Source organism: Telmatherina bonti, assembly GCF_933228915.1.
Source record: "Telmatherina bonti genome assembly, chromosome: 19".
Lineage (NCBI taxonomy): Eukaryota > Metazoa > Chordata > Actinopteri > Atheriniformes > Telmatherinidae > Telmatherina > Telmatherina bonti.
This window is the reverse complement of record NC_136617.1, coordinates 6979045-7108984: the sequence shown is the minus strand read 5'-3', so window position 1 is coordinate 7108984 and position 129940 is coordinate 6979045. Positions and strand designations below refer to the sequence as shown.

Sequence of the window (129940 nt, the reverse complement as noted above, 5' to 3'; positions counted from 1 at the left end):
GGATGGATGGATGGATGAATTGATGGATGGACGGTCAGATGGATGGATGGATGGATGGATGGATGGACGGACGGACGGACAGACGGATGGAAGGATGGATGGACGGATGGATGGATGAACGGACAGACAGATGGAAGGATGGATAGACGGATGGATGGATGGATGGATGGACGGACGGTCAGATGGACGGACGGACGGACGGACGGATGGATGGATAAATGCATTTCCTAGAATTTATTAAGAGTATTGCTCTGTCTAAAAAAGTTTAAAGTTTATTAAGAAAATGTAAAAGTGATAAAAATCACCATGTGAAGTGGACAAAGTGAAATGGCTACTAGTGCCGTAAATTTCACATTCACAGTTGATATTTCACTGTAATAATCTCATAATTATTTTCTAAATCAGGGGTATCAAACATGCAGCTTGTAGCCAAACCCACCCACACAGTCTCATCTGGTCCACAGGATGACTTGGATGGAAAAAAAAAGACAATAAAAATTGCAAACATTAACTGTAATTTTTTTGTTAATTTGTTTTCTTTAGTAGAATTAAATCCAAATTACTCTATTATCTAAACTGTTGAGTCCAATTCAAGGTCACTGGAAGCTGGAGTCTATCCCAACAATCGCTGGATGAGAGGCAGGTAGACCTGGACAGGTCCCAAGTAAAAATATACATTTAAAATAATTCTATTCTCTTTAAAAGTTACTAAAATCATTACAGAATATCTTTTTGCAGTGGTAGATGTGGTTTGTAAGTTATAATGGATGTTACATGAGAAAATGAGCCAAAATGTCAAAACTACACTCATTTTCCAAAGGAAAATTCTGGTTGTTGTTAAAGTTTTCTAAAAGCATGGTTTATTAAATGTAAACTTCACTAATTACACTAAAACTGGTAACTGTTTACCAGATATTTAGCTTTACTAGTATTGTACTGGTCTGGGCCTCTTGAGAGAAACCTGGGCTGCATGTGGTCCATAATCTGGACTGATGCATGCTTTTATATCCAGTAGATTAGATTACTGTAATGCCCTGCTCTCTGGTCTTTCTAAAAAGTCTCTTTCCAGCCTACAATTACTACAGAATTCAGCGGCACGAGTTCTGACGAGGACCAGAGGGCGGGAACACGTTACACCAGTTTTAAAATTACTGCATTGGCTTTCTGTGCACTTCAGGATTGATTTTTAAGATTCTTTTACTAATTTATAAATGCCTTAATGGTCTTGGGCCTTCAAAAGGCCCAAGATAAATAAGGCCCAAGACCAAATGGTCTTAGGCCTTATTTATCCGACCTTCTTTTTAATTATGAGCCTTCGCGGACCCTGAGGTCCTCTGGTACCGGCCTTTTAGTGGTTCCTAAAGTCAGAACTAAGACATACGGTGAGACCTCTTTCCATTGTTATGGTCCTGGACTGTGGACCAGCCTGCCAGAGAGCCTCAGGGCCGCGGAGACTGTTGATGTTTTTAAGAAGAGGCTCAAGACACACCTTTTTAGCTTAGCATTTAACTGAATTTTATTTTATTTACTTATCTTAATTTACTTCATTTATTAATTTATTTATTTTTAAATTGTTTTATTAGATTTCTTATTTTTAATACATTATTGTAAAGTACTTATATATATATATATATATATATATATATATATATATATATATATATATATATATATATATATATATATATATATATTTTCTTTTATTGTTGCTCTTATTTCTTACTGCTTTTTAAGGTTATTTAACTTCTGGTCTTAACTCCAGTGTTTCCTTATGGGGATCCAGCACGCTGGGGGCCCTGCCTGTTTGGTCTGGGGGCTGTTGTCATGGCGACCGCTGCTGTTTGGGTGGCGCGGGGTCCAGCACTGCAGCTTCACGGCTGCGGGGTGGCCCCGTTACTGCCTGGGAGTTGTGCGGTTGCTGTGGCGGCGGCCCCTATGAGCATGCAGGGGACTGGCTCCTGGTGTGGATGGATCCCGAGGTATTGTCTCCTCGAATCAGCACCAAGTCAGAATTTTTATCACTTACTGAATGTTTTTAGTTGTTTTATTAACCAGAATTCAGTTAAAGAGACAGTATTCAGGGAATGATGTTTTTCGGGGAATGTGGGTGGGTGTGTGTGGGTGGGTGTGGGGGGGGGTTCTTTGCTCTTTGTCCTTGTGTGTGAGTGTGTGGAAAGAGCTTGTGTCGATTATTTTTAAATGCCTTTTTATCCACTGTTTGTTTTAATCCTTTTGACTTCATTTTATCCTGTAAAGCACTTTGTGTTGCCTGAGGCATGAAAAGTGCTCAAGAAATAAAGTTTGATTTGATTTGATTTGATATTTTCTTCTTCTTTGTGTCATTTACACGAGAGTCCATAAACACTTTAACACCCAGAATGACCTGTTGTCCCGTTTCCAGGTGTTTTCCCCAGTTTCCCCAGTCTATAACCACTCTATCTTAACTTTTCTACAGCAAATATGAGACACATGATGAAGAAAAAACAGTTTAAACATTATTTTTACATGTAAACTCACGTTGCATTTTAAACTGTCCTCCACACTAATTTTTCCACATATAAATGAGGACATTAAAAAGTTCTTACTTTTCAAGTTAAAGCGACGAAATAAAACGTTTTCAGCCGAGTCGCTCTAAATATATTTATAAATCCAACAAAGATTTTAAACTGTAAAATCCTCCCAGGTTCCTGTAACGACGTGCAGACTCTGCTTTCATGCAATGGGTCTAATTCTCACCTTAACACCGACAAACAAGATGAAAATATTCATTTTAGTTTTCTTCTTTTTATTCTAACTTCATTTAGCATTTTAAATGATTATATTAAAGGAGAAAACGGCGGAGGAGCAACTTACTCGTGCGTCGTCCACTTCACATAAAACGTCTCGCGACGACGCAGCTGATTGCGCGCGCGCCGTGCATCCCTGTGCTGTGATTGGTTGGACTACCCTGAAAGGCTGGACAGACAGACGGAGCTTGTGTCGCGGTGTCTTTGGTTTCACTTTCAATTTCAGAGAAAATACTCATGTGAGAATAACTCCAACGACTTCATCTCCTCTTGGTAAAAAAGGAGGACACACCTTGTTATTCCCGACAGGCGCGTGCCCAGGAGGACGCGCACCTTTGCACATGGAAGCAGAACACAGGTCCTGACTCAGCAGCCTGGAGCAGTTTTTCACATGACTGCAGACTGATTAAAGTCAACTCAGTATAAAAGTTGAAATAATGTCTGTAAATAATCCTTTGTTTACGTTGTTTCTTATTGTGTGGATGAAAATCTCAGACCTGGTGTGAATTTCTAAACTTATTCTCTGCAGGTCCTTTATGGCAAGGACCAGACTGTGCACAAGCCTGTTGCCTCTACAGATAAAAACAATTATTAATATTACATAATATTGCTACTTTCGACATAACCTTTCCAAGCACATTTTGCAGTCCTGACCTGATTTCTAAGGAGCATTAAAAGCTGACATTCAGGAGGTCGATGAGCAGGAACAAAAAATAAATTAAACTTGCAAAAGGTGCCGCAAGGTTTGAGTCCAAGTAAATAAAAGGAGAAAAACAACACAACTTTTGTAATTAAGCTTTTTTGCATCAGATATGCTGCAGGTAGTGTAATGGTGTGTGTATGCAAGGTCGGATTATCCAATGGGGCCCACACCCACTGGGGGGGGGCATCTGGGGCCCACGTAGGGCAAACACCAGCAATTTGGACATAAAACAAAATGTACATAAAAGCCAGATAGTTACACCACAGTGTCTAGTGTGTTGCTATTGGTACCATTGGCTGGGAGATGTTAGAAATGTCGTTTCACAGTGTATCATTCACAATTTTTACAATGTTATGGTGTGTAACGGGGCCCCAGGAACACTCTGGGTCCAGGGGGCTGTCCACTTTTATTCCAGCCCTGTGTGTATGTATGTATGTATGTGTGTGTGTGTGTGTGTGTGTGTGGAGGCGTTGTGTCTACCAGCGGGACCTGGTTTAACCATCGTAGCCGACCTGAGTGCTGCTGCTGACCACGTCCATCCCTTCATAAGCACAATGTAGCGTCTTCTGGTGGACACCTGCAGGATGATGCACCATGCTGGAACCAGTTTGGGACAGAATACCCCTCCAGTTTAAGCTCAGTGTTTTTCAGTCACAAAGAAATAAGTTCCCAACTATCTAATTTATACAGATGATTTAGGAAGCTGGAGGGTTGTGTATTTCATTCTTGGCTCATCTGGATCAGACAAAAATAAATCACTTCTGCTTCATTCCGAGTGAATTAATAAAACCTTTTACAGTGTTTATAATTGAATAAACGGCCGGCTGACCCTGACTATGTCCCAGTTAGATGTCATATTAGACCCCTGATGGTTTTGAATGGTGACAGATTACTGTTTACTAACTCTGATTAGAGTTGTACAAATACTTGCAGTAAAGATCTTATCGACTTTATAGAACGTGTATTTCTGTTTCACTCTGACAAATATAATAAGAAATGCATCTGAATTGCCAAAGTAGTATCACATCAGCACACCGTTTCTGTTCAAAGCAGAGGGAAGTGAGTGAAGCTACACCATGCAGTCTGCATAATTACTGACACATGCTTATTCTCTTATGTAGTTTTATTGTTTTTTTTACTTTCTAATTCCTTAAACTATTACTGTTGTTGATTTCTCTACATGTTTTTATGTTCAGCGCTTTGTTGCAGCTGGCGTTGTGTAAAAGTTCTGAATAAATAAAGTAGAGTTGAGAGTTCTCTTGTGCACGTCATGCACTTATTCAGTTTAAAATAGTCCACTGTGTTCATTTGTTAAAGGTTAAGCTGGCCTGCATGGACGTGGAAAATGTAGAGGCGCACCTGGCACTTCGCTTCACATGAACTGGTCCTTTTTAGCTCGTTGGAAATTTGTCTTTCATACATCAAATTAAACCGGATCCACTGTGTGCTGTTTTTGGAGTGGTGCCAGAGCTTAAATTGCCAAACTTTAGGTTTGGGATCGTAAAATTTTCACTGTTATTGGCTAGATGTGCTTTATTGTTTAAAGTGGAACTATTATGTGCATTTCAGGCTAATTTATTTTTATATCTGAGACCAGAAGGACTGGGATTGATGGAGTTATTGTTGAAGAAACACACTCCTCGATGTCAGACCACTTTAATGACAACGATGAGGAAGCCCTGTAACATTACAACAGTATGAGCGTAAACAAATGCAATTTCACCATAGAAATGCCTAATACATGACGTAGAAACTTGAATCAGCTTAGCAGCAGTAGTAAAACATAAGCGGACTTACAGGAAAAAAGCCGGACAGGTTAACATCTCTGTCTTGACATGAACACGGTGTAAACGTGGCTACTTCATCTGCTAGCTTAACCATGTCTTGTTTCCCTAGCCTCTAGTGACACCCAGTGGCCGGTGGAGAACTCTGCATCCCCCTCCAGTCCGAAAAGCCAGAGCCACACTAGGTTTACGGACTCAGGCCAGCACCCAGCGGCCCGACTCAGGTTCATAGCGTCTGGGGGGCCGTCTCACACGAGCAGGAAGCACACGTTGAGGCAGCAAAGGTGGCGACCGCGGCACCCGGTCCGGTGGGACATCCATGGGGGTGGGATCAAAAGAGAGGCCATCCCCGGATGGAACCGCCTCATGGGGTACTGACAAGGGTGCACCGGGAACAGCATGGCAGAGCCCATCCGGGTCCACCTGGGGGGTCCCCGGGACCCGAGTGGCAGGTCGAGGCTCCCTGGCCACCGAAGCAGGCAGCGGTGATGGCGCATCCCGCAGCCGCCTAGCATGGTGGGTGGCCGGGGTATAAGCGCGGAGGAAGTGCCGGTTGCGCAAAGTCAGGCGACCCGACCCGTCTACCCTGATCCGATACTGATCATAGCCCAGGGACTCCACTACCACCCCAGACCTATCCCATTTGCGCGGGCTGGGGCCCTGCAGGTTCTGGAGGAACACCGTCTCCCCCAGTGCCAGAGGGCGGAGAGGCCGTGAGCGCTGCTCTAGAGACTCAGTGGCATGGGACATACGAGTCCGGAGGGCCTCCTCCTTCGCGGCCCATGCCTGACGCCAGAGTGGGCGGACATGTGGGTTGGAGAACTTCTCAAGCCTACCGACGAAGGACAGGGAGTCACGCAAGGGGCGGCCAAAGATAATCTGCGCAGGCGAAAGATTACAATCAGGATCAGGCGTGTTGCGCAGCTGCAGCATGGCGCGTAGGAAACGGTCGTGATCAAGACTGCCAGTCGGGCCGGTATTGGAGACCAGCAGGCGCTTGGCTGTCTTCACCGCAACCTCAGCCCTGCCGTTGGACTGCGGAAAGCCAACAGAGGACACACGATGTCTGACATGCCATAAACGGAGGAAATCCTCTGTATGGCTGGCGGTAAACTCTGGGCCCCCGTCACTGGAAAGCTCCTCCGGTACACCGAAGGTAGCAAAAAACGCACGGAGGTGGCGGACCAAGCCAGTCGAGCCCCCTAAGCCAGTGCCCGCAGTGGAGCTCAGGACCTCCACCCACCCAGAGAGGCGGTCCCCGACGACCAAGTAGTGGCGGCCCCTGTAGTCAAAGAAGTCGGCGAACACAGCTTCGAATGGTGTGGATGGTGGCGAGGATGGGATGGGGGGCGTGGCTGCATGTGAAGGGGCATTGCGGTTGCAGTCCGCGCATCCATCCCTGATGGCCCGGATGTTCCTCGACATCCCAGGCCAGTAAACAATGGCACGGGCACGCTGCAGCATCAGCGAAGTCCCCTGGTGAGCAGAATGAAGGTGCCGGAGGACCCTACCTCTGAGGGACGGCGGAACCACGACACGGTCATCATACAGTAGGACACCATCCAGTGCATAGACGGACTCACAGACCAGCGATAGGCTGGCCAGAGCAGGGTCTCGAGCGTCAATCGTCCCCTCATGCTAAATAAGGTACAGAAGATGAGCAAAAGAAGCATCTGCTGCCGTCTCCTGAGCAAGGAGGGGCCAGGAAATGACAACAAGTTCCTGCGCATCCTCGCGGATAGAAGCCATGAGTGCGGACTCAACACCGTCGGGATCGCTATGTGGCCCCAGTGAGTGGCTGGCAATAGAGCCAGCAGGGGAAGGGTGTCTCGAGGTGGCATCAGCGGCATGATTGCTCTTGCCAGGTAGGTGTACGACGTCGAAGCGCCAAGGAAGAGTCCGCTGCTTGAGCCTAAACAGACGAGAATTTGTGATCTCATCCAGCGTACGGTCGCCGAAGATCTTCACCAGAGGTTTGTAGTCCGTGACGACAACAAGGTTGTCGCACCCCTGCGTAAAATATTTAGTCTGCTCAAGGCCCCAGGCCACGGCCAGAGCCTCCCCCTCGATAGCAGCGTAACGCTGTTCCGCCGAGGATAGGAAGCGTGACCCAGCAACAGGCAACAGTCCGGTACCCCAGAACTGCAGTCGCAGTGTTGTTGCAGGAGAAAGTAACCAATGCCACGCCGGGACCAGTCAGGGCGCAGGCAAGTCCTCCTCTGCATGTCATAGATCTCCACATCCACCCGGATGGCCTCAACCACAGCCTGCTTAGACGCTTGGAAGGCGTCCTCCAGCTCGCACGACCACGAAAACTTGCACCTCGGGCTGAGGAAAGGCTTAAATGGAGCCATGGAGTCACGCAGCTGGGCATAGTTGGCCACCTGGTTGACAAGGCCAAACCAGCTCCTGATATCTGTGGTGGAGACTGGGGTGGGAAAGTCTCGGATAGCGTCCAAGTACTTCGGAAGTGGTTCGATCGTAGAGTCCGAGATCCTAAAGCCAGCGAAGTCAACAGTCCTTTCTGCGAACTGAAACTTGTCAGGGTTCAGCACGATGCCCGCCTGGCCGACCCGTGTGAGGAAGTCGATGGTCCTCCACCAGTGCTGCTCTAAGTCAGCGTCATAGTGGATGGTGTCATCGACACAACGCTCCTTTCGCTCGTAATCCGAGAGGATAGCGTCAAAACGGCGGTTGTAGCCATCCCCAGAAGACAGGAAACCCTGAGGCGCCCTGGTATAGCGCCAGCGTCCGAACGGTGTTATAAAAGTGGTCAGGTGGCGATCCGACTCGCGCAGGGGCACACTATGATAACCGTTCCAGGCATCCGTGACAGTTTTCCAGGCGTCCTTTGGGATGCGACGGGCAAGGTGGAAGGGGGGTTCAGTGGCAAAGGTCTCACGTCGCCAGTACCTGTTGAGAGGTGAAAGGTCCACGGTTCTGCGGGGGGAGCCGTCATGCTTCCGAGTGACGACCATACGATGGCACCATGTCACTGGGACACCATAAGGCACACGTTCAATCACACCCACGGCCTCGTCCCGAAGGAGGTCATCGTGTACCTTCTGCTGCCAGTGCAGGGGCACGGTTGCCGCGGTGTGGCACGCCTTAGGTGTGGCCGCAGGGTCCACATGAATCTCAATCGGTGGCCCGTCCATGCATGGCAGCTCCCGATGGGGGCAGGTGTTGAATGTAGATGAAGCATATCTCTCCAACAGCCAGGCCCGCATGATGCCATTATTGCTCGGAGTGCATGGGAAGGGCAGCTCTGCAGGCCGAGGCGGGGGGGCAGAACGCTGAAGGCATGAGCACTCAGGATCATTAGGCCCACAGGGATCTCGGCCGCCGACAGTGGACTGAGTGGCAGAGACCGGCAAGGGCTGATCCGCCTTGTTAAGGGCGACCCGGTCACGCCCCCCCCCCCCAGAAATCACGTTACTGGTATTCGACGGGAAGGTGCCAGGCAGGAGGCCGAGGCAGAGCAGCGACTCATAGGAGAGATACATGGACTGGACTGACCTGCTAACGTACACCATGGAACGGCAGGACGTGCCCACCCCGCTGCTAGGGGTCGTAGAGAGCACAGCAAAGAAAGCACCGTCAACAGCAATAGGAGAGTGGTTGGCAGCCGACAGGCTCAGACCTACGGGGTGCAGGTCATTACGCAAGAACCCGCAGGCGAGAAACTCTGAGAGGGACCATAGGTCTGACTGCGCGCCGTAGCCTTCAAGCATGAGCCCCTATTGCGGGTGCCGCTTCCGGCCAGGTTATCAACCGAGATGGAGATCGAGACGCGAGGGTGGTCCCTCAGTTTGGCCACCACTCGCCCCTCGAGAAGATGTGGTGGTCAAGCCTGATGGTCGTGGGCCCGACGGCGCCAGGAACATGGCAACGGGGCTGGCCCCTGCGATGTCTGGTAGGCAGGGCCCTGGACCAGGACGACATGATCTGAGAGATCGGCTCTGAGTCCATGGTAGCTTGTTGGCCGACGTGTGGCAGCTGCAGCCGCTTCTGGCGCCGACGGGCCCTGAAGCAGTCAACGCAGACTCGGTGGGGCTTGGTATTCCAACCGCGAGGTCCCTCCAAGAAAACTTCAAAAGCGTTCTTGCAGACTGGGCATGAGGCCTTTTTAGCCCTGTCAACCGGGGCTGGGGTCGGGGTAGGCCCCGTCTGCTGAACCTTGTTCAAGCGTCTGAATGAAGACATGGCTGAAAGGTTGGGTGATGGGAGTGCATTGCGAGCCATTTCCTTGGTCTCAACGAGCGCGATCACCTCATTCACTGGTCTCCGCAGGACATCGGGTATCCCCAGCGTTTCACGGCGCATGTCTGGGTCATAGATGCCATTGACCAAAACATCATGGATAATATGGTCCGTATAGTCCACAGTCCTGCCGCATACGCACGCTGCATTGTAGGCACAGGTCTCCGCCTTCCCCCGCACCCTGGCAGAGAAGGCGCGGAACGATTCGTCGCGCTCCTGGTGTAATTGAAGGAGCTCGGTGCGCAGGACGCACGTGGCCACAGGAATGACTGCGAGTGAGCGCATGGCAGCTAACAAATCTGGCAGGGGTCCAGATGCGGCATCGTGGTTCGCCTTCAACAAACTATCTCCGAGTTCGGGGCCAGCACACTGGAACAGCTGGAAAGGGGCTTGGGCGTCTCCAATGCCAGAGCCAACGCGGAAGACATCCCAGCGACGAGTGAACACGTTCCATTCTTCTATCGATATGCCGATGTCAACCCTGGGACGTTCGAGCTTGGGGCCCAGAGGAGCACGGAGCTGGGCAGGCGCGGCAATTCCAGGCGGGCCCTGATGGGCGAGCCCGTGATTCGTCAGCAGGGCAACGGCGAGGGCCTCAGACACATAATCCGTACTGAAGGTGCAGCCAGGAACCGAGCACTTAACAACAACCATGGCTTCCTCATGAAGAAACACACTCCTCGATGTCAGACCACTTTAATGACAACGATGAGGAAGCCCTGTAACATTACAACAGTATGAGCGTAAACAAATGCAATTTCACCATAGAAATGCTTAATACATGACGTAGAAACTTGAATCAGCTTAGCAGCAGTAGTAAAACATAAGCGGACTTACAGGAAAAAAGCCGGACAGGTTAACATCTCTGTCTTGACATGAACACGGTGTAAACGTGGCTACTTCATCTGCTAGCTTAACCATGTCTTGTTTCCCTAGCCTCTAGTGACACCCAGTGGCCGGTGGAGAACTCTGCAATTGTCACAAATCTCTTTATTTACTTCAGACCGACCCTCTCCGTAGGCTGTCAGATCAGCCTGCGGGCAAAACGAGTGGATTGAGACTCTTCCGCATTAAGCCCCGCCTCCCGCCACTGCACTACATCGGGAGCGCGCACCGCACCTGCTTTCACCGTCATTGTAACATCTCATAAACAGAAGGATTAGGCTCATATGAACTCAATAAAATAACAAAATACAATGTCAACACATAGCATCCAGCCCTACATGTTGGAACCTGAATCAGAGCCTGAAAACGAAGTGGAAAACAGCAACCCACAGCAACGAATGCAGCAGGATGTCTCTCTTTGGTAAACTCACCAGCCATCGTTGGAAATAACTTTATCCCACGTTTTCCACCCGCCTGATGTATTTGTACATGCCCTTGTTAACCAGTAGAAGGTAACCAATCACCGAACCTTATCCCCCGGGACGCCACAAGGATTTCCAAGTAGAAAAAACTCTCTGAAACGACGCGTTTTTCGTCGCCATGGAGAGCGTGCTGGAACTCAAACTCAAACTCAAACATGTGTTTAGGTGATAAAAAACAGTGTCGTTCACATGTCTGATGAGGATTCAACACTGTAACACTGTAGAAAGCTCAGAAAACTGGAAATACCATCATAGCACCTCTTTAAGTGGAAAGACTCTTCACATGCACTATGTGTCAAAGATATGATGCTTTGTATGGATTTAGGAAAAATCAGATATAACGTCCTTGGATCTGAAAATAAATTCTACAAATTATGGCACCCTTTTTTTTTCTCGAATTTTTTGAGAGATCCACTATAATTGTCTCTGAGTAGCCTTTGTCAGTCACCTTTTTATTATTATTATTATTATTTTTATCATTATTTTTATTTATTGTAGATGTTTATTGTTTGTGTTCTGTATTTTTTGGGTATGGGATAGTAAAACAAAAATCTACATTTCATTGATACTTTACGTAATAAAAAAGACCTTTGGAAGAAAGAAAGAGTTGAGAGTTCTGGAGATCCTTCATCCTGCAGCGTTTTGACACAACGCTTGTTCAACACGCCTGAATCAAAAGGCAGATTTCCCTCCTCTGCGTGTCGTCCAGCTCTGCAACGAGACGTTCAGGCGTGTTGGAGAAGGGAAGCATCTAAAAGCTGCAGGATGGTGGATCTAGACGCCTACAGCGTTGATGTTTTGGTGGTTCAGGACTTCCTGCGTGTCAGAAACCTGCAGCTCAGCCACGATGGACCCAGATTCTCCCTGAAACCGCCGGAAGCTTCTGGAGAGCCATAAAAACACACGAGAAGCATCGTCATTCGGCAATGTAGAGAACTTTATTGTTGGGTTTGAACTTTGCCATCGCAGCTTCCTCTGGAAGGCACGGACCTTCCTTTCCTGCGGAAACTTTTGCGATGGGCTTTTATCAGCATTATCCAGTCCTTGAGTAGAGAGATGTGCCTCAGAGAAGCCGGCGCTGGGTGAGAGGGGGGGTGAGGGCTCGCCGCGGCGGCGGCCCGCTCGTTCTGTCCGACGTCCTGCATGACGATTCATTTCTTCTTCTCGGCCTTCTGTGCAGACTTGGTGACCTTTCCTCCGGAGGGGGCTTTCTTCTCCACGGACTTGATGACGCCGACGGCAACCGTCTGCCTCATGTCGCGTACGGCGAAGCGACCTGAGAGGAGGACGGGACGGCGGGGGGGCAGAGTGCACGTTAAAACAAGCCATGAATGCAGCGTTGAATAAAAGCCAGAGAACAGCCGACTCACCCAGCGGGGGGTACTGGGAGAAGCTCTCAACACACATGGGTTTTCCAGGCACCATGGTGATGATGGCAGCGTCTCCGGACTTCAGAGCCTTGGGGTTGTCCTCGAGCTTCTTGCCAGAACGACGGTCGATCTTCTCCTTCAGCTCGCTGAACTTGCAGGCGATGTGAGCGGTGTGGCAGTCCAGCACGGGGGCGTAACCCTGAGCGATCTGACCGGGGTGGTTCAGGATGATGACCTGCGCAGAGGAGCAACACCAAGTCAGCCTCTGACATGTCCCCCACTGTTGTCCTGCTTGGCGTCAACGTCCAGATAAAATGCTTCAAACTGTACCAGAACCAGTCAGACAAGCAGTTTACCGCTGGTTTAACCCTAAAGCTTTCTGTGGTCTGCCTGATTGTTTTCTGGAAAAGAAGCGGAAAGTTTTTCATCCCAGAAACATCCAGACTTTATTTCTCAGGACCGTCTCAGCTTTAGAAACCCATCATGAGGAAGAAAAACCGTCACATGACCGATCAGCTGATAGATGCTGCAGAACGAAAACAGCCAAAACCAACAGATATGAAACTAATAATCACAAGTTAAAATAATCATCCCTAAAAAAACCTGTTTTCATGTTTCTTCCTCCAAATTTCCTTTACCTCCCGCTCTTCTCTGCTGCCCCGCTCGCCACGCGACATAAACTAGTTTGTCCACCTTAAACCAGATGAAAACTAGTCTTTTTTAAATTAACCAACTCACTCTAATTATCTAACCAGCTAACAACCTACTTAGTTAAAAATATTTCTCTTTTTTATTTTAAAAAAAATTGATTTTTATGCTTCGTTTTTAAATATCTGTGTGAAATGTTAAAAGAAAAGAAATATAAAGTTTAAAAAAGTAAAATAGGGAAAAAAAGAAAACAATTGAAAATCAAGTTGTTATTTTTAATCAAATTAAATAAATAACTTTTAGAATAAAAATAAAAAAAGAAATATATTGGAAAGCATTAAAAACTTAAATTGGAAAATCTAGTTTGTTTCTATTCCAGTAAAATATTTTTATTTAATCTTTTATCCCCTCAGCTTGTTTAGACTCCTCTCTGTGTGATGACCTCTCCATCCACTGCAGGGCCGCTCCTGCACGTTTTCAATGTTTCCCGCTCCAACACAGTCATCATGCACAACAGCGCTGGCTGTTGGATGCAGTTAGTTTAAGTCAGCTGTGTTGGAGCAGGGAAACACAGAAGTAGCCCTGATTTGTCCCAGAGGTCGTGTCACCGCTGCAGCATCAGGTGTGTTCATGGTAAATAACTGCTTTACACTCCTGAACTTCCTTCACACACGTTTGGCTGAATGTTAGAGTCCGGCTCGTCCAATCATGGCACTGATGAGCTCTTTCTGTTCGAGTCGCATGTTCTGCTGAAGTTCTTGTTGTTTTTGGAGCGATTCTCCAAGTAGCCAAAAGGCCAAAACTGGAACGGCAGAATGCTTCAGAGGTTTAGTTTCAGCGCCAGAAAGAGGATCATCTCCGTTGCTGTTTATATTCTATGTGAGGACAGACACTCGGGACAAAGTTTCATCAACATGAAGGATAAAATGGAGTGTTCTTCTTCTGCTGCTCACCTGAGCGGTGAAGTTCTCGGCAGCCAGGGGTGGGTCGTTCTTGCTGTCGCCGGCCACGTTTCCACGACGGATCTCCTTGACGGACACGTTCTTGACGTTGAAGCCGACATTGTCGCCGGGCAGAGCTTCGGACAGCGACTCGTGGTGCATCTCCACAGACTTGACCTCAGTGGTCAGGTTGGGGGGAGCGAAGGTGACGACCATGCCGGGCTTCAGGATACCGGTCTCAACACGTCCGACGGGGACGGTTCCGATTCCTGGAAGAGAGGGAGGCTGCGTGTTTTAGGAAACGGCTCCATTTGAATGGTTGTAAAGGAAAACACGGGTCGTTTTCTGCCTTCTGGGATGATTTATGAGAATCTCTGCAGGAAACATCAGATGTTTAAGACTTACAGTTGAGCTCATATGTCTTCATCCCCTTTCATTAAAGAAAAGGCTGAATTTACAACAGTCACTCAAATAACTGGAGACTTAAAAAAGGAACAAGAACTAAAAATTTGCAAAAATATAATTTAGTAATATAAGACACTGTTTTTTCATTTCATTGAGTTGAAAAAAAACCAAAACAAACAAACAAACAAATGTGTCCTGGACAAATTAGAGCACTTTTCTGTTGAACAGTGGGACAAAATACCTGTCAACAGGTGCAGAAGTCTGACTGAGAGGAACAGAAAACACCTGACTGGAGCGGAAACATTACAGGATTCTTCAACTAAATATTACTTTATGACTGATGGAATATGTAATAAATTATCTTGTTTGTTTGCTTTTTTTAAAAATATTTGTATTGAAGCAGAATCAGAAAATAATGTAATTATTTTAATAAAATTCTTATTTATTATTACTTTTGTCAATTTCAGCTTATTTTACAGGCAGCTGTTTTTTCCTTCTTTAATGAAAGGTATGAATAAAAATGAGCACAACTGTAATTTGCTTCTGCTGCATTTATTATGTTTTATTTTAATACTTCATCTCTAAATTGAGCTTCATCCCACCAATCAGATGAAGCGTCTGCCTCTCAGGATATTTATTTGTTTGAAATGAAGTCGGTCAAACTGCGTCTTTCTCGAGTGTTAAATTCATTTTTACATTTTTATTCTCCTCCCATAATGCTGAGAGAATGTGTGGTGTGCGGTACACGGCTGCTTGCGTGGAAATACTGAGAATATTTTAAATGTTGGGGTTTCTCCCTGCGACCTGTTCCTGTCTCTGGGATTCGCTCCAGCTTCCCTAAACGCTACGAAGCGGTTCGGAAAATGAGCTTTTTGGTGTTAAACCAGCTGATTGCAGAGTGTTCTGCAAGAAAAATGTGACATTTAAACAACTTTAGGGCCTTTTCTCTTCCAGCAGTTTGTACCAGGGTCCGGTCCCTCAGGGACCACGATCCTGCAGGTTTTCCATGCATCCCTCCTCATTGGCTGTTTGACCCTGTTAATGGGAGCCAGATGTGTTGGAGCAGGGATACATGGAAAACCTGCAGGCCCAGAGGACCGACTTTGGACAGCACTGGTTTACAGTGAAGACATGCAACCTTTGACCTTTTTTTTCTGCTGGATGAACTTCTAAACGTCGTCTTTAGTCCGTTTTTACTGTAACGATGCTTTCACTGCGTCTGTCTCCCGATCGCAGGATGTCCAGATGCTCGCTGGGCCACGACTTCCTTGGAAACTTGATCTGGGATCCTAATCTCGTTTTTCTGGTTTAAGATTAGCTAAATAAAAAACATAAACAACTAAAGTTTAGATGTAATGAACTTTGAGCTTCTTTCCAACAAGAATGTGAACCACTGCTGCTGTGTGAGTAGAGAAGACGATAAATGATGAAAATATTTTAGATTTGGGTGAAAAACGCTGAAAGTTCATCCTTACATTTCTGTTAAATAAAACGCTGAAGAGGTTAGGGTGAGTGTGGGTCAGGTTAAAGGACGGACTCCACCTGGAGAAGCCGACCAATCAGAGCAGATTTAAACTCCTCTGCTGAACTTTAACCTTTTCTAAAAGCTGCTTATTTACGTTTTTCACTCACCGCCGATTTTGTAGACGTCCTGCAGGGGCAGGCGGAGGGGCTTGTCGGTGGGACGGCTGGGGGGCATGATGGAGTCCAGCGCCTCCAGCAGCGTAATGCCTGAAGCTCCGCCCTCCTTGCGCTCGATCTTCCACCCCTTGAACCAGCTCATCTGAAGGAGAATCAGAGTGAAAGACGTTTAACGTGATACGAAGGAGGCAGAAAACTGGCAGGTTAAGCTGCGCCTCACCTTGTCACTGGCCTCCAGCATGTTGTCTCCGTGCCACCCGGAGATGGGCACGAAGGCGACCGTGGCGGGGTTGTAGCCGATCTTCTTGATGTAGGCGCTCACTTCCTTGGTGATCTCCTCAAAACGCTTCTGGCTGTAAGGGGGCTCGGTGGAGTCCATCTTGTTCACACCAACGATGAGCTGCTTCACACCCAGGGTGTAGGCCAGCAGGGCGTGCTCACGGGTCTGGCCGTTCTTAGAGATACCGGCCTCGAACTCACCAACACCAGCAGCGACGATCAGCACAGCGCAGTCGGCCTGGCCGGGGAGAGCTTCGTCAGAAGGCAAGCCCAGAGCAGGAAGCATGAGAGGAGAAAACAAGGTGGAACTTTTACCTGGGAGGTACCAGTGATCATGTTCTTGATGAAGTCCCTGTGTCCAGGAGCATCAATGATGGTCACGTAGTACTTGCTGGTCTCAAACTTCCACAGAGCAATGTCGATGGTGATACCACGCTCACGCTCGGCCTTCAGCTTGTCCAGCACCCAGGCGTATTTGAAGGAGCCCTTACCCATCTGAAAGAGGAGAGAAAGTACTTTATTTCCAGGGAATATCATCATCACAACAAGTGTTTAAGTATTCAAAACTCAATCTGTTGTTTTCCTTATATAGGCTATTATGAACTGGCTTTTATTTATTTATTTTTTGTCAGTAAAACATCTTGAGATGGCACTGCCCTGATTTGACGCTATATAAATAAAGTTGAATTGAAAAATATTTTTGATTAATGTTTTGTTCACTATTAAAATTTTACTTCATACAAATCAATGCTTTCGTTTAGATAACTAATATTTTCCCGTGCTATATCCTTTAATTGGGTGTCAAAGTCAAGAGTTAAAACTTTCTTAAATACAGACACATAGTAAAGATTGTCGTGTGTTTTAATGATTTTTAAGCCATTTTGAACTAACTTTTGGTCAACAAGAGGAATCAAAATGTACTGAAGTGACCTTTTCTTGTTTCTTTATATGCATCAGGTTGGTGTGTGTTTAATATGTCTACTGTCTTCTGTCAGATAAGATTAAATCAGGTGAGAACCACCAACATGACTGACAAAATCCTGGAACTACATCAGGCTTCGTCCTGCTTCGATGACCAGATCAGGAGAAAGATGACATTGTTCCGAATGTTTTAGCCTACAAACAAGCAATGAGCTAAAATTCACTAAAAGGTTAAATAGTTGGCTCTGTGGCTAATTTGTCTTATAATTTGATGTATTTGGGGTGTGAAAGATGAAAGTTATTGATATTAACCTTTATATTTAGTTAAGGGTCAATTTGACCCATTGCAGTTTTTGTGATGAACAAACTGCTGGTTAACTTTTCTTTTTCTTCATTAAAATTTGTGACTTTTCCTCTTCTGGGTTCATGAACTTTTCAATGAAATTTGGAGACTTTTATGTGTAGTTGAACATCTGTGCAATGTTTGCATGCAAAGATGATGTTGGGGGTCATTTTGACCCAGACACTTTAGTGTGGGTAAGTCGCTGATTAGAGTCAAAAATGTCTCTTTAATGTACCTAATTTTGATGTTTTTATTGCTTTAGAGTAGACATTCATACACAGACACTGCAGTGCGTCTGAGGATAGACTTTACTGTAAGTCTGTAGAATGAAGATCTTTCCAGCAACAATGTTTCTGGAGATATTTGACAAAATCTCAAGTCATCTGATTTGACAACCGCGATACCAGAGTGACATGAATAAGACAAGCTAGCTGCGATCACATGGTTGGGATAAATGGGTTGAAATTCTACCTTTGTTGTACAATCTTGGTTTGCATGTTACTGTCTGTGAGCGCCTTATTTCATTCAGGCGGTGCTGTCCTTTCCGACAGTACATGCCCAACAATCCTGCCAAGTATGGCTTAAAAATATGGATAGCTTCTGATTCAAAATCTAGCTATACATAAAATATGTAAGTGTACACTGGAAAGCCACCTGGAGGTGCGTAACATCACATGTGACAACTTCTTTACACCCACCTTGGACATGAACTTCTAAAGAACGCTGTATGTTTTTAACAGTCAGAAAAAATAAGCCAGAACCGACAGAAAACACACAGTTGCTGTCTGTCCATCATCTGGATGACATTGAAAATGTTCAGAATGAGAAAATCAGAGAAAATGGGGCAAGTTAGAAGTGTTTGTGAAAAGGGAAAAACAAAAATAGTTCTTAAGTACAGTGTTGTAGTTCAAAGATTGTATTGAATGTCTCTTTTCTACACATTTACATAATCTGAAGTGTTATTGGTTGAACTAGTTTTTTTTAATGTAGTAAGTAGATTTACACAGTGTGGGTCAAAAGGACCCGCAACATAATCAATGTGATTTTTTAAACACAATACAAGGGTTAATCCCATAGACTGTAATATAGAGAGGTTAATCCTCAGTATAGGAAATGGTGTGAATCATTTTGCCAGTGATGCAGTACCAGCTGCAAACGGTAGGTGGCGACATTAACCAGTCATATGAGCGAGCTGTAGTTTTCATCATGTATGTGATGAACTTCCATCATGTCTCATTCAGTTTAATAATCTAAATAAAACCCTGAAACCAACCTCAGCAGCTTCCTTCTCGAACTTCTCGATGGTTCTCTTGTCGATTCCTCCGCATTTATAGATCAGGTGTCCGGTGGTTGTGGACTTGCCGGAGTCGACATGTCCAATGACCACGATGTTGATGTGTGTCTTTTCCTTACCCATTTTTATTTACCGGCTACAAACAAAAAGGACAGCAGTTATAAATGCGTTTATATGCATTTTTAAAGCTACAAATTTAAAACACCAATGGAGTAATGGTTTATATGTATTAATTTGTTAATTAGGGGAGGATTTCTCGTTTAAACTGTTTAACATGAAACTGCCTAATTTCCCCCAAACTTCGACATAAATAATCTTGGACTTTTCGCCTTTAACACGTTCTGCTTTCTGACGTCAGTGCGCGTGCACGAGGCCGGTGAGTCACGCGCCACGTGCTGGACGAGCACCGGCTTCCAGCCTCCATGTTGAGCACCGCCGCCATGTTGTCAACTGATGCAAGCGCGCACCCGTCACTCAGCATTTAGGAGCTGTGCGCGTTCACGACGGTAGAGAAACAAGCGTGACTGGCAGAAATGAGCTCAAATATCCACCAAAACCAGCCTTTCCTCCTCAAAATACCAACTTTAACAAGCCAAACAGACACAAGCCAGTACAAATATATAAAATAAGGCAGTAAAGACCAAAACTAAGTTAGCAACCTTTTAAAATAAGTACATTAGTGCAATTATTGCTTCAAGGAATAGAAATAAACCAGATCTCACACCTCAACATGAGGAATAAGCCCTCAAATGAAGCCCAGATCCAGTTTAGACTTTGTTCCATCCCATTAACACATTTCTCCAGGTTTGAGTTCAAATAAGCATTAAATCCACCAACCTGAGCCCAGCAACTACCACGACCACCCTGAATTAAAAGCAGAAGCAAAAAAGGACAGAACATGAGCCGTGCAGACTTTTTATACTGCCGCAGGCGAGGGAGGGTTGGCAGGCTCTGGTTGGTGTCCGAGTAAAATAAAGGGGTGCCATTGGCTGGGGTGGCATGTATCCCAAGGAGGCGATTGGACAACAAATGCATCACCGGACGCAGATAGTCTGGTCTACAACAGCTGCAGCAGACAGGCTCCACTGTCGCAGCTAAAAACTGCTCCAACTGCAGCACTGAAGGACACAGACAAGCCAATTGCAATTTTTTCAAAGACATTTATTTTTATTAGTTACCAGCAGCTTTTCTTTCCAATTTGTGGCATTTTAACATTGAGATACGGTTCTAAACCTTTTGCAACTTCAACTGAACTGAGAAGAGGCACTGTCCTGTGATTCAGTAAGAGACAACGCCACAGAGTTCTTTTTTCCTGCGAAAACTTTTGCGGTGGGTTTTAATCAGCATAAGCCAGTCCTTGAGGTGAGAGCTGTGCCTCAGAGAAGATGACCCAGGGTGGGAAGAAGATATGGGGAAGGAGGTGGCCCGCTGCTGCCGGCACACATCTGGTCGTTGGACGTCCTGCACAGCCATTCATTTCTTCTTCTGGGCCTTCTCTGCTGCCTTGGTTGTCTTTCCGGAAACCTCCTTGGTATCAACAGCCTTGATGACACCGACGGCCACGGTCTGCCTCATGTCACGCACAGCGAAACGACCTTGGATGGAAAAGGGTGAGCAGAATGTTAGAAACATTACAAACACTCAACATTTTGTTGCGTCCCTGTTGGTATGAAACCTACCGAGGGGAGGGTAGTTTGAGAAGGGCTCCACAACCATGGGCTTCTGTGGGATGAGTTTAACGATGGCGGCGTCTCCAGACTTGACGAACTTGGGGTTGTCCTCAAGCTTCTTTCCAGAACGACGGTCGATCTTCTCAATGAGCTCCTTGAACTTGCAGGCAATGTGAGCGGTGTGGCAGTCCAGGACTGGGGCGTAACCTTCATTGATCTGGCCTGGGTGGTTCAGGATGATGACCTGCAGATGGAGATGTGGTTAGAAGTCTGTCTGGTTCAACCAAACCATGAAATAACTGATTTTCTTTTAGCTTTTAAAAAAACTGCACAATGCCAACCTGGGCGTTGAAGCTGTCAGCAGCCTTGGGTGGGTCGTTCTTGCTGTCGCCAGCAACGTAGCCACGACGGATCTCCTTGACGGACACGTTCTTGACGTTGAAGCCGACGTTGTCACCAGGGACAGCCTCGGGCAGGGACTCGTGGTGCATCTCCACAGACTTGACCTCAGTGGTCAGGTTGGGTGGAGCGAAGGTGACGACCATGCCGGGCTTCAGGACACCGGTCTCAACACGTCCAACGGGGACAGTTCCGATACCTGATAGAAGTTTCACGTTTTAATACCCAACATTTAAAAACTTTAATGACTTGTCTAAAAGTTTTTCCCTTACCACCGATTTTGTAGACGTCCTGCAGGGGCAGACGGAGGGGCTTGTCGGTGGGACGGCTGGGTGGCAGGATGGCATCCAGAGCCTCCAGAAGAGTGGTTCCACTGGCATTGCCCTCCTTGCGCTCAATCTTCCACCCCTTGAACCAGTTCATCTAAAAAGGAACACGTTGGGTGAACAAAATGCTACAAGAAGCGTTGGCTGGGTTTGGAGAGTGTCCATCCAACAGAAGACCCTCACCTTGTCACTGGCCTCCAGCATGTTGTCTCCATGCCATCCGGAGATGGGCACAAAGGCGACAGCAGCAGGGTTGTAGCCAATCTTCTTGATGTAGGTGCTCACTTCTTTTTGGATTTCCTCAAAACGGGCCTGGCTGTAAGGGGGCTCGGTGGAGTCCATCTTGTTGACACCAACGATGAGCTGCTTCACACCCAGGGTGAAAGCCAGCAGGGCGTGCTCACGGGTCTGGCCGTTCTTAGAGATACCGGCCTCGAACTCACCAACACCAGCAGCGACGATCAGCACAGCGCAGTCGGCCTATGCGGCGATTAACAAGACATTTAGTTGAAATGCAAACCAACAAGACAGCTTTCAAGCTCATGGGTTACTGGCGATTACCTGGGAGGTACCAGTGATCATGTTCTTGATGAAGTCCCTGTGTCCAGGAGCATCAATGATGGTCACGTAGTACTTGCTGGTCTCAAACTTCCACAGAGCAATGTCGATGGTGATACCACGCTCACGCTCGGCCTTCAGCTTGTCCAGCACCCAGGCGTATTTGAAGGAGCCCTTACCCATCTGAAAGAGGAGAGAAAGTACTTTATTTCCAGGGAATATCATCATCACAACAAGTGTTTAAGTATTCAAAATGTTTGATTCATTTAACTATTAAAATATTTGCTAGAAACAAAATGCTTTCGTTTACACAATTAAGCTTTTCCACTGCTGTGTCAACTGAGAATCAAAGTATGAGTTAAAACTTAACTATTTTGACAACATTGTAATACACACAGTAAAGGCTGTAGTCTGTTTTAATGATTTTAAAGCCGTTTTGAACTAACTGTTGGTCAACAAGAGGTATCAAAATGTACTAGAGTGACCTTTTCTTGTTTCTTTAAACGCATCCGGTTGGGGTGTGTTTAATTTGTCAACTGTATTCTGTTAAGACTAAATCAGGTGAGAACCACTAACATAATTGACAAATCCTGGAACTATATCATGCTTTGATATAGTTCCAACTGTTTTAGCCTACAAACAAGCAATGAGCTAAACTTCACTTAAAAGTTAAATTGTTGGCTCTGTGGCTAATTTGTCTTGTAATTTGGTGCATTTATTTAAATATAGTTTTTAAAAATAGGCTTATGTTTGGACATATTTTAAGGCTCACAAGACACCATTTGCTAAAGCAATACACAAAAACTCATGGGAGGTTTAATTAAATTCATGACAGTTGGTTCTCTTATTCCTAATTAAAACATAACATTTCCAGGTGTTAGAACCTGTAAAAATGCAGTTTATTCGGTGTTTAACTGTACAGCAGCCTCTGGCCTACACCGAACAAAGTGCACCGTCACCATTAGCGCCGCCCGTCAAGCCCCACCCCGCGCGCGCGCACCCGCCTGCTACACCCGCGTGCCGGGCAGCTGAGCTCAGAGCAGGCACGCTGACGCCGCCATCTTGGTTCCAAAGATAAGAAAACTAAACGTTAACACCGCCATCTTGGCTCAAAACATAATAAAATTAAACATAAAAATGAAACACAAACCTCAGCAGCTTCCTTCTCGAACTTCTCGATGGTTCTCTTGTCGATTCCTCCGCACTTGTAGATCAGGTGACCGGTGGAAGTGGACTTTCCTGAGTCGACATGGCCAATGACCACGATGTTGATGTGGGTCTTTTCCTTTCCCATTGTGTTAGTTTCTGACAAGGACAAAAAAATTAAATAAAACTAAAGCCGTTTGCTTCATTAAGTCGAATATGAGCTTAAATTACATCATATAAAAAGGGGACGTTAACTGAACCCAGTTCAATCTGACCTCGACTCTCTCAGGAGTCGACTTAAATACCCAAAGGGAGTCCAATAAAGCTCATGTTTTATATAAAACCGTGTTACATTTAATTTCCAGTTTCACAGTTTCTGTACGGTGAGTGGCAGGAATCGCAAAAAGGCGGCGGCCGCTAGGCCTCACGCGGCCACAGGCCAGCCAGGAGACACGTGTTACTCCCACAGCCACGTCGGGTAAAGTTACAAAGATCTCCAAATATTTGGAGCCTATGGTGCCCAGACTCCAACACCTGTCGCTGGGAAACACGTCCAGCTGTTCCAAGGAGGAGAGAAGAGAAATGCCATTAAAGCATCCTGGGATGTCCGCTTTCCCAGCCTCCTTTGTTCCTTTTCCCCCCACATTTCTCCTCCCTCATTTCCCGTCTTCTGTCTAAAAACTTAACCGAACTCAAACACACAAGAAGACGCTTTTACCTAACAAATTCCCAAGGAAAAGCTGGAAAACGCTCCATAAAGTCAGCTAATTTAAAATCTACAGGTTAGCATCAAGTTACATAACCTAAAAGAGCCAAGTTTTATACTAGTAAAGCCACAAAAGGGAGGGAAATTAAACTCACATTGAACCTATGGAACACCATATAAAGAGTTAAAGGTTCGCGGCTGGTTTTCTGGCTACATGACCGAAAAAACGTGAACTTACCGGTGTTTTTGGGTATTCACGGCCAAAGCTGCTGCCCCTAGCCAGGTAACAGAAAGAGGAAGAGTGGGGCCGGACTGGGAGGTTTTATACTGAATGGGAGGCGGCCTGACTTCCCGTCGCCCTCCCCGGTGCAAACCCCGCAAATCACACGCATTCCTGCAAAAAACGTCAGCACGCCGCCGCAACATGCATGATGCCTCATCCGCAGGGATGGCGACTTCATCCCAGCACAGAGACCAGCCAGAAAAGGCACAAAAATCCACTTCACCATGCAGGGAGTCACCGTTTTCTGTCATTCAGCACAAACAAGTCCTTCATCTTTTTACTCATCAACAACTATAATTAAGTTTTTACACATGAAGAACTGTAAAAACTTATTTATATTTATACTACAGGTCAATATATGACACATCATGTAAGCTACTGGACTAATTACATCAATTATAGTGTGTTTTTTAACATAACTTCTCATAATGGGCCAAAATATTGCTTTAAAAGGTGAATAAATCAAATAAAATGATAAAGTTTAGGGTTTTAGGAACATCACAGTTGATAATAAGATTCACCAGATGCAATAATCTAATTTTTTATGTTATTATGAAACCAAATAGCATATTTTACAAGTTTCAAAGCTTTAAATTAGCTCCAGTAGGAACACCTAAGTCCATATGGACCCCCAGCTCCTGCTCCCCCTGCCGTCCCACCCACCAGCAACACTTGGAACGACTCATCCGCCTGATTAGATTATCTAAATCCTTAAGAGATTTGCATTCAAACAAGAGGCCAGATTGTGAAAAGATGAACTCCTGCCGTTCTTCAGACACCTTATCCATAACATTACATTCCCGGCAGACGCATACCGAAGCCTCTGATTGGATTTAAAGTGACAATTCAGGAAAAGAAGCTGATTTAAACACAGAAAATTGTGTTTTAGACGCCATATAAACACCTACTTTCCATCTACATAAAACAACCCAACTAAAGCTTCAGTTTAGGAAGGAATATTTACACCAAATCTAGTACAAATTATCTCATATCTGTAGCATAAAAACATCTTTCAGGTTATATGTATAAACTGCGTAAAGGGGAAATCAGCTGGTGTGGGATCAGGATGCTGTTTGAGGGTCAAGAGGTCAGACTTGGCTTCCTCCACTGTGGCATGGAGCCCAGTACGAAGGCAGCTGGCGGTCGCTCGCTCTAACTCCTCTTTGCTGGGGTTTTTTTGCAGTTCAGGTAACAGCCACTTCGACTTGGCAGCTGCTGCTTTCACTCAGCAAAGAGCAGAGCGACAATCAGGGAGGAGGGAAAAGAAAGCTTTAAAAAGCCCACAAAGGCAGAACTATTAGTGTTCAGTTAAAAATACAGACTACATGCGTGCCTTTTTCTCACATGGATGTGGACTAAAAACAGGTCGTGTTTTAAATCACATAAGCAAACCTGTCCATCGAGATCGGGATTAAGGTTATACTTGAAGAGCCGCACCAATGATTACCAACACAAAATGCTTCATGCATCAGATTTTACGTCTGCAGAAACTGTCTTTCATTTCCAAAGATGCTTAAAGGTAAGAAACAGGTTTCTCCAGTTTGGTTGTAAGTCTGAACCACAGTTACTTCTTTAGATGAAAACACAGTTTTCACAGCAGTTTTGTGCCACTCACTGTCACCAAAGGGTTTAGTGTAGTCTTTCTTGTGTCCACAATAACATACGTGACACACACACGCGCACACACACACACACACACACACACATATATATATATATATATATATATATATATATATATATATATATATATATATATATATATATATATATATATATATATATATATATATATATATATGTTGGTTTCCTTATATAGGCTATTATGAATTGGCTTTCATTATGTTCCTTTTTTTCTGTCTGTAAAGCGTCTTGAGATGGCATTGCCGTGATTTGATGGTAGATAAATAAAGTTGAATTGAACTGAATAAATGTTTATGTAATTCCTCTGATGTCCATTGAGGATCAAAATGTAAATATGACATAATGTCGTAATTATGGGCAACCAAACGTAAACCATTTACTATGCTTTTTGTCATAATGGACCACAGTTTATTAAGAGAAACTAAACACAACATATCACTACAAACGCCTCATGCAAACTATCAAGCACGGCGGTGGAAGGTTAATGATTTGGGTTGTTTTTGCACTCAAAGTAACCGGCACGTTGCAGTCAGTGGACCATGAACTCTAAAGTATTCTAGAGTGAAATGTGAGACCATGTCTCTGACTGCTAAAGCAGCTAAAGAATCAAGTTGTTGACATGATCCAAGTGTTAGCATTCAGACTTACAAGCCATCTTGTCTTTACTACCAGACTGAAATGCTGCGTTAGGACCTTCAGGGAGCTGCAGAAACCTCAATGAACTGAAACAACGTTATCAGTAAGACTGGGCCGAGTAGAAGGCATCGCTCAGCTCTGCAGGCAAAACATGGAGAAGAACTTTTCTAGACAGTTTGTTAATGCACACCCCAAGAAGTCTGGTGAACCTAAGGGATGTTGGGGCTTTCAGACGCAGCTTTTTCACAACATTTTGGTTATCAGTTTATCAGTAAAAATGCTTAAAGGCTGTTTATCCAGTTATTCTAGACAGTTAGCTTAACAGCTGAACGTCTAGCTAATGAGGATTTTGAGAAGCCTAGCAAGTTAGGTATTGTGCCAAGTGAATAGTTAGCTAAGCGTCTAATGAGAAGGCTAGTTAGAAGGTTAGCAGATTTGGTATTATGCTAAGTTAATAGTTAGCAAACCCTCTAGCTAACTAGAAGTCTAGTTAGAAGGCTATCAAATTGGGGATTGGGCTAAATTACTAGTTAGCAAACCCTCTAGCTAAAGAGAAGGCTTGTGAGAACAGTGAGCTAGCTAGATAGCTAATTTGCTTTGTAAATAAATGGATAAATACAAATAATAGATGTAAACATTAATCAGAACAAACATTGTAAATCACAAAAATGAATAAAACAATATAAACTAAAGAAGTTTGTTGGTTAGCATACTTTATGTGTTCATGCAGAAGCAACTAAATCCATCTTGTTCTGATTTGGATGTTTTTCCGGTTTAATAAAAGTCAGGACACGAAACTATTGTGTCCATCGTGATTATAAGACATATTACAACAATGTCTGACGTTGCCTTTGAGAATGTACAAGCTTTGTGTGTAGTAAAATGCAGAAGGGCTTATTTTGATTGAAATAAGAGAAATTCAAGGTTACTGTGCTCATTTAAAAAAAGAAAAACCCTAAAACACACTTGAAGTACAGGTAACCAGGTCTGTCATCAAAATATCAAGTTGTTGTAGGTGAAGTTTTCATAACAACACCAAGGTGAGATTTCTAGTTTATTAAATGTGGTGCACAGACACCTCACACACAGGAACGTGACCTGTTTTTCCAGGAGTGCAGCAGTGATTACTGCCATGGTCGCCATTCAGCTCAGCATATCGAGACATCACAACCTTTGGTCTCATATTTCAGATAATACACTGTTTCCTGTGTGCTGAGTTCAGGTCAAATAGGACACAGCATGTTAACAACTGGCATAATCTGACAGCTCAGAACTGTTAGATCGCATAAAGACTGATGCAGGTTCTGTTTATTTGCTTTCAGGTGTTTCATGATCAGCTGCAGCGATTTGGTCCATTGGCTTTGACATCACATGGAAGAAAACCTCAACATTTCCATCCTGTTTTAGATGCTTTCAGTCAAAACTACCAGCAGGATTCATCTTCAGGCTTATGAGCAACATTTTAAGCAGCGTGCACTGCACATGCAATGCTCCTGATATGCAGAGCTATCCTGGTAATGATAACGATGAGTGATCGGAGCAAAGTACAGCAGCTGTGTTCTGATTTCAGACAGCAAGGAGAGCAGGACGGCAGAGAGGGGGAAGCATTTCAGTGTGGGAAAAACGGAGAATGTGATTCAACAGGCTGACCGACTGGCAGCCAGGCGCTGGCAGGACGTCAACAATGAGTCATCCAGTGTGAGGGGTTGTCATAGCAACGGGGCAGATGATCATTTTACTGGCAACGAGGAAATAATGCCGGATGGACAGATATGCATTGCAGATCTTTAAAAGAATCAGGAATATTCTAAATAAAACTACTGAATGAAATGAATATTCTAATTAAGGATGAACATGATTCAATCAGTCATGCTCATATCAGCTCCTTCTCAGAGCTTTGTCTAAAGCTTTCCTCAAATGTGAAAGTTTTTAACAATTTTCTTTGTTTTCAGTTACATTTGTGACAAAATAAAACAAAAAAACAGTTATCAGCTATTGTGTATATATAAGGAATTGTAATGTCACAATTTATGATATTTATAAATGTTTCTAATATTTATTATGTATTTTTTATAAATATTACAATTATAAATGTGAAATATGGCACACATACAAGGAGCTGCAGACAAAGAAAAGGTTTCAATTTTCTTTTCAACATATATCTGAAGTGAAAAATGGCTTTTTGAAGATGTATTTTGACAACATGTTTCCAAATGTTGTCCACGAATGACAATTCATTTGTCTCAAGCTCACTGAGGTGTACCCATAGATGGAAAATAAAGAATATTTTATACAGAAAAGGAAGGAACATAATCCTTTCTATTGTAAATTGAAGAATCTTCTGGCAGTTTTACGAAATCTTTTCTGAATGTCTGTGTGGTTGCATGACAAAAATCACTGCCGGCATTCAGAGAGCTGCACTTCACCAGCATTCATGTGCACAGAGGCAGTCGTAGGCAGCTCAATCTGAATTGCAATGTCAGCAAACTGCAAATGCATCCAGACCTGGGAAACAGTTAATGCAAATAAAACCCAACAGCAGCACAATTGTCATCTTTACATTGTCATTGTGAACGCCTGAATCACATTTACAAAGTAATCTTTTGGTGTCAAGACTATCATCTCGGTTCGGTTTCACATCCTCCGTTTTCTCTCACATGCAAAGTTTAGTTTTGGGGGGGTTGCCTTTTGTATTTTTACCTGGATGTCTGACTCAGACAAGCTCTTACAACAGCTTTTCTCAACATTTTTGTCATTTGTTTCCACTTGAAATAGATCTGTAAAGCCTGTACCTGTAAAAATAAACATGACTTTACCCCTGTTTATGAAAAAGCTTTTTATATCTTCAAATAATAAAAACAACACCAACAGAACAAACTTAAACCTGCTAGGATTCAATTTCTAATGTTTTCAGTGTTAACAAAACCAACAAGTTATTCTGTTTTCTATGTTGGTTTCGTTGTATTTATTTCTTGTTAATGTTGTAATTATCTCCAAATAAAATAAGTTGTTTTTCCATTATAGTGTGAAATGTTGTCAAAATAAAAAGAAAATGTGATAAATGTTGAACAAGAATTCGAATGATCAATAATCCCACAGCTCAAATAGGGTCTGTGCATTCAGCATTAATTAGAAAAAAACACTTCAATATGGTATGTCTGATATATTCTTTACTTTAAAGCTGTAGTGGGATTTAAATGTGAACCTGGATGAAAAAAAAATTAAGCTTATTTATCTGGGAAATTTTGATACTAATTTAAATTGGAAGAAATATTTCATATCAAACTGAAACAGCAATGGATATTTCTCTTTTAAACCCTGGTTCTGGACTTTACTAATTGTCTGCATATGTGGTTTTCTGTTTAAACTTTGATTAAAACAAAAAAATGTTACTTGTTATTTGAATATTTTTCTTAATTTCTTCATTTTAATTTTTTAAAAACATTCATAAAGTTGTTCTTAAAAATGTAAAAAACCTTCCTAAGCAGTTGTTTTTACTTTAAATTTGTCATTATGCAAAAAAATGAAATAAAATGATCAGTTTTCATCAACAACATGCAAGACAGTCATATACTTACTGTTTAAAAAAAAAAAAAAAAAAAAAAAAACAGTTTTGATTAAATCTTTAGTTTTCAACATTTGGAGATTCCTAAAATCCAGTGATGGCTGCTACGTTTATTTTCTGCCTGCAATCCAGGGATGCCAACAGAAATTTTATTTAAGGGTTGCCATAGGGTGGCCAGGGAAAACGTGTGGGTGGCCAAGAATTATTAAGCATATGATTTATAACTACAAAAGTTGTTGTATGTTTTTTTTGTGGACATGATTTTGCACAAAACAAATAATCTGGTGCTACAGCCAGACTGTTGAGTAAAATTTTACATGTTTGAAAGTCATCATCTACTTTTATGTCCAAAACAGAACAAAGTGGAAGTAGAAAAAGATCGTTTCCTGCCGTTTCAGACACTTCAGTGTAAGATGAAGTTCAGTCGGTGACGGCCCACGGCTGGATCTCCCCGCTGCCAAATATGGTGTAGAAGAGGGCGCCACCGGTGTTGATCCCAGCGGCGGCCCAAAACACTTTCCTCCAGCCTGCCAGGGTGTGCTGGCAACCACAGAAGAAGAAGCATCAGCAGGATGTTCAAGGAGTCACACCAGCCTGAAGTCATTTATTCCTTACATAAAGATCAGTTTTATTCACGGCGGACTGTCAAATATCTAGTTTAATGAGTCAAGTTATCTGTAGAATGAAGACCAGATTTGAGCTGAGGATGCAGCTTTTAACTCAGCTTTTCATTGATTTTATTTGATCTCAATTTATATTATTTTATCAAAAATTTTTTTCGCACATTATTTTATGAAGTCCTTTTAATGATTTTTTTTATTTTTATTGCTGCTCTTATTGTGATTTTTAGATTCTTTATGTTTTGCTTTCCTCATGGGGATCCTCCACACTGGAGGTTGTTGACATGGTGATCACCCCAGTCTGGGTGGCGGGGGTCCTGCACCGCAGCCTTATGGCTGTGGGCTGAACCCCACCCTGCTTACATCTGGGTGGTTGCTGTGGCAACGACCCCTGTGGACGTGGAAGGAACGGCTCCTGGTGTGGACAAAGATATTTTTCCTTGTATCAGCATCAAGCCAGATGTTTACTTTTATTTTTATTTGTTTGTACCTTCATTCGTCAATAGAGAAGTTAGGGAGTCATGTTAGTATGGGTGGTGGTAGGGCTTTCTGTGTGTATATGTGTGTGTATGACCGTGTGAAAGAGAATATGATGAGTGTGTTTTTATTTGGTTTTTTTTTAATCTGCATGAATTGTTTTTATCCTGTAAGCACGTTGTGCTGCCTCTGTTATGAAAACTGCTTTATGGATAAAGTTTGGTTCGATTTAGTTTTCACATCAAACCAGCTGCTTGCTGTTAGAAACTCACATCTGCGGTGAAGTATCCAGTCACGATCGGCGCCACAAAACCCGGAACTACCCCGAATGTGTTGGTGATTCCTAGAAGGAATCCTGCAAACCTGCCGGGAGAGGAAAACACGTTAAGGACGCCTTAGAAAACATCCAGAGACAGAAGCAATGAAAGACCGGCTGGATTTCAGGACGTCGCCTGTTCTGCATCCACACGTCATCCTGCCAAAGTCTAGTGGACTTTAACAAATCACACATGGAAAACAACATTAGAGGTTGTTACGTGGATCACTTACACTTGTGAAAAACTTGTCATCCCTGTTATCTCCCCAGGTGTTTCCAAGTAGCTAAAGTAGAGATCTGCCTACCCTGGGTTTTATTGGTTTGTTCAAATTCAGATGCTCCAATCAGAACTAGAGTCACATTCTTCTGTTTTTCATTTGTTTATGGCATGGTGGAACAGGTATGTGGGGAGGCATGAGGACCAGGTAAGTTGGGACGCCCTTTACATTTCCACATGTCGAGAAAAGAACAGTATAGACACACTAGGGCTAGAGGCTGTTGCCACATCTTGTATATGTTTTGGTCAAGCTCTGGTTATTAAATTAGTTAGGTAGGAGTTTATTTGGTTTGGTTTTGGTTTACAGGTAGAGTCTGAGTTAGGCCTCGTTATGTTTTATTATTTTTCTTGATTTTGGCGCAGCCTAATGTCCCATCCTCTCCCACAGGTTCAATAATCCCACCACATCCAAGTCCTGTAAATAAATGTTACAGTACTCTATACTTTTCTTGTCTCCATCTGTGGTTGTCAGGTTGCACCCCTCCCAGGGGACGTAACAGATGGTTTTTAATCAAAGTTCTTATCTTCTGTCACCACTGTGTGGAAATCCTTACAGGGACTCTGGACAGTGTTGATTATAAATGTTAGCATATGCTGCATCGTAGCAGAGTTGGCTTTGGACTCATTTACATCTATTCCACACTATTCTGGCTGACCATGGTCTCAGATTTGGAGGTGCTGATTCTCATCCCAGCTGCTTCACGCTCAGCTGCGAGTCACTCAAGCGAGGCTGGAGATCACGACCAACAGGACCATGTATGCAAAAGTAGAGACCCAATCCTGAGATGACCAAACCGGATCCCCTCAACACATCGACTGTGTCTCGAAATTCTGTCAAAAGTTATGAACAGAATTGGTGATAAAGAGCAGCCTTGGCGGAGTCCAACTCTCATTTGAAACAACTCAATGCGAACCAAGCTCTGACACCTCTCGTGCAGGGACTGGACAGCTCATACATGGGGTCCGGTACCCCATACTCTCGGAGTACTCGCCACAGAAGCCCCAGGGGGACATGGTCAAATGCCTTCAAGTCCACAAAGCACATGTAGACTGATTGGGCAAACTCCCATGCTCCCTCAAAGACCCCCAAAGAGGGTATAGAGCTGGTCCACTGTTCCGCAACCGGGACAAAAACCACACTGCTCCTCCTCAACCCGAGATTCAACTGTCTGATAGACCCTCTTCTTCAGCACCCCTGAATAGACTTTACCAGAGAGGCTGAGGAGTGTGATCCCCCTGGAATTGGAACACACCCTCTGGTCCACCTTCTTGAAAAGGAGGACCATTACCCAGGTGAATCTCATCCACCTCCATGGCCTTGCCACCAAGGAGCTATTTACCAACTCAGCAACTTCAGCCCCACAGATAAGGGAGTCCACCCCTCAGTCACCCAGCTCTGCTTTTTTTATCGGAAGACATGTTGGTAGGATTGAGGAGGTCTTCTAAATATTCCTTCCACCGACCCACAAAGTCCCGAGTTGAGGTCAGCAGCTCCCCACCTGCAGCCCAGGGAGGCCTGATGCCAGGTGTATATATTCTGTTCTATTCTATTTCTACAGACACTTATTTCCAAAGCGACTTACATACACAATCATACCCCGATAGGCACATCGGGGGGCAAGGACACTTCAGCACATAGTCAGGGGAAGTCTGGAATCGACCTCCAAACTTACCAGTTTGAAGATGACTGCTCTTCCTGCTGAGCTACAACTCTTATGTTGGAACATGCTTGTTATGGACAATCCATGAAGAGCAGTCCAACAACCCCCCAACAACAAGACACATTTGGGTTCAATCACTCCCCTCCAGGTCTTACTGTCATTGCCCACATGAGCATTGAAGTTCACCAGCAGAACAAATTAATCCCCAGAGAGAGCACCCTCAACGCTCCGTCCAAGGACCCTGAAAAGGGTGGGTACTCGGAACTACTGTCGTACTGTCTGAACTACTACATAAGCACAGACTACAGTCAGGTTCTACCTGCTGCACAGAAAAAAATGCGATGTAAATCAGAAATTTCTGACTACTCTCTAAAGTAGACAGTTAAATAAATGAATGATTATAAAGTCGAGAAATCAGCTGGCACCAACCGAGGAGCGATGTCTATCTGGTTGATATAGACTCCAGAGGCGCTGATCCCTCCTAAGCTGGTGGAGAGCGTGAGGAAGGTGACGGTGAGGATATGGTCACAGCCGGTATAACAGACGGCGGCGAGGAAAACCGCCTGCAGCAACAGACCTGTGGAGAGACCAGCCTGGTGATCATATCTGATTTTTAGGACCAGATGAAACAGCAAATACACAACTGGAACAACCGGCTTCATGTAGGGGAGCAAATTGAAGCTGCACCACATCAGTTATTGCTGTTAGATGTATTGGTGACACAACTTGACGATTATAAACAAACTCAGGCGTCTTAATGAGGGCTGCATTCTTTTTCTGCAGCTTGACAACATGAGTGGAATGCAGCCCTTTTAAGAGATCTGTATATTTTGTGCAGCTCAGCCAAGGGAAGCATTTCTCCAGTGAAACTGTGTGGGACATGTTTCAACTGCAGGTTTGTCTTGTGAGAAGAAAATTAAATTCACATCCAGAAAGTAAAGATTAAATTAGTCTGGATGAACATCAGGGGACTACACGAAACACAACAATAGTATTCTCAAAAGGAAAATATATGTGTCTTTTGTTTATGCTTGCAAAAGTTCCAACCCACTTTATTGATACAGCACCATGTAAAAAACACATGGGACATGTCCAAATGTCCACACTCATCCCTGACCCCTCATTTACTACACAGGGCTACTGTTTGAGGGTGAGCCTTGAAATAATAGGAATGCTGGTTGAGGCGGCAGATTATGGACTGTGATACCGGTTAGAGAATCAAGGCACTTGGAACGAGAGATCAGGTTGTCTTCTTTATTGAAGGTTGGCATTGGCCTTTTCCAGCATTGTACATTTTTACATGTGTGTACAGGTATGTGTGGTCTGAAAATAAGACAAAAAAAATGTATCACTTAATGCTCAAGATTTCTCAGACAGTTAAATATGCATAATTGAACTGCTGAATTAGCATAGGATATCAAAGATCTTCAAATGTCACAGCTTATATGAAGAACTGCTTTTCAAACAGAATATGAAAACACAAGTGTAATACTAGCAGAGAAACAGTACAAGCCTAACAGAAATATGACCAGAAACAAGCATAATGAACAGCATAACCACATTACATGAATTAACAATTTTTAGTCAAGCATGGTCACATTTACAACAAACTGAGTTGCAATATTGGCATTTCAAGCTTAATTTGCATAATTAAACAAACTCTACTAGCATTCAAATTGGTTGCAGTAGTAGCAAATAAAGGCAGAGCTAACTACTACTGTAACACAGGCCATTTAGCTTACTCAAGCTCACATGAATCTTTCCATAAAACATACAAACTTAGGTAGCGATAAGATTATCAATAACTAAGAACCGGAAAGCACTTACATTTCCTCAAGAACACACACAAAACCACGAAAACACCCAGAAAGTCCACTTAGCATCACCAAGTCTGCTTGCTAGCTGGCCTGCTGCTTGTCAGTGTGGCTGAACATGCCACAAGAAGTTGCAACAGCATTAATTCTCCACCTGCAGATGGTCCTGTAAACCTTGACCTTGACTCATTCTGTTGGTGATTCAGAGGCAAAGCTGGCAATTTTTTCCACATCGCAGATCACATGACTACCAGCTGTCACCATAGCAATCACCACATCATTCCCAAGCGGCACCTCTGGTGTTAAAAAGTGAAGTCTGGTAGAAGGGAAACCTGCAGTTCCCTCTCCATCCACAAGGGGCTCCAAAACAGAGCAAATCTCTATAGACTCCCATGTCTATATCAATCTCATGTAATATAAGGTATCAATAAGCAATCCTTGTTACTGTCCGTAACTTCATCCATTTGCATCCATCTGTCACGCACTTTATGATTAAGCTGTTCCTCTATGTCCTTTGACATGTCAATTGTGTTATTGGACAGAGGAATTGCCCGTAGTTTGCTGGCTGTTGACTCATCAATCATGGTTGAAACCATGTCCAGAGCACAAGGAAGTATTAATTACTCAGCAATAATGTGTGTTTTTTTCACACTATGCCACTTGGTAGGGAACTTTGTAGGAGGAGAGTTGAGCCTTTGCTGGCATGGATGCAGCTTTTCTAAAGAGACATTGTTGACCACAACAGTTTAAGAGTTTTTGTCTAAAAAAGTCAACTGGCTTTTCTTTGTGCTCTGGATGTTGTGTCTCCAAGTGGCTCCTAGTTAGGTTTCAAACTGTCACAAGCTAGCACTTTAAGACAGACAACACACTGTGGTCTCTCCTCATTACCAACCTTTGTGCTGGTGAAGCCAAAGGCAAGACATGCATTGTCATATTTTGTAGTCTTTGGCTTGAAAGTAAGATGATTTGGAAGCATATCTGATGATGCTTCATCTTTTGCTTTGTGTTTACGCGGGAGCCCCGTCAAATACCAGTCCATTATGCTAGGAGAAAAAAGCATGAACATTTTTATTCATCCCGCGCCCCCCCTTGCAATTGCCCTGTCTCTTCAACCTCACTAGCCATATGACCCACCAGACACTCTTCTGTTCGGCATCCAGCAGTGCCATTGACTTACTGCCGGATGTAGATGGTAGAAGTAGATGCTTCTGATGCTGGTGTTGGGACTGTGTTTTCCCAGCAATCCTCTGAGACTCAGAAGTTGCATCCTTGTGCCTTTTTTTCTCCCAATGCCTAACACTTGCAGAACAGAACTACCATGTTGGTGACCAAGAGCTCCTAGCCATAAAACTAGCCTTGGAACATTGGTGCCATTGGCTGGAGGGATCAAATGTGCCAAAAAAACCTGGAGTACTTGCAGTCTGCTGAACAAACAAATGAATCCCCAACAAGCCGGTTGGTCTCTTTTCTTAAATGGCTTCAACTTTACTTAGTCATACAGACCTGGGTCCAAAAACTAGAAACCTGACTACCTCTCTCGCAAATTCCTACCTAAGACTTTTGCCTCTCCTGACACCATCTTGTCTGCAACTTGTGTGTTAGCCGCTGTTTCCTGGGAGGTGGGGGAGAGGGTTAGGAGGACCCAACAGCTACAGCCTGATCCTTGTACAAGACCCTGTGATTACTTCTTTGTTCCAGATTCAGTATGTTCCCGAGTCCTCCAGTGGGGACATTCCTCCCACCTAGCATGCCATCCTGGGTCAGTGTGCACGCTTTCTCTGTTAAAGTGCAGATTTTGGTGGCCCCCTATAGAGAGAGATGACTGGGAGTTTGTTGCAGCTTGTACTACCTGTGCACGCTGTGAAGCATCGCATCATCCACCTGCGAGGGGGATGTCCTGCTCTGGTGGGTGACTGCAGTAGGCGTGCCTGTTTCCCCGGCAACAAGATCTGCACCGGTGTCATTTTTGCCACTTTGAGCTCCTGCTGCAATGCATTGTGGTCCATATTGACCCATCTAGTGACCATCGATGCATTGTGGTTAATTTTAACTGCACTGCTTTTTTCTCTCTGGACATTCGGACACCCCAAGAAAATGGCGTGAGCACTAAATAGAGCACTATGAAGGGAATAGGGTGGACAATCGGACGTTACCAATGTGGTCTGGTTATTATGATTTCTGCTTTGCCCCTAATGAGCTGCATTCTGCTGGGGGAGCTGGGAGATTCTGGGTGTTCAAACAGCTCCTTTTAAAAAGCTAATTAGATGAAGTTAAAGATTTTAACCAGTCTAAGTATGGCTGGAATGAAGGACTTTATGAACCTCTCAGTTCTACATCAAGGAGAGATCAGTCTCTCACTGCAGCTGTTCCTCTGTCCTGCCAGGGTATTATGGACAGGATGTTTTTTATTATCGAAAATACCCTAAAGTTTCTCCTCATCCTCTGCTCCACCACAGCTCTGACGGGGTCCAGATGTCTGCCGAGGACAGAACTAGCCTTCCTGAATAGTTTCTCCAGAACTACCCCCAGGTACCTGTAGGTCTTCACATTCCTTATTTCCTCTCCATCAATACAGACTGTCTTTCAGTGTGATGTAGATCTCTTGAAATCCACCACAAGCTCTTCTTGGAAGTATTCAGGAGAAGACAGTTCTTGTTAGTCCAGTCTGTGAAGGCCTCTACTCTAATAAGTCTGAACTACATTAAAGATAAACAGAGACCAGTTTTAATGCTGTGCCACAAACCAGGGAGTGAAAATGTGTTTGAAGATGTGATTTAAAAGGTTTCCAGTGGGGGCTGGTTTGATCTAGGGGGCTTATTATGCCTATACTAAAAAAGCTCGGTCACCTCTGGTTTTAAATCTGGATGTGGGAACAACAAGGAGGAGCTGATCTACAGCCATTTGAACTAATTCTAGGGAGGCTTTCTTACCGACGAGTGTGAAGATCTTGCGTACGGTGGTGACGCCAAACACTTTCCTCTCGATGAGGTTGTCTGCGACAACACCAGACAGCATGGACACCACCAGGCTGCCGACGTACGGCAACGCCGACAGGAAACCATTCTGACACAGAAATTCAGAGAATCAGCTGATGGATTATTTTCCTGATGATGAAGGATGTGCATCCTCCATGATTACTACTGAAAAATCACAAGTGAGAGGATTAATCAATTAATCAATCAAACTTTATTTATAAAGCGCCTTTCATACAATGAAAATGTAGCATAAAGTGCTTTACATGGAAAGTAAAAAAGGATAAAAAGAAAACAAATACTTATCATTTCCTCGGAAATCAAGAATCTGTTCAACTAGCAACATTGCGAAAACATTAATTTGTGTCTCAAGAGGCGCTGTCCCAACCCCATAACTTTATCTGATCTGATGTTCCTCTTCTCTTCTTTTCAAAATGTTGGAGCAACACATGGTGCAACAAGCATTTCTGCCCTTCCAAGAAGTAAAAATACTCATTTTAGGCTCACTAAATCTACACACAATCTTTAAATACGTCCATGTTGAGTTGTTTTATCTCCTTTACTAAATGAGCTGTGTTTTTGTCTAGAAGTTTTTAGCACAAAGAACGAACAGAAACATCTTCATCAGTGCTGTTTAGGTTAGTCTCATGACTGAACTTCACCTGCGAGGAAGAGGAGGGTGGTGACTGCTTCTGTCAGAGGACAAAATATGCTATTTAAGCTTTTTTAGGTAGAAAAACATGCTGATTTGGAGCAAATTCCCCCCAAATGGCTAAATTTTTGCAAGAAGAATAAAAAAATGCATCCAATAATTTCCTGGATTTTTGGGGAAAAAAACAAAACAAAACTAAGCAGAATAGATGACGTGACCACAGGTTCTGCATGCACTTCTCTCTGCAGCGATAATACAGTTACATGTGTTACAGCACCAGTATAGCTGCTAAAATGCATAAACGCCTCATTCTTAGGACATAAAACATCATTTAGCAAAATGACTGGATAGTAGCATAAGCAGAGATTTGTTTTATATGAAAACACATTTTTTGTCAGAAATGTAGTGTTAGAGTGAATACATGAGCAAGAACCTTGAGTGAAGATGCACTTTATGGAAGGACCTGCGTCTAACTGGACAATCCACGAGCACCTTCCTACGATGTCCTCTACTGTTTGATTTTGTGCTTGTGTTGTTCTCACTCATATGTAAGTCACTTTGGATAAAAGCGTCTGCTAAATGACTGTAGAATAGAATAGAATAGAATAGAATAGAATAGAATAGAATAGAATAGAATAGAATAGAATAGAATAAAGATGTATGTTGCTGGGGGGAATGAATAAAGAGGGGGAGCACCAAGTTAACTACATGAGCATCTTGTCGTCTTTTACGAGTAGATCAGATCAGTAATCAATATGCCATATCGGCCGCTGAACAAGAAACTCTGACTTTAAATAAAAATTTGTTATTTTTAACAATAAACAGGAGCAGAAATAAATGCAAAATCACCCACTGCAGGTCAAAGTGCAGGATGTCATTCATGTAGGTGGGCAGCGATGTCAGCAGGGTATAAAATGCCCAGTTGGAGCACATCTGGGTGATGATGATGGCCCAGAGAGGGACAGAAAACAGCATGGACCGCAGAGGCAGAGTCCAGCCGTGACCTGTACCCTGAGAAGATCACATCACAATCCTCATTTAGCACCAATTGAAGGACTCATTGCAAAAAAAAGACCAGAATCGCCTCAAAGCCATCCAGAAGTCTTTCTCCATGGCCTCGCCGAACTCCTCCCACACCTGAGTTTTTGCCTTGGCGACAGCCAAAGCCACATGCCGCTTTGCCTGTCAGTACCCATCAGATGCCTTCAGAGTCCCACAGGCCAAGAAGGCCCGATAGGACTCCTTCTTCAGCTTGACGGCAATCCTCACTGCTAGTGTCCACCAACGAGTCCTGGGATTACCACCATGACAGGCACCAACGACCTTACAGCCACAGCTCTGACTGGCTGCCTCAACAGTAGAGGCACGGAACACAGCCGATTCAGACTCAATGTCCCCCGCTTCACTCGGGAAATGGTTGAAGCTCTGCTGAAGGTGGGAGTTGAAGCTCGCTCTGACGGGGGACTCAGCCAGACGTTCCCAGACGACCCTCACAACACGTTTGTGCCTGCCAGATCTGACTGGCTTCCTCCCCCACCATCTGAGCCAACTCACCACCAGGTGGTGATCAGTTGACAACTCCGCCCCCGCTCTTCACCCGAGTGTCCAAGGCATGTGGCCGCAGGTCCGACGACACGACTACAAAATCGATCATCGAACTGCGGCCCAGGGAGTCCTGATGCCAGGTGTACATATGGACACTCTTATGTTGGAACATAGTATTATGAGCACAGAAGTCCAATAACAAAACACCATTTGGGTTCAGAGGGGGGGGGGCCGTGACTCCAAATCACTCCCCTCCAGATCTCACTGTCATTGCCCACGTGAGCATTGAAGTCCCCCAGCAGAACAATGGAGTCCCCAGAAGGAGCACCCTCCAGCACTCCCTGCAAGGACTCCAGAAAGCGTGGGTACTCTGAACTGCTGTTCGGCGCATAAGCACAGACAACAGTCAGGACCCGTCCCCCCACCCAGAGGCGGAGGGAAACTACCCTTTCATCCACCGGGGTAAACCCAACGTGCAGGCACCAAGCTGGGGGCTGATGAGAATGCCCACACCTGCTTGGCGCCTCTAACCATGAGCAACACCAGAGTGGAAGAAGGTCCAGCCCCTCTCAAGGGTACTGGTTCCAGAGCCCAAGCCATGCGTCGAAGTGAGTCCACCTATATTTAGTCGGAACCGCTCAACCTTGCGCACAAGCTCAGGCTCCTTTCCCACCAGAGAGGTGACATTCCACGTCCCTAGAGCCAGCTTCTGCAGCCGGGGATCGGACCGCGAGGGTCCCCGCCCCTTGCTGCCGCCCAGCTCACATTGCACTCGACCCTTACGGCTCCTCCCGCAGATGGTGAGCCCACGGGAGGTGGGGCCCATGTAACCCTTTCAGGCTGAGCCCGACCGGGCCCCATGGGCAGAGGCCTGGCCACGCTTGCTCTAATACCCCACCCCCAGGCCTGGCTCCAGAGGGGGGTCCCGGTAATCCGCGTCCAGGCAAGGGAACATTTCTGCCCAGGTTTGCCGTCATCATAGAGGTCTATGAGCTGGGCTTGGTCCGGTCCCTCCCCTAGACACCTGTTTGCCATGTATGACCCTACCAGGGGCATAAAGCCCCAGACAACATAGCTGCTAGGATCTTCGGGACACACAAACCCCTCCACCACGATAAATTGACGGCTCAGGGAGGGGTCCCTCACTCCTGCACAAATGTTGTGAGTGTTCATAAAACAGATGTAGAAATGTTCATAAACAAAGAAAACGAAGAGCAACACATGGAAGCAGAAGGTCAGCAAGACAAGACAGCACCTGAGGTCCAATGGCGGTAACGATATAATCCCTCTCCTGTTCGCTGATTCGCCGATGAGTGCGAGGGTCATCAGAAACCAGCAGGAACCAGAAGACCGCCCAGATGCAACCAGCACCCCCTAAGAGAGGAAATAAATCATGAAAAGATGGCATAATCTAAATGCTAAATGATGTAAATCCTCAACAAAAAGGTGGATTTTTAGAGCAAAAAGAGGGAAAATGAACTGTAATAAAATAAGAAACAAAGGACACAATGGACACAACTCTCATGTCTGCTCATGTCTGTCAGCATTTCCTTCACTTACCAAAAAAGTAGAAGACAGCAGGCCAGCCGAGCATCTCGCAGAGGAAGCTGGTGAGCGGCAGGGTGAACAAGGTCCCGAAGCTGGCCCCGGCATCCGACAGGGTAATCAGGCGAGAGCGCTCCAGAGGAGGAGCCCACCGAGCCCACATTGCCATCATGGCCGGGAAGGTAACCCCCTGCAGAAACAGAACCCTTACTGGAGAAAACATCCTCGGAGCCATGTCTTCCAGAGCTGCGTCATGTCATCAAATATGCAGATTTAACAAGATTTTATCACCAAATAAAGAGCCCGGTTTGTATGTGGCATTACCTCCCCAACACCTTCCAACACTCGCAGTGCAAACAGCCAGTACGGCCCCCACTTGGCAGCCAGTGGGGTGAGGATGGTGAGGGCAGCTGTTCCCAACACACCCAGGCCGAGGAAGATCTTCCCCCCGTAGTGACCGGCCAGGTAGCCCCCTGGGATCTGCGTGAAGAGGTAGCCGAAGAAGAAGGCTCCAAGCAGCCAACCCTGAATCTCTGCATCCCAGGGGTGCTGAGGGGTCTTGGGGCAAGAAGACAAAGCGAGGCGGTGTCAAAACATGCAAAATGCACACATCCACATGCACAGCTGTTGGAATTCTGAAGACTTTACCCCCTCTGGTTGCTGGAGCACATCACTGGTGTTTTCTGGCCTTGACGGCAGCGGGCAGGCGTGGACAACAGAGCTGTTTTCTGCAACTTCAGTATCTGTGGTGTTCACCATGGCAACCATAGCGATGCTGAGGTTGACGCGGAGACCGTAGACCACAGCTAAGCCGAGGAACATGAGCACGGCGAGGTTGAGGCGAGCAGAACAGCTTTGAGGAGGAACTGAAAAAGCAATACAGCTGAAATTTCTTTCTGAAGTTGATGGCAGCAGTCATCAATTCCAAGTTCCTTTCATGATTAATAATTTATGTTAAAAAAGAATTCTTGATTCATGCGTGTTTAATTTGAAATGTGTCTAAATGATCCTCCTGATGTTCATGGAACCAGAGTTTGGTGCTGTTGAGGCTGGGACATTTGGTTATTGTTGCTCACAATGTACCGACAGACTTCAGAGAAGATGTCACGACGGGCAGTGGGGAGGTGAAGGTGTGGACCCAAATGCAGGAGATGAACCACATGGATGCAGATTTAAGTAGATTTATTTTGACTCAAGGAACTCCAGGGACTACAACAAACAAACTAGCACAATAAACAAAATGATCCCGCAACCAAGAACTGAACTGAGGGGAATAAATACACTGGGGAACCAAACAAGAAACAGGTGTACTGAATGAACTAAAACAAGACCAGGTGAACTCAATGAGCAGGAAATCAATAAAGCTAAACAACAAACAAGAGAACCAAACAGGAAAAACTACAAAATAAAACAGGAAACCTGAAACTAAGGCACAGCAAAAACCACATCATGACAGATGTTGTAATGCCGTAATGCCAGTATGTAATTCCATAATGTAATGCCGTAGTACCGTTATGTTGTAATGCCATAACGTTGTAATGCCATAATGACTTAATGCCATAATGTCATAATGCCATAACGTTCTAATGGCTTAAAGTCATAGTGTTATAATGTCATAATACCATAACGTTTTAATGCTGTAATGTTGTAACGCTCTAAATCTCTAACGCTGTAACACCGTAACACTGTAACACTGTAACACTGTAACACCGTAATGTTGTAACACCGTAACACCGTAAATCAGTAACGCCAAAACACCGTAATGCAGTAATGGCGTAAAACAGGATTAGCTGTCGTACAGGGACTGGACAGCTCGTACAAGGGGGTCCGGTACCCCATACTCCCAGAATACCCCCCACAGGAGTCCCTGGGAGACACAGTCAAATGCCTTCTCTAGGTCCACAAAGCACATGTAGACTGGTTGGGCAAACTCCCATGCCCCCTCCAGGACCTCAAAGAGGGTATAGAGCTAGTCCACTGTTCTGCGACTGGGACGAAAACTGCACGGCTCCTCCTCAATCCAAGATTTGACTATCAGATGCCCTGCTCCAGGACCCCTGAAAAGACCTTACCAGGGAAGCTGAGGAGTGTGATCCCCCTGGAATTGGAGCACACTCTCTGGTCCCCCTTCTTGAAAAGGGATACCACTACCCAGTTTGCCAATCCAGAAGCACTGTCCCCGATGTCCATGCGATGCTACAGAGTTGTGTCAGCCAGGACAGCCCCACAGCATCCAGAGCCTTGAGGAACTCCGGGCGGATCTCATAAAGCCCCGGGGCCTTGCCACCAAGGAGTTTTTTAACCACCTCAGCGACTTCAGCCCTAGAGATAAGACAGTCCACCCCAGAATCCCCCAGCTCTGCTTCCTCATCGAAAGACATGTTGGTAGGATTGAGGAGGTCTTCTAAATATTCCTTCCACTGACCCACAATGTCCCGAGTTGAAGTCAGCAGCTCCCCATCTGCAGCCCAGGGAGTCCTGATGCCAGGTGTATATCTTCTGTTTTATTCTGTTTCTACAGTCATTTAGTAGACGCTTCTTTTCAAAGCTACTTACATACACAATCTTACCCTGATAGTCACATCGGGGGGCAAGGACACTTCAGCACATAGTCAGGGGAAGACTGGAATCAATTTCCAAACATACTAATTGGAAGACGACTGCTCTTCCTGTTCCATGCATTGATATAAAAACAGTTCATGTTTTTACCTGTTTCTAACAGCATAAGCTGGGTGGCATTTCTGCCATTTACAGCTAAATAAATGTTTTATTCATCATAATTTATAATAAACTCTTGTTTGCTGACAAAATAAAGAAATGACGCAGGTTCCTGCGCTGACTCTTCTACAGTTTAAATTTAACAGAATGTTCTTTAAACTTCGGTTTATGCAGATAAAATGAGTTTATTTCAGCAACATGTGATTTTGTTCTACCTGCAGCCACCTGATGGTCACAAGGGCCGTTGAGCTTTTACATAACAGGTAATTTGAACATGCTAAAGATTTGCAGCAGAGTAAAAAGCAGCAGCTGAAGTTGTCCATGTTTGCAGGGTAACTCACCCTCATCGCTCCTGATGAGAGGCTCGCTCTCGTCTGAAGAGCCGGTGTTGATGGAGCAGCCCTTTGGTGGTGACATGGTGGCGGTCTAACCCAGAAAGTTTAGCCTATAGAATCGTCATGAAAAACCACACGTAAACAATGACATGCAAAGCAAAGAGGATGTGAGATGAACACATTACTGACAGCATCAGAAGTTCTGGATTACTTCCAAAACCCTGCAAGTTTTCCAGAAATATTTCATCTTCCTTCCTCGATTTAGACAGGTGGACATGAAGGTAATAACTGGTGGCCGAAACACTTCTTTCATCACCGTCACGGCCTTGTAATCAATTCTACAAATAACCTGTTAATGAAGAAGCCTCGCTGGTTTCAGATGAAGCATTTTGAATGTAACATCAATAAACCTTCACAAGTTTCACACATAAAGTCAATGTTTGGTCACAGATCTGAATTTAAATTTTCTGTTTTCTGTTTCTGTTTCTGGAATGTACTGACTTGGTTCCTCATTCGTCTCACTCCCAGATTAAGTAAAAGTGTTCTCGTGTTCAGGCAGGAAGCAAACAAGAAAAAAACGGTTGTTTAAACTCATCATTATCTGTGCAGAAATGTTGGACTTGTAGCTTCAGAGACATTTCCCTCTAACGTCTCAGAACCACCTGGAGTTTATCTGACAAAATGTCAGCTTCAAATCCAGAACATCTCAACACAAGCGGCGACTTCTAAAGCCCTTTTGAGTCTTGACGCGTCCATCCACGGGTCATACCTGCCTCATCCAAAACAGGTTGGTGGGCTCACTGCAGCCTATTCCAGCTGAAAACCAAAGGGGATCCGGTATATTCTGCCAGTAAAGGACAACATGTCCAAGATGTAGGGCATGTAAACTTATGAGCACAATGTATCCAACTACATCCAACTGGGAGCAAACCAAACTTAAATTCTCCTGGCACACAAAAACTCTATTTTTGAGGTCTAATTCCACCTTGAAGGGATAATGGGGTGGATGTCAGTAGGTAGTTGGCCATAAATCTATCTAACTCTCTTAACTACAGCCATATAAAGTAAAATAGTTGTTTTATAAAGCCATATAGCTGAAATGACGTTTTAGCACGGAAAACTCGATTTCTAAGGGTCAAGTTCCACCTTTAAAGGGCATGGGCTGGATGTAACAGTTGACTCAAATGAAATCAGACCATTTGAGGATTTAGCACCTCTGCAGTTGCTGCAGAACTCTGCTGCATGTCTGCTTACTGGGACCAGAGGGAGAGCCCATCTTACCCCCATCCTAAAGTCTCTGCATTGGTTTCCAGTTCGCTTCAGGCTTGATTTTACGCTCTTACTACTGGTTTTTAAGACTCTTAATGGCTTTGAGCCATCTTACTTATTGGATATCCACTGGTACTACGAGCCATCCAAAAATGTTAACAAAGACTCATGGTGAGTCTTCTTTTTGTTTTTATGCTCCACAATTGTGGAACAGTCTGCCAGAGGACCTGAGGATGATGGATACTGTTGAGGTTTTTAAAAGTCGGCTCAAGACCCATCTTTTTAATCAAGCTTTTAATTTGTTCTATATTTAGACTTTTCTTTTGTGATTGTCATTTAAATTATTTACTTTTCTTTTTTGGTGTGCCTATGTGGATCCCTAAGATTGGTTTGTTGAGAGTGTCTTATGTGTTTTATCCATGTGAGTGTGTGTAAAAAGTGACTATATGTGTTAGACTTTGGGTAAATTCTATATTTTTGGATGTGAACGCGGGTTTTAACCTTGTTTAATTCCTGTTTTTTATTTTGTAAAGCACTTTGTGCTACTTTTATATGAAAAGTGCTATATAAATAAACTTGAAGATTTCACATTTTACTGACAGAAATGCATCATCGATTCTTTAATAATAATTCATGGATATTGTTGGAGATTATACTGTAGCGTTCTCCACACAAATCTCACTGTAATAAATGAATGAGTAAATCCCATTAATTGGCCTTTCCATCCTAAACGCAAACAACCAGCAGGCAAACCAGAAGACTGAAGCAGCAACATGGTCCATCTCTTCCTTTCACTTGTTGTTTATAACTTAAAGCACTAACATGCAGTAAAAACGGACTTTCTGTGTTAAAATATCCTACATGATGTCACCTGTCACACCAGTGTTGTGTCAAGAGGAACGGCAGCAGATTGGAGACACCGAGAGAAGCTGATAGACGCGGCGTTTACAGACTCCCTCAGCCGTTTAATCAACTGCTGGAAGATTATTGCAGGACATATTGAACACCAAGCACCAAGTCGTTGGGTGGGACAACTATGGCACCATGACGCACGGAAACCGCGCACCACTCCGCTGGTCTACGCGCGCAGCGCTTCCGCGTTCAGTGGACCCCCTCCATCTAGCTGTTGTGTGATTAAAACCTTCTTCCTCAGGAGATCCTTATGAGATCCTCAGGTGTCAAAAGCACTCCTTCAGAACCATCAATGCATGAACTGCCTGCATGTTTCTGCTTTCACAGTTTCCCATTTTACATGATGTAAGAGCCTCAGTTTGACAAAGTGAAAGAAACATCATCCCTGAACAAGACAGAATGTTTTCTGTTGGTAGGAAGTGATATCAGCATTGGCATGAAAAGAAAAAGGCTGAAACTAATCATATTAAAATCTCATTTATCTTTGTTGTGACATAGCATTCATGGGGGACAATAAAGTGCCCAAAATAACCAAATTTAGTGCGTTAAATGAGATGTTTTTGAGGAGAAATATTACCAAAAAAAAAAAAAAAGAAAGAAAAACACAAATTGCCATGTAAAATGACATTTAACAGAATAGGGAGCTTATCATCTTCCAGGACATATGCTTATATATATTTTTGACTCTTTTTTTTAAATTGTCTAAAAACTGGATATAAATGTAACTTGACAAAAGTAAAAAAAAAAAAAAAAAAAAAAAAAAACACTCCCAAACTAAAAGGGTTTAATCCAGGTGTCACAAAGGCAGCTGTTGGTCACTAAACCAGCTGAATATAATCAGCTCAGCTCCACTGCAAGGTCGATGAGCCTGTTAGTAAAAACACTTGTTCTAAATGCACACAAAAAACATCTTTAATTCTACTTTCCTTTCACTTCTAATTTACCTCTGCAAACAAGTCAACGTTGCCCTTCTAAAGATTAAGCTAACACAAGTCACTGATGAACCATTCACACAAATAGCTTTAGTCACTTACCTTTGGAAAAATCGTGGAAAATACTTGCTAAAGTTTTAGAGAAGCAACGATACACGAAGCTTCACCGAAAGTGATTTTTCACCGACAGAAATCTGCGGAGCGCGCATTGTCGCGCGCATTGTCGCGCGCCGTTTCTTCCTTCTGCTGGATTTCATCAAGTTAAACTTCACATTTACAGCCTGTTGTAGCTCAACTTATTAGTTCTACCAGATAGATTCTGCTAAGTTTCCTTAGCGCGATATATCTTTTGTTTCTCCTCCTTTTGTTTTAGTTTCGCAGAACAAAATTCATTTATAAACCAGCACCCACATAAAACATTACAACATTAGTAACATCACACTTTTCCAACAACATATTGTAGCCTGTTATGTTTGGTTAAAATTCAAAAGCCATTTTATTCATCAGACCTACAGACCAACTGGTGGCCACGAGTTATTACTGCGTGGAAACGATATAATAACTCGTGGCAGGTATTAGCAATGCATGGGAAAGTGATGTATCGTGGAGACAACTTTAATATAGATCAGCAATATTAGTATATTGACCTTCTATTTGTTTTGGGTCTGCTTTTAAACCATCTGGATTAAAGTTTGAAAAGAGCTGCTCATTATAACACCTGAAGACATTTTTAATTCAGTCATTTAAGACGTGACTTTACTGGATTTAGAGTCATTTTCTGTTGTCATGTTCATCTTTTAATAAAGTTTCATAAGTATGGTAAACCCCCCATAAACCTCTGTAGTAAAAACGAAAAAGAAAAGGTCATGCTGACATTAACCGATTAACCGATGCGGATTGTAATCTTAGTATCAGTACTATTATCTCCGCCAAGGAGGTTGTGTTTTTGCAGGTGTTGATCTGTTTGTTTGTGTTCAAGATAAGTATGGACAGATTTTCATTCAGCTTTTCAGGAGTTGCTAGAAGTAAGAAGAAGAACTGATTTCATTTAGCTGTGATCCGGATCACCGTTTGGATCCAGGAAAGTTTTAAAGGATTCTTTAACATTGTGAGGTTTGAGCTCTCTTAAGGGTTTTTTTTGTAGTTTGAAATAAAATCCAACTTTTCTCCATCCAGTCCCGTCCATCTCAGTGAGGCAACACAAGACTCCAGAGGAGGCCTATAGCTTGAAGTTATTACAGCTTTTCAGGGTAGTTTTTGGTGAAGTTTCCTGGTGTTTCTAAATGGAAAAGAACAGCATAACATTTCCAGACAGGTAGCTGATTCATTCATTACATAACATTTCACCAACAAAGCGTGTGGTTCATCCCACTGACTTCAGCACGTGGACAGCGCCACAGTCTCCTCCTGGACACCTGTGGAAATCCCCTCCAGGATGAGATCCACTGGCACCCTCTGGTGGAACCTGAAGAACACGACTCCCACAGAGAAAACCCAGATCCCTGACTGAAGCTGTCACCAAAAGGAAGGCAGATTTCCTGTTTTGTAAATGTGCAAATGCAGATTTCATATGTTGGAATGTTACAAGAATGTATTGAGCAGGAAGAATTGACAGTATCCATGTAACAAGGTGTAACAACACTTTCTCCAAAACCAGATGAAGATCTGACTCTTTTAGACAACTGGGACCACAAACACTCCTCAGAGACAGATTATAAGATATTTTCACATATTTTCACCAGACGCTTAAAAGAAAGTTTGAGTAAAACATGAAACTCAAACAAGGTTCATGAAAAATCAACATATCAGCTGCAACATCAGACTTATTCCTGACCAGACAGACTCCTCAGACTGGATTCATTCTGATGCTTTAATTTTGTTTTCAGGTTTTTAGTAAGCGTTTGATAAAGTGGAACATCAGTTTTTATTTGGGTCGTTACAAACTTTTAGTTTTGGTAAAAAATTCGTCTCTTATGTTAGAACGCTTTATGAGCAGCAGTGTTTTGTTCTTCCCATAAACAACTAAAAGATTCCCTGCATAGATCCGCTCGCCAAAGTTGTCCAAGTTCTCCATTTCTCTTCCTCATTGTTTATTATTATTACTATCCTGTCAGTTTATATTCGACAGAGCCGTGCTATTAAAGGTTGAATATATTTGAGAGGGAGATTAAGATGATCCAACTGTCTGATGATACGCTCCTTTTCCTCACAGACAAACATAAAATCCTGATGACTTCTCAGCTGCTTCAGGTCTGAAACTCAATCTGCCTAAAAAGCCTAGAAAACACCGATGAAACCAGCATCAATGAGATCCCTATCAAAAATCATGTTAAATATCTGGGTATTTATTCATCAAAAAACACAAATGAACGACAAATAAAAAATTTTAAATCCAAAATACTTAAAAGAAAGAAAGAAATTCAATATGTGGCTCAAAAGAGCTTCTCAATTCTAGGGAGAGTTTTGCTGAGCAAAGCTGAAGGTTGGTCGACCCTGCACTCCGTTTCTTTGTCCAGCAACCCTTACGCAGAGATATCAGTAAAGTGTTGATTAACTTTATATGGAAAAATAAAATCCATCATTTAAGAAAGGAAATTTCAGCAGATCCCAAAGGAATTGGCAGATTTTATGGATGAAACTATACTTACAAGCTGCAATGGTTAAAACAGTGTTTATGGAGTCTTAACTGTCGTACTTCATTCTAAATCATATTTTTTAGTAGATTTGCAGTTTCTAATTTCTTCTACAATGTAATTTTAATGTAAACAAACTACGTCTAACTGTCTCTAGATTCCACCAACAGGATCTTCCAGCTGCTAAACTCTGCTTTGTCCACAACTTCTCCCCACATCAAACTTTAATCTGGAACAATGAGTGGACTGTCAGGAAAAATAAATTATTCTTAAAACAATGGGTTGATAACAAAATCTTTCTTGCAGACTTACAGAACGATGAAGTTAGACTGAAATCTTTCCCTGTAAAACATTCATGTTTGTCATTAATGCCATAACATAACGCAGGCTTTCAGCTGATGAAAAGCAACGTTGAGAGAAGACAACAGGTGGTTTATAGATGGAACAGACATTACCAGTCGTCACTGCAACAACCAACATATCAGAAACACGTTCCACAAACTGGAGAAAATAACTCCAAAAGGGAAATTTGTTTGCTTTCATTTCTCATATAAACTGAAAGGTTGCCCAGCTCCTCACATATAAATATCACATCTCAAACAAAGCAAAAGAAATGCAATATTAAATATTACACCATATTTAACCAACAAATGTCTATTTGGCAAAGTTTGTAAACGCTGATAAGAAATTTTTCAACATGAAGAAGAAAGAATTGAACACCTTTTTACTGAATGTCATCACAGCGCAGGATTCTGGAAACAAATAGAGAATTATTTTGCATTAAAACTCGACATCTGGGAGCCAAAGATATTCTTCTATATTATCAAAATAAATCCCCAATATTTAATATATAATTAAACTAATAATTCTTGTTGCTAAATTCCATATTCATAAAGCAAAATTCTCCAATTTGCCTCCTACCTTTGTTGAATTTCATATTGACTTCAAGAAATTCTACCAGCCTATAGAAATAATGGAAGATAAAATGCCTTAGATGCATGAATATAATTCAAACTTTTCCTGAAAAACTGTCGTTGAGTCAACATCTGAGATGCTTTGTGATGTTTACATTTTATATTTTTCTTTTCTTTTTTCCCTTCCTGGCTTTTTCTTCATTTAAGTTTCATGTTTCTGGTCATTTGTTTCTGTCGGTATAACGGTATGTTCCAAATCATCAAACCTTTCATTCAATGTACTGACATGTTTGTACTGACACGTCGCCATCATGACTACGGCCTCATGTGTGCTCACAGTCATGTCCTTTTGTGTGTAATATGAGACACTGCTGTTCAAAATGTTGTCTAAATTAAGTCTTGTTTTACAAAACAAACAAACAAAGTAACAGACGGAATACGCCCTGAGTAAACAACAACACTGCAAAACACAAAGAGTCCAGCCTGTATGACAGATGATAAATGGAGTTGAAAAAACATGTTTATTTGATATTTTCCTTCATTTTTTTCATTTCTTCATTTTAATTACATAAAACATTCATAAAGTTGTTCTTAAAAAATTTTCAAAAAACCTTCCAAAGTAGTTGTTTTGACTTCAAATGTATCATTACAAAAAAAAGTGATACTGTCTCAATTTTCATCATCAACATAGTGACATAATCACTGATAAAAACCAGTTTTGATTAAATAACTCTTCAGTTGTCAAACTAGATTAATGAAAAGCTGAGCTAAATTTAAATAAATCCGGTGACGGATGCTCCGTTTATTTTCTGGTGGGTGCAAACATTTACTGTCTGCACAGACAGCGCTCCAGCCTGCAATCCAGCTCGTAACACAGCCAGCCGTGTCAGGCGGAAAATCCTAGAGAAAAATTCATTTATATACACAATACACAAGACAGACAACCAACAGAGGTTTCTAACTTCTGCATTGGAGCATAAAAAGGAAAGTAAAAGTTTAAAGGTAAAATGAAGACATTTAAATAATAGGATCAGAAAACTGAGCAGACAAGCTGCAAAGTTACATCATTCCATATTCAGACAGTGTTAAAATAAGTAAAACAACATTTAGAAATGAATAAAGTGATGAGAAGAGAATGCCAAGAAAAGTCAGATTTCATCACATCCTTTCACAAGAGAAACAAACAAATTTGCACAATAAGGTAAACACATTATTGCATTCATGAATAAACATTTCATCTTTACAATCATAGTGCACTTTGATTTACTGCCAGAGTTGTTGTGAACATTTCCTTTCAGAAAAACAGTCTGGACGGCAAAGAGATGAAGAAAGGCAGCATGTTGACGGTAAAATGAAGTCTAACACTGTCTGAATACTCTGGTCAGAATTAAGGCAAATAAAAGTGCTTCGTTTGTCAAATCTGTCGAGGTGGACACAAAACAATCTGTAAACACTTAACAAGGCAGTTAGAAGCCATTAAAACACGTCAAACTCCTGCTATGTGATGTTTGTTCATAAAAAAAACTATAAAACATCTTAGAATTGAAATTCCAAATAAAATAATCTGAGAAACGAAATAAAAAGATTGCACTTGTTTGGTCTTCCATTCGGCAGCGTGGATGTTCATCAGTCCAAAACTCACATTATGTTCCTGATATTTGCTGAAAAAGACATTTTGCTCAACAGTAAATGTTTTTCTTTGTTCTCACAGGAATGTAGAACGTCCACTTTTTATACGTGGAGAAGCTGAAGAGGAGCAGTGGTCTGAAGTTTCCCTTTTTCTGAATGAAACAGGCAACATATGTTTGTTTGTTTGTGAAAACATGCAGCATATGGTCAACCGACACCAATGTGCTGCTACAGGAGCCAGAAGAGCTCAGAAAGCATCACCTCACAGAGGTAGAATTATAATCTCTTCATGTTGTGTTAAATGGGATTATAAAGTCAATAAAAAACTGATCTCTCAGGTCTTTGTGTTGTTTGTCAATAAAGAAATAAAAACTGTAGATAGACAGTAAAAAAAAAAAAAAAAACTCATGATCTGTTGGTATAAAAGCTATTCCTGGTTAAAATGAGCTGTTTCTGTGCTTAGAGGCAGAACTCTGAAAGCATCTTGATGAAAGTCGACTGTTTGTGTCGTGCTGGTGGAAGAATTCCTCTGCAGCTGTGTGTGTTGGCGAGGTAGACCTGCCGCTCTTCTTCATGCCCCACCAAGCACCTGGAGGTGACTCGCAAACATGTAAACCTCGTTTCATGTGTTCAGATCAGTCTGCAAATGCACAAACTTCCCTTCACATCCGTGTCACCGCTGCAGAGTTTCATCACTTTCATGTGAAACGATGAAGAAACAAATTTTAACATTCGCTCAGTTTTTTTTGTGGACATGATTTTGCACAAAACAAATAATCTGGTGCTGCAGCCAGACTGTTGAGTAAAATCTGACGCCCAGAGTGAGTTTTACATGTTTGAAAGTCATCATCTACTTTTATGTCCAAAACAGAACAAAGTGGAAGTAGAAAAAGATCGTTTCCTGCCGTTTCAGACACTTCAGTGTAAGATGAAGTTCAGTCGGTGACGGCCCATGGCTGGATCTCCCCGCTGCCAAATATGGTGTAGAAGAGGGCGCCACCGGTGTTGATCCCAGCGGCGACCCAGAACACTTTCCTCCAGCCTGCCAGGGTGTGCTGCCGACCACAGAAGAAGAAGCATCAGCAGGATGTTGAAGGAGTCGCACCAGCCTGAAGTTAACCGTCATTTATTCCTTACATAAAGATGAGTTTTATTCACGCTGGACTGTCAAATATCTAGTTTAAGAGACGATTTCTGACCAGAGTTGTTTTCCTTTAAAGATAATCAGCTTTGATTTTCTACAAATATCTGAACTGCAGAAATCTGTAGGAGATAAACTCTAATCTACCTACGAGCCGATGCATCTTTATTTACAAAACACCCTTCAAGTCAAACTGGAGGTCCGACAGCGCCGCGTACAAAGAGAAAGGACACAAGTTATTTGCAGAATGAAGACCAGATTAAAGCTGTTTACACTGTTGATGTTTACAGAAAGAGGCTAAAGATGCAGCTTTTAGCTCAGCTTTTCATTAATCTAGTTTGATCTCAATTTATTTTATTTTATTAAAACTTTAAGCACATTATTTTATGAAATCTTTTATATGTATTTTTTATCATTGCTGCACTTATTGTGATTCTTAGGTTCTTTAAGTTTTGCTTTCCTCATGGGGATCCTCCACACTGGAGGTTGTTGTCACGGTGATAAACGCTGTCTGGGTGGCAGGTTTCCTGCACCGTAGCCTTATGGCTGTGAGCTAAACCCCAGCCTGCTTCCATCTGGGTGGTTGCTGTTGCTACGTCCCCTGTGAAAGCTGGGTGGTGGGGGTCCTGTGGGCTGAACCCCAGCCTGCTCCCATCTGGGTGGTTGCTGTGGCAACGACCCCCATGGACGTGGGAGGACTGACTCTTCGTGTGGACGGATCCCAAAGATATTGTTTCCTCACATCAGCATCAAGCCAGATGTTTACCTTTATTTTTTTTTTTTATTTGTTTGTATCTTCATTCATCAAGAGAGAAGTTCGGGAGTCATGTTAGAGTGGGTGGCAGTAGGACTTTGAGTGTGTGTGTGTGTGTGTGTGTGTGTGTGTATTATCGTGTGAAAGAGAATATGATGAGTGTGTTTTTAGTTATTTTAACCTGCATGAATTGTTTTTATCCTGTAAACACTTTGTGTTGCCTCTGTTATGGAAACTGCTTTATGAATAAAGTTTGCTTTGATTTAGTTTTCATATCAAACCAGCTGCTTGCTGTTAGAGACTCACGTCTTCAGTGAAGTATCCGGTCACGATCGGCGCCACGACACCTGGAACCGTCCCGAATGTGTTGGTGATTCCTAGAAGGAATCCTGCAAACCTGCCGGGAGAGGAAAACACGTTAAAGAAGCCTTAAAAAACATCCAGACATAAGCAATGAAAGAACGGCTGGATTTCAGGACGTCGCCCAATCTGCATCCACACGTCATCCTGCCAAAGTCTAGTGGACTTTAACAAGATCCCACATGGAAAACAACATTAGAGGTTTTTAATCAAAGTTCTTATCCTCCATGTCACCACTGTATGGAAATCCTTGCAGGGACTCTGGACAATGTTGATCATAAATTTTAGCATTTGCTACATCGTAGCAGAGTTAGCTTTGACATCTGCAGTTTCCAGTTTGTAATTATTATTTTCAATAATTCCCAATCTGGCTGAACAACTTATGTTTTGTTGTTGACCAGTCCTGTCTGACATGACAGCAGAACGGTGGTCTGGCTCAACAACCGTCCTCTGCCAAGAGCAGCCTTTCGGATAATAGGCTCCCCTTAATTCTTACATTTTACTCTTTATTATTATCCATCCATCCATCTTCATGCCGCTTATCCGGGGTCGGGTCGCGGGGGCAGCAGCCTAAGCAGGGAAGCCCAGACTTCCCTCTCCCCAGCCACATTTGCCAACTCTGCGGGGGGGATCCCGAGGCGTTCCCAGGCCAGCTGAGAGATATAATCCCTCCAGCGTGTCCTGGGTCTTCCCCGGGGTCTCCTCCCAGAGGGACGTGCCTGGAACACCTCACCAGGGAGGTCCAGGAGGCATCCTGACCAGATGCCCGAGCCACCTCAACTGGTTCCTTTCGATGCGGAGGAGCAGCGGCTCTAGTCTGATCTCCTCCCGGATGACTGAGCTCCTCACCCTATCTCTAAGGGAGAGCCCGGCCACCCTGCGGAGGAAACTCATTTCAGCTGCCTGTATACAAGATCTTGTTCTTTCGGTCACGACCCACAGCTTATGACCATAGGTGAGGGTAGGAACGTAGATCGACTGGTAAATCGAGAGCTTCGCCTTCTGGCTCAGCTCCTTCTTCACCACGACAGACCGGCGCAGAGTCTGCATTACTGCAGACGCCGCACCGATCTGTCTGTCGATCTCACGCTCCATCCTTCCCTCACTCATGAACAAGACCCCGAGATATTTAAACTCCTCCACTTCAGGCAGGACCTGACTCCCGACCCGGAGAGGACAATCCACCCTATTCCGGCTGAGGACCATGGTCTCAGATTTGGAGGTGCTGGTTCTCATCCCGGCTGCTTCTCACTCGGCTGCGAATCGCTCAAGCGAAAGCTGGAGATCACGACCAGATGAAGCCAACAGGACTACGGCATCTGCAAAAAGCAGAGACCCAATCCTGAGGCCACCAAGTCGGTTCCCCTCAACACCTCGGCTGCGCCTAGAAATTCAGTCCATATAAGTTATGAAAAAAACTGGTGATAAAGGACAGCCTTGGCGGAGTCCAACCCTCACTGGAAACTAATTCGTTTTAGGAGGAGGTGTACTCCGGGGTCGAAGTCAAATGCCTTCTCCAGGTCCACAAAGCACATGTAGACTGGTTGGACAAACTCCCATGCCCCCTCCAGGACCCCAAAGAGGGTATAGAGCTGGTCCACTGTTCCGCGACCAGGACGAAAACCACACTGCTCCTCCTCAATCCGGGATTCGACTATCCGGCGGACCCTCCTCTCCAGGACCCCTGAATAGACCTTACCAGGGAGGCTGAGGAGTGTGATTCCCCTGTAATTGGAACACACCCTCCGGTCCCCCTTCTTAAAAAGGGGGACCAACACCCCAGTCTGCCAGTCCAGCGGTACTGTCCCCGATGTCCACGCGATGCTGCAGAGGCGTGTCAGCCAGGACAGCCCCACAGCATCCAGAGCCTTAAGGAACTCCGGGCAGATCTCATCCACCCCCGGGGCCTTGCTGCCAAGGAGCTTTTTGACCACCTCAGCGACTTCAGCCCCAGAGATAGGAGAGTCCACCCCTGAGTCCGCCAGCTCTGCTTCCTCATCGGAAGATGTGTTGGTAGGATTGAGGAGGTCTTTGAAGTATTCCCTCCACCGACCCACAACGTCCTGAGTTGAGATCTCCCCAAGCAGCTCCCCATCTCCACTGTACACAGTGTTGATGGAGCACTGCTTCCCCCCCCTGAGCCGCCGGATGGTGGACCAGAATCTCCTCGAAGCCGTCCGGAAGTCTTTCTCCATGGCCTCGCCGAACTCCTCCCATGCCCGAGTTTTTGCCTCGGCAACAGCTGAAGCCGCATGCCGCTTAGCCTGTCAGTACCCATCAGCTGCCTCCAGAGTCCCACAGGCCAAGAAGGCCTGATAGGACTCCTTCTTCAGCTTGACAGCATCCCTCACTGCTGGTGTCCACCAACGAGTCCTGGGATTACCGCCACGACAGGCACCAACGACCTTACAGCCACAGCTCCGGCTGGCCGCCTCAGCAATAGAGGCACGGAACACAGCCCATTCGGACTCAATGTCCCCCGCCTCACTCGGGACATGTTCGAAGCTCTGCTGAAGGTGGGAGTTGAAGCTCGCTCTGACGGGGGACTCAGCCAGGCGTTCCCAGCAGACCCTCACAACACGTTTGGGCCTGCCAGTTCTGACCGGCTTCCTCCCCCACCATCTGAGCCAACTCACCACCAGGTGGTGATCAGTTGACAGCTCCGCCCCCCTCTTCACCCGAGTGTCCAAGGCATGTGGCCGCAGGTCCGACGATACAACTACAAAAACGATCATCAAACTGCGGCCCAGAGAATCCTGATGCCAGGTGTACATATGGACATTCGTTATGGACAATCCATGACGAGCACAGAAGTCCAATAAGAAGACACCATTTGGGTTCAGAGGGGGAGGACCATGCCTCCCAATCACTCCCCTCCAGGTCTCACTGTCATTGTCCACGTCCTGGCTGAACTTTATTTTACATAGCTGAATTCAATATTTCTTTTTATTATTTTACTGAATTATTAATTTTATCATTTTTTAAAAAAATAATTTTATTTGATTTTATGTCATTTTATTTTCCAAATATTACAGTTTATTAATCTAAAAAAATCACCAGAAGTTCTTCAGCAGGAATAAAAGATTCAGGCTGAGAATCACAAGCAGTAAAACTGACCATAAGTCACCTCAGTTATTTAATCTTCTCTCACATGTTTGCATCTGTATTTGACAGTAAAAGAAGCTTTTTTGATAATTTGTTTATCCAAAAATCTTTAAACATTCTTTGATGTCTTCTGTTGCAAAAAAAAGGTGATCTACTGAACATCAGAAATGTCTGACTACTTTCTAAACTAGACAGTTAAATAAATGAATGATTAAAATGTGGAGAGATCAGCTGGCACCAACCGAGGAGCGATGTCTATCTGGTTGATGTAGACTCCAGAGGCGCTGATCCCTCCTAAGCTGGTGCAGAGCGTGAGGAAGGTGACGGTGAGGATATGGTCGCAGCCGGCATAACAGACGGCGGCGAGGAAAACCGCCTGCAGCAGCAGACCTGTGGAGAGACCAGCTAGGTGATCATTTCAGGCTTTTAGGACCAGATGAAAAAGCAAATACACGACTGGAACAACCGGCTTCATGTAGGCGAGTAAACCGAAGCTGCACCACATCAGTTATTGCTGTTAGATGTATTGATGACATGACTTGACGTTTATAAACAAACTCGGGCGCTTTAATGAGGGCTGCATTCTTTTTCTGCAGCTTGACAACATGAGTGGAACCACCATCCGTCGTTCCAAATCCAATCCAAACTCGTGTGAAAAAAGGTTTATTTTCTTATATTGTATTTTATTGTTTCTTTAGTTCATATTTATTCAACAAATTAAGACATAAAATTAATTATCTGTGGTTTATTATTAACCTGCTTTGACGTTCGTGTAACTTTGAGCTCCTACTGCAATGCATTGTGGTCTATACTGACCCGTCTAGTGACCATCGATGCGCACTAGTTTTCAAGATGCATTGTGGGTAATTTAAAGTGCACTACTCTTGTCTCGCTGGACATTTGGACACCCCTAGAAAATGGCGCGAGCACTAATCAGGGCACTGTGTCGGGAAAAGGGTGGACAATCTGATAAACCCTGGTTACCAGTGTGGTCTGGTTGGAGACACACAGTCAGATTCTGCACTCCTAACAGCATTAAAACACTCGAGAAACAAAAATAAAATACCACAAAATCACACGAACAGAAATAGAAGAAATTTAAACAAAAATACACAAAAAGAAATTTAAAGAAAAAATAACAAATGCCTAAAATACATTAAGAGACGTTATAAGTCTAAACTACATTAAAAGATAAACAGACCAGTTTTCATGCTGTGCCACAAACCAGGGAGTGAAAATGTGTTTGAAGATGTGATTTAAAAGGTTTCCAGTGGGGGCTGGTTTGATCGGAGGGGCTTGTTATGCCTGTGCTGAAAAAGCTTGGTCCCCTCTGGTTTTAAGTCTGGATGTAGGAACAACAAGGAGGAGCTGATCTACAGAACTCTGAACTTGTTCTGGGGAGGCTTTCTTACCGATGAGTGTGAAGATCTTGCGTACGGTGGTGACAGCCAACACCCTCCTCTCGATGAGGTTGTCTGCGACGACGCCAGACAGCGTGGACACCACCACGCTGCCGAGGTACGGGAACGCTGACAGGAAGCCATTCTGACACAGAAATTCAGAGGATCAGCTGTTATTGTCCTGATGGATGAAGGGTCCTCATTCATTATTACAACTGAAAAATCACAAGTGAGAGGATCATATGTGGACACTCAGTTTGGAAGGAGCAGCAGTAAAGCTCTGAGTGTCCGTCTGTTTATTAGATTATTATTAAATGTTTCTTAGACAGCAGGATTTTAAATTGTGATTTACATATAAACGTACATTTACATGGCAGAAAAATCTGGACCAACGATCTTCCACAAAGACCAGGCTGCTGAAGACAGTAATGATGCGTTTTACTGTTAGCAGAGAATTTATCATGTATTTATCCCAGCAGATCATATGAAGCATTATGAACATGTTTGTAGTGACATATTTAATCTAAATCAAAGTCACTATTAACCTCTTCTTGACAAGAGTCCCCTGAACAGAAAGCAGCAATGCTAACGTGTAGCATAGCAACATGACGGAGACAAACTCCGCTACAGAACTCTACCAAGCATCAGAAAAGTGTCCACTCACAGCTTCCGATCTTTTCTCCACACAAACATGACGTCACGTGAAAACAGACTCTGCTGATCACAAAGACGTCTGTCTCGCTGCGGGACGAAAACCCAGAAATCATGTTTTCTTCTGAAAAACTGCCAATGTGTCTCCTGTGACTCTCTCCTGCTGGTTTCCATGGCAACGAAGGTCCTGCTAGTTGCCATGGTGATGGAGGTTTTATAGTGAAGTATTCTCTCTTCCTATTATAAACTATGTAGGTCTTGATGTCCTTCTGGACCGTCATAGTGTTTCTAAGGTGAGTGTGGGGTCTAAACCTGGATTCTCCTGACTCTGACCGTTGATATAGATGTCCACCATCATCATCATCATCAGCTGATGGCTTCCTCAGATATTTACCTGGTAACACCTTTTATTAAACACCTGGAAAACTGCTCAGCTTCACTTTTCACCTCCTGCTATAGAACAGTTCCTCAGCAGACGGGACTTTACTGGTTCCCAGGCGAACTGAGCTGCTGTTTTCTGGTTTTCACAGATATTATTGGTTTTCTGTTAGGAGGAGGTAACCTGTACATGCTCGACTGTGTTCCATGTGAATTTACTCTGACAGAGTAACACGTGTTGATTCTGACATGTCTGCAGTAATCTCTCAGAGCTTCCTGTAGAAACCAGGATCATACACACCGCTTCGCTTTTGTTTCAGACCCGAGGCAGAACAATAGGCCTCAACTAGAACTGAATTATTGTTGTATTAAATGCTCTGAAAATAGCTTCTTCCTCTTTACTCTTCACTCATGTAAGACCGACGGTGTGAGGAAATCAGGAGGACGTTACGAGAGCCAAAAGGTTTTGTTACTATAACTGACATCTGGTGGTCACGTTGGACACAGGAACCATCCCAACAGTCATCAAAAACCTGAAATAAACCCAGAACCTCGTGACTTTACGGACCTTTATCTGATCTGATGTTCCCCTTCTCTTCTTTACAAAATAATGGAGCAACACATGGCGCAAAAAGCAGTTCTGTCTTTCCAAGAAGTAAAAATACTCGTTATAGGCTCACTATATCTACACAATTTTTTTTATACATCCATGTTGAGTTGTTTTATCTCCTTGACTACATGTTTTGGTCTGTAAGTCTTCAGTACAAAGAACAAACAGAAACGTCTTTATCAGTCTTGTTTTGGTTAGTCTCATGACTGAACTTCACCTGCGAGGAAGAGGAGGGTGGTGACTGCTTCTGTCAGAGGACAAAATATGCTGTTTACTCTTTTTAAGGCAGAAAAACATGCTGATTTGGAGCAAATTCCTCCCAAAAATTACTAAACTTCTGCAAAAAGCATAAAAAATGCATCCCATGATTTCCTGGATTTTTGGGAAAAAAGCCAAACTAAGCAGAACAGACGATGTTACCACAGGTTCTGCATGCACTTCTTTCAGCAGTGATCATACATCTACATGTGTTACAGCACCAGCATAGCTGCTAGAATACATAAACGCCTCATTCCTAGTACACAAAACATCATTATTTAGCAAGATGACTGGATACTAAAAGAAGCAGAGATTTTTTTAATCATAAAAAACACATTTTTGACAGAAACTCTTAATATTTGTGTTTTTCAAACAATAAACTGAAGCATAAATAAATGCAAAGCTCACCGATTGCAGGTCAAAGTGCAGGATGTCGTTCATGTAGGTGGGCAGCGATGTCAGCAGGGTATAAAATGCCCAGTTGGAGCACATCTGGGTGATGATGATGGCCCAGAGAGGGACAGAAAACAGCATGGACAGCAGAGGCAGAGTCCAGCCGTGACCCGTACCCTGAGAAGATCACATCACAATCCTCATTTAGCACCAATTGAAGGACTCATTGCAACATCGCACAACTGCTGTTCATGGCATTAAACTCGCTTCTCTCTCCACCACCTGCTCAGCCATCGGCTATGCTGAAAACTATCGGCCGGTCTCACTGGTGCCTTTCTTATCTAAACTACTACAGCGTGCAGTCTTCAGTCAAATCTTGCAGTTCCTCCATTATGAAAACCTTTTTGATCCATATCAGTCTGGCTTTAAGCAGGACCATTCCACTGAAACTGCTCCCCTGTCTATTACCGATTCCCTCCGGCTTGCCAGGTCCACTGGTCAATCCTCAGTCCTGAAACTTCTGGACCAGGTCCACTGGTCAATCCTCAGTCCTGAAACTTCTGGACTTGTCTGCTGCTTTTGACACAGTGAACCATCAGATTCTCCTCTCTACACTCTCTGAGCTCGGCATCTCTGGATCTGTCCTCTCCTGGTTCTCGTCCTAACTCTCAGGAAGATCCTTCAGAGTATCCTGGCGAGGAGAAGTGTCCAGCTCACGAGTTGAAAACAGGGGTGCCCCAAGGGTCGGTGCTTGGCCCTCTTCTCTTCTACACCTACACCTCCTCACTTTGTGCAGTCATAAGCTCTCACGGCTTCTCCTATCACTGTTACGCTGATGACACTCCGCTTTTCCTCTCCTTTCCTTCAGATGACACAACCGCCTCAATGAGAATATCAGCTTGCCTTGCTGATAACTTGGCATGTGTAACAAGAGTGATATGTCTCTCATTCTTTTATGTTTGGAATTTCATCAAATCCTGATCTAAACCAGGAAATCTCCACTTTATTAATGTTCAGACTGTGTTCAACAAATTGTCTATGCTCCAGTTTTAATACTGGTACTGCCCCTTTAAGAAGTCGCTGTCTGATGACGTCAGCACTGCATTGTTCTCAGCCCGCGCTGCAAAGCTCTCAGTCCGCACTTTGCAGTCTGAGAGGAGGTATGGGCCATTTTTCTGCTCATAATTAACAAAGTGTTTGATTATTTTGACTGTATAAATTGAATGTTTATGATTATTAATTTATAGGAGCTGTAGACACAAAGTTTTGTGCTGTTTATTTTGTGCATTTACTTGAGTTTGTAGTATTCACATATATCATGCAGCTACAAGGTCTTCCTTTGTGTCTGCTAACAGGAGGCTGATGACCAACCTGTGTGAAGCAAGCTGCATGTTACAGCACTTTTCTGTTTGTTTGTACAGAATGCTATTAAAGAACAACTAGCAGCTGCTGTGGTCCAGATGTTTCATTCAATGTCACGTGCAAGAACACAACGCAGAAAGAACAAGTAATTCACGGGTGTGGACAAGGTCAGGAAGACCAAGAAAGGACAGCAGACACACTCCCATTACACATGGATGAAGGCTCGCCACCTTCAGCTGTCCAAGACAGAGCTCAATGTCTGTCCAACCAATCCTTCCTTACATCCGCAACTAAGTTTGAAGCTTGACTCTATCACACTTGTTCCTACGTCTACTGCCCGGAGTCTTGGCGTCATGGTGGATGACCAGTTGACCTTTAAGGTCCATGTTGCCTCAGTTGCCCGTACCTGCCGCATTTGCTCTCTACAACATCAAGAGAATCAGACATACCTGACAGAACACACGACTCAGCTTTTGTTTCAGGCTCTGGTCATCTCGCGCATCGATTACTGCAGTTCCCTGCTGGCAGGTCTGCCTGCATGCTCTATTAAACCTCTGCAGATGATCCAGAATGCTGCAGCGCGTCCGGTTTTCAACCAACCCAAAGAGCTCATGTCATTGGCTTCCAGTTGCAGCACGCATCAAATTTAAAGCTTTGCTTCTGGCTTGCAAAACAATAACTGAAACGGCTCCCGTCTACCTTCACTCCCTGATCCAGACCTACACTCCCTCTCGACAGCTACGTTCCACCAGTGAAAGGCGCCTCGTGTTACCACCAATACATGGGACTAAATCCCAATCCAGACTATTTTCCTCTGTTGTGCCACGATGCTGGAATGATCTCCCAAACTCTGTCCGCTCTGCAGAGTCCCTGTCTACTTTTAAGAACAAGCTGAAGACTCAGCTCTTCAAGGAGCACTTCAACACTTAGTATAGCTGTATTTATTGGAAAGTGGGAGAACTTAGCCCAGTTCTTTGCAACAAATATTATGGTATTAATTCTTTGTATGGCTGCAAAGTGGCATGGTGGTTAGCACTGTGGCCTCACAGCAATAAGGTTGCTGGTTTGATCCTTGGCTGGGGCAAGGTTTGGTCAGTGGCCTTTCTGTGTGGAGTTTGCATGTTCTCTCTCACTCATATGTAAGTCGCTTTGGATAAAAGCATCTGCTAAATGACTGGAGAATCAAATAGAACAAAAACAAACTCTGTTTAACCAGGATTATTCAGATATTTAGACACAAAAAAAACACCACAATGAAAGGACATCTGAAGGACTGAGAGCTAACACACGAGAGCAGAAATGGAAATGGGAACAGGAAGTCTGATAAGGGAAGTGAGGAGAAATAATCCACAGCAGGCAGAAAATGTCTGACAAATTGGTTTCTCAGAGCCGCTTTAGGCTGCAACTCTCACTCCTGCACAAACGTTGTGAGTGTTCATAAAACAGATGTAGAAATGTTCATAAACAAAGAAAACGAAGAGCAACACATGGAAGCAGAAGGTCAGCAAGACAAGACAGCACCTGAGGTCCAATGGCGGTTACGATATAATCCCTCTCCTGTTCGCTGATTCGCCGATGAGTGCGAGGGTCATCAGAAACCAGCAGGAACCAGAAGACCGCCCAGATGCAACCAGCACCCCCTAAGAGAGGAAATAAATCATGAAAAGATGGCATAATGAACTGTAATAAAATAAGAAACAAAGGACGCAACTTTCGTGTCTGATCACATCTGTCAGCATTTCCTTCACTTACCACACAAGTAGAAGACAGCGGGCCAGCCGAGCATCTCGCAGAGGAAGCTGGTGAGCGGCAGGGCCACAAAGGCCCCAAAGCTGCCCCCGGCCCCCGACAGGGTAATCAGGCGAGAGCGCTCCAGAGGAGGAGCCCACCGAGCCCACATTGCCATCATGGCCGGGAAGGTAACCCCCTGCAGAAACAGAACCCTTACTGGAGAAAACATCCTCGGAGCCATGTCTTCCAGAGCTGCGTCATGTCATCAAATATGCAGATTTAACAAGATTTTATCACCAAATAAAGAGCCCGGTTTGTATGTGGCATTACCTCCCCAACACCTTCCAACACTCGCAGTGCAAACAGCCAGTACGGCCCCCACTTGGCAGCCAGAGGGGTGAGGATGGTGAGGGCAGCTGTTCCCAACACACCCAGGCCGAGGAAGATCTTCCCCCCGTAGTGACCGGCCAGGTAGCCCCCTGGGATCTGCGTGAAGAGGTAGCCGAAGAAGAAGGCTCCAAGCAACCAACCCTGAATCTCTGCATCCCAGGGGTACTGAGGGGTCTTGGGGCAAGAAGACAAAGCGAGGCGGTGTCAAAACATGCAAAATGCACACATCCACATGCACAGCTGTTGGAATTCTGAAGACTTTACCCCCTCTGGTTGCTGGAGCACATCACTGGTGTTTTCTGGCCTTGACGGCAGCGGGCAGGCGTGGACAACAGAGCTGTTTTCTGCAACTTCAGTATCTGTGGTGTTCACCATGGCAACCATAGCGATGCTGAGGTTGACGCGGAGACCGTAGACCACAGCTAAGCCGAGGAACATGAGCACGGCGAGGTTGAGGCGAGCAGAGCAGCACTGAGGAGGAACTGAAAGAGCGATACAGCTGAAATTCCTTTCTAAAGTCGATGGCAGCAGTCCTCCAGCTTGAGTTCATTTCATGATTAATAGTTTACGTTAAAAATTATTTCTCAAATTATTCGTGTTTAATTTGAAATGTGTCTAAATGATCCTCTTAGAGTTCATGGAACCAGAGTTTGGTGCTGTTGAGGCTGGGACGTTTGGTTGTTTGCTGCTCACAATGTACCGACAGAATTCAGAGAAGATCTTTGCAATAATATGTTGTAATGCCATAATGCCGTACATAACGCCATAATAGCTTGATTTCGTAATGCTGTAATGTCGTCATGCCGTAATGTCGTCATGCTGTAATGTCATAATGCTATAACGTTGTAAAGCCATAATGCCGTTATATTGTAATGTCATAATAGCTTGATTTTGTAATGCTGTAACGTCGTAATGCCATAATGCCATAATGCCATAATGCTTAATTTCATAATATCATAATAAAGTCAAGCCAAACTGGCATAATGTCGTAATGGCTTAATTTTGTAATTTCGTAATGCCATAATGCGATAATCTCGTAATGGCATAACATCATAATGGCTTAATTTTGTGATGTTGTAATGCCGTTGTGCTGTAACACTGTAATGTTGTAACACCATAATGTTGTCATGCCATAATGGCTTAATTTTGTAATGCTGTAACATCGTAATGCCATAATGTCATAATGCCATAATTGCTTAATTTTGTAATGTTGTAATGTTGTAATGCAGTTACGCAGTAACGCGGTAACGGCGTAACGCTGTAATGCCATAATGCAGGTAATGGCTTAATTTCGTAATGTTGTAATGCCATAAAGCCGTAATGACGTTATGCCATAGTGTCGTTATGCCATAACGCCATAATGTTATAACCCCATAATGTTGTAATAGCATAACGTTGTAGTGGCTTAATTTGTGATGTTGTAATTCCGTAATGCTGTAACGCTGTAATGTTGTAACAACATAACGTCCTAATGCCATAACATTGTAATGTGTAATGCCGTAATGCCGTAAAGCCATAATGTCATAATGTCGTAATGCTGTTATAGCTTAATTTTGTAACGTTATAATGTAATGCTGGCTTAATTTCATAGAGTCATAATGCTGTAATGCCATTATGTCATAATGCTGTAATGCCATTATGTCATAATGCTGTAATGGCTTAATTTCGTAATGTCATAACGCCATAATGACGTAATGCCGTAATGCCATAATGTCGTAACGTCGTAATGCCATAATACCATAATGTTCTAATGCCATAATGTGGTAATGTCATCATGCTTTAATGCCATAATGTCGTGATGCCGTAACATCGTAATGTCATAATGCGGTAACATCGTTATGCCACAACATCGTAATCTGATCTCATAGTGTTGTAATGCCATAACGCCATAACGCTGTAATTTTGTAACGCAGTATTATCATTATGCCATAATGTCGTAATGTCATAGTGCTGTAATGCTGTAATGTCGTAATGCCATAACATCATCATGCTGTAACACGGTAACATCGTTATGCAACAACATTGTAATGTCATAGAGCTGTAATGCCGTAACGCCGTAACATCATTATGCAACAACATTGTAATGTCATAGAGCTGTCATGCCGTAACGCCGTAACATCGTTATGCAACAACATTGTAATGTCATAGAGCTGTAATGCCGTAACGCCGTAACATCATTATGCAACAACATTGTAATGTCATAGAGCTGTAATGCCGTAACGCCGTAACATCATTATGCAACAACATTGTAATGTCATAGAGCTGTCATGTCGTAACGCCGTAACATCATTATGCAAAAACATTGTAATGTCATAGAGCTGTAATGCCGTAACGCCGTAACATCATTATGCAAAAACATTGTAATGTCATAGAGCTGTAATGCCGTAACGCCGTAACATCATTATGCAACAACATTGTAATGTCATAGAGCTGTCATGCCGTAACGCCGTAACATCATTATGCAAAAACATTGTAATGTCATAGAGCTGTCATGCCGTAACGCCGTAACATCATTATGCAAAAACATTGTAATGTCATAGAGCTGTCATGCCGTAACGCCGTAACATCGTTATGCCACAACATCGTAATGTCATAGTACTGTAATGCCATAACGCCATAATGCCGTAATGTCACACAGGACTCGGGACCGAAAGAAACTCACTCAGCGGGATGATGTCCATTTAACCCTCTTTGAGTTCATGCAGCTGATAAGGCCTTCTACCCTGGGTTTACTCTTTCACTAACATGTTAGCTGAGTTCATGTGACCTGTTTATGAAATGTGATTCAAGTTGACAGTGTTGTAACCGTTAAGATTTCTGCTGATGCAACGTCCGTGTTTGTGGAGTGAAAAGACTTATAATGAGTTTTCTATGAAGGATGCTGAACAGCAAATATGTGAACATAAATTCCAGGAAGGAAAGAACGTCAGTGATTAAATGAGCAGTGTGTTACAGCAGGGACAGGCAAAGTCCATTCTGCAGGTTTTGGATGTTTCCTGCCGCAGCATCTGAATCAGACTAATGGAATGGACTATTCCATTAGTCCTGCACATTCCTGTTTTAAAGCTGTGTTGCTCGATCCTGTCCTGCCTGTTTTAGATGTTTCCTACTTGATTCTAGTTAACTAAACTGCTTGTCAAGTTCCTCAGAAGCCTGTTAATGACATTTATTCACATCAAAGCAAAATATAAAACATGAATGAGGAACTATCAGGATCCAGAAGCAGACTGGAAGTGACATGTCTGCTTGAAATGGACGGACCTGATTCCAAGTTTACACCGTATAAAGCTGAGAAATGTCCTGCCCAAGATAAACACAAGACTACAGGGACAAGCTGTTCATCAGATACACCAAGCACAATGTTTAGACCCCAAATTCCTCCATTTGCTTCGTATTTTATTAATTTAATTGCTTTATGTTTTGTTTTTATGCGTTTTTATGCATGTATTTTAGAATGCATGTTCAACTGTGGCTTGAGTTAAAGTGCTTTATGAATAAATTGATAATGAAATTGATGATGGAACTGCTCCTATTATGGATTTTTGCCCTGTTTTTTATGATAAAACAACCTTCACTGCATGTTTCCTGTCATGAGAATGTGGAGAATCCCCTTCTGTCTCGTACACGTGTGAAAAAACAAGTCCCGACCTGATTTTCTATGCAATCATGTGAAAACAGCTCATGTTTGCACCTGATTTACCAAAATGATTTAATGAAAGCATGAGGGTTGAAAAGAGCAGCAACAGAGCAGGCTTCTAGCAGCATAAGCCGCATGACATTTCTGCCGCTTTTAGCTGAATAAAGGTTTTTATCATCTTATCATAAATAAAAACTCGTTTGCTGACAAAATAAAGAAATGACGCAGGTTCCTGTGCTGACTCTTCTACAGTTTAAATTTAACAGAATGTTCTTTAAACTTCGGTTTATGCAGATAAAATGAGTTTATTTCAGCAACATGTGATTTTGTTCTACCTGCAGCCACCTGATGGTCACAAGGGCCGTTGAGCTTTTACATAACAGGTAATTTGAACATGCTAAAGATTTGCAGCAGAGTAAAAAGCAGCAGCTGAAGTTGTCCATGTTTGCAGGGTAACTCACCCTCGTCGGTCTTGACGAGAGGTTCGCTGTCCTCGCTCTCGTCTGAAGAGCCGGTGTTGATGGAGCAGCCCTTTGGTGGTGACATGGTGGCGGTCTAACCCAGAAAGTTTAGCCTATAGAATCGTCATGAAAAACCACACGTAAACAATGACATGCAAAGCAAAGAGGATGTGAGATGAACACATTACTGACAGCATCAGAAGTTCTGGATTACTTCCAAAACCCTGCAAGTTTTCCAGAAATATTTCATCTTCCTTCCTCGATTTAGACAGGTGGACATGAAGGTAATAACTGGTGGCCGAAACACTTCTTTCATCACCGTCACGGCCTTGTAATCAATTCTACAAATAACCTGTTAATGAAGAAGCCTCGCTGGTTTCAGATGAAGCATTTTGAATGTAACATCAATAAACCTTCACAAGTTTCACACATGAAGTCAATGTTTGGTCACAGATCTGAATTTAAACAGACTAAATCACAAAAAAAGTCCTTCAGCTGCACATTTTTCAGGATCTAAAATACATCTGTTTGTGCATCGCCTCATAAACGAAGAAAAAAACAACAAATGCTCGAGCTGAAACCAGCTGACGGCATTTCTGTTAAAGAAGTGATCTGATCATCACTAAGTAACCAAAAAAGGGAAAATGTCCACAAAAATACCAGCAATGCTACTAAATATTTAAAAAGAAAACACTAGTTTCTGTAATGTACCGACTTGGTTCCTCATTCGTCCCAGATTAACTGGAAGTGTTCTCGTTTTCAGGCAGGAAGCAAACAAGAAAAAACAGGTTGTTTAAACTGATCATTATCTGTGCAGAAATGTTGGACTTGTAGCTTCAGAGACATTTCCCTCAAACGTCTCAGAACCGCCTGGAGTTTATCTGACAAATGTCAGCTTCAAATCCAGAACATCTCAACATAAGCGGCGACTTTTAAAGCCCTTTTGAGTCTTGATGCATCAATCCATGGGTCTAATCCAATACAGGTTGGTGGGCTCACTGCAGCCTATTCCAGCTGTTAACATGCAGGGAACACCCTGGATGGGTCACTAGTCCATCACAAAGCGATAAACAACCATCCCATTGATTTGTGTTGTACATGAAATGTGCTAAACAAATAAAACCTGCCTTGTCCTGCCTGATCACGTGCGTCTGCAGCTCGAGCCGGGCATGCCCGATGGTCCACAGGACAGCTTTAAACTAAATACTAATACTCTTATACTGTTTAGTAGCCTTGAGATCTGCCTAAGGAAACAATATCAGCCAAATCACTTCATAAAAGAGACGTAAAACACTTTAAAAGATGTCTTAATTTCCTTTAAAAGCACCTTTTGCTTCTGTTTGAAAAGATTTGGCATCATTTTCAGATATTTAATTCACCCAAAAAAAGAAAAAAAAAAACAAATAAATAAATAAATTCCAGAAAATTTAACAAATGTTCCGACCAAAACAAAAACTAAAAATAATAACTTGTAATTTAGAAAAAAAAAATTTTTTTTAAATATTTTTGGTCATGCTTGAAAGTTTCCTTGTTAAAAGTGCTGATCAGCGGCCACAAAGTCTACATACAATCAATAACCAATATCGCTGAGATGTCCTTCAGTCTTTATCTTATCCATCAATCTGGCAGCTGTGTGATGAAAAACTAAATGTGTTTGCTTCTTCCATGTGACACACAAGTCTGCACATGTACGTGAATTATCCATCATGAGATCCTCAGGCGCCAACAACACCCCTACAGAACAATCAATACATTATCAGCATGCATGATTCTACTTTCACTTTTTCACACTTTGGATCAGGAAAAATCTAAAGTTTGACAAAGTGAAGTGAACATCTGCACACCTGAAAAGGAAGAAACTATCTCTTTCTGCTAGGAGGAAGTGATAGCAGCATTGACATGTAAAGATAAAGGCTGAAACTAACCATATCACTGTCTAAACTGGTCTTTGTTGTCTCCATAGAATACAATAAAGTGCACAAAATAACAAAACGTAATGAATTAAAGATATTTTAAGGAAATAATAACAAAAACACCCAATTTGCCACTTAAAATGACAGAATAGGGAGTTTATCAGCCTCCAGGATTTGTGCCTTTCTTTTTAAAAGCATATAAACGTCTAATAACATGACTAAACAGTGAAGCCATTCTACAAATTAAGCCAACATGACAAGTCACAAGAAAGTGTTAAACCATTTATACAAATATTTCCTGAATGCCACTTACCTTTGGGAAAAATCAAGAGGAAATACTTAAGTTTTAGAGAACACAGAAAGCTTCATTTTCTGCCGGTTAGACAACAGAGACCACCGAGCTTGAGTTGTTTTTAACACCACAAACAGTCACGGACTGACGAGTCGTAAAAAAACCGATCTGATAATATCTGCGCTGGCTACGACTCCTTTTCACACATCCAGTCAATGCGGTGCGGATGGTTTACAGATCGTCACCGTTGTGACGCTGAGCACGTGACAAGCTATTAGCCCCGCCTTCTGTCGCGTTGCTAGTTTGGGGCAGATCAACATGTTGCTCATTCAACACTTGAATATGATGCGTACTGAAAAAACAAATAAATGACACATGACTTCTCAGAAAGTGTCACTTTCTTGAATCTACTTCAGTAATCAACACAGTCCATCTAGTAAATAACTGTTTTTTCCCAGGAAATAAACTTAGGAAGGTTTTCTTTCACATAAAAACAATTCACGTCTTCTAGTATTTCTTCTCATTCTTCTAAAAGAATGTGCCAAAAGAAAGATTATCCTTTCAATGTCCTAGTGTTTTTAAAAATATAAACTATTATAGAAAACTAGCAACACTTCAGTTTGTTTGAGTCGTAGCATTTACTTTTTACGTTCATATGACATAAATAGTTATTTGTATTTTTGCATTATTTTTTGTATGTTTGACTGTGTATTTTTCAAACTATTTGGTCTTTACTCACTTTAAATATACAAAACAATGTGAATTTTGATGTGAATTTTAATTGTTTATCTTTTTCTTTATGTATTTATTCCTGGTTAACTTTAAAAATATAAAACAAAGAGACTTTTTTTTCCTGCTTTGAACATTTTGTATACAAACACAGGGCATTTTATGCACTCTATTGAAAATACTTTGACATAAAGGCACATATTCATAGTCATCAGAACAGGTGTCATATAACATTAACAGAAAGTCCAAAATTAAGCTTAAATTTAAATAAAAGGAATAAAATTGATAAAAATTTTATTTTTTAAAAAAAAAAAAAAAAGGAAAACAACTAAATAACTTCATAAATAGTTAATTACAAAATTACTTTTCGTATAGTTCATATTAACACCAAACACAATATTATTCCTGGTGAGGGGAGCCGATAGTTGGAATTTTGTATTTATCCATTTCTGTAAATCTTTCCAGAATCTGGAGGAATGCATGCAGTTGAAGAAAAGGTGATCCGTGGTAATCGTTGTTCAGTAAAGAAATTGGGCGGTAGTTGTCTGTATTCCTGTCATTTTTCCCCGGCTTTGGGATGAGTGTAATAACGCCTTGTTTCATGCTAGTTAGACAGATTTGATGAAAGTTCCTTAAATACTTACAAAAGAAAATCTCTAAGTAAGTCTCAGAAATGACTAAAAGTTCTGACCATCAGTTCCTGGAGATTTATCTAATTTTATCTGCATGACTGCTCTGTCTAATTCTTCTAGGTCTGCATCACTTTCTTCCTTGAAGTCGTTATTGATTTGGGGGATCAGATCTTTAATTTTCTGGAGAAAGAGATTGCAGTCAGTGAAGGAAAATGATGAGCTGTATGGGTTTTGGTAAAATGCTGATATTTCTTTAGCAGTTAACTGTGGATCAGTGGAGTCTGCATCATTAACTGTAAGAGTGTGGATAGAGTTCCTTTCTTGTCTTTTGCAAGGCTGCAAAAATATGCTGAATTTTTCTCCCCTTCCTCTATCCATTTAGCTCCTGACCTGATGTTTGCTCCTTTGGCTTTGGCGTATATTTTTCTAACCATGTTTTCTTCATCTAATTAATTAATTTTCTTAATGTATTTGCTGTAATGAATAGAGTACTGAAGAAATCTGGAGAATTCCCATTTCTGAGCGTATGAGGTTATGCTGTTATCTTGTAAAATATCTTGGATTAGGTCTTTGGATTAAGTTTCTAATTTCCCTTTTTTTCTGATGTTCTGTATTGCGGGTGTTACAGATAAGATAATACAGCAATGGTCTGGAAGTGGTGTAGGTATTATTTCACAATCTGAGGTGTGATTCAACACTGCATTAGTCACTAGCCAACAATCCAGTCTGGATCTGGATGAGGCGTCTGGTTTACTGCAGGTAAACTGTTTGTGGTTTGGGCGTTTCTCTCTCCATGGATCATGTAGATTTAAAGTGTTACAGAAGTTTATCATTATGGTATTAGGTTGGGGACTTGTAAATCTGCTCGGGGATCTGTCCGTCCACTTATCTAAGACCAGGTTCCAGTCTCCTCCTATTATAACAGTCTGTACAGGATCTGTTTCTAAGTTCTAATATGGTTGCTTCAATGTTTATGAGAAGATTTCTATTTTGTGCGGTAAAGTAAACAAACAATCACTGGATTGTTTGTTTACTTAACTTTGAAAGCTCACTACTAATTCTTGGAAATATATATGTGTACTGTAACACCCAGTTTTAATTGTTGCTAATTTCCCACGGCAATTATTAAAAAGACTTGCTAGCCCTGCAGATCTGTGTGCCATTGCAAATATGATCCTATCTCCCCACTGTGTGGACCAGAATTTCTCATCTGTGGTATTTGAATGGATTTCTTGAAGGAGTACATATTGTGGATTTTTATTCTTGCAATAAAGGAATATGGCTTTTCTTTTTAGCTTAGCAGGGAGGCCCTTAGCATTTACTGACAAGAGCTTCAGGTTATTATGGAGGAGTAAAAGTGCCACAAATTATTAATTAAATACATCATTAATTTATTAAATAATGTGTCATTAATTTACAAAATCATTGAATGTAAAATAAACTAATTAATTAAATAAGTCATTAATTAATTCAAATTAAAATGTCTCAATTGATTAAAATGGGAACTAATTTATCATTAAATACTTTCTTAATTGTGTCATTAATTAATTACAATGGAATTAAATGCATAAATATATAATTAAATATGTCCCTAATTCATTAAAATACAATTCATTGCTTGTAAATATAAATATATGATCATTTCACTTTTTAAATAATGATTTTATGGTTCTGTGTTGCAGTGCATCTAGAATTTATTTGATCTGTCAACCTGTCAAAGTCAGTGGGTGGATTCTCTCACCTGATTGGTTTCCCATCACACTTAGAAAAGACAAATAGATTCCAGGTCATCGGTCAAAGCAGAGCCGTAAGAACATTTCTGCACACTGGGTGGCGCTTTTAGCTTCTACCCTGGCTTAGGTACTCAAACAAAACATCCGAAAATTGAATATATGCAATCATATTTGCAGCTGCCAAAAGTCAGGCAGCGTGGAGGTCGAGAAAATGTTGAAAACCTGTTCAGAGCTGCTCCGAGAAGCAGAGAATTTGATGCGGAAGATCCGAACAGAACTCCGTCTCCTCAAGCTCATTCTCTCTCTCTCTCTCTTTCTCGCCAATTCTCTGCAAATTTCATCAATATCCTCCATTGTTTCTCTACGAGATCTTTCCTGCAGACCAAGCACTGGATCAGGCTAGATTTGCCTTAGTCCCGCCCACTGACTTTGATGTGTCAGGTTGATGCACTCCAACACAGGACCATGAAATAATTGTGTATATATATATATATATATATATATATATATATATATATATATATAGTCACTTACCCTTTATGGTGCAAGTGACTATTTTTGATCACTTTGCTTTCTTTCATATTCAGCATGAAACTTTAGAATCTTAGAATCCAACCCCCCCCCCCCCCCCCCCCCCCCCCCCCCCCCACACACACACACACACACACACACACACACATATGGCGCCTCTGGTCCCTCGTAATATGCCACCTTACCCATCGATCTGGCTTGTTTAACTTTAGCTCACAGCTGTCTCTTGCTTGGTGATATTGCATCCATATTGGATGGGTCTCTGTTTTCGAGTCTTGCTGCAGAGTCAACGTAGTTTCCCACCATAACTGTTTTCTGTCGAAAAACAGGTATATATTACACACAAACAAAACACTTTTCTACATAACTGGCTGATAAATAATGTTAACACAGTGAATAATCTAGTAAATGCAAATGATAAGTTTTACTCACTTATGATATTGATGCTTCACAAAGAGAGTTTTACATGGTAGCATAATTACCTCTGCCAAGGAAGTTATGTTTTTACCGGCTTTATCTGTTTGTGTTCAAGATAACTTAAAAAGTTATGGACGGATTTACATGAAATTTCCAGGACTTGTTGGAAATGTGAAAAGGATGATCTGTATCGCCGTTTGGATCCAGGAACACTCTCTGAGTGTTTTTCTGGGTAACTTCTGAATTGCAAAGTTTTGAGACAATATTTAATTTTCAGACTTTGTACAACTGTATCTCTATGTTGATAAATTAATAAATGTAAATAAAAGAGTCAACCGTAGTCAAGAGAAAGCCAGTAACTATTTCCATATTTTGTTCAACATACAGTTGCAATAACCGGCAAAATATTGAAAGCAGATCGTATGGAATTATGTTTCACAAGGTTGAATAATATTTTATTTAACCAGATAAAAATAGATGAATCCAAATGCATCAATAAACAATCAAACATGTTAGTAACAAATTCATTTGTACATTATTTTATATTGTAACTACCTTATGTCTTAGTGAAATAGCATATAAAAATATTTCAGCATAAAAGCACATTGTTTTAATATTTTACAATGATCGGTATCATAACAATATATCTGTCCTTTGTAACAAACCAAACTGTGAGAAAAATCAGGTAAAAATTGTTGAAATTATTGTTGTGGTTGGACCGACACCTTACAAATAAATACATTGGAAGGCCATGAAGATCCATCCAAGATGGCGGCGCGATGAGACGTCAGCATCTATGTATTCATGTCTATGTATGTCTATGAATAAAAGCGCTTCATTTCCGTTTTTACGTGTTACTATGGCAACAGATCACCTGTTTGTAGGCGGAAGCAAGCGCAGAATCAGCTGCCGTTAGCCGAGCTACCGAACCGGCCACATATTTCACACACTTATAAACCTACACGGAAGTTGCCGCATTCATGGCCACACACAGAGTGAGTATTTTCAGGTTTATGTTTTAGTCTGAAATGTTTACATTAAAGCCGGTAGTTTATATTTAAGTTCCTGCTTATGTAGCATGTGCTAACTACCTAGCATCGTGTGCAAGCTGGCTCGTTGAGAAAGTGTCTGTCCGTGAACGCACCATAACTTTAGTTCCCACTTTGTTTTCAGCGGTCATCATCCACGTTATTCACTTATTTAACTGGTGAATGTATGATTCTGGTGAATGTATGACACCAACTCGTGTTTGTCACGTTTCAGGCCTCAGAATCAAAGCGAGAGCAGTTTAGAAGATACCTGGAAAAATCTGGAGTTATTGATTCTCTAACAAGCGGTACGTCGTGCTGTTGGTTCATGAAACATTTACTGGTTTTCACAGCTCTATTGTTTCATCAACGTTTCTGTTTTCAGTTCTAGTCACTCTCTATGAAGAAGCAGAGAAGCCTAACAATGCACTTGAGTATCCTTTTCATGCAGTTTGCCTCATAAACATGATTAAATGTCATCATATGCATCCATTTTATATATTTCAGGTATGCAACTACATTTTTGGGGCAAATTGTGTGAAGAAACGAGGTAGACTTTGCCAGTTCTGCTTTTAGTGTATCAGAAGGTCAATTCAATATTTTCTTTTTAAAAATGAATGTTCTTCATGAATGTCATGCTGTTTTTACATCACAAAGGAGTAAAGGTTTTATTCTTCCAAGTTTTCTAATGATGTGATGAAACATGACATTTTCACAGGGTTATTGTATCTACAGTGAAATAAAAGTCAAACAGTGTTTCTTGCATTTTACATGTCAGTTTAGCAGATACCTCTCCAAGAGTCTGAAATCCTCCACAAGCCTTTAAAAAATACACAAATCTTATTCTCTGCATGGCTGCAGATTTTCTGCAGTAACACTATTTATTTTTGTTGTACTTGAAGTATAAACACACTTATAGCTGCATGATATATTTTAAAGCACATCTAAGATAAAATTAGTTTCTTACCTTTAGCTTCTTAGCAAAATGACTGCTGGTTTCTAGACGCCAGCTGAACGCAACGATGAAGCTTCATCAAGATTCAGGCTCTAAACTCCTCCTGCAGACGTTGGCTTTACAGTAATATTACTGTAAACTCAGAAAATGAAAAGTATTTATGTCCAAAGAGCCTGAGATGTAATAGTATTTACATATTTTTATTTTTTATAAAAAGTATTTCATGTTTGAGAAATGTTAGTTTGAACAGAAACTGTCAAGTATGTAAGATTTTCAATATTTTCAAAATTAACTAAAAAAATAACTACAATCATAATTAGTTCTTTTAAACATGTAGGTTCCAGTCTGTCCATATTTGATGTGTTTTTAAATTACAAGTTTAATTAATGACAAAGACCCTTCTTAAATGTTTGCCTACCAGTAATTGTCATTTGTCATTAATTAAACTTGTAATTTAATAACACATCAAATATGGACAGACTGGAACCTATATGTTCAAAAAACGATCTAATTATGTTAGTAGTTAATTTATTAGTTAATTTATTTTGAAATTATTGAAAATCTTACATACTCTACCTTTAGGGTCTTAAAAAAAACAGTTATGTAAAAATTCAACATGGATCAACAGAAAATCCAATCAAAACCTCAGTTTGAATGCAGAATTTGTTTTTTTTCTTACTCAGCAGCCACTGTAACCTTCATGGAGGAGTCCAAAGACAACTTTTTCAGTGTCCTCAACAGAATTCAGTGTCAGAAATTAGCATAGAACATGTGAATAAGCTGGATGTTTTTGGGAATGAAGTGACAGGAAACGGGAGCTACACCTCTACAGCTGTTACAGAGAGGAGAAAATGCTAAGCTGGTGTACTTATTCAACATTTTTCTCGTAATCTTAATCATGAAAAGTACTTTTACACTACATGTCAGCAATTTTATTATTATTTTAAGTACTTTGAACCCATCACACACATTCATACTCTGATAGACGCATCAGGAAGCAACGTGGGGTTCAGAGTCTTCTGCATGTAGCCTGGGTAGTCTGGACTCGATCCACCGGGTTTCCAGCTGGAACACGACTCCTCTTCCTCCTGAGCTACAACCGCAGCTCACGTGTCTGATAATAATAATGAAACATAAATTTCAATCTATATGTATCCTGGTTGGGACGTTAGGTTGTGCATTTTTACCCATCTTTAGATGTACTAGAGCAGTGGGCTGTCGTGCTTGGGGGAGATGGTGTGGGCATCTAACAAACCTGAAACATTCTTATCCTTAAAGACCTTTGTGTTGCTAGTCGAAGGACTGACTAAAGGACTGTTAAATGGCAGAAAAAAAGATGATTATTCTAAACTTACATCAATAATCAGAATAAAACCTGAAGAAAAAAAAAAAGACAGGAGTTTCCTCTCCTGTTTTCTGACCTTAAAATGATAAAGTCTGTGTTCAGTCTGGAAATGTAAGAAATCGAAGAAATCCTCTAAGAAGAGCTGTAGGGTGAGACGTTACTGCAGCCTGAGAGAACACGCTGACCTTAACCAGCTTCACAGCTTCATAAAGCTCCACCTCGGCGCGCCGGGTGCGGAGCCTGCAGACGTGGAGGCCCTCCGCATGGAGCTGGCCGACCTGCAGCAGAAGTGCAACCTGCTCATGGAGGAGAACAAAGAGCTGAGGAACAGGGTGAGATGCTGCTGCCTGATGGGCGAACATAGCTGCTATTCTCACTCAAACCACTAACTTCCCTTTTCATGTCATCTTGCAGCTGCTGCAGTACGAGCCATCGCCTGAGGAGGGCGCCGGAGTGTAGCCGCTGTGCCCTGCCTTCAGGTTCTTTTAAAAAAAAAAAACAAGTAAAAATGTGAAACACTGGTCTGTTTGTACAGGATGTAAATGTTTATTGCATATTAGATGTACAGTGAAGAAGGAATCACTGTTAAGTTTTGTTTTATAACAACTTTGGTCATGAATAAAGTTTCTTTTTCAACATGATTCTCTGGATGACTTCTGATGTTTGTGGAAGAAAAAGACTTGAGCTACTCTTCATTTCTTCTACTTTACCAGGAGAACGAGAGAAACGTGCAGCGATTTACTGAAGTGTGCAAACGTGAAGAAAAGAGTCGGTCCAGTTCTGAGGTTCTTCAGGAACAGTTCAGACTTCTGGGAGGACTTTCCAAAGATCCTCTTCAGAAGTTTCAGCCGTTTGTTTCATTTTCTGTTCAGATGATGCCGAGGTCCTGGTTCTGGAGAGGATCCGTCTCTCCATCAGACCTGCTGAGGTCCTGGTTCTGGAGAGGATCCGTCTCTCCATCAGACCTGTTCAGGTCCTGGTTCTGGAGAGGATCCGTCTCTCCATCAGACCTGCTGAGGTCCTGGTTCTGGAGAGGATCCGTCTCTCCATCAGACCTGTTCAGGTCCTGGTTCTGGAGAGGATCCGTCCCTCCATCAGACCTGTTCAGGTCCTGGTTCTGGAGAGGATCCGTCTCTCCATCAGACCTGCTGAGGTCCTGGTTCTGGGGAGGATCCGTCTCTCCATCAGACCTGCTGAGGTCCTGGTTCTGGAGAGGATCCGTCTCTCCATCAGACCTGTTCAGGTCCTGGTTCTGGAGAGGATCCGTCCCTCCATCAGACCTGTTCAGGTCCTGGTTCTGGAGAGGATCCGTCCCTCCATCAGACCTGCTGAGGTCCTGGTTCTGGGGAGGATCCGTCTCTCCATCAGACCTGTTCAGGTCCTGGTTCTGGAGAGGATCCGTCTCTCCATCAGACCTGTTCAGGTCCTGGTTCTGGGGAGGATCCGTCTCTCCATCAGACCTGTTCAGGTCCTGGTTCTGGAGAGGATCCGTCTCTCCATCAGACCTGTTCAGGTCCTGGTTCTGGAGAGGATCCGTCTCTCCATCAGACCTGTTCAGGTCCTGGTTCTGGAGAGGATCCGTCCCTCCATCAGACCTGCTGAGGTCCTGGTTCTGGGGAGGATCCGTCTCTCCATCAGACCTGTTCAGGTCCTGGTTCTGGGGAGGATCCGTCCCTCCATCAGACCTGCTGAGGTCCTGGTTCTGGAGAGGATCCGTCTCTCCATCAGACCTGCTGAGGTCCTGGTTCTGTAGAGGATCCGTCCCTCCATCAGACCTGCTAAGGTCCTGGTTCTGGAGAGGATCCGTCTCTCCATCAGACCTGCTGAGGTCCTGGTTCTGTAGAGGATCCGTCCCTCCATCAGACCTGCTGAGGTCCTGGTTCTGTAGAGGATCCGTCCCTCCATCAGACCTGCTGAGGTCCTGGTTCTGTAGAGGATCCGTCCCTCCATCAGACCTGCTGAGGTCCTGGTTCTGGGGAGGATCCGTCCCTCCATCAGACCTGCTGAGGTCCTGGTTCTGTAGAGGATCCGTCCCTCCATCAGACCTGCTGAGGTCCTGGTTCTGGGGAGGATCCGTCTCTCCATCAGACCTGCTGAGGTCCTGGTTCTGGGGAGGATCCGTCTCTCCATCAGACCTGTTCAGGTCCTGGTTCTGGGGAGGATCCGTCCCTCCATCAGACCTGCTGAGGTCCTGGTTCTGGGGAGGATCCGTCTCTCCATCAGACCTGTTCAGGTCCTGGTTCTGGGGAGGATCCGTCTCTCCATCAGACCCCTTTTCATTGACCTACAGTCCAGTTCTTGGGTCATGTGACCTTCAGCCTTTTCTGGCTTTTTGACAGCAACGTTTCCATGGAGACGGTTTCAGATGAGTCGATGGATCAGCCGAAGGTCCAGATGGATCCATCGAGTCTTGGTTCAGATCACTGGATTTGTTGCCGTTTCTTCAGGACGTCTCTTTCAGATCCGGTTCTTCTGCTCGACACTGTTTTTAGGTCTGAGATCTGCGAAGTTTTCACCGAATGGCTCCTAAAATCCCAAAGATCCAGTTCCCAAGTCGTTATGTGCCGACGTTGGTTCCTATAATCTTCCAATGATTTGTCAGGCGACGATTAGTGGCTTTACGCACCAAAACCTCCCAATGACACGATCAGGACTGAAAAACAGCTGGAGAAGTGTTGATTAAGACCAACTCAAACCATCACACAAGTTCTGACTGCTGGGAAGAGAGAAAGGACTGGTGGTAGATCTGCACCTGTCCATTTAAGTCCTCCTGGACCGTCTGAACTGATAACTCCACCACTCTCCTGTAGAAAAATAGTCTTCACAGAAAATCAAACCCTCACAGTGGAATAGCTTTTGATTCATGTCATGTCGAAAGAGTCGGATTAATCCAGACAGACGTAGACGTCAAAGTGTCTGTTTCAGAGCCGGTCCAAAGCGTTAAGTCCAGGGGGGGTCCAAGTCCAGTCCTTCAGATCTACAATCCTGCACCTTTTAGATGCTTCTCCAACACACTGAGTCAAATGAATGGGTAGTTAGCGGGCCTCTGCAGAGCTGGATCACACCCCGATGAGGTGCGTTGGAGAAGGGATGCATCTAGACCATAGACAGTATATAGAAATGGACGGAGTCTCTGTGACGTCACCCGTAGGTTTCTGAAGAGCTGAATTGAAGCTCGGTGGGCGGTTCCTACCATCACCATCTTGCCAGGGGCATGCGTGTCGTCTCGCCCAGAAAATACAAATATGGGCAAAGAGGTGGAGCTGAGAGGGGGGCTGTGAGCGTCATGGTGGATGATTGACATGTAGCGAACTCTGAGCTTTCTGTAGCTAAGAGCTAACCGAGCTAACCCGGAGATAACAGGAGCTAACCAGCTAACGGAGGTAAGCGGGCTAAAACGAAGTCACGTTAACCGGCTAAAAACCGCGGTTGTTGTACGTTCTTCTGACTTGAAGCGGGAGATCGGGTACCTGTCAATCAAAAGGACACGCCCTAAATATGTAGAACTTCAAGATTAAATTACTTTTAATTTGGCGAGTTAGAAAAAAATTCCCTCCCCCCACAGTTGTCATGAAGGTAAACCTGACCTATTAAACCTAAAATGGATTTTTGAACCAGGCTGTAAACATGTTTATTTCTGCTGTAAACCTGTTTATTCCTGCTGTAAACATGTTTATTTCTGCTGTAAACATGTTTATTCCTGCTGTAAACATGTTTATTCCTGCTGTAAACATGTTTATTTCTGCTGTAAACCTGTTTATTTCTGCTGTGAAGTTGGTCTTTTTAACATGGGAGTCTATGGGGATTTGTTCTGTTTTGCAGCCCCTAGTGGATGAAGGGAGAACTGCAGTTTTATGCACTTCCACATAGGCTTAACTTTTAACCGCTGGAGGCTCCGTCCATCTTTCATATACGGTCCATGATGTAGACGTTCCAGAACCGGATTCGGGCACCCCTGACATAAGTGAACAAAACAAGAGAAGTTGATTACAGTCAAAGTTAATTTTCAGTGGAAAATCACAGTTTTTGCGCAGCTTTTAGATCCCTGTTTACACCAACATTCGGCTCATCCAGTGACTGGAAGGTTGGCGGTTTGAATCCTGCTCTTCTTGTCAGTCTGTTGTTGTATCCTCGGGCAGCTACATACTTCCCCTTCTTTGCCTCCTGTGTCGGCATCGCTGATTGGCAGCCAGACTTCTGAGTCTGTCTCAGGGCAGCTGTGTCTATCACCAAGTATGAATGAGGAACAAATGAATAATGATTCGTTGCAAAGCGTTTGGGTGCTTTTTTTAAAGCCCCGTTTTCACCAACGGGTCCAGATCGATACAGTTCAGGTTGGTATGGGGTTTATAGGGTCATATATCCAACCAGAACTGTCCCGCATTTCTGGAGCCCTTCCGCTGGGGTCCAAATCTTACCGATTCAACCAAAAAAAGGGTGGAGCTTGACACATTACATCCGCGTTCCTCATCGCATGCGGCTCTCTGACTCTTGACTTGCGGCTCGTGAAGCAGCCACTGGCTTTCTGAAAATACTATCTAAACAAGTCATAATGATCCTCAACGCTGCAGTTCTCTCCACAAACAAGAGCTGCAGGCTGCTTGCAGAAACTTTGTCCTAACGGTCCTAACTGACCCTGTCAGGGTTGCCAGGTTTGGCTGATTTCAGCGGCACCAAACTCAGCTGCTCCGTCGGTAGCTCCGTGTATATAATGAAAATGGAACTCCCACATTCTGGAGGCATCATTGTATTTTCACCACATACTGTTGCATAAGAACGCCGTTACTCGATTTGGCAACGTAGCAGGATACGTAGCGTGGGAACGCTTTCTTTTGGGGGGGTGGCGGCTCTTGTTGAATTACCAGTGAGGATTGCTGCATTACAGTCTGATGATTGGTCCTAAGAGTCATCACTTGGCGCTAAAACTATTTAAAGCCAAACAGACAGAACACGAACTGCTGGATGTCCATCGTTCTCCTCCATGTTTCTGTTTCTTCATCACTGTGCAAAGAAGGCGTCGCGTTGCCATGACATCACGCGACTACGTAGCAGATGGATCCAGCTGATATGCCGTCACATGTAGCAGAGATCAGGATTTACTGGACCAGACCGCTCTCTCCCTACCCGGACCTGCTTCTGTTAAACAGGGTCAGAATCGGGGGGGCAAATCCGATTCTGCTTGGAACCCCAAAACGTTCGGGCCGGCCCTGGTCTGTTTACATAACAGCACGTCAATGCCTAAAATAACATTATTGATCCGTGACTGACTTTTCCGTTCCTCTGCAGTCATTTAGTCTGGATTCTGCAGGATCATTAAAGGTCGCCTGAAACTGACCTGGATTTATGAAGACTGGGAGCCTCTTGGTTTCTTTTTTTCTTTCATAAAAAGGCTAATTTCTGATGTCAGGACCGTAATCTACAGCAACGCCAGCAGAAAGGCTTGTTGTGCTGGTTTTGGTGTCTATAACAGAAGTTCAGGTGCGGTTCAACCGTGTGCTTCAGATCTGCAGGTCGGTCGGGGCTCGCCTGCTGCAGGCGCTGCTCGCCGCCGACACTCTGCGGTTGGGAGACAAGGTAGTGGGGCTGTTGCTCTCCCGGCTGTGTCGGGACACCGAGCTCAGCTCTCCTGCAGAGTCCGGGCTCTGCGGCCTGCTCGGCCTCTTCGCCTCAGATTTGGAGAGCATCCTGGCTCTGGGGCCGCTGCTGCGAAGCTTGGAGCTGCTGTTCCCGTGGAAGGAGTCTCCACTGTCCGAGCAGTTCCCCTCCACCACCGTGGAGCAGTTCCACGGTGGACTGACTCTACGGGATTTCCTTGCAATGCCTGACAGCGTGGGGCAGGAGGCGGCGTCCGCTACGGGCAGGGTGGGGTACTCGGAGCGCCTGCACTCCAGGTCGTCTCCAGGCTCCTCTGGGTCGTCCTGCTTGTCTGCAGGAGGCGAACGCGTCTCACTGCTGGTGTTGTTGGAGTTGCTGTTTTGCTCGGTGGGACTCGGCACTCCTTGTTTGACGTCCTTGTGGCTTCCTGGCTTCCCAACCGGGTCACCCTGTATGGGGACGAAGGCGGAGGAGGCACTGAGGAGGGGGTAGTTCGGCCCGTTGCCCTGCTTCTCCAGCAGTAGCGTGTACCCACTGGGCGCGGTGGGAATCGTCGTCTTCCGTCCCACAGATGTACCGATGCAGACCTGATGCACAACCGAGTTCTTTTTCGACTTGACGTAATAATCGTCCAGGTCGTCCTTCAGGTGGGGGTAGTAGTCCAGGATGCCCTTCTTGATCTTTTTGAAGCTCAGGTGCATGATCTCCAGCAGGCTGAGGAAGAGCGAGATGCAGGCGATCGCTTGCATGAACATCATGAAGACGGTTTTCTCTGTTGGCCTGGAGACGAAGCAGTCCACCACGTTGGGACACGGCTCCCTTTCACACTTGTACAGCGTGCTGAGGCGGTGTCCGTACAGGACGTACTGGCCCGTCATGAAGCTGACCTCCACCACGGAGCGGGTCACGATGTGAGCCACGTAGGTGCAGAGCAGGGAGCCCCTCAGCGGCGCTTTGTTCAGCTTGCCCTGCTCCAGCTGCCTCATCTCCTTCTCGATCCTCCTCTTCACCTCCACCAGCTCCGCATCCACCGCCTCCAGCTCGCGGCGGAGAGCCACTTTCTTGCAGTGGCGTTCCTTCTCCAGGGCGCGCAGCTGGTAGATGGCGTGGCCCATGTAGACGAGGGAGGGCGAGGACACGAAGATCACCTGCAGGACCCAGTAGCGGATGAGAGAGATGGGGAAGGCCTGGTCGTAGCAGACGTTCCGGCAACCGGGCTGCTCCGTGTTGCAGATGAAGTCCGACTGCTCGTCGTTCCACACGTCCTCCGCTGCCACGCCCAGCACCAACATCCGGAAGATGAAGAGGATGGTCAGCCAGATCTTGCCGACCATGGTGGAGTGGATGTGCACCTCCTCCAAGATGCCTCCCAGGAAGTTCCAGTCTCCCATCTTTTACTCCTTTTCTTTACGCTGTCAGAACTGGAAAGAAGGAAGAAACAAACCGTTTTAAAGTCTTCTGATGACGTTTTGTTGGCCGAGTTTCCTTTCAGTCGGCTAAGAAGCTAATCTGATGCAATCATGTGGAAAACCACAGAAAAGAAATGTGACTCCGGCGCGTTTTCATGCCCTGTTTTGCTGCTAAGTTGCTTTTTGTTTGTTAGAATTCAGTAGAAGTAGCAGCTCTGCGAACAGGAAGCAAACTTCCACAAAACGAGAAACAACAGATTTACAGAGACGAATTATTTGGGATATTGAATCCTAACGAGGAAGATTAGAGTTAGTTGCATTAATATAGTAAGAGCTCGCAGGTCAGACAAACTTCCGTGGTTTTGTTTTAACTGTCAACATTTTGGAAAACCTTAGATTTTTAAGAATTGAATGTTGTTTTAGATAGAAAATGAATCTAATTTCCTCTTTTCACCTGTTAGCTCATGGTCTAAAAGTGGAGTATTGTTTTGATCGTTGATGATCGATGGACCATTTGATCCTCTGAAGTCAATACTTCCATATCTGCCCGTCGAAACATCGAATTCAATCTGTTTTTGAGTATTGAGATCCCACTCTGCTGATGCAAAACACGACATTTGTTTCTCCACATGACAGTTTAAGGCAATAAAATTACATGTGAAGCCCAGAAACGTGTCACATGATCATGTTGGCCAATCAGATCTTATGATGATGATGATGCTGCCATTTGTTTTTGTATTAAACTGGTTTAATGCAGGTTATTACACATTACTATAAGATATTTTTTTTATTATCGTTGCATACATGTAAATAATCTTGAATTAACCTATAATTTATCTTTTATTGTCAAAAAGATTTATTTGATCTTATTTTGGCTTATTTATCTGTATAATTTGTTGTTTTTAAAGCTTTTCTTTCAGATGTAGATGTCCTGAAGTTTTATTTATATCCCATATTGCCCTTAGAAAGAAAGATAATGTACATTGTACTATTGTGATTTTTCTTTAAGGAATTATGGATATTGATATAGAAATAAAAATTTGAAAAACTACCATAAACTCTATTTTGTACAGTATAAACAGCAGTAATTCTTGTATCACCCATTGTCATTAAATTTAAATTAACTTACCCAAATTCTGTCAATGGCTTTGATATAAAGCTGTAATTAAAGTTTTTTTCCCTCTTCATAGGTATATTTTATTCCCATCTTTTATATTCAAATGTATTATCTTTATCTGATTAAAGATATCACAAACTGCATTTCCACTTGAATAATGTTAAACTTAAAGCGGTTCTATGATGCTATGTCTAGTTTTCTGAGCTTTCTACAGTGTTACAGTGTTGAACACTAACCAGACATATGAGCGGCGCCGGTTTTTTTTCATCACCTAAACGCATGTTTGAGTTTTCCAGCACTCTCTACATTCAGTTTCTATGGCAACGGCAACGATTAGAGAGGTTTTTCTACTTAAAAATTATAGTGATGTCCCGGGGAGGGACTCAGTGATTGGTCATCTTATCTAAATTTAGCACGTTTTCGAGAAGAATGCCACGCCCACCTTCACCGCTCAGTATAAATACGCCCAGCAGTTGACCAATCAGACGCAGTCTGCAGGCAGGAGGCGGAGCTTTCTCTGTTGGCGTGTCTCTGGCAGAAACTGATCTGAGAGGATCAATACAACATGAATGAAGGGATTTGTGGAAAAGGATTAATTCTTGCCCCTCAGGATTTGCATAATAAAATAGATTAGACTGAAATGTGCAGAATAGAGACACTTTAAATATCACAATAAAACACGGATGATGGAAACATTCAGAAAAAATTCGCAAATATCGTTAATAAGTAAAAGCATCGCAAAAATGTGATGGAAACACTTTGCATGTACACGACAATGATTCATTTTAAGTAAAGCTGCTTCCGGATGATTTCTATCTACAGCTGCCGATACCGTAAATGTTGGTATCGATCCAAAACCAAGTAAAGGAAAGGAGAGTATCATCTGGTGTTGATGCACTTTCAGTCATTTAAAGATTTGGTCTTTTATCTTTAATCACAATTATAAACTTTCGTTGAAGATTTTTCATTAAAAGTTGTTTTGTTTGTAAATAATATAAAACATAAATTCAAAATAATTGTTTAAGAAAAATGAAAAGCAAAATCTGCCATCGGTCGGGTCTCTTGCAAAATCTCCTGCAAGAAAATATCGTTTTCATCATGCGGGTATCGAAGAATACCGATACAAGGCTTGGTGTCGATATTATCCATATTCGTTCTAAAATCTTCATCTTCCTCAAAGTGGAGGATCGCAGGACGAGACTTTCCCAGAATTATGGTTTATGTGTTGAACATCATTCAACACCTGCAAATCCAAACTGTACTTTGTGACATTTTAGATTTATGTTTTATTTGATGAAAAACTGAAATGGAAACGCAGCGACTCGTATCCAAGCGTCTGTGAATCTGCAGCCAATCAAGCGGCAGGGATCAGACGTTCCACATGGAGATCTGGGCTTCAGGTCAGGATGGAGGTTCTGAAAGCCGGACCTGCTGGTTTAGGAGCTTCTTCTCTTGGAAAGCTGGAGGCGGCTGCGGACCTCAGCGGCCTCCAGATGAGATGGAAAAGAGATTTCCTCGGCTGTTTGTTAGATGGATCCAGTTTTCTCTTCAGCTATAAAACACGTCCAGGCTTTGTGTGGAAACGTCTTCCAACCTGGCAACACCAGACGGAACAACGTGCTGACAGAAATACGTCCCTTCCCTGAAGAAAGAATATATTTGGCACAAGAATAAAACATTTCCTGAACTCATCTGAAGATTTAAATGAGCTTCATTTAAGCTTTATGTCGTTGCTGTTTTGAGTTGACCTGAGATTCAGAAGCATAACGAGACATACGACATCCCCTGCCATGTAGAACAGAAATGATAAGATGTGACCTGAGCAGAGCGCTCAGGCACGCATCAACTCACCTCTCATGTTGGACATGAAGCGTCGCCGCCGCCGCCGTCCTGTCAGACTGTCTGCACCCGCGCTCCCTCACAAACTGGACTAAACCCAGCGTTCCCATCAGCTGTAGCTGCTGCCGACTTGCAGGCGGTGAAACAGGAAAACAATCGATGCTCTGCTGCCATTTCCCTCGCAGCAGTTTGCCTGCCAGTTCCTGAACATTATAGGGTGTGAAATGAACTGCAAAGTCTGCTGTTGGAGGTGTGAACCCAGAAGACCCTGAACTGGTTTGATCCTCTGAAGGGAGACCTGGTGCACTGCAGCTGACCCATTTGTGGGAAACCAGCATCAGAACAAAACACTCCGGTTTTGGTTCAAATAAAACACGTTGGATGGAAAACAGGATTTAAATCTCACCATAACGGGGATTTTGCTGTGTTTATTCCGGAAGCTGCAGGCGGTCGCACTCGTTTTGTTCTGTTTCTGATCGTTATCTTGACAGATTTTCCGGCTGTCTCTACGTAACGGAGTTCTTTTCCTCATGATGATGAAGATGGGCTCAGTCAGTGTTTACTGTGTTCCACCTGATTGCACTGATCCAAACAGACCCCAGGTCAGCAGGGGGAGCGGCCACACTAGCGGTGTAATTCTCTGAATGAGGAACTGTTAAAACTTCTGCTGGTTGATTCTCGCACGGCGCCATCCCAGCTATGAGCACATACTCCCTTCTGATTGGTCCAGAGGTTTAGGGCCAAATTGTTCTGAAACAGGAAAAACTGGCCAGAACTGATGCGACCCATCAGAAAAACAGTCAGATATCAGCCGACGGCCACCTGCAGACCGTATAAACACACATCACCTGCATGAGCGACGACCTGACGGAGTGTAAACAGTCAAAATCTGCTCAACAAAAGCAAAGCCACTCGCATTCTTCAGCTTTTTAACCCCAAAGCCGTCTGCAAGCAAAATACCGACATCATCCCACCGTTATCAATATCTTCCCGAGTATCGATAATATCGGTATTCAGATTGATCTGCCCAGCCGTCAGTGATTCTACGTCATTTATTATTCATTCATTAAAACTTCTTGAGACAAATCCAACACAGGTTTTAGGATAAGTCAGAAAAGTTGTTCTGTTTGCTCCTCTTCGACCTCGCTTCATTCTGCAACAATAAAAGCATCTAAACTTGTGCGTTGAGTCGTCTTGTTGCCACGCCAACGTGAACAGAACCATGAAGACGACTCTTCAGACCCCACAGCTGTGAAGCATCCAGGATGTTTTATAGGTTTATTCATGGCTCAGGAACTTTGTTTGCAACAAGTTTTACACGTTTAAAGTCCGACCGCAGCTCCAGGAGCTCAGCTGGAAACCAGAAGCGGCTGAAACCCGGAGTCCAGCAGCAGACCGGCGGCGGCGAGCTGCTATTTCCCTGCAGACGGGACAGTTTCTCCATCTGGGTATTTATCTCACTACACACAGAGAGATAAGCTTCCATGTCGCCCGTCTGATGTGTGTTTTCAGTACGCGGATCAATGGGGTACGTCCGATTTCACGCATGGCTGCAGCTTCACTGCCAATTTAATTTGGCTTGTTGCTCCCAGCTACGGTTCCATTAACAGGAAATCAATGGCGCCGGACGGCGTCGACAGGCCGCTGTTGGTCTGTTTCCATGCAAACTGCCAGCTTACCTCCCCTCACACTGAGGCGGCGTTTAACACGTTCAACTCCAGCTGACGCCGTCTGAACGCACACAGAGCCGGAAGCAGTTTGCTTTGAATGAATGTTATCAGTTTATTACCAAAATAACAGTTTGTTCCTGCTAAAGACCAGGAGGATAAAACATGCAGACGAGTCGTTCTGAAAACTCAATGGAAGAGAAAATTCTGCTGCTCTTACAACTCATTACAAAAAAAAAAAGTGAAATGCCATTTTCATACAGAATACATCACAAAAATAAAACCAAATCTGACAGTTTAACACTGAAAAGGACCCACCGCATCATTTCTGCACCCAAACCTCAAACTGACAGAAATGTTCTCATGTGACGTCGCAGCGAGGGATTTCCCGCCTCACGCTGGTTAAACTGAGTCTCTAAGTAGAGGAAAAGGCGTGAGGAAGTTTGTTTGCAGTAAATCATGACGTAGTAATGTGCTGAAACACAAAAACAACCCTTGCATTCATCAGCAGACCTGGAACTTTCTTAAAATACTGAAGTTTTTATTTTTTATTAGCAAAAGTTTGTTTAGCAGAGTAAAAAAAAAAAAAAAAAAAACAAAGGATCAGCAACTGTTGTTCAGAGAAAACTCTCGACTGGGAACCAGTTAAAGAAAAACAGCATTTCATTTCTCTCGGGACGCAACAACAACAAACAACAAAAACAAACGGTGCTCTCCTGAAAACAGCTGCAAAAACAAGCTTCTTACACGGTTCAGCATCACGTTGGCGGAGAACAGGCATCTCGTCTCGACAACCAGGCTGGGCGGGAGGAGGAAGAGGAGGGGCTGGCGCCACTTAGCGACCCCCAGACTTACGCCCGGCCCAGGACCGGGACCGAGAACGCGACTGAGAGCGTGATCTCGACACAGACCTGGACCTGGAGTGCGAGGGCGAATGCATGCGCCTCACTTCCTCCTCGGTGTAATGGGACGCCGTCGGCGGGTTGATGTTCTCGTGCAGAGAAGGCGACCTGGATCTCTCTCTGGACTCTCTCCGAGGCCGCTGCTTGTATCTGGAGACACAAACAAACACGTTCAAACAGGTTCAGCACTTTTAAAGCTCAGAGGTTTCTCTCACACAGTCGTTTGTCCCCTCAGAGACACCGTAGGGAAAATGCAGACACAAGCACATTTTCCTACTGACTTCTTCACGGATTAAAACCCTTTTCTTTTTTTTAAATTGTTGGTTCAACATTTTGGCTCAGAACAGATTATTTTACATTTACATGCTTGAGATCAGGAGGGAAACTAAATCTGTTTGTTTTTTTGTGTGTTTATATGAAAGGAATCGATCGTGTTTCACGTAAACCACATGAATAAATCCAATCAAATCAAAAATGGTATCAGGCACAACGCAGGACAACTAACACGGATGTCTAACACAGGGGTGTCAAACTGCAGTCCTGGAAGGCCGGTATCCTGCAGGTTTTTGTTGTCTCTGTGCTCCAACACACACCTGACCAACACTCAAACAGGTTGACAAGAAGCTGCTGGATCCATTGATTTGAATCAGCTGTGTTGGTGGCGGGAAACAACAAAAACCTGCCAGATTCCGGCCCTCGAGGACTGGATTCTGACACCCCTGGTCTAACAGCTGTGCTGAGGAGGTTACCTGTCTTCCTCGCGGCTCCTGCTTCTTCCTCTTGGATACATCCGTCCGCGAGGCCTGGCAAGACAAATGAAAAGGTCATTTTCTCCTTTAAAAGAGAAAAAAAAAGAAAAAAAGATCCCAGTGGGATCTGGTGGGAAAAGACGGGAAAACAGCAAGAATACAATTTAAAATCCAGACGTTTCAAGAAATATGGTCACCTGTACTGTAGGAAATACTTTTTTTTTTTTTTTTAAACCTAGAACGTACTTAATTTTCAGATAAATGTGTAAACATTATTTGGCGGTTATATTTTCTTAAACTGTTTACTTTTATTTATTATTATTATTTTATTTTTATGTAGGCTTGTCTGTACATATGTATATATTTTGGATGCATATATGTAAATATGCAGATACATATGTATGTATATATCTGCAACAAAATGTTGCCCTTGTGAAAATAAATATGATAAATAAATAAATAAAAGATCCCAGTAAGACGTCGTCGTCTGAGCCGATGAGGAAGAAACTCACTCCCGAGGACTCTCCGAGCGTCGGCGGCGGCGATCGTAAGACGGGCTGCGGGATCTGTATCTGTCGTAGCTGCGGCTCCGCGAGCGTCTGCGTCTGTCCCGATCGTAGTCATCGTACCGAGAGGATCGGCCCGGAGAACGCCTCTCCTTTGCTTTCATCTGATTGGGTGCTGATGAAGAGCAAACATGGACATCAAACAACAAAGAAACAGGCTTTAAATGGCGTTTATTACCAAAATTGGCCCTCAAGCCCTGAAATCCTGCAAGCGTTCGGAGTTTCCCTGCTCCAACACACCTGACTCAGACTTAACTAGCAGATCTGCGCAGAGCAGTGCATTGGTCTGAGTCAGGTGCGTTGCAGCTGGAAAACTCCCAACACCTGCAGGACTGCCGCGCTCGAGGACTGAAGAATAAAAACTTACTCTTTCTGTCTCCCTGCGCGAACTGGATCTCAATCTGCCGGCCACAAACCCACTTCCTATCCAAGCTGTGAAGAGCATCCTCTGCATCGCGCACATCCTCAAATATGCTGCGTGGTTAAGGGTTGTTTGCGTTTTTGGTAAGGCCACACACACATTGAAAAGCAGTTTCTCACACACACACACACAGCACAAGCAATGCGACTGCTCTTTGCGGAGGATGATGCGGGGCGCTCAGCGTGAGCCTGGCTACTAAACATCTGAGAAACAATGCAAACACACGCTGAGGTGATTTCTGTTCAGGTAAAAGATGAAGCAAACGGTTGAAACTACTCCCCCGCAGGGATCAGGACAAGTTTAAAATGTTAAACATTAATACGAATTAAACTGTTTTGACTAGAATTAAAATGTCATCAAGCTGATTTTGGTGTCATGTCAGATTCATGGACTTGTTTTGGGAGGATACAAAATAATTCGGACTTGTTTACCTTTGCCCATGCTTGACTTTGAACTTCATCTTGATCTTTACACTCTTTAATCGACTCCCAGAGAGACTTCCTGCTTGCCTTTTCCTCTTAAACCTCTTTTCTTTTCCCCATTCTTTGCCGCCATTTCCAAGCTTTGTCTGGGCTCCCTTTTCCTCTTCATGCTTTACTTTCTCTTTTCAACCTTTTCCCTCCCTCTGATCCTGCAGGTCTTTACAGCTACTCTACACGGGTCTTTGTAACTCTGTGTGGCCGGTTCCACAACTGGACGCTTTTACATTTTCTGAAGCAATAACAGAGAAATATGGATGTTAGATATTCAATCAAGTTAAGAAAATAAGAGAGAAAACCAAACAAAAAGCACATCTTCTCCTGAAAGGAAGTGACTTGTTAGCAGAACATTGGAAACTCATTGGGAAAGGATATTGAATGTATGCAAATCCTCTTGGTTGACGTGTATAGAAGTCAAGTGGGATGTAGACATCCACTACCGGCCCATAGCGGCCAAACTCACGCCGCAAATCCTCAGGCCTGAACACCGTAAATACAAGTGTGACTCCACGGACCATCATAGATGACTGTTGCTACATCATGTAAGGCAAAGGGGCAGTTCAACCCAAAACAGACAACATAACCTCTTACCTGGAGTGGAATCTGCTAAAAATAACCCACCCTGGCTGTGTCTTTAAATAGGCGAACTGAGCTGCAGAGTGTGAGCAGCTATTCTGGCTGCTGAGGCGTGAAAAATAAAGGTCATAAAAATACTCATTTTTATGTTGCCGCCTGTTAATTCAGCAGCAGAAGCACGCTGGAAATAATGTGTGTCAACATTAGAGACCGAGATTCAGGTCTTGTTTCAAGTTATAAGATGATTTTGGAATTTCATCTTTGGACAACAGTGAAAAACACAAAGAGGAAAGTTCTCACACTTTGCCACGTTTTAGGCGAACTGCCCCTTTAAAAAGACACTTTTTGTCAACACTGATCAGAGTAATCACATCATGCAGACTGGTTAGGAAATGATGACATTTTCACAATACTTTGTTGTCAAATGCTACAAGAAAATCATTTAAGCAAAGATAAAAGCAGATTAACCCCAACATCTACATCAACAACATTATTGAGATGTGAAAATTACATTTCTTTAAAGTGTTTATTTAGCAGGACAAAAGCAGTGCAAGATAACGAAAAGCAATTTTTATTATATATATATATATATATATATATATATATATATATATATAAATAAATGAATAAATAAATAAAGGGTTGTGATATGCTTTTGTCCTGAGAACTGCGATTTTCACAATTCTCCTATATTGCTAATTTTTGTAGATTAAAAACCAAATGTATAAAATAAAATTTCTGCTCGTCGTTTTCTTCATTTCAGTGAGAAAAAAAAACAACCCTGTAGCCAGACCATAATTCTGCTGCTATAATGCTCAAGAAGACAATAAGATCAATTTTTAAAAAAAAAAAACAAAAACAAAAAAAAAAAAAACCACAACAATAAAAATGACAAAAAATTTAATCGTGCATTCATTATATTTATTTGGGGGGGAAAAACGATTTTTTTTTTTTTAAACAAAAAATTGTCAAGAAAAAAAAATCCTTATTTAATTTCCCACCCCTAATGAGAATAATTATATATATACACACACACACACACACACACACATATATATATATATATATATATATATATATTTATTCAACCTAACAACGTCGGAGGAAGTTGGTAGGGAAAAACAGACACCATAATAATATTGCAGATTTTCTGCTCCATTTGGTTTTTTATCAATGATTTCATGCATGATAGTTTGCTAAATATTTACCTAATGTAATGGCATAAGTTTGTTTTTGTTTTATTAAATAAAACAAAGAGAAAAGTTTCCCACAACACGTGACACTAAACATTCAGGCTTAAACACGTTTATTATCTTTTCTTCAGAACAAACCATTCACTGAAACGTAAGGTGAGTTAGTTAAGCACCATTTAGTCGAGAAAAAAACAGATTTAACACATTTTAGGTCAATTTATGCTTAAATAGAGATTTAACAATTTATTTTCATTTCTGCTCAAAACCACAAAGATATTCAGGTAACTGCGTTAGCTTTTTAGCCATGTTAGCCGAGTTACTAATGTCAAAGAGCAACGAATTCAACAGAAATTATTTAGAAAAATGAATGCAAATTTTTAAAGTCTATAAAAAATAAACTGTAAATACAGTTTTGCTTTATTCCGTGGGAATAAACTCGGAGATAACTATTCAACACGCGGTTCCAACAGGCTAATGTTAGCTGCTAAGCTAACTCAAATAGCTGCCGCCAACATGACAAACAATCTAAGGATTTGAAAAGAATAAATAAAACACTCACCTGGACTCATCGGAGATGTTCCTGACAAACAAAGACGTGTTTGGAGGCCTCATGTATCTGGCCATGCAGTTACACACAAAAGGCAAAAAGAATGAAAAGATGTCGGAGCAGCCGAGGGAAAATATGCTGCGCATGCGCACTCACAAGGCGCCGTTTCCTTCTTGTGGTCAAGTAAAGAACCAGAAACTCCACAGCGCCCCCTGCAGTTTGAACACATTTTAATATCTGATCATTTCAGTAACGAAACGCGTGTTTATCCTAGTTTATTTATTTTATTTTAACATGATTTCTCATACAGCTACATCCAAATAGTCTATAATTTTATACGTTTGTTAAATGGTGCGGTGATAATCATCTCATATTAAATAGCAGCAAAACAAAAGAGATGATTGTTGACTTCAGGAGGAAGAAGAATAAACAAAGCACTGTTTCCATCCTGGGAGAGGAGGTGGAGGTGGTGGAGGAATACAAGTACCTTGGAGTTCAGCTGGACAACAAACTGGACTGGAAATGCAACACTGACTACATCTACAAGAAAGGTCAGAGCAGACTGTACTTCTTAAGGAAGCTGAGATGGTTTAACGTCTGCACCAAGATGTTGCATATCTTCTATAAGTCTGTTGTGGAGAGTGCAGTCAGCTTTGCAGCATCTGCTGGGGTAGTAGCATCAGAACCAGAGACTTGAAGAGAATCAACAAACTGATCCAGAAAGCTGCTTCTGTGCTTGGAGTAACTCTGGAGCCGCTGGAGCTGATTGTCCAAAGAAGAATGCTGCACAAGCTGATGAAGATGATGGAGGATTCTTCACACCCTCTCCACAACACAGTGATGAATCAACAAAGTGTGTTCAGTGAGAGGCTTCTTCAGGTCCCATGTAAGACTGAAAGATACAGAAGATCATTCCTGCCAGCAGCCAGCAGCCTCCGGAACAAGACCTCCTCTAGTTAATTATCTGCTACGATATTGAATTTCCCTTTGAGATTAATAAAGTATCTTTCATTTAATTTAGTTTCATTTAATGTTTTAAAGGGTGACAGATCCAGGAGCTTCCAGGAGCTTAACAGGCTCGTTTGCTTCTGCTGATGAAGGACACAGAACCAGCTGTGGAAGTCTGAGGAAAAAAGCAGGAAGCACAAACACGGATGGCATTAAATGAAACAGCTCCCCTAATTGTCCAAAATAAAAATTCTCACCTCAATCAGTTCATCCCCTTGAATTTCTTTGACAGAAGTGAACTTTTCAGTCTCAAAAATCAGCTTCCCATTGTGTTCTTTGACAATGCACTGGCCCAGAATAACAATGGCAGAATAATTATCAAGCACAGACTGTTAATATAAGCACAAATTAAACATTTTTATGTGCAGATATATTCCTATATTATCTTGTTGTTCTCTTCTCTGTGCCATCCATTTATATTTCACAACTTCAAACTAACTAAACCATGTTTAGCAGTGGTTGTGAAGAGTTTGAGGCTTTTGATTTACCTTTATCTTCCTGCCATCTGCAGCAGGAATTTCTGACTCCTTTCCAATCGTTAAGGAGTTTCCTCTAGTGAAGACTGGAGTCTTCATTGTGTAGGTGAAGTCTTTGCCGTTTTGTTTGATCTCTATCACCGGCTTGACATCCAGACGCATTTTGGCAACCATCTCAGGTACACCTGATAATGTGCATTTAAACATTTCTAGATATACATTCATGATGTTTACATACACAAAATGCATTTCCTTACCCACAGCTTTGAGAAACTCATCGAGGTTTTCCTCAGAATAAACTTTCCAGGTGCCGTTGAAGTCCATCCTGCGGGTTGTGGTGTCTGCTGAGATGCTGGTCGCTTGTCGTCACAGTCGCTCCACACTGCTGGTTGGCATGTTGGGGATTTCAAACTCCCTGTTATTTGTGACTGGAGTTTCCAGTGAGAGCTTTCCGGTTGTCCTCATTCACAAGCTGTGGTGTAACATCTCCAAAGACCGTTCAGTGTTTAACATATCATCATACAACCTCAATCATTAAAAAAAGTTTGAGATGCTGTTAAATGTAAATAAAAAAAGGATGCAAGATGACCAGAGGTTCATCAAGCTGAGACAAAATGGGCCTAAAAACTGTGGAACACTTTCAGCAAAATGTCCCTCAGACTTTTGAAGGTCCCATCATCTACAGTGCAGAAAATAATCAGAAGATTCGGAGAATTAGAAGTTCCAAGAAGGTGTCTCAACTTCCTCCTGTGCTCACTCTCATGGGAAGTGTCATAGAGGTGGTTCATTCGTATAAATACCTTGGTATCCGGCTTGATAAGGCTTTTACTTTTAAGCCCCACGTAGAAAATCTTGTGAAGAAACTAAAACTCAGATTGTCTTCTTTCTTTCGAAACAAATATTGTTTTTGTTAGTCGCAGCTACATTTTTATCTGTTTTAGATGATGGTGATCTGCTGTGAAGGACGGCTTCAGCTCAAAATCAACACAGTTTACCATGCATCTCTGAGGTTTATTATAGATTATAAAAGCATGACCCATCATTGTGAATTGTATTCTAGAGGAGGATGGCCTTCGTTGTCCATCAGGAGAACGGGGCATTGGTATATTCTTATTTATAAGGCTTGGGCTGTTGCCATCCTATATCTGGGATTTAATCACACAGAGATGTGTTGATTCTTATTTTTTGAGATCGAACGATCATTTGATGCTTTCTGTTCCATTTTCCCGCACAGAACTGGGAAAAAGGGTCTTTGTCTACTCCGTTCCGTCTACGTGGAACTCTTTGCGAGAGACTGGAAATTGTTGCAACTTATTTCTTTGAACGGTTTTAAGTCCAGTGTGAGAGACTTTGAGATGTCCTCCTTTAGTTGTAATTGCTTTTAATTATTTGTTCTGTTTAAGTGGTAACATGTCAACTGCCTGTAACTCTTGCAGCCTCTTGGCCAGGACTCCCTGGAGAAAGAGGTTCTTAACCTCTATGGGACTTTCCTGGTGATATAAAGGTTAAATAAAATAAAATAAAATAAAATGGACAAGGAAAGGTCAAAATGGGTCTAAAAACTGTGGAAAACTTTCAGCAAAGTGTTTTTCAGACATCGAAGATACCGACATTGATAGACTATCAGAAGATTTTCAGAATTAGAAGGAATCTCTGTATGCTCAGGAAAAGGCAAAGGTCAGAACAGGATGCTGGTGATATTGGAGCCCTCAAGCAACACTATTAAAAAGAGACGTGATTTTCTTCTGCAGTGTTTCTCGATCCTGGTCTTCCAGTTTCACTGCCCTGCATGTTTTTCAAGCTTCTGTACTTTAGTACATCTGGCTGAAATGAGTGGCTCATTAACAGGTTTGCAAAGAACTGAAGAGGCCCATTAATCTGAATCAGGAGTGTTGGCGGAGGAAAACATCTGCAGTACACAGGGTGGTGGTGATGGAAACCAGTGCATGGACGCAGGAAGTTCCAGAAACCAGTGTGAACCCAGAGGGAGCATCCAGCTTGTTATCAGCCTGCATCTCTGATGGGATGGGGTTGCATTAGTGGGAAGCTCCATCAACTGTCTTGTGCATACAGGGATTCCTTCCAAATCTCTGAACATTTTCTTCTTTGTACCAATTACATTTCCAGCTTTTTGCTGCTCCTGTTCCAACTTTTTAGCTCATGTTTCCATGAAATGATAAAAAAAAAAAGTTTAGCATCCGATATATTTGACTTTAGTTTGTATTTTATATATTACACTATGCTGTAAAAACTAAACTGTTTCATCCTCCAAAATCCAACACAGTCAATAATAATCATTTATTTCACACAGAAATTCAAGTACTTCTTTTGACAGATGTTTACAACACTGTAAAATACAAAGATATCACACACAAAGCAAAACATTTTAAGGTGAACGTGGCAGATGCTGTGGCAGTCTGCTGCATGTGGAAAGGCAATCGAGTTTTCTTCCACCTCCCAATAAAAATCTCACAGCATGCTCAGTTAGCAGGAATGTCCTTTTCTCTGACAATGTTGGCAAATAAAGCTCCGAACACTTGAGATTACAGAACGCTTGAAGCAGGAGCACGTTGCAGACTGCAACGTCATTTCTTTTAGCAGCTGACGGCTGGACAGACAGTCCCTGAGGAAATAAACCAACACAGATGAGTCATTTTCTGGAAAGATAAACAACAAGCTTGTCGGCAGTTCGGCTTCATTTCACATCTTTAAAAGGAAAACATGTTTTCTTGTCCCTCTAAGTTCTTTTTTATTCCCAACAAAGCCCCTCAGTGGAGGGAAAACACATTTTGCTGCCATGTTTTACTGCATTTAACACACATTTGTATTTATTTGTAGCCATAAAACAAGATTTTTCACCCTGTCGGCTTAATTCAAAGCAAGATGAACTCTTTAGATGGTCTCTAAAATAGTGACAGAATGCCATAAATGTGAAATACAGTCAGAATAACAGCTTTTTATCTCCCTTCATGTGATTTACACAGTTTCTAATGGTTCATGTTGTGTCCCCATCAGAGCTCGACGTGTTTCAGAAAGTTAGAAACCCGGTTTCTGAAATAAATGCTGCTTTCTGTGTGCTGAAAGCGACGTTGCTGTCTGGGTTTTATGGTCCAGAAGGCGACATTTTCTCTGCTCCTTCTTACAAGAAGAGAATCTTTTGACATGATTTTACTTTCGATGCAACGCACAGAGAGAAATGATGCAGAAACAGCTCTGTTGGGGTTTCACAGACCATCCAGATCAAGCTGAAAGCCTCCTCAGATGCAGAGTTTGGACTGAATAAACATGGCCAAACGGAAGAGAAGAAAGAATTGTGGAGGTTTGAAGGGATTAAACAAGCTGGAAGAACGGACGTTTTCATCCAAATCAAAGAGCTGACAGAATATTTAGATTGTTTTGACATAACTGTCCATCTTTCGGGTTTTTCTACCTGCCTGGAATCCATCGGCCTTCACACATCACATCTCCTGACTGACACATCTCTAACAGGTCACTGTGCTTAACTCCACCCATCTGGCACGTTGAGCTGTTTAAAACAAGCGCTCCATGTGTGGTGCACGCTTTGGTAATGCTGCATGTTACATGATACAAGCTATGTTCAAAATATGGATAACTATCCAGCTCCGTCCAGGCATCGGAGTTAGGTTTCCGGAATGTGCTTCATCGTCAGGAAGGCGTCATCATCCTCCTCCTTGTTGGGACCGGGGTCACTGAGGCAGCGAGACAGTTTCAGCTGCTCCTCCTGCTCCTCAGACTCTTTGCCTCCGGCTTTCAGGGCGTTGCCATGGCGGCTTCTTTTGGGGGACTCGTCCAGCAGGGTGATGGCATCTGGAGAGGAGGGGGTGGGCTGGGCCGCTCGGCCTCTGGGACTCTCGCTGTCATCGTATGTGTAAACCTTGTGCTCTGGAAAACACAGAAGCTGTTATCTGGTTTCTGTTGGGCAGCAGTAGAGAGGTGGACGTACGCCCAAACCCCGGCTGGGTTTGGTAAATCCTGCATGTTGGCGCCCCCTACAGCTGCAGGATGCAACAGCACTGTTAAATCCAGTCTGTCTGCTGCAGGACAAAAACAGTTTTCCTATCAGCTCCACTAAGGAGGTCATCTTTTCACCGGCGTTTATCTGTTTGGGTTAAGGACAGATTTTCATTCAATTTCCAGGAGTTGTTGGAAAAGTGAAAAAGGAAGAACTGTGATCTGGATCACCGTTCCAGGAACTTTTTAAAGGATTATATGGGGAGAACTGTGGTCTTGGCGACGGTTTGAGCTCCGAATGCTTTTCTAGTTTACTTTTTTTTTGGCATTTCAAAGAGGAAGACATGCGGTATGAACATATATGCAACATAATTCACATAGAATGTATTAAATTACTTGTAATGAGCAGAAACACTTTGGAAAAGCTTCAAACTTCCAGGAGTTTGGGACCCAATTTATTGTCAGACTTCAGAAACGGAAATAATGAGGTTATATTTCATGTTTTAATCTTGGATAGAGAGAGAGAAAACATGTTGATGTAATGATTTATTTAAGATGTGATACAGAACATTAAAGGACATTTTGAGCTCCATAAACATGTTTCTGTACTTTTTAATTTTAAATTTTAATCCCTTCTCAGTTCCAGCCTACACAGAGGTAGAAATTATTACACTTTTTATGATTAACATGAACATCAGAGGTTTTAAAAATCCTGAACTTTACTTGGTGTCCGCCAGCTTTTTTCTTTTTTCCTCATTCCGTGCATTTACATGGGAAGTTTAATTCCTCTTTAATCCGAATAAAAGTTAATTCCACTTTAAACTGATGAAAAACGACCATATAAACACTAAATTCCTGATGCTAATTTCTATTGGGAATTAAACTTAATTCCGAAGTAAGTAGCTGGTTTCTTCTCATCTTAATTCTGAACTATTTAATTCCTCTGTCATGTAAACCTTCATTCGGAATTATTATTATCATGTAAACTCGTAGAAGAATACATTAATTTTGAATTATTTAAATCTGAATTATTAATTCCGAATTAAAAAGCATTATGTAACCGTAGCCATTCTCTGAGTCTTATTGCTGCATCTGCGACCGTGTTTTTATTCTTCCCCAAAAAAGGTCTTTTGTGAAGTCATTTGCACAGTTTAAGCTGAAGCCTTTAAGTCTCTGCGCTGACGCTGAGTGGAAATAAATCCACCCGAGGCTTCCAACGCTCAGTTTGGGTTTGTAGCGCCAAAAATATGTTTGTTTTCCCGCAATTCTTTCCACTTTTGACTGTTTCACTATTATTACTGTATATTAACCAAGTTATCTCAACATTTATTACAAACATTATTAATTATTATTATTATTATTATTATTATTATTATTATTGTTGCAAATGTCATTTTAGTTTTTTTTTTTAACAGCTGAATCATCTTTATATTAGTTTTTTTAATTCACAATAGTTACAGAATTCTCCATGATGGGGTTATAAGGAATTATATTCACATATGATAAAGGTATTATTAATATAATAAGAAGAATTAATTTACATATTCAGTAAATGATATCTAATGTTTTAACTTACAATAAATGTAATTCATCCTGTTGATGCACATTTGTGACAAATAACAATTTTTTATTTAAACAATTTATTTGCTTCTCTTAACCCTTGATTATTTATTTTCCTTTTATTATTTATAATTTAAGATTATAACTTGTCTTCATCATAAAATGTAGTTGTCATGGGAACCAGTTTATTAAACCCATGACCCGTGGCATTGTGGGTAGATAAGACGCGCGTCTCATTCTGCATGTGGTCCACAAGGCGCACACGGTGCTCCTTCCTTATTGTCTGTTTCACTGTATGGGATGCATTTATGGACATTTTCACACCGTTTTATCATCCTTACTCCTGTGATGCTGATGTAGCATGACATTAACATGAAGCTTAAAGAACATAGAAAAAGCGTTGTGGGAACCGAAACGTTCTTTATTTTGTAGTTTTCACGGTGTCCTCTGAAGAGAGACGAGAGTAAAATAATACATTATCAGTATGAAGTGTGGACATTGTTTCTTTGGACCATTCTTCCAGTCACTTTATTTTCCTGGATTTAATTTATTTTTATATGATTGTAAATGAATTCAGGTGTTATTGGATAAAGAAATCTTTGGAAATTCATCTAATCTGGGATTCTAGAGAAAAAAGACAACTTTTATAACACGACAAGATCATTTCTGGATCCGTCACTGACCTGGTTCAAACCAGACTTTCCTCACAGGAGCCGTCTCTTGGCGATTTGCAGGAACTGTGAGGTAGTGACTCATCTGTGAGCAAAATAAAAGTCCATTAGGAAGGACCTCAGGTTCAAGGAAAAATCAGATGTATGGATTTTAATCAAATAGCCAGGAAGTCAACATATATGAACATAATTCACAACAATGCTGTTGGGATATCAAGAACAAGGATTACAATTTGGACCGTTTTCAATAGAAAATGCTGAAAGAGTGAATTTTGACAAGGAAATGGATCGTTTTAAGTATCTCCAGCTGAGAACCAGAGTCAGAGTGAGACTTACCCTCCTCTCCATCTCCACCCGTTGCTTCCTGAAGCGAATCTCGCTCATGTTGTCCTCTAATTGGTCAATGAACAGGTCGTGTCTGCTGTAGGAGCGAAGCTGAGGAGCAAAACAACTAAATGATGAGCATCAGACATAATAAAAAAAACCTGCACACAAGAAGGACTGGTCACATCTACAGCACTCAGAAGCTACGACTTCCTCACCCTCTGTCGGGTGTTCTGCAGGTTGGTTCGTAGGATCTTTCTGATCTCCGCCTCACGAGTCTTCGAGATGCTCGGGATCGCTCGTCTTCTGGTCGGTGCTTTTTGCTGCATGTTTCTGAGAGAAAACATGAAGAATAAATAAATGCAAAGATGAAAATAAATCATTTAAACATAAATAATAATAATACTACTAATAATAATAATAATAAAAATCAAATATGAACAAAAGAAAAACAAAAAATTATATATATATATATATATATATATATATATATATATATATATATATAAAAACAATTAAAATGTATTTTTATGAATGAATTGCACATGCATAGTTAAATAATCAGTACAACCCAACAGAAAAACCACAACATTTATCAAAAAAACAAAGACGGTAGTAAAAAAAAAAAAATTAAAAAAAAAAAAAAAAAAGATATTTTAAAACGTTTCCAGGTGTATTTAAAAAAAAAAAATACTATGACTACTAATATCTACACATTTATTTACCTTTCTACACTTCTTTGTTTACTTATACAGTTATGAGGCACTAACTCATGAAGGTTTCAGACGACTCTTGTATTTATACAGATTTTCCCAAACATTCTTTTTATGTTTATACTTTCAGTAATGTCATTCCTCTCCAAAATGTCTTTCCTAAGAAAGTTTTTCTTAATTGACAGGGCCTACCTACTATAAGTGCGCCTGCAGAGTGTGAATGGACAGGTATTGTTCTTTATTGAATAACTGATTGAAAGTGATTAGTGGTATAAAAATGAAGACTGAGAAGTGTCAAATGTTAATATGAACTTGTGTGAATTATTAATTAATGTGCTGGATTATTTAATGTGAAATGTTTTAAAGATAATCATGTTTTGTGAGTAATTCTGTTGATTTATTCTTTTAAAAAATCTGTGGTGATTGGCTTATTAAACTGAGGGGGTGGTGCCTCATTATATATATATATATATATATATATATATATATATATATATATATATATATATAATTATATATAATATAATTATATATAATATATATAATATATAATTAATATAATTAATTAGGAAGTGCTGCCGAGCAGACTGGTTGGTCTGCCCAGGGGAAACTTGGCAGTTGTGGAATGTTCTGTATAAAAATAAATGGATTAGTAATTTTCTACCACCCCATGGTTACAAAAACGTGTCATCTTGCCACACATACTTCAGTTCATTTCTCTTCATATTTTTAATTCACTTTTATTTATTTATTTATTATTTTTATATTTGGCACTCTAGTAGTTCCAAACATTTAAATTCTAAAGTTATATTTAAATCTTCTTCAATAATTTAGAAACAAAAATATTTTACCACTTCATTTATTTATTTTCTAATTTGTCTAAAGGGTTTGGGTCCGCTAATAATTCTTACATTATTTCCACTTTAATACAGGAATTCCAGACCCAGGATTTTCACTCCAGACTTTTTGGTAATTTATGTTGGGGAAAAAAACAACTTCTCCCATTAAACTCACTGCAGGGAGTTCGACGACCCAGTCGAGGTGAGCTTGGCAGAGCTGCCGCTCTCCACCAGCATCATGGCCTGTTTCAGCTCCATCTTGTTGTAGAAGGAGATGAGCTGAGGCTCTGTGGAGCGCTCGCCTGCGATCAGCCACTTCTTCACATACGTCTTATTGAATCGATTGAGTCTGGATGCAACACAAATATCAGTGATTATTGCACAGATACGTGTATTGAAGAGCTTGAAGCACATTAAAAGATGAAAAATTTATATATTTTTTATTTCAAGATGGAAAAAACTTCTACAAACCAATTTTCAGACAGCCCATTAACTACATATGGTTAACAAAATATCTACCAGAGCTGAATTCAATCTCATTTGTTTGATTTCAAGAGACTAAACATCTTAAGACCACAATTTGAGTTGTTTTTTTTTACATCTTACAAATATTTACTGTTGACCACAAATATTTTACAAACATGTAAGATTTCTCCACTCTCCTAAGAGAACAGAAATAGGTAGCTAGAGTGCAATAAGTGTAAGCTAGCTTCAGCAGGAAAAGAAAAGTTTGCAAAAACAAATGTGCAGAATTATTCTTTATTTTGAAGTTACACTTAGCTTACAACACTGCAAAAGTAAAATAGATATAAATCTTAACTCACTTAGTGTAAAGAAAAGTAAAAAGCTATTCCTGCTCTTAGCTAGCTAGCTTAGCACAAGCTAACCTAGCTTAGTGGATTGTCAGGGATTCAGCACTCATAAACTCACCTTAAATTAAATAAATAACATACACATTTAGATAAGTAGCCTTATTAAAATGTTCAAGGTATCATTTTGAAGCACATTACAAAGTAGAGAAGATTTCATTGTTTATGTTCTTATGATCGGTTTAAACATGATAGTTGAGATCCAAAATTTACAGTAAATGTACTGTAAATGTAATTTACAGTACATTAGCAGTTATGTTTTAAAACATAACTGAAAATAAAACATCAATATTAATAACATGCGCAGAAAATTATCTAAAGTAATTTCCTAAATACTTAATGAAAGAAGGTGGATTTGGCCAAGTTGGAGAAAATATTGGCTTCTGTGTGTGTTTAAATACGACTTGGTTTATAATATTTGATTCAGAATAACCCAAAACACACCATTCATTCATTCATTCATTTTCTGGCTTTGGGCGACAGGCAGGGTACACCCTGGACAGCTCGCCAGTCCATTGCAGGGCCACACAGAGAGACGAACAACCACTCACACTCACACTCATTCCTAGGGGCAATTTAGAGTGGCCAATTAACCTATCATGCATGTCTTTGGACGGTGGGAGGAAGCCGGAGTACCCGGAGAGAACCCACGCATACACGGGGAGAACATGCAGACTCCCCACAGAAAGGCCACTGACCAAACCCCTCCCCAGCCAAGGATCGAACCAGTGACCTTCTTGCTGTGAGGCCACAGTGCTAACCACTTGCAGCCCAAAACACACCAATTGATTAATTAAATAAGTGGTCCAAACCTCAACATTATTTCCAATCAATGTAAAGATTAATGTATGACATACTGGAAAGGTCAGATGCTGCATTTTTTTCAGCTTTTTGTCTGAATTTACTCATTTTTGTAGTTTTAGTTGATTTCTGCATCTTAAGCAGAAAAACAGTAGATTCCAGCCTAACACTTTGTTTCCATCTCAAATCAAGTGATTTGGAACCAAACTTTGGACTTTCTCTTACTGAGCTTCCAGTGAATAAAGTGAATTTTCCAACATCTTCCTTAGCTTTTCTATAAAGAAGAAAAGCTGAAACTAAATCCTCAAGTCCATCATTTTAAACCTGATTTCTGCAGACTAGTTAAAAAACATGTTTCCTTTTTAGCAAGACATACCACTAAACACCCTGTTTGACAGAAAACCCCAGTGAATTACATAGTTGGAGAAAACAGAGCCCAGACTTGAAGTAAAAAACATAAACAAAAAAATCATACTTGTCTTTCCAGTGATGATGTCCATAATGACCACAGATGCCTTCAATTCCTGTCAGGAGATGATCCAGAAACTGGCAAAAATTTGTTTGTAGATATTGTTATTTACACATATTTTAATAATAACAAAGAAAACCTTTTTTGTTTGTAAATAAATTAAGAAATAGGTTAAATCTTTAACACTGTCCCTCTTACATATTACACAATAGTACGAAGAACAACCACAAATCTCACCTGTGTGTGGATTTCCTCGTTAATTGATCCTTTGCTTTCCTTTTTCTTTTTTACAGCCAGGAGCTCCACCAGAGGCCTGATTGTCATTCCCTAAAACCAGAAAGAAAAACTTGAACGAAACAGATGCCAAAGTTTTCCCCAAAGAAAAGAAATATGAAAGAAATCTGTTTATTTGACAAAATCCTTGTTGATGCAACCCTTCATTTGAAGTAAAATGAGAAATAATTTCCATCTGAAGCCAGATATTTAAAAAAAATTTCCATCTATACCTGACCTTTAATAAATCATTCCATTTAAAATTTTTAAAATGTAAGTTTTGCCTACGTTTGTTTATGTTATATAACTGAAAATTTTATTCATTTATTTTTTTACGAGAAGCAAAAGTTTAAATTAAAATTATGAACACAATATGAACACAATCATGAACACACACCTGAACAAAGACAGTGAAGAAGATGACAGTGATGATGGGGGTGAGGAACATTTTCTTTTTCTGAATGTCAGTCAGCAGGAATCCCAGAGAGAACGCGATGGCACCTCGCAGGCCACCGTAGGCCACTATGAACTGGTCCTTCTTGGTCAGTTTCACAATACGAAATTTATTAATGATAAATGTGAGACCAATGACTCCTAAAAGGCACAGGTAAAAAAAGAGAAAAGATAACTAAATTTAGAAAACACAATATGATAAAAATGAGTAATTCAGGGCAAAAAACAAAACAAAAAAACTGCAACCATCTTAAACTTGGAAACTGAATCTGACTTTTTACTTATCACAGCAATGTCAAAGAACGTTATTATTATTCCCTGAATACATTAAAGATAATACAAATACAAAAAAGAAGAAAAATAAAAATCTGCTCAGACTGCATTTTAGCTGTGCGTTAATAACCAAACGTACCACTGCTCAATTTGCTGAATTTTATAGTATGAAACATGATAAAAACATCTTTTTAGTTTAAAAAGATCTAATAACATAAACAGCTTGATCTAGGACACATATTTTGTGATCTTTAATTTGCTTGAATTCATGAACAGTTAAAGCTAGCTAGGATGCTATAACTGTACGCTAGCCAACCTCAGCAAACAAGTTAACAATAACAAATGTACTCACTTTTGTTTTGTTTTTAGACACAAAAAACAAGAGCTTTCAATAACTATCACATTAAATAAATTAAATGTTCATGTATTTTACACATAGAGAAGTAACAACACATGTGCTACTAAAAGCTAGCATCCATATCAGCTAACCTAGCTTTGTGGATTGTCAGGAAGTCTATGTGCTCAAACTGGCTTTAAATGACATCTTTAAATGGATTTAATTATGCATTTAATTAATCAATGGACTCTATGGTAAAATAATATCTGGAGAAAAGGCAACAACAAAATATGAATGTATAGCAGGGCTGCAAGAATATCAAACTGAAATATCGCAATATTTTGTGTGACAATATATCAATATTCAACATCACTCGATTTTTTTTAGAAACTTTAGTAATGAAGCAGATTTTAATTTCTTTATTCTTCTTATAAATAAAGAGCAATGTTTTTAATCTACAGTGAAATGCAGATCCTCTGTGTTTATGCAGTAAGTTGAAGCATGTAGCAGTTTTTAGTGCTTACTATGCTTTAAGAAATCAGTTAAGTCTTTAACTGAAGAAAAGAAAAGCTGCAATATTGTTTATATTATGGCATTACATTGCATCTGAGTTGATACATATCATACTGTTGCCCATACACATTCCTGTAGCCAATTAATTTGTTGACATTGATGATGCGGTGTATAAATGGAGCATGAAAATCCAGGTATTCATATTCTTTTAAAAAAACCGAAATTTCTCAACACATAAAGGAGCTCATAACTCATTACGTATGGGCAACAACTATCATCTTTACCAGCAATAAATATGTAGAAATTGCCATATTTGCTGGGATAAGAACAAAGCCGGATTATCCAATGGGAATTATGGGCACAGGCCCAGGGGCCCACGCCGACTTGTGGGCCCACATAGGGCAAACACCAGCAGTTTGGACATGAAATAAGATGTACATAAAAACCAGATAGTTACACCACTACCAATAGTGTATTGCTATTGTTACCATTGGCTGAGAGATGTTAGAAAAGTCGTTTCACAGCGTATCATTCACAATTTTAACAATGTTGCGGTGGGAAAGGGGGCCCCTGGAACACACTGGGCCCAGGGGCCTGTACACTTTTAAACCTGGCCCTGGATAAGACCTTGCCTAAGTTTCTGACAACGGATTAAGATATTCATGCAAAACACATAATAACCAGTTGTAAAACCAAAATAACCAATATGCACATGTAATTTCATTTAGAAGTGATTAAAATGTGGCATTAAAGGACCAGCAATGCAGACAAGTTATTTTGTGGTACTGACCCAACACTCTGGACACCAGACATAAGACAAGCGTGGAGATGACGAAGACCCAGTTCCATTCATGTGGACCCTCCACGGTTGACACACCGAGGAAGATGAAGATGAGGGTCTCGCTCACACTGCTCCACATCTTCAGGAAGTATTTAACCGTGGTGTAGGACTTATGGGAGATGTTGGCCTCCACATACGGACGCATAACCACGCCACAGGCAATTAAACTGTTGAAACAAACAATCTGATGTCCTACAGATCCAGATTGAAACTTTAAACAAAAAATACCAACCACTGTTGCTTCATAAGGATCAAAACACTGATAATCAATATGTTCAAGAACATTAGATAACCTCTGCGATAACCCACAGAGGACGTCCGTTCTACTTACGACATGATCCCTGATAGATGGAAGACCTCAGCAGAGAGGTAAGCCATGAAGCTGTAGAGGAAGACAAACAGAGGCTCAATGACGCGAGTGTGGGAGGTGAAGCGGGACGTGAAGGCTCCCAGGACTCCGTACACGACGCCCGCCATGATGCCGCCCAGGGAAACCACGAAGAAAGAGACCACACCAAGGAAAGCGTCGCCAACGGTCACAGTTCCAGCGTGGGAAAACTCCTCAAACAGGTGATAAAGTACCTGCAGTAAAACAAACAAAGACAGTGTGTTTGATCCTTTTCTTTTAAGGGTCATTTCATGAATCTACAAAACTAAAATTTGTAGGAATTTTACTTCACACTTTTGCATAAGATTGTAGTTCAAAGAGCTGATTGACAAAATAATTATTTTTTTCTTTAAGTGTATTTTATATTAATTGGATATTAAAAACACACCGATCCCAGCTTGTGAAATGTGGATATTTGTTGGTTTTCCATTTATATTGCCAGTAATAGTCAGATTTACTGAATTTAAATGTAAATCACAGAATTAGTTTCACATGAGAAACAAGCAACCTGATTTAATCTAAAAAGAAGTCAAATAATCAGGCTTAAATGTGCCAATTAGAATTCATTTATACAGTTCAGGTATGATTTAATATATATATTTAATAATATACCTTGAATATTATTGTAAAATGTGTTTGTTTCCCAGTGTTAATTGTTGGAAAATATATCATAGGAAGAAGTATTTTTTCTGATTTCTTACCATTTTGCAAACTTTTCACTCTGAAATGTTTAAAATCAAATCAATTCTAATATTTGAGAAACATTAAATACAAAATGAAGTTTCATTAATCAAGTATTAAAGCTCTCCAACCCGACATGTAAAGACATGAGTTCACTGATTAACCACATCTTTCTGGGAAACAGTTCAATATCCCGAGAACTTCCAGGCCCGATTACTGCCAAACCTGATCAATAAACATACCACGTAAACAGAAGCCATCTGAGAGAGCCAAGCAGGCTGTGAGAGCTAGAAAAGAAGCATCATGCATCAATCCATCTCTCACTCCTAAAAGACGGATTATATAAGGAACGGTGAGAACAGATCTGGCTGTTCTCATGCTGTGATTTATGTTTACAAGTGAATCACATACCGTGTATAAGTCACTGGAGTCCATGGTTTTCCTCTTTGCCAACAAAAAATTGGCAAAGAGGTGGAGCTTAGTGGGGGCTGTGAGCTTGGGGTTGAATGATTGATGTCCATCAAACTTCGACCTACCTGTAGATAAGAGCTAACCCGGAGCTAACCAGTTAGCGGAGGTAGGCGTGCTAAAGCAAAGTTGTTCCATTAGCCGGCTAAAAACCACGGCTGTGTTTCACTCCGCCTTTTTACAGCCGGATAACAGGGACCTGTCAATCAAAAGGACACGCTCCTAAATATGCTGAAAACTTCTAAACAGAGGAAATGGAAAAACTCACTCCCCCACAGTTGTCATGAAGGTAAACCTGACCTATTAAACCTAAAATGTTTTTGTCCCAGGCTGTAAACATGTTTATTTCTGCTGTAAACATGTTTATTTCTGCTGTAAACATGTTTATTTCTGCTGTGAAGTTGGTCTTTTTAACATGGGAGTCTATGGGGATTCACTCCGTTTTGCAGCCCCTAGTGGATGAAGGAGGAACTGCAGGATTCACAGAGGCTTCACTTTTACCCGCCAGAGCTTGCGGCTTGGTTTATAGGTGAAACACAATCATTAACCTGTGTTTGCATCATTTCAGTTCTACATGTCTCCTGTGGTGAAACCATCAGAACGTTGCAGGAGAACTGCGTTCCTTGTGAACCTGCTGAACCTGCTAAATACTGTGAAGTAAAGCAAAAACGCCCACAGGGAAGCATGACAGCATAATCCCTGGCACTCCAACGGCTGGCGTTTAAGACAGGCTCGTTTCAGTGGATGTGTGCATGAAAACTGAGTTACATTTGTTAGCATTGTATTGTATACAAGTGTAAAAACACTCATTTTCACACAAAAGAACAGGATTTTCAGTCTGAGGGCAGAGTTTTAAATAAGATGAGTAGATTTTGAGCATTTTCTCAAATCGAAATGCAATGCAGTTCATTATACACCTCACTAAAAAGCCCCCATACTGTCTTAGATACTTTCAGGCTGATTGTTAGTCCTCTTGCAGCACCTTCAAGCCTTTTGGATAGCAAATATTAACTTTAGCACAGGAGAAATCTGTCCCATTTAGCAGTTGTGGTGAGCCTGTTTGTTGTAAAACATTAGCAAAAAAACAAATACACCTGAGGTGGAACACAACCCACATGCCTGTGTTTGTCCTAATGCGTCAAGTTAAAACATTTGCAGTGAAAAAGGTTTGTGAGAACATCCATTTCATGTCATTCCAATATCTGGAATAAAAGAAACCATAATAACCACCTAACACCCCCTCAGATTAAAACACCAGGCTAACAGGGACTTCACAGCACTCAGGTTTTCAGTTTGGGTCTGGAAGGCGGAACTAAAGAACTAAACTCTGGATTAAACTCTTCTGTACCACATGCATCTCATGATAAAGATCTTCACAATGCCAGGAAGCAGCAATGCTAACATGTAGCAATGCTAACATGTAGCATAGAAACCTGCCAGGGAGAAAAGAAACTAAAAGCCTCCACCAGCATCAGCATCCAAACCAAACAGTTTAAACCCCAAACAGAAAACATGAGAATGTCACTGATCATTTCTCCACACAAACAAGGCGTCATATGAAAGCAGAGACTCTGTGGTTACAAAGCGTCTCGTCACGGTGGGACAGAAACTGGCAGCGAACAGCCACAATCACACATCATGTCAAAAAGTTTTATTCCAGCTCAAAAAAACTGTTGAATGTGTCTCTTATGACTCTGCCTTTGAAATCAGTCATGAGGATCCTGCTAGTTTCCAGAGATATGAAGGTCCTGCTAGTTGCCATGGTGATAAAAGATGTTTTATAGTGAAGTATTCTCTCTTCCTGTCAAAAACTATCTTGGGCTTCACGTTTTTTTGTACCCTCATGGTGTTTCTAAGGTGAATGTGGGGTGTATATCTGGACTATCCTGACACCTCCTGATAGAGGTGTCCATCATCATCATCATCATCATCATCATCAGTCGATGGCTTTGTGAGATATTTACCTGGCAACACCTTTTTTTTAAACACCTGGAGAACTGCTCAGCTTCACCTTCCTCATGAGACGGGACTTTACTGGTTTACATTTTCTTGTGTTCCAGGTTATTTTACTACCTTGATTATGACGCTGATGTTATAATCTCATAAGTCTTAACTTTTATCGAGACCAGGATTTCACATAGAGCCCATGTAGTCATGAAGATAAACTTCATTTATTTGTCTTTGTAGTGGTACATCAATACTACCAACTGCTGTCAAAAGGTGAAGCGAACTCTAAACTCAACACTGCCCCCTAGTGGATGAACTGACTAAACAACTATGGCAACGTAAATAAGAGGTTTATAAGCGAGCAAAAATTAAACTTCACTGTGAAAACCACAACAATCCGACAGTGGAAACACTAGACTCAGCGGGAGCTTACCACAGTAACGGCATCGTTGAGGAGCGACTCCCCAAACACCAGGGTGTGCAGCAGCTCGTTGATGTGGATCTCCTCGAACACCGCCAGGACAGCCACGGGGTCCACGGCTGAGATGATGGAGCCGAACAGCAGGCAGGACAGCAGGTCCACGTTGCTCACTTTGGCTGCTTCGATCTGACAGACGGCGAACATCATCCCACCTATGAAGAAGGCGTTCCACAGCGTGCCCACCACCGCAAAGGTCAAGATGGTGCCCAGGTTCTCTGTGAAGGGCCGGATAGGCAGGAAGTAGCCGGCGTCGAGGATGATGGGAGGCAGCAGGTAGAGGAAGAAGAGCTTCGAGTCCAGGACAGGAGCCTTCTCCTCCATGGCTTTAATGATGCCGCCGACCAGCAGGCCCACGAAGATCAGCAGACAGCTCTCTGGGACGACATGCGACACTCTGGGAATGATGTGAAATCCTGCAAACACAAAACAAACAGGGAAAAATGGTTCCAAGTTCCTGCAAAGAGCTGAAACTGATTGCAGCTTCAGTTTCTCTCTGGATCATCGTCTCCTATTCAACATCACCTCATCTACATTTCCTGTGAAGTGAAAACTTTATTTGGATTTGATCTGTGACAAACAAAGACCATCTCTGATAGCACTTCTTTAGTAACAAAAATAAAGTTAAATTTAATCATAAACATTTTGTTTTCTTTTGTATAAGCTTTGTCCTTTTAGGCTATCGCTAGCAGGTTTATCCCGCCGCACCATAGACTGTATGTAAGAGATGGACGGAGCATCCGTGACGTCACCCGTAGGTTTCTGATGAGCTGAATTGAAGCTCGGTGGGCGGTTCCTACCATCACCATCTTGGCAGCGTCATGCGCGTCGTTTCGCCCGGAATATACAAATATGGGCAAAGAGGTGGAGCTGAGAGGGGGGCTGTGAGCGTCATGGTGGATGATTGACATCGAGCGAACTCCGAGCTTTCTGTAGCTAAGAGCTAACTGAGCTAACCCGGAGATAACGGGAGCTAACCAGCTAATGGAGGTAAGCGGGCTAAAGCTAAGTCACGTTGTTAACCGGCTAAAAACCGCGGTTGTTCTACGTTCTTCTTACTGGAAGCCAGAGATCGGGTACCTGTCAATCAAAAGGACACACCCCTAAATATGCCAAATTTCGAGATTAAATTACTTTAAAACGGGCAAGTTAGAAAAAAATTTACTCCCCCCACAGTTGTCATGAAGGTAAACCTGACCTATTAAACCAAAAATGGATCTTTGCACCAGGCTGTAAACATATTTATGCAGTACCATGTTTATTTTTTCTATAAACGTGTTTATTTCTACTGTGAAGTTGGCCTTTTTAACATGGGAGTCTATGGGGATTTGCTCCGTTTTGCAGCCCCTAGTGGATGAAGGGGGAACTGCAGTTTTATGCACTTCCGCATAGGTTTTCCTTTTAACCTCTGGAGGTTGCCGCTTGCGGCGCACGCATGCAAGTAGCAATAAACCCGCTAGAGATAGCTTTAAAGGGCTGCGCCTACACTCGTAGAATCTGAGGGTTACAGTACGTAACCAACGCTTCCCCCTCAGAATTTACCATTTCTCAACAAGCAGATTAACTTTACTAATAAATCTGTGATTTTTTTCAGTTAAAAATAAAATCATATCAGCTTAAAATACAGGAGAATAATTTGAATCTCAGAGCAGCTGAATGGAAAATGCGCGAGCAATATGGAGCCAGGAAACTATAACAAGTGCAGGCAGAAATTTTACTGATTAATTCTGCAAGTCTGAAGATAAGTCAACTTTACAAGATTTGTCATGTTTATTTGGAGCAAACAGAAAATGTTACTGAACATTACATGGAAGACGAACGTGTCCCAGATCGGATTTTAAATCTCAGATTCTGTGATCTAACTCGTTTACACAGTTATGAGTCACCTCAGGGCAAAAACTATTATTTGGGCCATGTCTTTCTGCAGTACGAACGTAGCCTACATGATTGCAACATCTCGAGTGGAAGCTCGCATCTTTTGTTTTTTTAATTTTCAGAATTACTTAAGTTGATATGTTCATAAACAGTGTTGTTTTTTAAGTTTAGTGACTTTCTAGTCAGTATATGCAAGTACTAAACACTTGTCATACATTTTATACACCTACTGAAGAACCAGTCAGATTTCTCTAATCCCAAATTTAAGGTTCTCATGTCTCTAAGCTTTCCATCATGTGGAAAAGCACAGCTCCAACCGCTGACCCCGGCTAACGTGACGCTCACGTCCCTTAAAACCAGCCAGTGGTTTTTTGGAGACTCGAAAGGGATTTGTCCGGAAAATACGTCTCCATTATAAACCAATTCCGCTAAATGTTCTTAAATGCTAATTTATCCATAAACCGACTTAAGTTTGGGGATCTATGGCCAACGTCAGCGCTCTGATTGGTTAGGAAATAGAAAAATTGACTGGTCCATTAGAAGTCGTGTAAAATGTGTGAAATGTTATTTATAAAGTTTACTTGCATCTTTACACTTAAAGACTGATTTTACTTCCTGGTTTATTTTTTCACTCGTAGAGTTACTTTTATATCTGATTTGTACCTGACCTTTTTGTTACATTCATATATTAAAATGTGTACAAGTTAAAAACTTATGTCGCTGTTGTAGCTCCGTAGATGGGCCGTATAATGAAGCAGAAGCATCAATGATAACTTATTCTGAAAAGAACCTTTTATATGACAGCTGTTTTTATTTGTATACAAACCCCAACACCTCCCTTTCAGTAACTTATTATCCAACTGTAGAAGCCATGTTTTCTTTTTAAGTTTCCCCCAGCACGTCCATGTGGGACCCAAAAGGGTTACAGTGGGACTGGGTGGGCTTGAACTGAGCAGATTTTGCAAGAGCCATCTGGTTTTAGTTACATGGCCCCACATGGAGAGCTCATGTAGACTGTATGAGCCCCATGAGATATGTGGATGGGCTAATGGGATCCTAGTTAGGCCCAGCTGACCTGTCAGAACCAACATGAAAGCCATTTTCTGCTGTAGAAAAAGTTGCCGCAGGTCAAATATCTTTTTTAACTCAGATGTTGACAATCGAAGGAGGAAAAACGGTTTCCGACTGAGCTCAATAAAAACGTATTTGTTTTATTTTCTAAAAGAGAAATGATGTGAACAGAAAGAGAAAAAGTCTGACTTTGGGAAGAACATGAACTTTTTTTTAATCTGATTTTAAGCACAAAGGAAGAGTTAAGTGAACACTGAGTTTCTATCTAGCTATCAGCCACCAACATAGTGGCCAATAAGCCATCTTTACTGCTTCAGGGGAGGCTAAAGGAGCAGTTCAAGTCAAACAGACAGAAAACAGATGCTAAACTTGCATCATAACATAGGAAGCAGCGTGATTCCTGCTGCAGACCAATGCATTTCGCCATGTTTCAGGCTTTCGTCCTGCAGGTCGTGTGACCGCGCTGCTCTAACCAAGGTTTTGTGCAGGCCGTGGTCTCGTGTGAAGCCGTCCTCGTCTCCTCCTGCTGCACACACTGAGATCTCTGTTATCGAGCAGCACATGAGGAGAGGAAGTGGGCTTGGCCCTCAGAGACGACAACTGAACCAGCAGATAACATGACAGAGCTTCTCTGTGCTCCCTCAGCCAATGGAAGAGTCCGGAAGCCAACTACAATCCTCACGTTGAGAGCAGAGAGGACGACGCCACCAGAGAACGTCTCTGCATCTGTATCAGAGCTGAAACTGCAGGCTGCAGCTTCACAGAGGACAACATCCTCCTTTAACATGCTGGGACTGATATCTGGATGTAAATATGTCTGAAACACTCCGTCTGGCCTCACACGTCTCCTACAGCTGCTGCCGTGAGGAGGATTCTAACCCACACCTTTCTCACGTCATCCCGTCTGAGTGATGCAGAAAAACTTTTCCAGACTTTCATCACGTCTTCATCAGACAGTAAACCATCCTTATCAGGATGTCCCAGTAACGTGGAAAAGCTTCCAGCTCATCTGAAAAGCTGCAGAAATGTTGCTAAATGTCAGAGAGGATCATTTTCCTTCAGTTTCAGCTTCTCTTTGTTGACTTTCTGGTAAATCCACCAAAAAATGTAACTTTTCTACTGGTGTGTAAAACGCTCCGTGACCCAGTTCCAGCAAAACATAAAGGTCTCATATTTCCCAGCAGAGCGCTTTGCTCCCCAACTGACCTCCCAGAGTTACAAAACAGGAAGCGGAACCTCCAGTTACTGGGCTGGTTTCTATGGAACTGGCTCCCAGTTTGGCTGCAGGGAGCAGAACATCCAGTTACTGGGGTGGTTTCTATGAAACTGGCTCCCAGTTTGGCTGTGGAACTGGCTCCCAGTTTGGCTGTGGAACTGGCTCCCAGTTTGGCTGCAGGGAGCAGAACATCCAGTTACTGGGGTGGTTTCTATGGAACTGGCTCCCAGTTTGGCTGTGGAACTGGTTCCCAGTTTGGCTGTAGGAAGCAGTGCTTCTCTTTTTATTTCTGTATTTTTCCAGAACTGCAGAATGCTTTAAACATTCGCCGGCTGGACGTCTTCATTCAGAAGTTTAGAAGAAGTCCAAATGAAACTCCGCTGTTGGAGGTTTTTTACATATTTACTCCATTCTGACATCATAGAAAAGGCTGAACAGAAACATTCAGCAAATGTTGTCAATTTAAAAAGATTAATGACACGAATAAATGGAAAAACACTTTCAAATGTGGACAATATTTCAGGAAAAACATCACTCAACAAAAAAAAGCTGCTAAATTTGACCCTGGTGGATATTTGAACACATTAACTGCGTTAGTTAAAGACAAGCCTTCCTGATGAACCAAAATCAGTCGAGACAAATATCAACTCGTTCAGTCAAACAACAGAAATAAAAGTGATATTTTATGATTTGGTTTGGATTAGTGCAGAAGCAGAAAGCTTCTGGGCTCAAATGAAGCTTTTCCTGATGTCAGACATGCTTTCTGCAGAGGGAGACGCCCCCCCTCCAACCAAAGGCTACTCGGTATGATAAGGATGCACGCAGCTAAAGGTCAAATGGAAAAAGCCACCTGGGAGGTTTGGTTTAAATGAGTTTAATCTCCAGTCTGACCAGAGTAAACAGATCCCATCTGACTGGTCCCAGAATAACCAAACAGCACATCCCAGCAGTGTTTACTGGTTTCCCATATCCAACGGAACAGCAGCTGTTTTATTCTGAAATATCACATTTCTTTTACTGAGATCATCATTATCAGCACAAAACACTTAAAAAGCAACAAAACAACTTCTTCATCTTTAACTAATAAACAGTTTTTGTCCTGAAGGCTTTTTCTCAACATCGCTTCAGTTCATTGGGGTTCGCAGGATTGATTTCTCCAGATTGATCCGGACTCTGATTGATCCTGTCGACATCTTGATTGTTTTCTTCTTCTTCAGACATTCTGTACGTGTTTGGGATTGTGGTCCTGCCGGGTGTGATGGTTTCAGCCATCATTCCTGTGACTGACGGATGCAGACGACAAAAAAACGCCAACAGAAATGCCAGTGGGAAAAGCCATCTTTCAACAAACCAGTCATGTAACCTCCTACGCCACATCTGGTGGCGTGCAAATGAGAAAAACGTGTTTACATAACAGTTCTGTAAAATACTTTTATATTAAAATGTCTGAAAAAAAAAAACACCTCATGACAGCATAAAAACTATTTGGTGATATTTGATATTAAGTTTTTTTTAAATGTCTCTGTTTCTCTTTCCAGTTTTATCGTCATATTTAGGTTTTCTGCAGTTTTCAGAGTAACGGAAACGTAGCTTGAGACGCTGGGAATTCCATTTACGGCACTTCGTCCCGTCGTAACGCTGCTCTGAGAGTCCAATGCTTGGCTAGACAAACTTTTAATGCTTTTGGCTCACAAGTCGACTCTTAACCACGTTCTTCTGAGCGATTCTACAGAGTCTGAGGAATTTGAGCTCTGATCTAAATAACGACTCATGAAAGCTTTTGGTGAACATCTGAATCGTGTCTAAAAGCATTAAAATGGTGAATATTCTCTTCTTTTCTGGTTTTAATCCTCAGTTTCCAGCATCCTCCAGACGTCTGCAGACTGGATGGGAAAGAGCTGCTGGATGGAGGCGTTTATGAGGAGGATCAGGCCTGTGGTTCTGCTCGGCTCCTGGGATGGAGGTTTCCTGAGTTGGTAGAAGCAGAGCAGCTGATGTGTTCCTGAGATGCAGGACGGTGGAAGCAACAGGAGTATGTCCCGGCAAGGAGAGTCCAAAGGTTTCCACAAATACTACGACTTTATGACGAGTATTCTTCACAAATACAAATACCACTGAGGTGATACTACAAGACACACATGCTTAAAACAAACACACACACACTCACTCACACACACACACTCACTCACACACACACACACACACACACACACACTTACCAGACTAAATATAATTAAAAAAGATAGGTAAACTGATCAATATGAACTTTTTGTTCATCAGATCTTCATTTCTCGTAATAAATTTTTACAACTTAAACAAATTGTGTTAACCTTGGGAAGAACTTTCCAGAGAGGCTGGAAGCCCACCTTCAGCCCAACCAGAAGCCCACCTTCAGCCCAACCAGAAGCCCAACCAGAAGCCCACCTTCAGCCCAACCAGAAGCCCAACCAGAAGCCCACCTTCAGCCCGACCAGAAGCCCACCTTCAGCCCAACCAGAAGCCCACCTTCAGCCCAACCAGAAGCCCACCTTCAGCCCAACCAGAAGCCCAACCAGAAGCCCACCTTCAGCCCGACCAGAAGCCCACCTTCAGCCCAACCAGAAGCCCACCTTCAGCCCGACCAGAAGCCCACCTTCAGCCCAACCAGAAGCCCACCTTCAGCCCAACCAGAAGCCCACCTTCAGCCCGACCAGAAGCCCACCTTCAGCCCGACCAGAAGCCCACCTTCGGCCCGACCAGAATCCCACCTTCAGCCCGACCAGAATCCCACCTTCAGCCCGACCAGAAGCCCACCTTCAGCCCGACCAGAAGCCCACCTTCAACCCGACCAGAAGCCCACCTTCAGCCCAACCAGAAGCCCACCTTCAGCCCGACCAGAACCCCAACCAGAAGCCCACCTTCAGCCCGACCAGAAGCCCACCTTCAGCCCGACCAGAAGCCCACCTTCAGCCCGACCAGAAGCCCACCTTCAGCCCAACCAGAAGCCCACCTTCAGTCTGACCAGAAGCCCGACCAGAAGCCCACCTTCAGCCCGACCAGAAGCCCACCTTCAGCCCGACCAGAAGCCCACCTTCAGCCCAACCAGAAGCCCACCTTCAGCCCGACCAGAAGCCCACCTTCAGCCCGACCAGAAGCCCACCTTCAACCCGACCAGAAGCCCACCTTCAGCCCGACCAGAAGCCCACCTTCAGCCCAACCAGAAGCCCACCTTCAGCCCAACCAGAAGCCCACCTTCAGTCTGACCAGAACCCCAACCAGAAGCCCACCTTCAGCCCGACCAGAAGCCCACCTTCAGCCCAACCAGAAGCCCACCTTCAGCCCAACCAGAAGCCCACCTTCAGCCCAACCAGAAGCCCACCTTCAGCCCGACCAGAACCCCAACCAGAAGCCCACCTTCAGCCTGACCAGAAGCCTACCTTCAGCCCAACCAGAAGCCCACCTTCAGCCCGACCAGAAGCCCACCTTCAACCCGACCAGAAGCCCACCTTCAACCCAACCAGAAGCCCACCTTCAGCCCAACCAGAAGCCCACCTTCAACCCGACCAGAAGCCCACCTTCAGTCTGACCAGAAGCCCAACCAGAAGCCCACCTTCAGCCCGACCAGAAGCCCACCTTCAACCCAACCAGAAGCCCACCTTCAGCCCGACCAGAACCCCAACCAGAAGCCCACCTTCAGCCCGACCAGAAGCCCACCTTCAGCCCGACCAGAAGCCCACCTTCAACCCGACCAGAAGCCCACCTTCAGTCTGACCAGAAGCCCACCTTCAGCCCAACCAGAAGCCCACCTTCAACCCGACCAGAAGCCCACCTTCAGTCTGACCAGAAGCCCACTTTCAACCCGACCAGAAGCCCACCTTCAGCCCGACCAGAAGCCCACCTTCAGTCTGACCAGAAGCCCACTTTCAACCCGACCAGAAGCCCACCTTCAACCCGACCAGAAGCCCACCTTCAGCCCGACCAGAAGCCCACCTTCAGCCTGACCAGAAGCCCACCTTCAGCCCAACCAGAAGCCCACCTTCAGCCCGACCAGAAGCCCACCTTCAGTCTGACCAGAAGCCCACCTTCAGCCCAACCAGAAGCCCACCTTCAGCCCAACCAGAAGCCCACCTTCAGCCCAACCAGAAGCCCACCTTCAGTCTGACCAGAAGCCCAACCAGAAGCCCACCTTCAGCCCGACCAGAAGCCCACCTTCAACCCGACCAGAAGCCCACCTTCAGCCCAACCAGAAGCCCACCTTCAGCCCAACCAGAAGCCCACCTTCAGCCCGACCAGAACCCCAACCAGAAGCCCACCTTCAGCCCAACCAGAAGCCCACCTTCAGCCCAACCAGAAGCCCACCTTCAACCCGACCAGAAGCCCACCTTCAGTCTGACCAGAAGCCCACTTTCAACCCGACCAGAAGCCCACCTTCAGCCCGACCAGAACCCCAACCAGAAGCCCACCTTCTGCCTGACCAGAAAGCCCACCTTCAGCCCGACCAGAAGCCCACCTTCTGCCTGACCAGAAAGCCCACCTTCAGCCCGACCAGAAGCCCACCTTCTGCCTGACCAGAAAGCCCACCTTCAGCCCAACCAGAAGCCCACCTTCAGCCCGACCAGAAGCCCTGATGGGGGTGTAGTAACCAACACCAGGACTGGGTGGGGGCGACACTCACCCAGCTTCATCAGCAGAGCCAGGAGGATCCACAGAGAGATCTCGAAGGGTTTCCTGACGTGTTCGTAGTTGAAGGCGAGGACGGGGAAAGCCTTCCTGTGAGCCGTGGAGTTGGTCTGCTGATGCGGGTCCTCCTGGACCGGATCCCCCTGGACCGGATCCGTCCGGTTGCGTCCCGGATCGACATCACGACTCGCGGAGGAAACGTGCAGCAAGACTAGCACTAACAGAGTCACCAAGCCCGCGAGACGCGCGGATCCTCCCCGAGAGGAACCGAACGCAGCCATGGTTCCGATGGGCTGGACCGCCTCGGCGTCGTCAGCTCTAGACCTGATGAAGATGAGGATGAGGACAATGATGAGGATAGGACGGGGAGGAAGACGCGTGGTGCGCCACGGGCAGGCGCGGACTTTTACGCACAAACTTTGCCAGCATGTTAAAAATGACGCATGAAGGTGTCCGCCGCGCGCTGCCACGCTCCTCTTCCTCAGCGGCAGGTGCACGTCAGGAGCAGCACGAGCCTCTGACTCGCGAGGTGTTCTGTCTGTGGCCGGTTGGTGGAGCTTCCTCAGAGCACGTGACCCCGAACAGCTGAAGCCATCAGACAGATCTTCCTCCTTCCGCAGTCTTCCTCTGGAGGGGAGGAACCTCACCCCACGCAAACCCACCAACAGCTTTACACAAGCTCCACGAAAACAACATTTTAGTCACTTCTTCTGGCCACAAAAAAACACTAAAACAAGTCTCTGCTCCAGCAACTGATTCACAGAGTTTATTTAGTGTAAACATCACCAGAAGATGCGTTCACGGTCTCTCTGTCCATCTGAGACATGTTTCCTCTTGGTGGAAAACTTTTAAACATTAAAGATGAAAAGTGAATTATTATAAAAGCAATGCAGACAGTGATGGCAGCAGGATACATCTGGGCTTTTTATTCTGTTTGACCTTTTATTTCATTTCATTGTCATTTCATCAGTAGGTTTTTATTGTTGTTTTTATTTTTCTAGTTTTTACCGTTTGTCATCATCTCATGTTTGTGTTTTGTTCTGTGACTAACTTTAGTCACCAGGGGCTGTTTTTAAATGTGACATGTAAATAAAAAAAAACACAGGAAGATGGAAATTACACCAGGAGGAAACATAAACACCACCTCGTCTCAGATGGACAGAGGGACAGTGAACGCATCATTATTACTACAAATAACTATTTTATCAATAAATCTGTTTTGGTTCCTCTTTGGTGAGATAGATAGATAGATAGATAGATAGATAGATAGATAGATAGATAGATAGATAGATAGATATTTGGGGTCTCAGCAGCATGAAAAACAACATGGAACAATGTGACGTTGTGTATAAATATAAATATGTCGTCCTCAGTGTCTTACCGTTAGTGATGGGACCAGACTGTTTGGCTGTTTTTCGATGTTTTGGATGATTTTAGGTTTTTTACTTCCTTGTATTTAAATCTTATTTGTAAGGTGACCCAGAACTGATCCTGAAAGAGGCAGGTGGTGAGATAAAGTGACCTGCAGGTGACTACAGCAGTGTCATTTGATCTTGTCCAGGTGCTCTGGTGCCCCACCCTCCAGGTGTGCTGGGAAGTCTGGTGGTCCTGGAGGAAGGATTTCAGTGGCCACCTGTCTCCTCAGGAGACACATCCCCTCCTGTAAAGGTTCACCGTTTACCGACCAGTACAGAAACCAGTTCAACTACCAGTTCAAAACCAGGTCTGGCCTCAACTGGTCCCAGTAGGAAAACCAGGTCTGGCCTCAACTGGTCCCAGTAAGAAAACCAGGTCTGGCCTCAACTGGTCCCAGTTAGAAAACCAGGTCTGGCCTCAACTGGTCCCAGTTAGAAAACCAGGTCTGGCCTCAACTGGTCCCAGTAGGAAAACCAGGTCTGTCTTCAACTGGTCCCAGTAAGAAAACCAGGTCTGTCCCCAACTGGTCCCAGTTAGAAAACCAGGTCTGGCCTCAACTGGTCCCAGTTAGAAAACCAGGTCTGGCCTCAACTGGTCCCAGTAGGAAAACCAGGTCTGTCTTCAACTGGTCCCAGTTAGAAAACCAGGTCTGGCCCCAACTGGTCCCAGTTAGAAAACCAGGTCTGGCCTCAACTGGTCCCAGTTAGAAAACCAGGTCTGGCTTCAACTGGTCCCAGTAGGAAAACCAGGTCTGGCCTCAACTGGTCCCAGTAGGAAAACCAGGTCTGGCCTCAACTGGTCCCAGTTAGAAAATCAGGTCTGGCCTCAACTGGTCCCAGTTAGAAAACCAGGTCTGGCCTCAACTGGTCCCAGTAGGAAAACCAGGTCTGGCCCCAACTGGTCCCAGTAGGAAAACTAGGTCTGTCTTCAACTTGTCCCAGTAAGAAAACCAGGTCTGTCCCCAACTGGTCCCAGTTAGAAAACCAGGTCTGGCTTCAACTGGTCCCAGTAAGAAAACCAGGTCTGGCCTCAACTGGTCCCAGTTAGAAAACCAGGTCTGGCCTCAACTGGTCCCAGTTAGAAAACCAGGTCTGGCCCCAACTGGTCCCAGTTAGAAAACCAGGTCTGGCTTCAACTGGTCCCAGTAGGAAAACCAGGTCTGGCCTCAACTGGTCCCAGTAGGAAAACCAGGTCTGGCCTCAACTGGTCCCAGTTAGAAAACCAGGTCTGGCCTCAACTGGTCCCAGTTAGAAAACCAGGTCTGGCTTCAACTGGTCCCAGTAAGAAAACCAGGTCTGTCCCCAACTGGTCCCAGTTAGAAAACCAGGTCTGTCTTCAACTGGTCCCAGTAAGAAAACCACATCTGGCCCCAACTGGTCCCAGTTAGAAAACCAGGTCTGGCTTCAACTGGTCCCAGTTAGAAAACCACGTCTGGCCTCAATTGGTCCCAGTTAGAAAACCACATCTGGCTTCAACTGGTCCCAGTTAGAAAACCACATCTGGCTTCAACTGGTCCCAGTTAGAAAACCAGGTCTGGCCCCAACTGGTCCCAGTAAGAAAACCACATCTGGCCCCAACTGGTCCCAGTTAGAAAACCAGGTCTGGCTTCAACTGGTCCCAGTTAGAAAACCACGTCTGGCCTCAATTGGTCCCAGTAAGAAAACCATATCTGGCCTCAACTGGTCCCAGTTAGAAAACCAGGTCTGGACCCAACTGGTCCCAGTTAGAAAACCAGGTCTGGCCCCAACTGGTCCCAGTTAGAAAACCAGGTCTGGCCTCAACTGGTCCCAGTTAGAAAACCACATCTGGCCTCAACTGGTCCCAGTTAGAAAACCAGGTCTGGACCCAAGTGGTCCCAGTTAGAAAACCAGGTCTGGCCCCAACTGGTCCCAGTTAGAAAACCAGGTCTGGCCTCAACTGGTCCCAGTTAGAAAACCACATCTGGCCTCAACTGGTCCCAGTTAGAAAACCAGGTCTGGCCCCAACTGGTCCCAGTTAGAAAACCAGGTCTGGCCTCAACTGGTCCCAGTAAGAAAACCACATCTGGCCTCAACTGGTCCCAGTAAGAAAACCAGGTCTGGCCTCAACTGGTCCCAGTAAGAAAACCAGGTCTGGCCTCAACTGGTCCCAGTAAGAAAACCAGGTCTGTCTTCAACTGGTCCCAGTAAGAAAACCAGGTCTGTCCCCAACTGGTCCCAGTTAGAAAACCAGTTCTGATCCAGTTCTGCAGCTTTGTTTGGTCACATTGGGTGTAGGCCTAGCATGACCAGCTCCTGGTTTTGCACGTTGCAGTGCCGTAACTGAGCCGTAAGCGGCCCGGATTTGTTCCAAATGAGTCCGCTATCCGGTATGTTTCCTCCTAAACACCATCTCAGACAGCGAGATAGAGGAGTTTATTTATGTAGCCTGTCTGACATTCTGTGTCTCATTAGTTTGTGGTGTTTCATTCATTCTGCACATGAATTGCGCCCCGCGGGCGGTTGCAGCTGCCCCACTGCACACGTTTCCTTTCATAGATGGCTGAAGCCTGAGAACCAAAAAGCTCTTTGAAAACATCAGCCTGCACACAGAAACTCATCACGTCAGCATATTTATTTAAGAATTATTATTGTTTGTCCAAACCAGTCATGTGAAGCAGCATTCCTCGTCTGCACACATTTATCTGATAATAATGTGAAAGAAAAATCATCATCGAATAGTAAAAAAACAATAAAAACTTTAAACATTAGCTGAAACTATTCCAGTGGTGAAAGCAAACAAACGAAACCTGAAGGAAAAGTGTTTCTAACAGGTGATGAAATCTTCATGCAAACTTTCCAGTGATTTTATTTGTTTTTACCGTAAGTTCCATAAATAATATCTTTAGTTACAGGTTTTGCTTTGTGACAGATGTTTATTGCATTACAGTAAAATCCCTGATGTGTAACTTACTGGCTCATATTTACATCCTAAATATCACCAATATGAAACCTTCTGCAACATGCAGCAACAAATTCCATTTTCCTTCCGACAAGCGCAGATTCTTCCTCCTGAAACGACACGTCTCACCTCTCTGACCTTCTCTGACCTTCTCTGACGATCGCAAACATTCACTCCATCGCATGCAGAGTCCACGGAGCCGCTCAGATTTCCTCACTGATCCCTCGTTAGCTGGGCCGCCATCTGCCTGGCGCTGTACAGAGACAAGCCCATCCCCACTGTGGCCATCGTCATGGCGATGGGCTCCATGATGCTGGTGTACGGCTGCAACCGGACCTCACCGGACATCTGCCTCTGCAGGACAGACATGCAGTTTGTTAAAACACTCAGCTTTTTACAAGATATACCAGGACTGACTACATTCTGGATACTACCATCCAGAACAGGAATAACATTCTGGATACTACCATCCAGAACAGGAACAACATTCTGAATACTACCATCCAGAACAGGAACAACATTCTGGATACTACCATCCAGAACAGGAACAACATTCTGAATACTACCATCCAGAACAGGAACAACATTCTGGATACTACCATCCAGAACAGGAACAACATTCTGGATACTACCATCCAGAACAGGAACAACATTCTGGATACTACCATCCAGAACAGGAACAACATTCTGGATACTACCATCCAGAACAGGAACAACATTCTGGATACTACCATCCAGAACAGGAACAACATTCTGGATACTACCATCCAGAACAGGAACAACATTCTGGATACTACCATCCAGAACAGGAACAACATTCTGAATACTACCATCCAGAACAGGAACAACATTCTGGATACTACCATCCAGAACAGGAACAACATTCTGGATACTACCATCCAGAACAGGAACAACATTCTGGATACTACCATCCAGAACAGGAACAACATTCTGGATACTACCATCCAGAACAGGAACAACATTCTGGATACTACCATCCAGAACAGGAACAACATTCTGGATACTACCATCCAGAACAGGAACAACATTCTGGATACTACCATCCAGAACAGGAACAACATTCTGGATACTACCATCCAGAACAGGAACAACATTCTGAATACTACCATCCAGAACAGGAACAACATTCTGGATACTACCATCCAGAACAGGAATAACATTCTGAATACTACCATCCAGAACAGGAACAACATTCTGGATACTACCATCCAGAACAGGAATAACATTCTGAATACTACCATCCAGAACAGGAACAACAATCTGGATACTACCATCCAGAACAGGAACAACATTCTGGATACTACCATCCAGAACAGGAATAACATTCTGAATACTACCATCCAGAACAGGAACAACAATCTGGATACTACCATCCAGAACAGGAACAACATTCTGGATACTACCATCCAGAACAGGAATAACATTCTGGATACTACCATCCAGAACAGGAACAACATTCTGGATACTACCATCCAGAACAGGAACAACATTCTGGATACTACCATCCAGAACAGGAACAACATTCTGAATACTACCATCCAGAACAGGAACAACATTCTGGATACTACCATCCAGAACAGGAATAACATTCTGAATACTACCATCCAGAACAGGAACAACATTCTGGATACTACCATCCAGAACAGGAACCACATTCTGAATACTACCATCCAGAACAGGAACAACATTCTGAATACTACCATCCAGAACAGGAACAACATTCTGAATACTACCATCCAGAACAGGAACAACATTCTGGATACTACCATCCAGAACAGGAACAACACTCTGGATACTACCATCCAGAACAGGAACAACATTCTGGATACTACCATCCGGAACAGGAACAACATTCTGAATACTACCATCCAGAACAGGAATAACATTCTGGATACTACCATCCAGAACAGGAACAACATTCTGGATACTACCATCCAGAACAGGAACAACATTCTGGATACTACCATCCAGCAACTGAGGAGAAGAAAGATAGACCACCGAACACGGGAGGCAAAACAACGCGCGTCATCCGGACAGGACAAGGTAACCTTGCATGTTCTCCCTGTGTATGCGTGGGTTCTCTCCAGGTATTCCGGCTTCCTCCCACCATCCAAAGACATGCATGTTAGGTTGACTGGTTACTCTAAATTGCCCCTAGGAGTGAGCGTGAGTGGTTGTTCATCTCTCTGTGTGGCCCTGCGATGGACTGGCGAGCTGTCCAGGGTGTACCCTGCCTGTCGCCCA

At 42.9% G+C, this 129940-nt stretch overlaps 9 protein-coding genes across 11 annotated transcripts; 1 reads left to right on the top strand and 8 right to left on the bottom strand.

Moving 5' to 3' along the window:
* Nucleotides 1-11819: 11819 nt before the first annotated feature.
* Nucleotides 11820-19704, bottom strand: LOC306769825 (elongation factor 1-alpha). 2 transcript variants are annotated; one of them, XM_079258557.1, is made up of 8 exons: nt 19583-19704; nt 18725-18881; nt 16503-16682; nt 16129-16425; nt 15900-16050; nt 13875-14131; nt 12274-12508; nt 11820-12179 (listed from the first exon to the last, which is right to left on the bottom strand). In XM_079258557.1, the coding sequence occupies exons 2-8, from the start codon at nt 18866-18868 to the stop codon at nt 12055-12057; spliced, it is 1389 nt and encodes a 462-aa protein (XP_079114683.1). In that variant the 5' UTR covers nt 18869-18881; nt 19583-19704; the 3' UTR covers nt 11820-12054. The 2 variants fall into 2 exon arrangements, with proteins under 2 accessions (XP_079114683.1, XP_079114684.1); XM_079258558.1 differs by having other exon boundaries at nt 19470-19611.
* A 187-nt stretch (nt 19705-19891) lies between these two features.
* On the bottom strand, nt 19892-23875 carry LOC306770281 (elongation factor 1-alpha). Its single transcript, XM_079259128.1, has 8 exons — nt 23789-23875; nt 22849-23003; nt 21702-21881; nt 21324-21620; nt 21087-21237; nt 20757-21013; nt 20425-20659; nt 19892-20340 (listed from the first exon to the last, which is right to left on the bottom strand). Exons 2-8 carry the CDS (start codon nt 22990-22992, stop codon nt 20219-20221), a joined length of 1386 nt encoding a protein of 461 aa, XP_079115254.1. The 5' UTR covers nt 22993-23003; nt 23789-23875; the 3' UTR covers nt 19892-20218.
* A 6223-nt stretch (nt 23876-30098) lies between these two features.
* Nucleotides 30099-44692, bottom strand: LOC306770397 (sialin-like; the record flags this gene model as incomplete). The annotated part of the gene is made up of 10 exons (XM_079259257.1): nt 30099-30218; nt 31048-31138; nt 33459-33606; nt 37774-37906; nt 39317-39478; nt 41268-41386; nt 41573-41747; nt 41882-42115; nt 42206-42423; nt 44617-44692. The coding sequence occupies 10 exons, from the start codon at nt 44690-44692 to the stop codon at nt 30099-30101; spliced, it is 1476 nt and encodes a 491-aa protein (XP_079115383.1).
* A 9142-nt stretch (nt 44693-53834) lies between these two features.
* LOC306769715 (sialin-like) lies at nt 53835-69645 on the bottom strand (the record flags this gene model as incomplete). Its single annotated transcript, XM_079258410.1, has 10 exons — nt 69531-69645; nt 65697-65914; nt 65373-65606; nt 65064-65238; nt 64833-64951; nt 61965-62126; nt 59672-59804; nt 58502-58649; nt 55101-55191; nt 53835-53954 (listed from the first exon to the last, which is right to left on the bottom strand). Exons 1-10 carry the CDS (start codon nt 69613-69615, stop codon nt 53835-53837), a joined length of 1485 nt encoding a protein of 494 aa, XP_079114536.1. The 5' UTR covers nt 69616-69645.
* A 6006-nt stretch (nt 69646-75651) lies between these two features.
* Nucleotides 75652-79746, top strand: mycbp (MYC binding protein). The gene is made up of 6 exons (XM_079258398.1): nt 75652-75689; nt 76647-76772; nt 77041-77113; nt 77191-77239; nt 79308-79437; nt 79520-79746. The coding sequence occupies exons 2-6, from the start codon at nt 76758-76760 to the stop codon at nt 79562-79564; spliced, it is 312 nt and encodes a 103-aa protein (XP_079114524.1). The 5' UTR covers nt 75652-75689; nt 76647-76757; the 3' UTR covers nt 79565-79746.
* Nucleotides 79747-84572: 4826 nt separating this feature from the next.
* Nucleotides 84573-86091, bottom strand: gja9b (gap junction protein alpha 9b; the record flags this gene model as incomplete). The annotated part of the gene is made up of 1 exon (XM_079258876.1): nt 84573-86091. The coding sequence occupies one exon, from the start codon at nt 86089-86091 to the stop codon at nt 84604-84606; it is 1488 nt and encodes a 495-aa protein (XP_079115002.1). The 3' UTR covers nt 84573-84603.
* A 4783-nt stretch (nt 86092-90874) lies between these two features.
* On the bottom strand, nt 90875-96287 carry srsf10b (serine and arginine rich splicing factor 10b). Of its 2 annotated transcripts, XM_079258345.1 has the most exons (6): nt 96178-96287; nt 94225-94329; nt 93317-93423; nt 92896-93064; nt 92384-92437; nt 90875-91784 (listed from the first exon to the last, which is right to left on the bottom strand). In XM_079258345.1, the coding sequence occupies exons 1-6, from the start codon at nt 96240-96242 to the stop codon at nt 91568-91570; spliced, it is 717 nt and encodes a 238-aa protein (XP_079114471.1). In that variant the 5' UTR covers nt 96243-96287; the 3' UTR covers nt 90875-91567. The 2 variants fall into 2 exon arrangements, with proteins under 2 accessions (XP_079114471.1, XP_079114470.1); XM_079258344.1 differs by lacking the exons at nt 94225-94329; nt 96178-96287 and adding an exon at nt 93780-94019.
* A 947-nt stretch (nt 96288-97234) lies between these two features.
* Nucleotides 97235-97973, bottom strand: fabp10b (fatty acid binding protein 10b, liver basic; the record flags this gene model as incomplete). Its single annotated transcript, XM_079259256.1, has 4 exons — nt 97235-97288; nt 97371-97460; nt 97662-97834; nt 97907-97973. The coding sequence occupies 4 exons, from the start codon at nt 97971-97973 to the stop codon at nt 97235-97237; spliced, it is 384 nt and encodes a 127-aa protein (XP_079115382.1).
* A 2968-nt stretch (nt 97974-100941) lies between these two features.
* Nucleotides 100942-123658, bottom strand: slc9a1b (solute carrier family 9 member A1b). Its single transcript, XM_079259145.1, has 12 exons — nt 123336-123658; nt 114475-114935; nt 110889-111139; nt 110507-110724; nt 108538-108734; nt 108105-108194; nt 107874-107944; nt 105904-106077; nt 104395-104509; nt 104189-104287; nt 103865-103937; nt 100942-101552 (listed from the first exon to the last, which is right to left on the bottom strand). Exons 1-12 carry the CDS (start codon nt 123619-123621, stop codon nt 101290-101292), a joined length of 2298 nt encoding a protein of 765 aa, XP_079115271.1. The 5' UTR covers nt 123622-123658; the 3' UTR covers nt 100942-101289.
* Between the last annotated feature and the right edge of the window lie 6282 nt (nt 123659-129940).

What these genes read in the sequence shown, in the direction of transcription:
- srsf10b (XM_079258345.1), bottom strand. Translation starts at nt 96,242, where the DNA reads ATGGCCAGATACATGAGGCCTCCAAACACGTCTTTGTTTGTCAGGAAC. An exon ending in CGCGCAGGGAGACAGAAAGA is followed by an intron (nt 93,065 to 93,316) that starts GTAAGTTTTTAT and finishes GCTCTTCATCAG; the next exon opens with CACCCAATCAGATGAAAGCA. An exon ending in AGGAGCCGCGAGGAAGACAG is followed by an intron (nt 91,785 to 92,383) that starts GTAACCTCCTCA and finishes TTGTGTCTCCAG; the next exon opens with ATACAAGCAGCGGCCTCGGA.
- LOC306769825 (XM_079258557.1), bottom strand. Translation starts at nt 18,868, where the DNA reads ATGGGTAAGGAAAAGACACACATCAACATCGTGGTCATTGGACATGTC. An exon ending in TGATCACTGGTACCTCCCAG is followed by an intron (nt 16,426 to 16,502) that starts GTAAAAGTTCCA and finishes CTCCCCGGCCAG; the next exon opens with GCCGACTGCGCTGTGCTGAT. An exon ending in TGCTGGAGGCCAGTGACAAG is followed by an intron (nt 16,051 to 16,128) that starts GTGAGGCGCAGC and finishes ATTCTCCTTCAG; the next exon opens with ATGAGCTGGTTCAAGGGGTG.
- slc9a1b (XM_079259145.1), bottom strand. Translation starts at nt 123,621, where the DNA reads ATGGCTGCGTTCGGTTCCTCTCGGGGAGGATCCGCGCGTCTCGCGGGC. An exon ending in TCAACGATGCCGTTACTGTG is followed by an intron (nt 111,140 to 114,474) that starts GTAAGCTCCCGC and finishes GTTTTACTGCAG; the next exon opens with GTACTTTATCACCTGTTTGA. An exon ending in CATCTATCAGGGATCATGTC is followed by an intron (nt 110,725 to 110,888) that starts GTAAGTAGAACG and finishes TTGTTTCAACAG; the next exon opens with TTTAATTGCCTGTGGCGTGG.
- LOC306770281 (XM_079259128.1), bottom strand. Translation starts at nt 22,992, where the DNA reads ATGGGAAAGGAAAAGACCCACATCAACATCGTGGTCATTGGCCATGTC. An exon ending in TGCTGGAGGCCAGTGACAAG is followed by an intron (nt 21,238 to 21,323) that starts GTGAGGGTCTTC and finishes GTTCCTTTTTAG; the next exon opens with ATGAACTGGTTCAAGGGGTG. An exon ending in CTGACAGCTTCAACGCCCAG is followed by an intron (nt 20,660 to 20,756) that starts GTTGGCATTGTG and finishes CTCCATCTGCAG; the next exon opens with GTCATCATCCTGAACCACCC.
- mycbp (XM_079258398.1), top strand. An exon ending in TATTGATTCTCTAACAAGCG is followed by an intron (nt 77,114 to 77,190) that starts GTACGTCGTGCT and finishes TTCTGTTTTCAG; the next exon opens with TTCTAGTCACTCTCTATGAA. An exon ending in ACAAAGAGCTGAGGAACAGG is followed by an intron (nt 79,438 to 79,519) that starts GTGAGATGCTGC and finishes GTCATCTTGCAG; the next exon opens with CTGCTGCAGTACGAGCCATC.